The sequence below is a fragment of the Pelodiscus sinensis genome, chromosome 11 (genome assembly GCF_052426305.1).
Source record: "Pelodiscus sinensis isolate ZL-2025 chromosome 11, ASM5242630v1, whole genome shotgun sequence".
Lineage (NCBI taxonomy): Eukaryota > Metazoa > Chordata > Testudines > Trionychidae > Pelodiscus > Pelodiscus sinensis.
In genome coordinates, this window is record NC_143062.1 from 36513454 (window position 1) to 36657632 (window position 144179).

Here is a 144179-nt window from a genome sequence, read left to right on the forward strand (position 1 = left end):
ATAGAGAGGGTCTCCTTTCTGTAAGCCATATTTCAAGGTCCCTCAGCCTTCATGGCAATAGATGAACTCTTTGCAGCCTCAGTAACTCCTTGAGAGATCCTTTTTGTATCCACATTATAATGCTATTAATGTTAATGATAATGTATAATTATGTATAATGATATAAATGCATAAAGACTTAATGTTCTTGGTGTAATGAATCCTGTTTAATCCCCACTTTGATTAGAATGCTTCTCTGAGGATAGGCCTGGAATTTTGCTGTCCAGGCTCTGGAAAAGCAATTTTTTGTGACTTCCTAGCTTTGTTGTGGTCTTTTCTTTGGTGTAGAAGCCAAGACATAGTTTTAAGAGAATGAAACCATTTAAGAAACTATGGTACCCTCCACCCTCTCACTTCACTCCTGCTCGTGTATGCAGACAGTCCAGCTTTGTTCTGATAGGACAAACAGTTCTAGTTATCACCATAGCCTGATCACAAACAATCCCATCCCTGACCAGTCAACAGCAACTACAAATCTTACAATTCTTTTTCAGAGCTGTCTTAATTTCCAGTCATGCACTTAAATATTCTTTTTATGCATTTCTGCTAGGAATTTGAGAAATACATGTCTTGGATCTCCATTGTGAGCTTCAACCTTTGCTTAGCCCAATGATTCTGAAACTTCTGTATTGCCACCTCTTTCAGCCTCTGAGTGCAACCCCCCTTATAAATTAAAAATACTTTTAAAAATAGGCAACCCTATTATAAATGCTGGAGGCAAAGTGAGGTTTTGGGGTGGAAGCTGACAGCTCATGACCCCCATGTAATAACGTCACCACCCCTTGAGGAGTCCTGACCCCCAGTTTGAGCACCGCTGACTCAGTCTATATTGTTCCAGAAACTCTAACAAAGCAATTGTATCTTCCCTTGTGATAATAGACATGGGACATTATTTAAAAAAAAAAGCCAGTGACCTTCAATTACCTTAATGCTCCCTTTAAAATGCTTCATGTGTTTCACTGTTTTGTTTCAGATGCAGAAAGGTGGTACTACTGGGTTTGTGTTTCTGCACTACCAAACAATTTGTCTAGTCCAGGAACTAAGTACAAGACGTGTGCACTGTACTGTATATGTTTATTATGCACATATATTTTTAACTCAAGACCATTTACACTACTGAAAAAAAGAAAGAAATGTGGCAAAACAGCAGAAGCATGGTAAATGGATGAAAGTTTATGTGAGAATAAGAGCACTTACAATGGTAATAAATGGCAAAGGATGGAATTAGCATGTTCCTATCAATTGAATTGCTTTCTTTATGTAGATTGTGAGATACCCAATGTACAAAAGCACACTCGGGCTGCAGACCTAGAATACAAAAGCTCTATGTAATATTGTGCGCCATTAACTTGAAAGAAGAAAAGCTTCAGTATAGCATTGCCTTTTGTTAATTAAGCAGCTTTATGCCCTGGGAACGGTGCATCATTAAGTGCTGATATTGCCCCAAGGACATAGAACTGTTTGTGATCTCTAGGGATGCTGGAGATAAAAGGCTGTTTATTTTCTTGGGTTAGAGCATCCAATTTTTTCAAGGTGAAAAATATCACAGAAAGGATCAGATGAAGTCAAATAAGTAAAAATGGTGCAATTACATATCTTGAGCATCGTCAGTGAAATTTGCACTCCATCTCCTAGTATGCTATTCTAATGACATCCTAATGCTCTGCTGTAGAACTAGTGAGTTTATGTAGCAAAAAAGCAAAAAAATGTCATTAACACCAACTTAAGGTTACCGTGAGCCCTTTTAGATCATCAAGTTCAGCAAAATTCCAACATCTGAAAATCATGCAACCTTAACCCTCTGATGCCCATATGTGCCCATAACACATACATTCCCACGTTGTCTTTTCAATGTAATGGACAGTCACTCCTTGCACTTGTTCTACACTCCCACACAGAGTGTACTCTCCTGATAGAATACCTCATTGTCAATTTTAACGGTCGCTTCATACCGTTTTAGAAACTTTTCACACTTATGCACAGGATCCTATCTAAACCTATACTTCCTCCTGCCCATCATTAGAACCAACTGCTCTCATGGACCGCCTCACTACTGACTGTACAAGGCGAGACAGCTGCCACTCTCTGCACCTTGCAACTGACGTAACCTACACAATCCTGAATTGAAATCCTACAGACTGAGACCTCAAACACACACTTGAACCTCTTTCTGGAGACAACACACGTGGTGGGATTCACACCCCAGTCTCCTCAGACCACAATCTCAGTTTTTCCAAGCTGCTCCAGTTTATTCCTCCATCATTCAATACTACACCCAACACAGTAATTCCCTTGGAGTGCATGCAGAAACTTCCAAGTGGCTACTGCCAGCTCAATAGGGGTATGTCTACACTACAATGTTAGTTCGAACTAACGGATGTTAGTTCGAACTAACATTCATTGCCGCTACACTAGCGCTCCGCTAGTTCGAATTTGAATCGAACTAGCGGAGCGCTTAGTTCGAACTAGGAAAACCTCATTTTACGAGGATTAAGCCTAGTTCGAACTAGCTAGTTTGAATTAAGGGGTGTGTAGCCCCTTAATTCGAACTAGTGGGAGGCTAGCCCTCCCCAGGTTTCCCTGGTGGCCACTCTGGCCAACACCAGGGAAACTCTATGCCCCCCTCCCGGCCCCGGACCCCTTAAAGGGGCACGGGCTGGCTACGGTGCCCGTGCCAGGTGCAAGCCTGCCAGCACCCAGCCAGCAGACCCTGCACCTGGCACGGCACAGAGCCACCCACCTGATGTCCCCCAGCCCACCCCCTCTTCCCGGGACCAGGCTGGCGGCTCCCGGGAGCTTGCCCTGGACCGCAAGAGGCGGGCACCTTCCTGGGCTAGTGCGGACATCGTGGACCTCATCCACGATCTCCGCACTAGGCATAGGAAAGTGGCCGTCTAGGGCAGGAGAGCTGCCAGCCTGGCCACCCAGGAGCAGGTGTGCATGAAAATCAAGGGGGTCCACTGAGACCCCCGACCCTGAGCCCTGAGCTTACAATGGCCGTCCTGGGTCAGACCAAAGGTCCATCTAGCCCAGTAGCCTGTCTGCTGACAGCGGCCAACCCTAGGGACCCTGGAAGGGATGGACCGAAGACAGTGACCAAGCCATTTGTCTCGTGCCATCCCTCTCCAGCCTTCCACAAACCTTGGCCAGGGACACTACTCCTACCCTCTGGCTAAGACTACTCTATGGACCCAACCTCCATGACTTGATCTCACTTCCCTTTAAACTCTGTTCTAGTTGTAGCCTTCACAGCCTCCTGCAGCAAGGAGTTCCACAGGTTAACTGTTTGCTTTGTCAAGAACAACTTTCTCTTACTAGTTTGAAGCCTGCTACCCATTCCTTTCCTTTGGTGTCCTCTAGTCCTTCTTTATGGGAACTCATGAAGAACTTTTCTGTGTGCACCCTCTCCATCAAACCCCTGCTTTTAGAGACCTCTATCCTGTCCCCGCTCCATCTCCTCTTTTCTAAGCTGAACAGTCCCAGTCTCTGTAGCCTCTCTTCATCTGGGACCTGTTCCCAACCCCTGATCATGTTAGTTGCCCTCCCCTCTCCCAGCCTTTCTCTTCCCCTCTCCCACCTCCTTTTCCCAGTCTCCCCCAGTTTTGTTCAATAAAGACAGAGTCAATGTTGGAAGAAACGTTATCTTTATTTTGTACATCAATAAGAAGGGGGGCTAGCGAAGGGTAAGTGGAAGGAGGTGAGGGAGGAATGGGGCACAAGCCCCCGATGGGGAGGACTGGGCTGGCTCTGCGGGCTTCTGGGGGTGGAAGCTCTCTTGCAGCCCCCCGATTGCCCCCTCTCCCCAGATGGCAGCCTGCGGCAAGTGCAGCTGGGCTGATGGCCGAGTGGTGTGATGTGCCCAGTGTGGGTACTCCGGGCAATCCAAGCCAGGACTGGTTTTCAAGCGGGGCACCCCTTAGAACTGTCTGTCCGGGGTGGGGGTCGGGACCCTTTAAGCGCAGGCCTCGGCTAGCCTGAGACAGCATCTCCACGCTCTAAGTCCTCCTCTGATGCCCTGCCGGCACTGCTTCCGGCCATCCTTAAGCCCTGTTCAGAGTCCACTCAATGTGGACTTGCTAGTTCGAATTAGCAAAACGCTAATTCGAACTAGTTTTTAGTTCTAGACGCGTTAGTTCGAATTAGCTTAGTTAGTTCGAATTAGCGCTGTAGTGTAGACAAACCCTAGGAGTGGGGGAGTGGTAAGTTTGCATGGGCATTGGTCTTGACTCTATTCTTCCTGCTTTTCAGAAGTTTCAGTTTTGCTGCACTTGTTCTGGAAGGGCAGAGGTATCACCAGGTAACTTTAACTCTGAGTTAATGCAGGGTAGATTTTTTTGGGGGTCATTTTAATGTCCTAGGTTTTTTATAAACAGAAACATAAATATTTGTCATAGGAGGTAGCAGTCCTTTCCACAGCGGTGGCTCTCACTTAGGTTTGCAGCTGATATGCTGTTGTGGCTAGATAATAGTCAAAAGACCTAGCTTTTAATTTTTCAGTGTCTTTCTCCATGCCCTGTGTTCTTGAGCTGTGGCATCAGAGGATTGGAGTATCTCTCGAAACACGTCCTTGATTCTCCTGGGTTCCTTCCTTATCTGGCAGATAGGCCTCAAGGCCACACCTGCAGCAGCACAAGAAATAATAAACAGAGGCATGCCTCACAGTAGTAAAATACATGTCTTTCTCACTGTCCCTTGGCAAGCATGCAGCTTGGTGAATGCTCTAAACCTGGTGAGCTCAGCCTGTGAATGATGTTCAAGATGGGACAAAGGGTCTAGGTGACTTTTTTAAGAAGATCAGTGCAAGCAGCTAGGGACAATCTTGTAAATTCTGTCACCATTTTCCACAGGTGGCAGCTCCTTCCACTGCTCTGCTCTGTTCTTCTACATGGCTACTGCTACACAGAGGGAGCCAGAGGAAAGGGAACTCCATGGATGGGCTAGGGATGGTAGGGGTAGTATCTTTCTGATAGGCTGTATTGGCTATAAATAGCTGTTATGGCATACCGGACCTTGCTGGCAGCTTTCTGGCTGGTATGTTGTACCTGATCATGCCAGCTTTCTTTCATCTCTGCCGCTCATTGAGGGGGAGGCTTTTTGTCATTGTACTGGTTGAACCTCTCTAATCTGGTGCACTCAGGACCTGACCGGTACTAAACTAGAGAATTTGCCAGATCATGGGAGGTTAATATTGTCTAGAAGCATTACCAACACTTCCACAGCTTGCTGTGTTCTTAGAAGATGTTTGGTGTAAATTAGAGCTAAATAACAGCACAAAACACAGGGCCTGGACTGGTGGCTATAAACAAACGTTATGGGACTGCAGGAAACATGGCCACAAACATCCGGCTAACTGAAATAATGCCAGATCAGAGAGTGCCAGACTAGAGAGGCTCAACCTGTAGTTGGAGAGAGGAGCATTGTAGTGTGTACACTTCCACTGGTTTGATGAAAGCTGACTTTTGTCAACAAAACTGTGTAGTGGAGATAAGGCCTTAATGAGCTTCAGAAGAGAATAAACTCTGTATCAGATAATGATTTCATTTCATCCCCTTCACCAATAGCTGAGTGCCATGTTCTCTGTTAGAAGAAATGTTGAGTATTTTAGAAGCTGGCATGGTCTGAGTCTTGGTCTGATCTCTATCTTCTGCAAAGAAAATACTCCACAGGCTGTATCTGAGAAACTCATTGTTCAAATAGCCACAAATAAAATCATGGACTGTACCCCACATCTCTATGTGGTACTCCAACTTTCAAAGGCAATCTGCTTAACCATATGGATTTTAGAGCACTTACAACAATTGAGCTCAAATGGAAAGCTGGTCTTAACCTTAACTATAGGGGAACTTAAGAGGGATAGCTGAGTTAGTAACTAGAAAAACTTTAAAAATAATTATTAGTGTTTGCAGCACCTTGGAGACTAACAATAGGCACAACCCACTTCTTCAGATGAATGGAGTTATTAAAGGTCCAGTTTTTAAATAAATAGGGAATGGGGGAAAGAAATAGTCAATTAGCCTGTCCATTCTACATGAAGCTGATAGAGAAGGTACTAATTGTACCCCATTGTTTGATTTTTTTATGTCATTAGGATGTGGTATGTAGTAGACTATAGGAGAGCTATCATTCAGCTATAGAATCATAGACTTGTAGGACTGGAATTGAGAGGTAATCAAGTCTGTGCTCAAGACAGGAGAAAGTATTATACCACCCCTGACTGGTGACTGTCTAATCTGCTCTTAAGTCTCCAGTGACAGAGATGCCAGAGACTCCCTAATCATTTTGTTTCAGTGCTTAACTACCTGGCCAGTTAAGAAGTTTTCCTATGTATCCAACTTAAACTTTCCTTGCTTCAATTTAAGCTCATTGCTTTTTTTTGTCCTAGTCTCAGAGGTTAACAAGAACATTTTTTTCTTCCTCCTCCTCGTAACAACCTCTTATGCACTTGAAAACTATAATCGAGTAGATTTTTTTATCTAGTTTTTGTAACTGGCATTGAAGCTTTTTAGTTCCTCATTTTTACAGACTAACTCTGATCAAATTTTAGCATACCACAGACAAAGCAAAAGAGTTAAAATCAACACCCCAATAGCTGTAAGCATTGAAATGCCTAGTTTCATAGTTCATTGATCCCACACAACCAGCTGTTCATCTTCATCTGACTTTTTCTTAGTTCTAAACTACTGGTGACTTTTTCATTGATTGTGTCAAATTGAGAGGAATTTTTCCTTCCAATAAAAAGTCTTAAGATGACTTCACTGGTTTTTATGTGATGCCTGTCAATTATACTGAATTATTTATAGAGCAGTTCAGACTTTAAAACACAATTCCCTCTGGGAATATGATCCTTTTCAAACTTGCTGTTTGTATAAACTGCAGACACAGTGAAAAAGTAAATACTTGCTACTCCATTTTTAGGAAGCTCCATGCATAGTCACATTCTTTTTTTCACTGGGTTCTTATTCAATGTCAGAATCCAGAAACATAATAGAGTGAAAGCTGGTAACAAACCTGGTGCAGTGCTCTTTTCTCTTTTAGGCCCTTGCTTTCAATAATTACCAGGGGCTGTATGGAAATGTAATTTGAAATTTTTGGGAGGTCTTCCTGCTGTGAATCACAGACAGAATGTGATCCTAAAAGTATATGTCCACTGCACACTTACGGCAGCATGCAGAGTACAGTGGCTAGCCAAGTAGCATGTGTATGAATATCATTATAGATGGAGATCTCTTGCTTAGGTGAGTAGTGATATACTTGAAACCTTGGGGTATGTACCCAGGTATATACTCTTCCTGGCTGGCTGTGTGCCCCAGCAGTGTCTTCACCTGCTGGAGCCTTTCCCTATGTCAGGTAAAGGCTTTAACGGTAGCAAAAGGCTTTGTCAAGGGGGAGGCAGTGGGGAAAGGTTCCATCAAGGGAGAACTGGTGAAGCCTTTCTCCACTGCGTCCCCCGTGACAGAGCCTTTTATTGATATGTGCAGCTACACACTGCAGTGTGTATACAGCCTGCTTTTCACTGCAACCTCGAGCTACACATACCCTATGTGCTGCCAACATATGGGCTATAGACATAGCCTAAGTATTAGAGCAGGTCTATGCTGCAGGGCAATGTTTACCTAAGGTGGAATCAATGTACCATAGGGTCTTCACTGCAGGGAGGCGGGGAGAGCGGCAATGTGAGAAACTCTCCTGTTGACTCCCTTTGTGTTTCTCATTTTGGTGGAGTACAATCGGTGATTGATTTAGTAGGTCTTTACTAGACTCACTAAATCTCTCCTCGAGATTGATTGCTTCAGTGCTGATCTCCGGGTAAGTGTACACCTGCCCTTAGTGTGTTACAGAATGAGTGATAAAGGTCTGAAATAATAAATACTTAAACACTGCAATATTCGCCATGCTTAACCATTTTTGAGAACATGAAATGCTGAATATTCTAGCCAGCCAAGTAGTCGGCACCAGTAGTCAGCAAGAAGCACTTGGGGAGAACATGCCAGTTTGCTGCTCGATCTCAAATATTACTGGAAAACTAACCTTTGCTGGAAATAGAGTTTTACTGCTGCTCCCCAGTCTTAATCAAAGTATTTTTCCCATGCCTTTCGTCTAAGAGCTTCTATGTTTATTGTAATCTCAGAAAGAGTCTTCTCTGTTTTCTGCCCCCCTCCATCAGAATGTACTTATTTGGGGAGTCACCCCCATATGTCCAACTTTTTGCAGCATTGGACTTCTCTTCCCTGCCTTTCAAGTTTCCTGTCTGCCACATCACCCAGGTTATCCTGGATTTCAATAGGTTGTTGATCTTGCTCTCTCTGTCCTTCAACCTTTTTGCTTTCCCTTTCACTCTTTCTCTACTCCATCTCGTTCTACTGCTTCTCCATTTTCATATTCTCTCCAGGATGTTGTATTCTTAGCTCATCTATTCTCTAATCCATTCTGTTTGTTCCTTTTCTAGCCCCTTTGACTTCCTGCCCTCTTTCTTATTGCCTCACCTGCTCTGGTCTTTTCCTTTACAGCCTTTTACTTCTCCAAGCATTTTTCCCCCTCATCAAAGGAAAAGGGCTCCAATCTGTTGTGATCACCCCAGGATGGGGCAATATCCTGACCACACCAACCTGCTTCTATCAAAACATTCCCTGAATCTCAAGAGGCACCTTAGCCACTGGACAGATTTCCCTTCCCTATGAATATGTTTGCTTCAGTCCTGCCCCTCCAGCAGGGTTTCTCCCTGCCTCTCCTAACCAATGAGCCCCCTGCTGCAGAATTTGCCAGGCTGTTCTTTGCCAGGCTGTTCTTTGTCACCGGGGGTACTCACTTGAACTGCTTCCCAAAGATTTCTTTCTACCCACCCCCAGAACTTGGGACAATCACAGTACCTCCATATTGCCAAGTCCACCCTACTCTTTTGTGGGCTTCCCTCTCTGGTTTGCCCACAACTGAGTAGAAAGTACAAAAGCAGTCAGTCCCCAAGTTCTACAGGCACATCTTACCCAGGATTTCTCTTTGCAAACTGTTGTCACAGACTTGTAAATTAACCACAGTGTACCCCGACAGTATACTATGCAGCTTCATGACCTATCACCATAAGGCTTTTCCCAGGTGTTAATTCCCCCCTATGAGGTACAGGCGAGAGGGTGGGAAGAGATGTATTATCTTTCTCATCTCTTGTGCTTCTTCTGCCATTCTTTCACCCCTCCTTTTTCACTCCTTGTCTCCCATTTAACAGTCCCCATCTGAATTCCCTCGTTCATTGGTTAATCATCCAAACCTAATCAATCCTCTTCCTTTTTGGCCCATGTGGGAACACTTTCAGGGTTCACAGGCTACGCCCACTGTCACACTGTCCTCTACCCAGGTCAGTGTCTTCTAGTTACGGTTAGGCTTGATGACTTAAGGCTCCTGAGACTCCTGTGCCACCAGTATTATTGTCCTCATTTTATGGAAGGGAAAAGTGAGGCCCAGAGATAGTAAATATCTGAGGCAGAAGAGGAAATAGAATCTGAGTCCTGGTATACATACTTAGGCCATGTTTATACTTACTGCACTGGAGAGAGATCTTACAGTGTTTGATTTAGCAGGTCTAGGAAAGACCCACTTAATCAAATGTTGAGGGTGCCCCCAGTCGGTGCTGGTACTGCTCAATTCCCAAGTAGTAAGAGAAGTCAACGGGAGTGTTGGCGCCTATCGGCTTCTCACTGTCGAGTCAGCGCCAGCCTTGTCTTAAGGTACGTCAGCTCTAGTATAGACCTGGCCCTTAGAGCATAAATTCCAAACGTGGGGTCCCTGAGAGAACCCTTTCTGAGCTCTGTCATGTAAACCCCTGACAGTGAAAAGGAGAGGAAACAGGACAACAATGACAGTTTATTGAAACAGTGCTGGAAAAACATAATATTGGGAAAGGGATAAGACTCATGTTTAAGTGCTTTTTGGCTTAGGAGAAGAGTCCCCTGAGCACCAAGACACATTCCAGCAGCATGTGAAATGTGGCTGTAAGGATAAGCTCTGATCAATAAACAGAAGCTCTAGTTTGGTGTGATTGCAGCAATATGATGGTCAAAGAAATGTTAAAATTGATTTTCTGAAATCAGAGCAGCAGAATGGGGTGGGGGGGGAGAGAGGGGGAAAATCCCTGTGTGAGTGAAATAGGCATGCCTTTTCCTATCACATTTAATTTGTTTTAAGCAAAGCCTGTTAAAAAAAGTCCCTCAGGGATAATAGTGTCCCTCTAATTACAGTAGTTTTGTAGTTTAAAAAAAACACAGTCCTATGGGACTTGATGGCTTTCCTTTGAAATAGAGCAGCAGCAGCATTATAAAATCTTTAATAAGGAAATCTGCATTCCTTTACCTATTAGATTTTATTACTTTGAAGGTGTAAAAGAAAGAGGCCTAAAGAGGTGGTGTTATACTTGAAAGAATATCACAGGATCTTTATAGGGGGATAAGACAAAATGCCACATTTATTGACAATGTATCATTATTCTGTTATATACATATTGACACATACCTACACCCTTCCCCCATCTTGCTGTTGCTTCACTGGCCAGGCAAGTTAAATGCAAGGGGGAGAAATGGGAGCTTCTCTTGGTCCAGACTGATGCTCCAATCTTGGCCAGGCAAGACCCGGAGATTCATACAAGGCACCCCATCTTTTGTAGGACTTTCCCCCCATTTAGCTCTATACGTTTAGCTGTGTCTGCTCCTAATCAATCACCATCAGTTATATTTAACATCTGTTTATCTGGAAGTTGTTTTTCTTTGTCAACTAACTTCAGTATGTTGATGCCTCCTTCCCAGTGTTTTTCTGTAAAGAAGTGCTTGCTCTTAACTCCAAGGCTGTCTATATGTCCTTGGCACCTTCAAGTTATCTATTTCCAAACACTCACATTCCACTCTCATTCACCATCCCGGATCCCCAGGAACTACATAATAGTTTCACATGGGGAAAGGGATACAATTGTCTGTACAAAAGGTATCCATCTACTTAAATACAAAGCTTCTGTTATTACAGACTTTTAATCATTCATCATATTTTCTTTATAATGCAACCTGTATTCTAATTACTCCTAAGAGCAACATGCTGTGATCATGTGAATCAGAAGGATCCTTCTGATCTTTCTGCTTTGACATCAGATACAGACACATTCAGTCTGTTTGATGTATCTTTACCAATGGCCTAAAAGACTGTTCCTCCCTGCTAACCAGAGAAGGGCAGCCAGCAGAGTTATAGTTGATTAACATTTATTCTCACACTAACATTACATAAAACACTGTAAAACTCTGTTGTCTACATTCTGTGTGTCCCTTTAATTAGAATGTTATCTGAGAGTCTATGGTAGTGATATGCCAAACCTGACTCCCACACATTACACAAACATTGAGATGTGCCTCGCAATGGTTTTTTCCTCCTTCTCTGTGGCTCTTTTACAAAAAGAAAGTGTAGCTTGCCTGATTTGAAAGACAACAGGACAGCTTGCATGTAGAAATATCAGCAGATAGATTGGACGTGGTATAGGGACATGACAGACAAAGGGTGAGTTCTAAAGATCTCCAAGAGCCTACAAAATGGAGTGGGTCAGCTTTACCTAACTTGGCTTCTTATGTATCTCAGTGAAAAGATGTGATTAACTCAGTTAACAATAAAAATTGGGAAAAACTTAAATAAAAGTAGAGCTCATTATTCATAGTCATTCTTGTGTTAAAAAGAAGTTTAGGTCACTAAAAATTAAGTCATCCATTCACCCAGACCACCTTTGGAGCTTTGAGCAAATTTTCTAAATTCCGATCATGAAGGCCCTCTGCCACTTTTATTAATAAGTGGGAATGTATCCCTAGGAAATGTCAAAGCGACTATTGGTTGTGGTAAAAGCTGAGATTACCCAGTTCAAACAGCTGTTCCTTGTAATGAAATCATTACAAGAGCTGTGTGATGATATAAAGAATATAAAAATCCCACACTTTCAATATGTACAAATCAAACATTTTATTGTGAAATGTGGCTATGACCCGGCATTATTTAGATCTTTAACCATATTTGAGGAGTTGACCCACAAGCAAGCTAGAACATTCTTTAATTTCTAAGATTTATACAATTTTGATTAAAAAAATATAGCTAAGAACCCAGATGAAATGATGGGAGAGGGATTTAGAAGAATAAATCACTCTGGATGAGTAGGCTTTTATATGGGAATGAGACTATACATCTTCAATTTGTGTAACTCATAAAGAATTTTTGTAATAAATTACTGTATAGGTAGCATATAACTCCAATTAAGATCCAGCATATTTTTGCTGCTAGGGAAACCATCTGTTTGAATGGAATGGGAACATACTTGCACATGTGGGTGGTTGTGTCTGGTAATTTGACTATTTTGGAAGGAAATTATTCGAGAGATTACTCTTATGACAAAATGCCCATTTCTGAAAGAAGCCCTGACCAACTTACTTAATGCTCCATTAAAGGATCCACATTTTAAACAGAATGGCAAATTGATTTCTTTTTTGTTGTTAGCAGCTAGATCAGGGATGGGCAATAAGATGTCAGCGATTCACCATGTTTAGCCCCTGGAGGGCTGCTACCACTGTATTTACCTGTGTCTCTGCAAATATGGGTGTTTGCAACTCTGTTGGCTGTGGATTGACGTTCCTGGTCAATGGGAGCTGTGGGAAGTGGCGTCGACCTGGACACTGCTTCCTGGAGCTCCTATTGGCCAAGAACTTCAAGTATTTGTGATTGCAGCCAATGGGAGTCTTTGACTTCAATGGACTTTGAGTCAGGTTCTGTATTAGTAACTGGCCTTCAAAAGATGTAAGCCCTGTCACTGTTGTACTGTACAACAGACTTTTTTTTTTTTAGTTTGAATAATAACTCTTTGATTGGCATTATGGAACCTGGGGTTTATATACAGGCGTGTAGTCTCTATGTGTATGCATCCTACCAATTGTTTATGACAGGGCAGTAGAATCAGAGGTACTATCTTTCTAGATTTATGTTGTAAACACACATACAGAGGTGGTTAACACGTGATTCTTTAAACAAAATCAAAGTTCCATGTGTAGAGGACATGTGTTTAATACATATAGTTGGAACGTTCCATTGTTCATATGTGAAAGGGAGAGCCACGAATGTGGGAGTCACTGTATGTCTTAAAGTTCCACAAGTAAAGCCTATTCCAGTGGTTCCCAACCTTTTGGAGCATATGGACCCCCCCCCCCCAATGGGAGCGTCGGGAAGCTGTGGACAGCATGTGCTGTTTCTTTAGCTCCCACCCCTTTCTTCCCTGCCCATCCATGGAGAATATGGTGAGGGGGCTTTTGTGGTCAAAGGCAGCTCCTGTCCTGGCACTCCGCCCTTGGCTGGATATAGAGCCCTGGAGGAGAAAAAAAAAGAAAAAGAAAAGTAAGGATTGGGTCATCTCGGGGCCGGAAAGGAGAAAGGGCTAGAGTGTAAACGGTAGTGCAGCTGACAGTGGGAGGACGGATGGTGCCTCTTCAGGTATCAAGATCTCATCCCGAGGGCAAGAGGCAGTGTGCATGTAGCTGGTTGCAAATGGCAAGGCCCAGGTGAGAATCGCTTGGAGAAAAGTCCCAGTCCTGTGGTGGGCCTGATCCTTACTTTTCTTTTCCTTTCTGTGGAACCCCTACAGGGAACCACTGGCATATTCTATCTGTGTAGCATTCACCATTACATATTTTTGTTCCATATGAGTTTTTATCTGGGATATATCATGCAGCACTATGTACATGTTACTGTTCGGAGTCACATTTTTTGGGGGGTATTGCCGGTAATAGCCACGTAAAGCTTGTAATTGGAAGATTGAAGACAAGGTTTCACTACAGACACTTTCCTTGATGCAATTTTTCTTTCAGTATCTTTTAATGACTATATGCATTGTTAAGTGCATATCAGGAGTTTTTCCAAATCTTTTCTTTCACTCCCTTCTGAGTTGTGCCACCAATTGAGTATATCAAAGAGAGTGGTCAGTAGCACACACAGCAAAAGAGAGAGGTTATGGAATTCAGGAACACATGCAAGGTTTTGTTGACAGCTGGGCAGCTACCCAAAGCACCAGATTTAGAGTCTTTCCCCCCTCCCCACCATCCGCTTTTGTTAATGACTGAGAGACCTTTGGCAGGAAAAATATAGCAATGGTTGTTCCAAATAACTGTAGCTTTATTGATCAGTTCAAAACAGAAGAAAGCTAGTCTAAAGCATAATAAAGGGCCTTGCTAAAATAAGATAATTATTGCCTCTCTGTGACAATAATTGAATTTGGGTCAAGGCCTCTCTCTCTCTTATCAGGCAGTCTCAGCTAACCCACTCTATTGTGAAGGGGAGATAATTTCAAACTGCTTTGGACAGAAATAGGAAAGTTCAAATGATGCTGACTGTATGTGCATGCTGAAAGAAGCAGCCTTTGGAGAAAAATGAGATTGAAAGTAAACCAAAAAGAAACTTGAGGGATGGGGGAGGAAAAAATAGAGACAAATGGGTTGCAGAGAGAGAGAGAGAAAGGATAGGAGGAAGCAAATCTGGCAGCAGGAAAGGGAAATAGGCATCAGTGAGCTTAGCAGCTCACCTGGATGGGCAATCAGTGGTCAGACAGTCCCAGCAGCTGCTTAGTAGGTCAGTTCCTGTTCTCAGAAAACTCCTGCTGTTAAGTCACAGATGCCTGTCTGTAGCAAGGCTCCACTGTTGCTACCAAAGGACTCTGCTTGAGTCAGGCACTGCTAGATGACCTGTTATTTGGGGTCCTTATTCTAGCTGGAATTTTGCACAACATAAATCAATTCCTCCACACAGACAGTGTTGTGTGCAGAATGGTGCTTGGGTGACATTCAGTGGGAAGGACAATTTCAGGGAGAGAATGTTGTCTCTCAAACCTCGTTGTACAGGGCCAGCCACAATTTAAATCTTCTGGGTAATTTGAGCAAAAGGACAGAGTAGCAAATATTCAAGCTTCCTCTTCCTTCTAAGCTCTTTAGAATTATTTTAAAACCATGTCCCTAAAAGGTGACCTGTGATTTACAATTATAATTCCATAAGCTTCAGAGGGGTAGCTGAGTTAGTCTGTGCTTTCATGGGCACAACCCACTTCTTCAGATGACAGATAATTCCATAGTTCGTTCTAGGTTAATATTTGACATTTCATGTATTATGCCTAACCACAACATTAAAATATTTGGAATAGTTTTTCCATTCTGAACTGGGTATTGTACTTAAACTGAGAGAAATGAAGGCTAATTAGAGGGAACTGGTCCAGGTTTTTAGGTTGCCCAGATTCTCAAAGGTTCATGTTGCTTACTGAAAGAAATTTAACTCAGGGTATATCTACGCTCCATGGCTATTTTGGGATTCCAGAAGTATCCTGAAATAGCTACCCTGCATCTACACAAGCTGCCCATTATTTTGAAATATTTTTCGAAATTATGGGCGCACTGTTTCAGCATCCTTTGTTCCACGAGTGTTAAGGAATGTCTCAAAATAGCACATTATTTTGAAATGTGGCACTGTGTAGATGCGCCATATTTCAAAAAAAGCTATTTTGAAATAGATTCAAAATAAAATATGCAATTTGCAACGCGTAAATTGCGTATTTTATTTTGAGTGTAGGATGCTTTGTAGACGCACCCTCAGTGTCTTTTTAGAACCTTTATTAAACCGCTTAAGCCAAAATAAAGTCAAAATTATCCCCAAAGGTAAGCCACAGTCACTAACATTAAGTGAAAATAAGAATAAACAGTATAACGATGAAATCAATAGTAAATCAAGGTCAGACCGACCTGTTAGTCTCAACTTTGGATTAGAATTAAATCATTAAATTAATTAATTAAATACATATTAGTGTTCATAAATATTGATTATTTTTAAACAGAATTCAAAGGTGGCTTTCTGTGTGGTTACAAACACCAGCTGCAGAAGTCTACTAACGTTAATCACGGCTATGACTTAGAACTAGTTAAATAGGAAGAACTACTGAAACCCAATTATTATTTAATATCTGAACCTTACAGGCAATTTTAAAGCTTGCTACTTAGAATTCTCTTTTTGTGTGGTTGGTAATTCATCCCTCCACAACCCCTGACAGAGATATAAATAATACAGACTTTAACAGACCGTTATTGCTAGATCAGTTGGAACTAGTGAGGGTACATCTACCTCAGATGGAATTTACACCTCTGGCTCCAGTGTGCATAAGGCATAAGACTGTAAATGCTGGCAGATCTAGCAAAGGGGGGAAGCACATGGAAACAACAGTGGTGAGCATGATCTGCAGAGGTCACAGTACATCAGCTGCCCTAACCATTGCTGAGTTTTCTTGTGGGCAACACTGCAGAAGAGAATTCTAGAGGTGGGTTTAGAGAAGGACAATGAGATTACTCTGTGGATGTCAATGGGTAACTCCGGGTGGGAGCTCTAAGGTGCTTTTTGGAAAACTAAATTAGAAACATTTCCTTTCTACTGGAGGAGTAGAATTTGATTTTTCCCTTCTTATTTAGGATTCCATCAGCCACCCTTTCACAAACAGGAGTTCAGGCAGACTTGCTGGCAGCTCTCCAAAATCCAGAACATTAATCTAATACAGTGCTGCGGTATTGACCGTTTGAGATAAAGGCAGCCTGGGTTCTGGCAGGTCTCCCATTCAGCCTATTTGAATGATGATTCTTGAGGATATTATTAGGCACCTTCTAATGATTTTTTCTAAGCTTAATTTGTTTCCTGTTGTGCTTTTCTGAACCACAATGACTACATTTCACATACAATTTTATATAAATTAATAACCCTGCTTTTCTTTAGGTCAAGTAAGTCAATCAACTAATTATTCAAAACAAAATGTAATCCTGGGCCAAATGTCTTCCACCGGCTTGCAAGAAATATGATCTCCCAGTTTGATTGGCTGAATAGAGCTGATAGATGTGGCTGTCAGTGTCTATTGCCAATTTGAATGTTAAACCTTACAGAAACCTGACACTGGAGTGAAACTATACATAATAATTATACTCTGTGCCTGGACTTGGATTTAAATGTTGGCATCTTAAACTTTTGATAAATGGGTGTGTGGATCATTTCTTGAAAATGTGTAAATGAAGTTGTAGCCTCGCCTAGATGTTTCTATTCTAATTCTCCCTTCCCCCTTCTAATACACAGAAAATCGGTGTTAATTTGTGCTCATTCTGGCCAGCCATGGATTCCCCTAGGCAAGTTTTTCCTGCCAGGGAGCACAGGGATTTAAGTGTGCTCAGAGGTTGACAGCATAGTGAAGAAGGGTCCAGAACATACATACACACTCCTCCTCCTCACCCCTTACATATTGTCCTGAAATGCCTCCTTGGTAGTGTGGAACAATCCTGAAAAATGTTAGCTGCATGAGTTCTGGTTTTGATAGCAATTAAATGAAGGGTTACCTGGCCTCGTGAAGTTTTCAGTGTAATTTTATTTTACTTTACTTCATCGTTGTGATAGATTAAGGTGCGACTTTTGGGCTGCCAGATGGAAAGAATTTGCTGGACCAGGGGAGGTGTCCCCTGCCACTGGCCCCTAGCCAACCGGCCCACTGCCTCTGGCCCCCGCTACCGCCTCCCCAGCCGGGCTGTCTGCTGAGAGGCCGCTGACCTCCCAGCCTCAGACTTGCATGGGTAGTCTGGCCCTGCACAGCCACAATTGCCTGGTCCCATGCTGCCGCTGGTGGCCAGGTTTCTCTGGATCCATGCTGCCATTTGTTGCTGGGGTTCTCCAGTCTTTGACCCCATGCTGCGGCAGGCTGCCTGGATGCTCTGGCCCTGCGCTGCCCAGGGCAGGTAAAATTCTCCTGCCCCTGGCTCCACGCTGCTGTGGTTGGCCAATGTTTCCTGGCCTCGCACTGCCGGAGGTCTCTGGCCTAGCCCCACTGGCTCTCATCCTGACCAGGCTGCTGGCCCTCCTGCCATTAGGCTCCCAGGCTTTCTGGTCCAGGAGTATCTGTGCTGGACCATGGATGCTGCTGGACCAGAGTGTGCTGGTTTTTAGAGGTGCAGCCTGTAATTCAAACATTTTATTTAAAAATGTCAGCTTGTTTAGAAATATGCATGTTTTTTCTTGTTCTTTTTTTCATCCAAAATGATTTTCTTTTTTATTTGGGTGGCCTGAATATGGAAAAAAAGGATTTGCCTAGATTGAGTTGTGACAGAAGATTGGTACTTTCTGAAGTATCTGGGGTTAATTTCGGGGGGAACCTTGAATGTGGCCCATTTCAGTATGGGAAGCAAGTAGATAAAGTGGAGCAGTGGGTAATATGCAATCAGAAGCTGCTATTGTGGGTTTAAGTTGCTGTTCTGAGCTCTTCTGTAGCTGCCTGACTTCCTGTTACTTTGTTCATGGTGACAGATGAAACAGCCAATGCCAAAACTGCTTCTACACTGGGAATGCAACAAAAGCATATTTTATTGGTGATGTTTTCTGCCATTTCAAGTGTTCTCTGTTATTAAAATATTATACATGCATAGCTTTGCATTCAGATTAAGACTCCAATTAACTGGAGAGGTATACAAAAATCTTTTTTTGTGCAATATACAAATTTGTCATAGTGCTTTTTGTTCACATGAATGGCCATATCTATTGTAGGTTTCATCCTGTAAAAACATCTTTTAAAAGAGAGTCAGTAAATGCATTACTTTTAACTTCTGCAAACAGGAATATAACTGGAAACAAAATGCATAAAAATGTTTAGAGTAAGTGTTTGCACTTTATTAACAGACAGGACAAAAGAATGTGCTTTGGCCTTAGAAGCGTTGAATTGTTCAAAGTACTAATGGCTCCTTAGTTACTTATCTAACGTGTATAGTATTACCACTTATTATTGCAACCCTTGTTTTTTAACCTTGCTGCGTGCTTTATGAATAGGATGACCATATTTTCCTGTGTTGAATACGGGACACCTGGTAAAATTACTCATATTCAAGTGAATTCAGTCAGAACTGTGCTGTAGAAATATTCAAATTCACATCAATCTGACTGAGCCTCTGGTTAAAAAAAAATGCTGTGAAGCTCAAGTCTTTATTTACCTTCTTATATTTAAGGCTGTACAGTTCACATGGGGACAGGGGGGACACCCGCCCATACACGTCTTTCACATTAGTGTGGGCACCAGTTGACCTGGCTGTCCCTGGCCTGCGCTCTCCACTCTCCTTGCCTTCACTCACTGAGCCCCCAGGGCACACTCACTTCTCCTGGAACCTGGAGTGATGTCTTCGTGAGGCAACACATGGGAAGAGTGGCACTCGGCAGGAGGGTATGGAGGAGCAGTGGGGCTGGAAGACATGAAGGGGCATAGCAGAAAGAGGACATGTTGGGGTGGGAGCACATAAAGGGTGCGCAGCAGAGGCTGGCAATAAATCACTGGTGGTTGTTTGGCATCTGCTCACATTTCACCAGCCACTGCTGCTCACAATGTGCAGTCAATGCTAGATGGAAATGGGATTGGAGGCAGAGCCTTGATGGCCAACAGCTGGCACACAGCAGAGGCTGCGCTGATGGATCAGCAGGGGGAGCATCCAGCTCCGAGCACTGCCAATTTGCTCCACTACCAGTTTTGTGCACCTGCTGCCATCATTGGCCCCTGGACTCCCACACTCCCTGCTGGATGGCTAACAAGAAGGGTTCTAGTCAACAGCAGGACACACCAGTTCTAATGGGGGTGGAGACAGAGAATACAGGACAATTTGCCCATTTTTAAGAAAGTCAGGACACCTGTAAGAGGGCCTAAATATGGGACATTTCCTTTAAAAAGGAGACTTCTGGTCACCCTATTTATGGGCAGTTGTAAAGAGTGTAGAGTAGAAGACAGAGCTGAACAAAAATTTGCAACCTCTTAGCTTCTTTTTTCTGTTTGTAGAGTATCCATGAACAAAGCATGAGCTCTCCGGATCTATCCATTTTTATTCCATGAAAACCCTTTTAAATTATTTTACTCTGGATTATTTGGAATTTGAGCAGTGTTTGTTTAGCAGTTGACTGAACAGATGAGCCACATGATATCATTTCTATTCCTGACAGAGCATGTGTGCAAGTGAAACCCCCTGGTGACTGTGGTACAGGCTCCCTTCTATACCTGATGGGCAGAGGATATGGATTGTTACACCTACAGAGCCATAGTTCTTCAGCTCCAACTGAAGCTGCTTGTGCTTTTAGCTCTGGAGGTGCCTGGTCCAGCTCCCAGTTACTGGCCAAGCTGGTGGAGGTCATACAAGCACTTGTGGTGAACAAAGATCTGTGTGGAAATGTTGCTTTTACAAATTGTGATAGATGGCTTTTGTAGGGGTAAACTGAGGCAGTCCATGGTATTCACCTAAGAACTCTCTTTCAAATCCTAAATTTGAGGCAAGGCCTGGGAACACACAGAACAAGCAGTTAACATGACTCTGGTTGCCCCAGCAACCACATTCCAAGAGGGCCTAACTCCGATAAGACCCTGGCTGGTACCAAAACAAACTTCACGGGAGTCGTTCTCACTGTCTCCTTAATGCTAGATAATAAACCTGGATCCCAAGGACCACGCCAACACGAGGGAGTAATCATCCTACAGTACAGGCAGTCCCCGAGTTACGCGGATCCGACTTATGTCGGATCTGCACTTACGAACGGGGCCCTCTCCCTGGTCTCCAGCAGACCAGGGAGAGGAAGCAAAGCGGCGGAACATGCGGGCAGCGGGCAGCCCAGACGTGTCTGGGCTGCCCGCTGCCCGCGTGCTCTGGGGCTTTGCTCTGCTTTGCTCCCCGTCCCCCTGGTCTGCAGACCAGGGGGACGGGGAGCAAAGCAGAGCAAAGCCGCGGAGCCCGAGGGCAGCAGGACAGCCACGGCGTGTCTGGGATGTCCCACTGCCCCAGTGCTCCGCGGCTTTGCTCCGGGCGGCTGTGGTACAGCAGCTGGGGCGCTGCCGGTTGGTCCCGTAGCCCCGCTCTGGGCGCTACGGAGCCAACCCGGCAGCACCCCAGCTGCTCTGCCCCAGGCGTCCCCAAGTCAGCCGCTGCTGAAACTGACCAGCGGCTGACTACAGGAAGCCCCTGCCCGGGGCTTCCTGGAATCAGCCGCTGATCAGTTTCAGCAGCAGCTGACTTGGGGATGCCTGGGGTTCTTAAGTTGAATCTGTATATAAGTCAGAACTGGCGTCCAGATTCAGCCACTGTTGAAACTGATCAGTTTCAGCAGCGGCTGACTCTGGACGCCAGTTCCGACTTACATACAGATTCAACTTAAGCACAAACCTACAGTCCCTATCTTGTACGTAACCCGGGGACTGCCTGTAGATGCATCATCATTTCAGCAAACAAAATTGCCATCAACATGTTTATGTTGGCTTATTTAGCTTGTTAGGAATAACTATCTGTATCATTGATATGATGTTTAATTGGCGGTGGGCGGAGATACTGTGTAACCTTTGTAGTTTATTGGCTTATGTGCTCATTACATCTTGCCGTCAGGACCTGTGAAATTGCTTCCAGTCCACCCACCTGCTGCCTATATAATTAACTGTAATGTTTTGATTAACTAGTGCTCTCCAAGTTAACCCCTGGTTGGTACTCCATCAGCGCTGGTGTACAATAAATCCTCAGCTTGTTTTCACCTGCATCCAGAGTGTCCCGAATTATTCCCTATAGCTTTATATTATCCTTTCCCATCGAAAACTACACAGGCTGTAAAAAGAGGCAGATGACGGAGTTTTGATCCAACCGAGAAACCACAGAGGGATTCCACGGGTAAGAGGGAGCATATCTTGACACCTCCTTTCTCCATTCTCTCTGTTTTCCATTTGTTTGTTCTCCTTTGGCCATGCTATGCAGGGACCATCTTGCATGCATCAAAAACCAAAATGTGTGCTGCTGTTTGTACAACGTGTTGCATCTTCCATTTTTGTTACATGCACACAGAGTTCAAAGTAGTGTCTGCAAACAGAGAGGCAGTTCATTGTGTGCACAGTCACACTCCTGTCTTCATGACATACAATATTTTGTGCTATTTTTCTTACCATATCTAACATTCAGTCCTCAATAAATGCAAAGCAACCTTTACACATCACAAGACAGTATATAAGGCATCCAATAATTGTACAGTTAGAAGTTACAGTTTCCAAATGATTACAATTCATGCTAGCCAGTTTTATTGGCAGTTCCTGCCAACCCCCTCCCGCCCTGTTTATGGGCTGTTTGCTCTCTCTATTGAGAGAGGATATGAAACTTCAGAACTTGTAAAGAGCTGAAGAAAATAGTCAAGATGTACAGATAATGCATGAAGGGAAAGCAATTCACTTTTTATGGCATGTTGGGTCAATTGCATTTCAACAAATTTTACAAACTTGTACTTTATACTGATTGCAGCTACAAAACAGCAGCAAAATCTAATTTCATGGTGACTTTTTTTTAAAGGTTGTCCAAGATTGTCCCGAATAAGTTCTGGCTCCTATTTCAATACATTTCTTGTGAAAAAATCATAAAATGTTTGTCATTTTTCAGGCTGTTTTTTGTCAGTTAGTATAAGCCTTAAGATATTATTAACTGCAAATTAGATAACATAATGCTAAATTTCCATGGTTGAAAACTTCCAAAATTAGGAAATGCAAAAATTAATATGCCAAAAGCATTGCTAGCTTAATGAGACTGAGCATACTGCATTGTCATATTGTGTACAACTTAGGGCATAAGCAGCATTATGTGGAGGTACATATTTAATTGGAAAATAACATGCAAATTGAAAATCTATTGCAATGCAGTGCAATGAATATTGTGGCTGGACTCTGCATTTTTTAAAAAAAATTCTTGAATTTTTTTTTTTTTTTTGGTTTTAGCTGTTTTACCTTAACATAGTTTTTGCCCTTAGCTTCCTGTTTATCTATGATATATATTTCATAAAAAGAAGCTGAGAAAATTGTCTATTTATTAACTAACTATATTGTCCTGATTAGGTACAGATTTTAATCCTTTGTTGATGTGAATGGACTAGATCAGAAAGTAAGTTCCCACCTGTGCTTTTGCTGTAGTTTGTTTGGAAACAGTTTATTGGGTGCACTATATTATAGGAGCAGTATATATTTCCGGTTACTGGTAGCACAGTCTTACAAAGGAGCAGATCTCTACAAACCACCAGCCAATAGGAGCAATGGAGGCATGAAGCCAGATAAGCATCCCCCCCTCATGCCCAGACCCTTGAACCCCAATCCCCCTCACTCACCTCCTTCCCCCATCAAGACCCTGCACCCCCAGCTTGCTCCTTCTCCCTCCTGGCCACATTCTTCACCCTCCTTTGCTCCTGCACCCTCCCTCCTGGCCAGACACCCTATCCCAAGCCTCATCCTGCACCCTCCTTTGCTCCTGCACCTCCCCTTGGCCAGATACCTACACCCACCCTGCTTCTGCATCCACTGTTGCTCCTGTACCCTCCCTCCTGGCCACACACTGCACCCTTCCTTGCTCTTGCTCCCTCCCCCTGGCCAGACACCCTACTCCCAGCCTGCTTCTGCACCCTACCTCCCACCCAGAGCATGCACCCTCACCCCCTCCTACCTCACCTCCCACTTAGATCCTGCATCTCCATGCCTATCCCACTCACTGGCAGCCCTGTCCTGCACATTGAACCCCTCATTCTTGTCCCCACCCCAGAGCCTAAGGGGAACCACAAAATCCACTAACTCCGGAAACCCAGAGAAGTAAATCTGGCCTATGGGAAGCCCTGAACCTCAGTCCTCCCTGTCCCTTCCCCTCACCCTATGGGGCTGCAGCAGTAGGGGAGTGTGATGTCTCAGTTGGGGGAGCCACAGTGAGAGTTGGGGTGGGGGTTTGAAGGAGTTTTTTTGCTTCTCTCTTGTGTTGACCCCAGCTGATTTTTCTGTGGGTCAGTGGCTCCTTAAAAAGTTTTCTACCCCTGCCATAAATAAAGGAAACATTGAAACTATTTTTGTTGGACATAAATTAATATTTTATTTTATTTTATTTTATTTTATTTTATTTTATTTAAAATTAAGTCTGATAAACGAACATGAGAAAGTTAGAACACTTAATCTGTTTAATAATTTAAATTAAACCATTCTCCCCAGCTGCAGCACTAGCAGAATGGCTCAGGCTTAATTATGTACTTAACGGTGAATTTCCATTAGCAACAGGTGATCTATGGAAAGATTTGCATTGAGCCAGATAGTCCACGGGCCAAAAAGGATGAGAACTGCTGTTCTAAAAGTTCTGTCTCTAGGAATTATTTTGGAGACTGTCTGCATTATACAGGATGTTAGGTGAGAAAATGCTCACAGTGACTCCTTCTGGCCTTGGGCTTGATGAATTTATGAATGCACCAATGCCATTAAATGGTCAATTAATTATGTAGGGCAAGATTGAGATGGTCTCACAATCAAGGGTTGGCATGTGCTGCCCCAGGAGTAGCCTGTGGAAGGAAAGTAACTCATTACAGTTATTTGGTCCACTTCAGAGGAAACAATCTACTACTTCCTTTGTCTGATAGCAGATTTATTTCTCTCTGCTGTGGGTGGCACACTGGGAAGATAGGAAGAGAACAATGTTTCTAACTGATCACAGCCTCTCCAGCCAGCTGCATGCTGGGAGGGCACCTGGGGTCCCATGGCACATGGGGGAACCTCATTCTGCCTTATTGCTCTGCAGGTCTGAGAAAGGAATGGTAGAAAAGTCAGGTGATTGTAATGGAAGACTTTTCAGCCTGAGCTGTAGTGGCAGAAAATAATGTAAGTTGTAATGATGGCATTCAGAGAACCCAGCCCATAGCTTTAATTTTGTACATGACTGACTGTGAATGCACTAAATCAAACCCTTTATCCCTCCACAGATCTCAAGAAATTAAGCCTCAGGCAGGGGTTTTCTATGGCGAGGAGGGTTATTTCCATCCTCTAGGATTGCCTGGGCAGACATTCAGGCTGCAGTGGTTTCTGTAGCTTTTGGACTCTCACTCTAGCAGAGATTTTTGACTAGTAGATCTGTGGCGTAGCTGATCCGCTAAGCTGCTATTCCATGTTTAGAGCTGACGGACACTGATCATCGGCAGACGGATTGAAATGGAGACTTTAGGGGCTAAAGCCATGTGCCTGTACTGCATGAGCTAAAAGCCAACTGCCTGTGGAGCAGGCTTCACACTTCCTTTCTTAGTGGCCTTAGTGCCTCTGGGTTACACAAGCCAGCATGCTGTGCAAAGGTCCTGTGCAAATCTTCCAAAATCTCTCTCATTCCTGGCATAGTAGAACAGTTCTGGTTTTACTGTGCTTAGAATTCCATATGTCTGCAAGCCCGCCAAGAGTTTGTTCGTACTTTTGAGGTGTAAGGGTATGATATTTTACAGCTATATTCCAGTTTCCCTCTGGATTCACAAATGCTCACCCATGGAGACTTTTAAGGGCAATAATGTTCTGGGTGAATCATAGAGGAGCGCAGCATATTTCCTTAGGGTGTGCACCCATACAATATAGAATATTTGCCTTTGCTTTAAACAGAACCTCTCTACCCGTGGTCCTGTACTAGGAGAATTCTATTGACTTTAAGGTGGAACAGACAGTCAAGAAGGAGGTACTGTATACATTTAGAAATGAATGATGGTAATCGATGCTGAAAGGTGTACATTTTATCTTCACTGCTTTGTTATTGCTGAATCGGGAAGTAGCTACTGCAGCAGCTGAACAAAAGCTCCTGCTGAATTGCAATCATATTGCTGCTTTGGAATTAAATGGCATCAGATAGTTCATCAAATCTAAGATTGGGTTTTATGAATATTGAAATAAATACATCTCACAGCCCCCAAATGCAGAACAAAAGTAAAGAGGGGACCCAATTGTGGTGATGTGCTCCATTAAACTGGTGTAAAAATCCTGACATTGCACAGAAACTGTAATGTAGTTTTCAAACTATTAAAGGAAATGAAAAAAAAACCAACAGAGAAGATACTTAGTGTCTCCTCGTATATCCCGCTAGTCAGTATGTGTGGCTAATCCACTGTACCCCATCCCCTGAGGATGTGAGTCACAGCTCTCAGGTGCTAGGGAGTCACAGTGCTGCTTAGGACTGTAGCTCCCTGTGCAGGCCTCGCCCGCTTGCAGCATCTCAGGGCTCCTTTTGCTTTGCCTGCAGGACTCAGCAGCATCCTCAAGATTTACTACAAGCTTGGGGAACTGTAGGGAGTTCTTGCACAAGGGAGATGGCTGGGGGAAGCAGATGTGAGGAAAATGTTGCCTGGTGTAGGATAAAGTGTATGTGTGGTTTCCTTGCTCAGTGAAAGTGACAGTGGTACAATTATGCATCCCATGTGAAATAAATCCTGGGGTCACTCCTAGTTTCTGCACTGGCGAGGTATTTGGTGAAAGATACCCAGATAATTCTGATTATCGGGTTGCAAAGGAAGGCATCTGTATATTTTCAGGATTGGGGCCACAAAGGCGTAGGGCTCTGCAGAGATGCCAAGTGCCTCTCATTTCATTGGAACTGAGTTGTTGTTCAGCGCTTTGCATGGACCGGCATATGGATCGCTGGACAGTATGAAATATTAACAACAGCTGAAGGAATTTATGTTCCCTTCCCCCAGTTGCACTTTCTTCAGGAATAGCCAGAGAATGCAGGCTGCACTGATAAACTGTCTTCCTAAAGCATTCCAACAGCAGCGTTATGCTTTGTGGAAATAGGGATGCCTCTTAACAAAAGATAAACTTTATGATTACACATTAAATTGCAACTGCATCTAGAGACCCCTGAAATTACAGTGCCTGAATTTCAGTTTTTCAAGCATCCCTTTTTTTTACTGCCAGAGATGAAAGCTTTTACATCAGCTTCTGGGGAGAAATGATCACAACCTAATGTAAGCCTGACTGGCCTGAATGTTACTGGTCCCTTAGGAAAATACAATGAAGAGTCTAAATCTGGCTACTGTTGTTGTTTTTTTTCAAAAGAGGTTTTTTTTTTAAACCACTAGACACCTCCAGCAGCAGCCCCTCAGCTGTTTACCACTTGTTTCTAATTAATATATAGGAGAGCTATATATAAGTGAAAAATCACCTGCATAATACAAATGTGACAATTACATTCCAAAGCCTGTGCCTAGTGTAGAGCTAACGGAGAAGCATTACAAGTGACATACCAAAGGCTGACACAGTGGACAGACAATGATTATCAGGATCCTAATTAACGGAGCAGCATGTCAGACAAACAAGGCTCATTGAAATGAAACACTCCAATAAAAGCTAATTTTGTGGTGCACACTGCAAACACCCTGTCATTATTAGTAATAGGGCAAGGATGTTCTAAAACGCCAGTTGTCCAGCAGATTATGTGTGTTTCCCTTTGTAGTAGCAGTTACATTCTGGGGAAAGAGTTGTCACCCCTTACACTGTAACCATTAAGTGTAAAATGGTGTAAAAAACCATCATGCATACACACTGATGCCATGGGTGCTCTGGGGCTGGAACAACCATAGGGAAAAATTAGTAAGGGTATGTCTACACTACCCCGCTAGTTCGAACTAGGAGGGTAATGTATGCATACCGCACTTGCTAATGAAGCCCGGGATTTGAATTTCCCGGGCTTCATTAGCATAAGCGGGGAGCCGCCATTTTTAAATCCCCGCTGCTTCGAACCCCGTGTAGCGCGGCTACACGGGGCTCGAACTAGGTAGTTCGGACTAGGGTCCTATTCCGAACTACCGTTACTCCTCGTGAAACGAGGTGTACCGGTAGTTCGGAATAGGCACCCTAGTCCGAACTACCTAGTTCGAGCCCCGTGTAGCCGCGCTACACGGGGTTCGAAGCAGCGGGGATTTAAAAATGGCGGCTCCCCGCTTATGCTAATGAAGCCCGGGAAATTCAAATCCCGGGCTTCATTAGCAAGTGCGGTATGCATACATTACCCTCCTAGTTCGAACTAGGAGGGTAGTGTAGACATACCCTAAGTGTGGAGAGCCAATCAGCACCAAGCTATTATCATTACAGTCTCTGGTGTTCTTGCTCAATGCCCAACACCCCTACTGAAAAATAGCACATTGATCAAGAAAATGATTAAAGTTAATTGTGGGATAAAAATGCAAAAAATTCAGCCTAAATTATGAATGTTATGGTCATAGGGAGCAAAGTGAGGTACTGGGTTACCTAAGAACAGGACAGATCAAATATCCAGATTTGTGGTGTCTCCATGGTGGGGTAATGCACTTTGCAGTGGTGTGCAAAGATGTTGTGCAATCGTTGGTCAGAGTAGACTCAGGTGGTATGCTTTCATGTGGTGCTGTTGGAAAGAGTAATATGTTAAATCATACTGGGGAACCATTAGTTCACACTAGCAGGGTCTACGTACAATTAATCTGCAATACATTTGTGTGCTTTCAAAGTCACTCTCCCTCTCCACTCAGAATGCATTAGTCTACCAAGTGAATAAGCCCCGAGAAAACTAAACAGTTTGGTTATCTAAAGAAGGAACTAAAAAATAAAGGAGGTAAATGGGGCTGGGTTGAAAACAGTTTTATTGTCCCCTTAGAATGTTTTCATATTTCAAAAAATTCCTCTCTGGAATCATGATAAGTTGAAATATTAAAAACTTTCACAAAACTGAAAATAGAACTAGAGAAAAAAAGCCAACCCAAATCAGCTTTGATTTGGATCAATCAGAAAGTTTAATTTTGATGCTTCGGGGGTAGCAGAGTTAGTCTGTACAGAAAAATCAACAAATGATCCAGTAGCACTTTATAGACTAACAAAATATGTAGATGGTATCATGAGCTTTCGTGGGCATCTGAAGAAGTGGGCTATGCCCACGGAAGCTCATGATACCATCTACATGTTTTGTTAGTCTATAAAGTGCTACTAGACCATTTGTTGTTTAATTTTGATGTTGACCTTCTTTCGTTTTTTATAACTACTTTATAATGTAAACATACCAGTATTTTGAAATAGAATGCTTTTTTGACTCATACCTGGCCAAACTTTTCAGTCTGACAATTTCAGAATTATTTAACAATTTCTTTAGTGTTTGTTCTTTAATCTGACACTGTTCCACAAACAGTTTTTTGATTTTGATGAATTGACATTTTTGATGACAGGTTTGTTGAAAAATTCCCCACCAACTATAGAGGTAATCTTAACATCCACTTCTCTGCAGGATATTTTATAGAAGTTTATAAAATGTCAATGGATGTCAATTCAGAAAATGTATGAAAAGGCTGTAAATAGTTCTGTTAAAACTGTACAGAAAAATCTTTCTTTTAACATTTCTAAAAATACGTTTATAGATTTTGGGAACAAATGAAATGCCAGACCAGACCTAGATCCATCTGGTCTAAAATCCAGTTTCCATCAATGGCTAGTTCTAAATCCCAATAAAGTACCTGAATTTACAGTGCTTACACAAGTGAGTAGCCCTGCTGAAGTCAATGGACAACTTGTGTGAACAGGAGCTTGTTGTGGCAGTAACCCTTATCAACTATTTCTTTTTCTATTTATGTTTGCTATTTTCTTTTTCCTGCCTTTCATAATTTTTGTTTCCAAAGACTAGAAATTATATTATTAAAAACATCGAACTAGATTTAAAAATAAAGAGAAATGCAACAAAGGTCAGATTGTGCTCTTGGGTTTCAATGGTGTAAATTTCATGGGTGTCAATGGAGTAACCAGAGTTACAGTTATGGAACAGAATTTGCTTCACCTTACCATCTGTTCTACACCTTCAGAGCTTTGAAATATGCTATTTATTGTGTATAGTTAATATAGACTATGAAAAACAGCAAAAAACATACAGTGCAGATTGAATCTCTCTAGTTTGGCACTCTCTGGTCTGGCAACATCCCTGCCTTGGCATGATTTTAATTAGCTGGATGTCCATTTATTATAGGTGTGGCAAAGTTTCCCTCTTTCTCCTTCTTGCAAGCATCAGTCAGTAGTACGCAGTAATGAATACATACTTGCACTTCCTTTATCTATTCCATCTTCCACTCTCTCACCTAAAGGTGAATGAGTGGCAAGTGGGGAAGAGTGGGGAGTAAGCAAGAATTACACAATCCTGAATTGGAGGGGCTTACACAGAGAATACCCAACTTTCTAAATCACATGGCAGGGATGACCTTCTGTGATTTCTTGCATACCACAGGCCATAGATTTCACCCAGTGTTTTCTACATGGCTACTGTCTCCTGCTGGCTACTTCACATGCACGCATATCTTCATCGTTTGCAGAGTTGTAGTCGACAACAGTGGCTGGGGATGAATGTCGTCCCTTCTGGCTTTTGGTAACTAGTGCTCTGAACTCTGTTTTGTTTAGGCTAAACTGTGAAATCTGTATTTGGACAGAATTCACATTAATGCCAGTGAGAATTGATTATGAGAAAAGACTTAACTGCAGGATTCTGTCCACTGTACTTATCTAAATTTGATCTGAATGCTTCTAATGAGCTGTCATATTAGCTTCTTCATTAGGCTAGACTACTTCACTATGTCTGGCACTATCATCAGTTCACAAATTGGTGGCGTTTGTTTATTTTTGTATTTATTTGCTAAGTACTAGTCACATTCTGGGTGCTCTGCAAATGTAGTGAGTATTCCAGTGTTGCCTGCAATGAGCTTGCATCATGTTGACTTTGTCCTTTATTAATGATGCCCACTATTCGGAAAACTTCAGGAAAGTTCAGATTGGAAATAAGATGCACACTTTTAACAACAGGAGTAATGATTTACCAAGTGATGTCGCAAATTTTCTGTTACTTGGTGTAGTTATTCAGGGGGGCGGTTGGAATTTACTACCGAGGTGTCCTCACAGGTCTCTGGCTCTGTTGCTGATGATAACCAGAAGGCTGCTTGCATGTGTGCTCAGTGATGAGTGCCGTGTTGACTTGTGCACTTAGTCTCCACAGCAGACCCCAAGAGAGCCCCCAAAGACCACAAACCAGATAAGGATCGAAGGTGGCAGGCCAGGTTTATTGCTAAGCGAAGTACAGTAATAGTCAGTAGACTCTACTGAACCCTGTAGCAATGTACCCTGTAGCATATGTACCCTGTAGCAATGGAATGACTCAATCAGTGGGAAATTTCCACTGCCCCCTAGGTCATCTAGAAACTGTCCCTCCAAGACACCACCTTATACTCAGGTACAACAGATCACACCTCACTGCTGACGTATCAGATTGCCACCCTCTGACATTGTCAGGTTACAACCCTCTGACTCTTAGATACCACCCCGTTACCCTGTACCTTGTGGTTTGATTAGATCATCTCTATCCATCATGCTATCATTTTAGACCCTTTCCTGAACCTGAGTCTCTATCTGTGAGGTGTGAGTACCGAGGTCTTTTTTAATGAGCCAGTGATATCATGTGCTTTCCACTTATGACCAGTACCAATTATTGTTCTGCACCTGGTCCTATTACCAATTAGTGTTTTGCACTCTCAGCCGTGTTTATGCCAAGTTCTGTGAGCTGGGGCCTGCCTCTTGCTCACAGCTTAGTTTTGCTTTGTTAGCCATGTTTTGTCCATTGTTAGCTAGGCCTCAGACCAGGCTTGTGCTGCATGGGTTTATGTTTTAGGCCTTCATCTTACTACACTTGGTGTTTTTAGATCAAATGTGAATGTCTTTGTAAAATGCAAGCTCTTGCTTAACGAAGGTAATTGGACTTGATGCAGGACATGCAGGGTGAAATATATAATGTATAGATATTTATAGTCCCTTCTGGCCTTAACTTCTGTGAATCCACACTTCACTTTGCTCTTAGTGTCTGCTGTAGATGATGTCTTTTTCTCCCTTATGTTGTTACTTTTAGCATTTTAGATAGTTTTCACTTAATCCTTCTTAAACATCTTTAGGCTAAATACAAACACTTTTCTTAACCTTTCTTCAAATCATATTCTCATTCTGATTGCCTTTCTGAGGAAAAAGTTCAATTTGACAATGTTTGTTTGCACCTGGAGTGAGGGGGCATTAAGGAGATCAGAACTGCATAATATTCTGGGTACCCAGCCATGAGGAGAACTGGAGTTCTGTGCTCCAGCATCATACTATGAACTCTGATTCTATTTTTTAATCCATGTTACCCTCAAGTTCTTTTGGGACTGCTTTCTCAAAAATACCACTCATAAAAATAACAGTGGTCAATACCAGTAACCCTAAAAGCTCCAGTGATACCATTTCAGGAGACCCCATGTTTTTTGGGGGATGTCACTGTACAGAATACTGTCGATTTAAACATGCATAAGAATAGATGGGATTTCTGAGAGGGCTGAGCATTAGCTGAGCTCGGCTGCCTTTGAATGCAACAAGACCAGAGTTAGGCCACCCCAGGACACTTCTGAAGATGCCATAGAATATAAAATACATGCACAATTTATGTCAAGGTGATAGTTAAGTAAAAAGTTGCAGAACCACATGAGGATTAACATCATGCATGTGTGACCACCTCACTTCTCTTCTGCCACCTACCCCACCTTTGCTCGGGTTCTAATATCCCTGTCAAGCTGCTACTTGTTATAAATCAATCTGCCATGGAAATGTTTCCTCCTCCCCACTGCAAGGATGGTTTTTTATCCTCCACCCCAATCCTAATTTACTCCTGCCTGGATCTTAGCAGGAGCATGATTCAACAGCTTTTCTGATCTTACCCCTGCATAATGTACTTCTCCATTTGAGAATATATAAATATGTCATAAATTCACAGTCATATTTTTTAAACCTCCAGAGTTAGAAAGGCCCTCACCTCACTTGGAAAGGTCCCCACCCCATCTTTTCCGTGTATCATTTTAAGCTAATTTGATACAGAGGACTGTGCCTTTCTACCTGAGCTGGTGTCTGAATGGAAAACTGCAAATCTTTTTGTTCTCCAATCAGCTGGAGCCTGACACAGAAGAAAGGAGAGCTTTTGCGAGTTTCTTAAGGAGTGTTCACTGAATAGCACAGCCATGGACGGGCCTGGGATATTGGGCTTTGAAATTGTGACATTTTTATGTTATTGAAAAAAGATCTTTAAGTGGGTCACTTTTTGAAGATTGAGGCCAGTAAAACTTGGACTCACGGCGTCACCTGGCTATAATGGTAAAGCATTATTATAAATAGCTCCAGAGTCGTTCCTTAACATTTAAAAAAAAATAACAATGTTTTTGGCACATACAGAAGACTCAAGGGAACATGTGACCCAAACATATTGTCCTTTGGAATGACTTATATAAGCCACTTGTAGCTTTGGGGTAATTGCCTTACTCACAAATGGCAAACTTGTGTTGATGAAATGTTGATGTCAGACCTCATACTGTTTTATGTTCTTGTATATCACAAAGGGAGATTGCTGTTTGCTAGATGATTTATTTTGCATGTCTTTGCCTTACAGCTCATTCAGCTGTGGTTCAGCCAATCTTTTGGGTTTTTAAGTCCACAGTATTATCATGAACCATAGTATACAGTTAGCGTACTTCCCAGTGTTGTGCTTTTGTAGTGTATGAAGATTGTCAATGCAAAATTAACCTCGGACTAGAAGTTGTTAATAATGCACTGAACAGTTCTGGGAACAGTATCCCAACGTGCCATTAATTAGAGTTAGTATTGCAGTAGCACCTAAAGCTTCAATTAAGAATCATAGTCTCCCGTTCTAAAGAGTGTGTGTGTGTGTGTGTGTGTGTGTGTGTGTGTGTGTGTGTGTGTGTGTGTAGAATAAAAAGACAGTGAAATATTATCTAAGTAGACCACAGTTCCTCTGTGATAAAATCACTGCCATCAACCTCTTTTCCTTTTCATGTTCATGCCAACTGTTTATCCCAAGAGGGTGCAGAGATGAGACCCAAAAGTGATTCCAGAACTGGATACCAGTGGTATCCCGGAAAAACTCTGTAGTGTAGACATAGCCTCTGTGTGTTAGTTACTCTGAGGGTGTAATTGTTGTGTAGCATTATTTATGAATATTTAGAGAGAATACTGACATGGCCAAAGATATAAGATCTTCAAAGAGGAAAGAGCTTGGTAAACCAGGTTGTGTGATAGCCTTGACAGAATTAGAACTTAACAACTAATAACAGTCATATGCTGCCAGTTTAAATGCATACTCTTCTATTGATAGCCTCTGGCAACTCTGACATCTGAATCAATGTAGTCAATATAGATGCATTGGGATAAGAAAGTTTAAATGCATTTAATGAGGCTTACAGAATGTGCACTGCAGAAGTCTGACCCAGGGAAGCAGATGATGTTGCAACAGAAGGGCCTCAACAGGCTTGACTCTGGAATTCCAAAGGTCAATGAGGAAGTGGCACAATTAATTAATATTGGGAGTAAAATAAGATTAAGGCCTACTGGCAAAGATCCCTAGCCCCAAAGAGCTATCCTTCCCCCAAGTCAAAATACAAAATTGGATCTTGTGTATAATTTAGTAGAGAAATAGTCCATAACTGTAAGAACATGTTGGCTTGGATGTTTAATTGACAGCAAGTTGGTTCCATTCCTTAAAGGGAATTTCTTTCATCTACTCTAAGCTTATTTATATGACATGCTGAACAGACTGAAATCAGAGGAAGTTGAGGATGCTTGTAAACAGGTTGTGATTGGTTTACCAGAAGACCTGACCCACCTTACCTTAGTCATGTTGACAATATCATCTCACATTCCTTATGACTTTGCATAGTTTGTCATCTTACCTCAAAGTACTTTTGAGAAAATTATATGACGGAAGCAATCTCACACGTTTTACTCAGCAGAGCTGGAATGAATAAAGGATGTATGTGCACTTTCTAAAAATGCAAAGTAAGGTTCTTCACGATTTCTCTTCTGGATGAATTGTTAAGAATTTGTTTGTCCTTCTATCTCTGACAGCAATTGCTTTTATTTGTGGCAGAGGTTAAAACGATGGCATAGAAGGCCATATTTTTTTCACAGAAATATTTGAAAAAAAAAGATGATTATGAGTGCTGTTTTTCACTCTTCACAATGCTGAGAAATAAGAAAACGAAGAAGCCCCTTTCCCTCATGTGAGGAAATGAGACCTTGGAAGTCTTGTCTAAGTCCTTTCAAAAGAAAAACAAAAATAATTCCCAAAGGAAATCAGGGCCCAACTGTACTTGTCCTCTACAAATAGTGAATGATTATGCTGTAAGGGTACAAGAGAGAACAAGCTTGTATAAACTGTTCTAGGGTCATGGACAAGAATGCACAGTAGAGAAAGGTGAAGGATATGTCTTGTCTTAAAATGTGTCAGAGAATAGTAAAGCTTTTGTTTTAAGGAAAAAAGGAATAACATTAATCCCTTAGTACTAGCGATCCAGGGTTCTGCCACCAACTGGTAATGCAGCTTGAATCTGAACTTAATATAGTAACAAGCAAATCTGTGTTGAAAAACTACAATTCTGGAAAATCCTGTCACTCATGTGGCTTTAACTGTTTAATTGCTTGCTTGCTAATCACCTACTTTTGGCTAAATAACCAAGATGTATAGGTTGTGGATGGTCACATGAAAAATTCTATTAGACTTCAGTTTGCTTGCTGAGTGTAAATATAGGATCAGGTTAAGGATTTTAGGATGCTACCTTAACCTTTGGACCTGTCAGACAAAAAGGTGGCTATTTTGTTTTCTTTTTTACAGGAGGATAACTCCAGCACCTGTACTTTTTACCATGAGGTAGTTAGGCAAGGTAAATGCTATACTCCCATCCTGTTGTTTATCTCATGGTAAAACTACAGCACCATGTCTCCACTATAGTTTTATAAGGAGATAATTAATGTGTGTTAGGGTATGTCTACACTACAGAGTTTTGTTGGAAAAATGGCCATTTTCCTGACAAAACCTGGGTTATGTCCACACTGTAATCGTGTCCTTCTGAAAGTAAATCAAAAGAACAGAGGGGTTTTTCTAGCATTGGTAATCCTCTTTGTACAAGGAAGAAGCCTTTTTCCAAACGAGCTCTTTCGGAAAAAGGCATGTGTGGACAGAGAGGAGGGATTTTTTTTCAAAAAAAGTGGGCTCCAGGAAATAACACAGATGCCCTGGTGAACACTCCATCCAAATTAATCAGTACTCTATAGTTCTTGTCTTCTGGCCCCTTTTAAAGCTGCAGGCACCCTGGAGAAGCTTTATCGCGTGGCTCTCCCTGCCAAAGGCCTTGCCACTCATGGCCCAGCCTCAAGCCCCCCGCAACCCTCCTGGCCCTGGAAGGGAGCAGCCCCAGGGGTCCCAGGACCCACCCAGGGGAACCAAGAGGCGGGCACCCTCCTGGTCCAGAGTGGAGATCCTGTCCATCCTCGACTTGTGGGGTGAGGAGGACAACTTGCAGGATCTCTGCTTCAAGCGCCACAACGCGGATATCTGTGAGCGCATGGCTGAGTCCCTGGTGGAGTGCAGACACTCACCCCGGACCATAGAACAGGTCCGGAGTAAGGTCAAGGAGCTTGGCCAGGATGTCCAGGCCAGAGAGCACAGCTCACGCTCAGGGGCAGGACCTCACACCTGCCCCTACTTCGACGAGCTGCCCCAGATCCTGGAGTGTAGGGAAATGTCTTCCCCATCCGTTGTGGTGGACTCTGGCCTCCAGACCCCCGTCGTCGCCCAGCCGGAGGTCACGGCAGAGAAGAATCAGGAGGACCAGAGCCAGCTGGAGGAGAAGGAGGAGATGGAAACTGTGACCCTGTCCCTGGAGATAGTGCCTGTGAGCCAGGATGTTTCCCAGGCCTCGTTGGATGCTGGGGAGGGATCTTTAGGTGAGTGATCTTAGTTTGTCACACACACAGGGTGAGGGAGGCTGGTGCACAGGGGGCAGATGCGAGTGTCACTCGGTCTTCACATTGTGCTGTTGTCCGCGCACATGGAACCACATGCAGCGTTAGTGTGTGGCACACAGACTCAGCAGGCAACTCCTAAACATGGGTGGGATCCAGCTGCCAGGCTCAGGGGAGGCCACACATCTTGCCATGGGGCAGGAGGAGAGGGGGACTTCAAGCACCTGCCATGGCTGGAAGCAGGCTAGCCACAACGGTGTAGGTACGACCCCAGACACATCAATGAGTGCTGCGCACAGCACACGGACATGCCTGCACATGCGAGGCACCTCCCTCTCCAGGTGATGAGCCCCCCTCCCCACCTTTTTTATTGTAAGATAAATACAGACTTTCTTTTGTTCGCAACCAACAGGTGTCTTTATTCTGACATCAGGGAAGGGGCAAAGCGAGGGGCTGTGGTGGGGAAGAGATAGGGCTGCAAGTCAGAGACCCCTGGTTGCGAGGCCCTGGGGAGAGTTTCTGGGGTGTTTGAGAGAATCTCTCCCACGGGGCTTCCCGAATGCTCACCTGATGGGCCTGTCGGATAGCAGCTGTCCTCAGCTGCTGGAAGGCTTGCCCTTTGCGGCCGGCGTCTACCCCCCACCCTGGGAAGAAGGCTTCCCCTTTCCTCTCCACAATGTTATGGAGGACACAACATGCTGCGACCTCCTCAGGGATGTTGTGCTCCCCCATGTCCAGGCAGGTCAGCAGGCACCTGAACCGCACTGAAGGTGCACTCCACCTGGATCTGAGCCTGGTTCAGATGGGGATTAAATTGGTCCCTGCTGGGGTCCAGGTGTCCGGTATATGGGTTCATTAGCCATGGCATGAGGGGTAGGCTGTGTACCCCATGATGCACAATGGCATCTGCACATCTCCAACAGCAAAGCCATGGTAGGGGAAGAATGTGACAGCCTCCAGCTTTCCATACAAGCTGGAGTTTCTGAAGATGCAGGCATCATGTGCCCTGCTCGATCATCTGAGAAAAATGTTCATGAAGTTTCCATGGTGGTAGACCAGAGCCTGCAGCACCATAGAAAAGTAGCCTATTAATATACTGGGCCGCTCGATGTTCTGGTGCTTGGATCAGGATATGGGTCCCATCTATGGCTCTAGCGTAGTTCAGGAGCCCCAGGATGGCAAATCCGGCCACGATCGAGTCCAGGTCTCTCAGACGGTTGACCCTCCACAGCAGGATCAAATTGATGGCCCTCAACACCTGCAGAAGGAGACAAACACACAACACAGAAAATGAGAGGAGTACCTGAACTCCTGGGAGGTGGCCACACCCCTCTCCTCCCCTCCTCTCCACTCTCCCAAACACCCCAGGAGCCACCCCCTATGAGGTTGTCCTCCCCCCAGCAGCAGGGCTGTGTGAGGGAAGGAAGGCACAACACCCCAGGGACAGGACTTCCCCCACCACCACTCCACCCCCCACAGCACCTAACCCCCCATTCCCTAGGGTTCCCCTTTTCCAGGTCACCCCCCACCCCCTGCAGGGACTGCAGCCCGAGAGTGCTTTACCTCCATGAGGAGGGCCCCGATGGTGGACACATCAAACTGGTTGCCCACTGACCATTAGCTGTCTGGGGTGGTGACCTCTTAGAGGGAGATTGCAACCTGCTTCTCCAGGGAGATGGCGGGCTGCAGATGGGTGGTGCATCTCCAGAGGGTGGAGGTGAGCCAGGCGCACCGCTCCAAAAAGGTGTCCTTCCGCATGCAGAAGTTTTGGAGCCACTGCTAATCATTCCACCACTCCATGGCCAGCCAGTCCCACCTATCCGAACTGGTGTCGAGCCTCCAGAAACACCTCTCCACAGTGGGTTGCGGTTGCCAGAGTGTAGCTCCCACACATAGGGAAAGGGTCCCTAGAATGAGATGGAGTCTAGTTCACTCAGGATCAGGAAGGCAGCTGGCACAAAGTGCTGCAAAAACTGCAGCATGGCCATGTGGGCCCATCTCATGCCCAGGGGCAGCTCCGGCTCCATGGCACTAAGAGAAAAGCTGTGGCATCCAAAAAAGCAGGGCAACCATAGCACTCATTGAGAGCTTTGCTGTCTTTAGAAGAGGTAGCAAGCATGCAGCAGAAGCAGAGAAACAGCTGTCCGGGGGGGCCCTTTAAGCGCATGTCTCTGCAAGGCTCCGGCACCAGAACTCGGAAGCAACTGGTGACCTAAAGCCCTAGCTGAAGTGGTTGTGGGTGGCCTTTTATGCGAGAGAGCATCCGATCAGTCTGGACACTCTCTTTTGAAAAAGCGCATCGCTTTTTCCATCCGCATGTGTGTGTGGACGCTCTCTTTTGGAAGAAGTTTTTTAGAAGATCTCGTCTGAAATAAGCTTCTTCTGAAAGAAGCCTGCAGTCTAGACATAGCCTCGGTTATTCCATGGTAAAATCATACCTTTTTGTCAGTAAAGAAAAAGATAACTAGAGAAAAGGTGGCAACAAACAGGATTAGGGAATGCTATATGATTTTACTCCACCCATGCTTTGTATGAGACATTGTGTGCAACAAATGAAGCTACTGTCAGATTTACTAGCTAGGTTCAAAGTTCGATTTTATTTTTTTAGAAAGTAATTATGCATTTGTCTCTTTCTATTGGAAAATTTGCAGTAAGGTTCTTGTCTGGCTTACTTGCTTGCATGTTGGCTAATAGTCGTAGGTTCAAGTTTTTGCTGCTCTAAAACTATTTCCTAGAATTTCCAAAATGTGAGGAAAGAATAGTCTTCACTAATGCAAGTTACATGGTTTTTTTTTCTTGTTTTCACGTAAGTTTCCTTTTCTGGAATAAAATAGAATTTTTCTATCTGTAAAATTCATCATATAACCTTTGATGTTTATAAAAAATAATTTGTCAACCTCTGAAAATGTCACAATTGTCAAAATATATAATATAATCATTTGCTGGTTTTTTTGTCGGTGTCTTTTATTTTTCCATGAACAACTCATTAAATGAAAGACACAAGTTTTGCCCAGGTCAAATTATGCCTGACCCATCTGATTAGCTTCTATGATGAGGTAACTGGCTCTGTGGACATGAGGAAGTCAGTGGATGTGATATACCTTGACATTAGCAAAGATTTTGATATGATCTCTCACAATAGTCTTGCCAGCAAGTTAAGGAAGTATGGATTGGATAAATGGAGTGTAAGGTGGATAGAAAGCTGGCTAGATTGTTGGGCCCAATAAATGGCTCATTGCTTGATTGGTGGTCGGTTTAAAGCAGAGTGCCCCAAGGATCGATTCTAGGGTCAGTTTTGTTCAACATCTTTATTAATGACTTGGATGAGGGGATGGATTGCACCTTCAGCAAGTTTGCAGCTGACACTAAGCTAGGGGAGAGGCTGATATGTTGGAGGGTAGGGATAGGGTTGAGAGTGACCTAGACAAATTGAAGGATTGGGCACAAAGAAATCTGATGAGGTTCAACACGGACAAGTGCAGAGTCCTGCACTTGGGACAGAGGAATCCCAAGCACTATTACAGTCGGGACCTTCTGGCTAAGTAGCAGTTCAGCAGAAAAGGATCTAGGGATTACAGTGGATGAGAAGCTGGATATGAGCCAACAGTGTGCCCTTGTAGCCAAGAAAGCTAATGGCATATTAAGGTGCATTAGGAGGAGCATTTCCAGCAGATCTAGAGAAGTAATTATTCCCCTTTATTTGGCACTGGTGAGGCCACATCTGGAGTATTGTGTCCCCACTATAGAAAGGATGTGGATGCATTGGAGAGGGTCCAGTAGAGGGCAACCAAAATGATTAGGGGTTTGGACCACATGGCCTATGAGGAGAGGCTAAAAGATTTGGGCTTAAATAGTCTACAGAAGAGAAGAGTGAGGAGGGATTTGATAGCAGCCTTCAACTTCCTGAAGGGAAGTTCCAAAGAAGATGGAGAGACAGTTTTCTCAGTGGCGACAGATGGCAGAACAAGGAGCAATGGTTTCAAGTTACAATGGGGAAGGTCTAGTTTGGATATTAGGAAGAAACTATTTCACTAAGAGGGTGGTGAAGCACTGGAATGGGTTTCCTTGGGAGGTGATGGAATCTCCATTCCTAGAGGTTTTTAAGTCCTGGTTTGGATGGTTTAGTTGGGATTGGTCCTGCTTTGGGCAGGGGGCTGGACTCAATGACCTCCTGAGGTCTCTTCCAGCCCTATGATTCTATGATTCTAAGTTCTGTTTGTACTTCCCCATTCAAACTAAAAGCCTAAATGACAGGAATGAGCTGATTTTCTGAATCACGCCCAAGGGTGCCATTTATGGAGGGAAGGGCTGGGGGAAGTAGCTTTCCCCCTCCCCGCCAAGGTTAGAACCTCTGGATAGCATACTTGAGTCTGCTTAAAGCTTGACTCTAGAGGCAGCTCTTAACTGGAACAGAGTTTGAGCTGCTTGCAGTTTTGCTTTTGGGGGCAGGAAGTTTGTTACAAAAAAAGAGAGCCAGGGTGATAAAGAATAACAAACGGCTGGGCATTCAAGGAATGGAAGTAATTGAAATGGTCTGCCATAGGGCTGACAGCCACAGCTGATTCCCCATAAGAACTGAGCGGGGTCTTGCAGGGTGGAGTGGCCACCTACTGACCCCAAGGGGGAGGAGCCTCTCTCTGAACCCCACCGTGCTACACAGACTGTGAAGAGCTTCAAAAAGAACTCACCAGACTAAGTGATTGGACAACAAAATGGCAAATGAAATGTAATGTTGATAAATGTAAAGTAATGCTCATTGGAAAAAACAATCCCAACTATACATACAATATGAGGGGGACTAATTTAGCTACAACTAGTCAAGAGAAATGTTGGCGTCACTGTGGATAGTTCTCTGAAAACACCCACTCAATGTGCAGCAGCAGCAGTCAAAAAAGCAAAGAGAATGTTAGGAATCATTTAAAAAGGGATAGAGGATATTTTATTGCCTCCATATAAAACCATGGCATGCCCACATCTTGAATACTGCGTACAGATGTGGTCGCCTTATCTCAAAAAAGATATATTGGCATTGGAAAAGGTTCAGAAGAGGACAACAAAAATGATTAGAGGTTTGGAATGGGTCCCATATGAAGAGAGATTAAAAAGACTGAGTCTTTTCAGCTTAGAAAAGAGGAGACTAAGGCAGGATATTATAGAGGAGAGAACTGGGATTGGTGGGACAAAAAGATTGGACCAAGGATCTTGGAGGAGACTAGAGAGGGCAATTGAGACTGAAAGCCATAGAGGTGGGGGCATATGGAGGCCAAGGTGTGTGTGGGGAAGAGATTGGGTAAGAAGCTGAGAAAGCAAATATTTGTGAAACACTCTGGCAAAGTGTGTCATTCCCCTCTGGTCTTGGTTGAAATAGGAGAACACTATCTATGAGCTATTGCTGTTCATTAGCTTATATAACAGAGGTTTTTGTCATGGATCTAAAGGTTCCAGGTTAATCCTGCTGACAACCCATAGGGCAAGGATGGGGAACCTTTTTTGGGTCAGGAGCCACTGATGCACGGAAAAATCAGTCGAGGGCCGCACACAAGTGAGAAACAAGAAAAAAACCCAACCCCTCACTGATGTAGCCCCTGCCTGAAATGGAGAAAAACATTCCCCATGTTTCCCTTGCACACCAGAGTCTAGGGAGGCCCAGGTTGGTAGATATTGTGTGCTCCAGCCTGACAGTGGGGTGGGGGTGGTGGGCTGGAGCACCATCATGGGCACCACAATGCTGAGGGGAAGCCCTGAGCCTCAGGAGCTGGATCCAGGCAAGCTGGGGACCGCATCTAGCCCCTACGCCTGAAATTCCCCACCCCTGCCATGGGGAATTTGTTTTTTCAGTTGGCTTTTTAAAAACCCTAGACAGTTACCCACTAACACATTAAAATAACATTTTCATGGTTGCAATTCAAGCATTCAAAAGTTAGGAAATGCCAAGAGATTGTCTGTGTGAATTAATTCAGCCGTCTGTGCATATGCACTGTGAGCCCATCTTTCATTACAGGGTCACTTTTTTTTTCACGTGACTCATTCAGTGCACAGAATGGACCTGCTCTAGGGATGCATCAGGACTGCAGCATCCTGCTTCACTTGTTGCTAATGCTAAAGGCATGCAGCAAATGAGGTACGGGGCTACAGGAAGAGAAGGGAAGATGAGCTAGTTAAGGCAGCATCATTCTGCTCCCGAGTACCAGACTCAATCCCTGCTTCTTCCACAGAGTTTCTGTGTGCATTGGTGCCACGGACGGCACTTAATCCAGCCTTTTCAGAGGTGGTCACTAATTGGGTTTTTCTCTTTTTCTTGGTGCCCAGTTTGAGACCCTGAGGTTTGACTTGTAGAGCTGCTGAGCATTCAGCTGTAGCTGAAGTCAGTCAGAGCTGTGCTTTGAATGTTAAGTGCAGCATGATGCTAGTCTGCAAAATCAGACCTTAGAGTGAACACCCAGAACTAGTGGATAATTTTGACCTTTTTCTTTCTGTGTTTTCCTCCCTATCTGCAAAGCGGGGATGAGGCTAACCTCTCATTTCACAGGGGTGTTAGGAAAGGACATTAATTCGTATTTTTTGAAGCAGATACTACAGTGATAAGCACCAGAGAAAAACTCACAAGGAAATTAATAATTCTGCCTTTGGAGGATTTGAATAGTGTGCAGTGAACAGGGCATGGGGGCAACCACCAGACAATGAGGAGAAACCAAGATACTGAACAGCTAGTTAGGAAGTGAGCACTGCATTTCATGCACTGAATGAGTCAGGGGGCCCGTGGAAAAAATAGTATGTGACCAGAAGGCTGTATCAAAATGGGAGTCCTCCCTTTTCTCTCCACTCTGCTTGTCTAAGGGAGTGGGTTTTTCCCACGAAAGCTCATGATACTATATATAATATATATTTGTTAGTCACTAAGGTGTCACAGGACTACTTGTTTTTTAAGTTACAGTCTAACATGGCTACCCCCACTGAGACTTTGTAACAAAATGTTCACGCATCAGGGGGGCTGAATTAAACTGGCACAAGCTACCTTAATTCAGGCATTTCTTAACTTTTGAGTGGTTGGCTTTTCAGCGTTCATGTTCTTTTAATATAATGTTTTGTGTTCAATATTGACAAGGTTTTGATAACACAGATCCACAACTGATGCAAGCTGGAGTAATTCCACTGATTTCAATGATGCTCTGCCATTTTGACACCAGTTCATGCTGGTCCAGACTGCAACCCCCTTACACATGTTAAGTACTATCATAAGTACTCTGAGAGTACTCAAAGAGCAAGATGCCACTTAATGTGACTAATTACACTACTTCAAAAGATCCAGCGCTGCACAAACCCTAGCATTTGGTTGGTAGGCACAGCTAATAAACCTAGCCTTGTTAAATGGTACAGATACCCCTTCGCCAGCATACCAAAAGCACAGTTGATAGAAAGCTGGAAGCCTGCCTATATAATTGTAGGCAAAAAGGACAATGTGCATGGTATGTACGTTACTATTGCACATTGCCACTTTGTACATAGTTTGACTTTTAGTGTGCAGGGCACATCATCCTACATATTTAACCCCGTAAGAACTACTGTATTTGAACTCCCAATCAAATTGATGGGGTTTGCTTTCTTTCCTTCCCTAGTTTTAATGGAAACATTGATCTAAGGCAGCAGCTCTTTTTGCTTCCCCTGGGAGTGCCTTAAATTGTAGTGAAAGCAATAAATACCACTGGAGTGTGTAGTACTGGGTTTGTCTCTGCATTGAGGAATGCCCTTCTTAAAATGAGAAATAAGGTATAAAATCATAGACGTGTGCCCCAAAACAAAAAAAGTATTAGATCTGTGTGCTTAGGGATTGTTCACACCAAGAGTGAATACACAGGGAGTCAGGGTGTGAATGTACACTGTCGCCTGCCGTACACTACAAGTTCTGTGGTGCACTTTGACCAATTGCTGCTTGAAACACTCAACTTTTAGTGTGTGGCAGGAGAGTCCACACTGATAGAGTGTGGAAGGGAAGCATGTGCTCCAGATTTACATGTTTGCTGTGTTGTTTCCATGTGGACATGATCTTACTATGCCAGGATTGTAAATATTGGGATTCCATATGTCCTTAAGATATTGCAGTCTTGAGGACTGGCCATGGTTTTCTTATAATTGCACATTTAAGATGCTTGTCCAAAAGTGAAGAAAGTAATTCTTAGCCATAGCATATATTAAAAAGAACTTCAGTTTTCTATGTTGACCCCTATCATCTTCTCTTAGAATACCCCTCTCAGGTTCTAATCCCATGGAAAAGACCTTAGCGGAAACATTTTTATCATAAAAATTCATGAAAAATTTTATTCCACTCTTATGGTTGTGGGCAGCATAAATCTTGTAGGTGAAGTTTTGAGAGTCAGATGTAGACCTCACCTAGATAAGTGAAAATGGTCTCTCTCACCAACAGGAGCTGTCCAACAAAAAATATTACTCACTTACCTTGTCTTTAAAAATAACTTAAAAAATGAGTAGTCCTGTGGCACCTTAGAGACTAACAAAAATATACGTATAGTATCATAACTTTTGTGAGCAAAACCCACTTCTTCAAATGAGATGATCTTGTCTTTGTAACTTATTTAACAGACTGAGTAAAGTCAATGGGACTTCAGTGCCTAAATCTTTTAGGCACTTTAGAAAATTTTATCTGGAATAAGTGAGGTCTACCAGCTTCTGCCAATATGTGTGTTCTAGTATTTGAAGTGTCACTGTTGCAGTTGTATTGTTATAACACGGATGCCCACTTTATGTACTTGATGTTTCAGTATGGAAACTCAAAATTAAGACTTTGCTGTAATTTCCTTCCACCTTAATGAAAGGAAAAATCAGCACTTCCATTGTCTTCACAATTAAGGGGCAAAATTACCTAGTATCTCAGCTTGTTCAAATATTTTCATGATGGAAAAGCTAGTGTGGGGAGGAGGAGGGAAAGAACTGCTTTTTTACTAAGTGGAAGTGAAAGTTTTGTGGATTACGATACGGGGGGGGGGGAGGCTGAAGGTTAAAATTAAAATTCTACATGCTGACTTGCTTGCTCTTGATCTGATTCTTACTGACATAATCAGCTGCAATTGTGGTCTCCAAAGGGGAGACCTTGGAAAGAAAAAGAAAGTGGCACAAGGATTAGATTGGGTAAAAACAAACTCAAAGCAAAATATAAAAGGAGTCCTAAACTGAAATCTTGTTACACCTTATTGCTACAAATGAATATAAACATTGGTGACTCATGCTAGCACTCGGGAGGTACACTGCCAAAATTTTAATTACCACCTGAGGTGTCCCTATGTGCCCTTTGCTGGTGACCCCCCGCCCCAACAGGCACCAGTTGCCCCTGGATATAAAAGGTTTCATGGGTAGAGAGAAAATGTTGTTCCTTGGATTCGTATGCATAGGGAGGATGGTGGGACTGGGAAAGGAGAAGCTGTGAAAAAAACATGAGTTACAGGGGGTTGCACAGTGCATTTCAAATGTGAAAAATTGCATGAGTAGGTGAAACAGGAAAGGAAGGAGTAGATTAGAAGAGGTGGAAATAAACAGGGGAGAGTCAAAATGTCAGCTTCTTTTGTGCAACAGTATGAGCTGCAGCTTCTCCCTGCCCCTTTTGAGGGATGTGCTGCCAATGCTTTTAAAAAGGCCCCACATTTAAAAACGTGCAACATACCCAGATAAATACTCTGCTCCTGCAAAAGAAAAAGCCCAACAACTGTATGCTCTCCCCACTCCCATCACTTGATAACGGACCAGCTAAGAGGGGGTTCTTGGGTTTGCATGGCACTTTCCCTACATAAATGCAGAGGCAGTGCTGGGGAGTGGAGCAGGGAGTTCCTATTATAGCAATTGTGTGGTCACATCAGTACCAGGGGAATTTAAGGAGAATTAAGTAGGTCCCGTCTTAATGTTTTTGAGTGGGTTGGGAAACAGTTTTTACTGAATTCCTTCTTCCCCAACACTTTCTACCCAGCATGATTAGCCCTCTTTGCACGGGATGTGCTTTAAACTCCCTTCTCCCTCCCGCCCCCAACTGCTGCAGGAGCTGGGCCTAGCTGCACCTTCCACGTAATCTTGGCACTTTGATTGCATTGGGTTGTAGTGATTCATGTCCTCAAGCCTAGCTTCACAAAGAAGGCTAGAGATTTAAAAACGTTGAGCTCTCTTTGGTGGGGTTCAGCGGCCAGCTCTATTAACAAGGGATCTGCATAAAACCGTCAATCCTCAAAGTGCTTGTACCATCCTCTACAAAAGGGAAACTCCTTTCATCACTTACCATTCCTTATGAGAAACCTGGTTAGTCACGGCACAAGATATACACTCATCTCTACTTTGTACAACAGTTCACTTACAAAACTCTAGTCAATCAGCATTTATCAAAATGGGTACTAAACACTGAAAAGCATAAACTACAGTGGAGATCATTAAAATCTATCTACTAAATGCCTACATTAGTGACCATATAGTTGCAACCCTATCATTCTTTCCCATAAAGTGAGGTTTTGGATGACTAAATGAATATGTATGAACAAAGTATAATTTCAGGACAGATTTTGAACCTGGGAGACCTGATGCCATCTTGCAATCATGTGTGAAGCTATATATCTATCAGTATAGTTGTATGTTTAGTATATTGGTCCATAGGCAAAATGCCCTCTGAGTCTAGCAGGACTCTGATTTAGGTGATATTAAAAATGTATATCTAGTAACATACCTAGGAACACAAGTTGTAGGCGCTAGTAACACAGAAGAACAAAAATAGTTAAATTAGCACAGTCTACTAGCAAAAAAACTGCAAAAGATTACGGCTGTGTATGAAATAGTCATCCCAGGTACATAGAGATTTTCTAAATCATTAACTAACAGCATGGGGGAAAACATTATTAGTTGGAAGGGTCCTAACTCAAACCTCTAGTTGTGAAGGGGAATGTTGGGTCCACTGTAAATGACTGACATATGCATTTTGGACACAGTCAAATAGAAGTACAGATAGTTGTATTTATGTACACCATAAACTGTGAGCTCAAAATTATATGTGCAAAGTTGAAGGTTATTTATTACAATCAGGTGCGATATGTCTGACTAGTCTCTTACCAGGTAATTATTATAAGCAGAAACTAATTCTCCATAGAACTATATAAAATTCTCCAAACACCAGTGATAAGAATGTGTCTACGCTGCAATATCTATCATGGTGTTTTAAACCAACCTAGCAAATTTCTGACCTGTGCTCGAGCATAGGGTTGTGGTGTCCACGCTGCAATTCACAGACCTGAACCAGAGTAATCATATCTCAGAATTCCTAATGCCACTCCATCCCAAAATATGGCCACTCTAGCCCTAGGAATGTCGTGCTTGGTGGGGAAACTTTATTGTCCAGCCTACTATCGTTAGGGAGCATCTTGTTTTGAAAAGACTTGATTGGTTCACTTTTCATTGCAAACCAAGGAAGCTCTCTGATGGCATGCCAGTGATGAGACCAGAATGGGATAACACTAACATGACCTGCTGCTGTTTGTTGCGGAGGTGCTTCCATTTTCAATACAGTGGACTGCAGATTGTTGGGCTAGAGAACATAGAGTTCTGGTGGAATTGTGGGCTACTTGTGGATGACGCACAGGCCTTAAGGCATGTAGGACTGACTGTGGCTATGCTGCAAAATGGTAGTTTTGGTATTCTGAGTCCCAGCTTGACTTGGGCTTGAACCCTTCAGCTATGCGAGAGCCTGGTGTCTGAGCCATAGGGTTAGTGTAATTGCAATGTAGATGCCAGGGGGATTAGCCTTCCATCAGGGCTCGAGTGCAGGCTTACACTTCAGGGTAGATATATCACAACTTCTCTGTTTGAGTTACAAAACAATTGCCTTTAGGCCTTGGCTATCTGTGGATATTTCCCGTGCACTTGATGCATCTCACTTTTCAATTAGTAACCCACAACTTTCACCCAAAGACTTGTGCTCATTAGCATGTGCAACCTGGAAAATTTATAAATTGAAAGATGCATGACAAAATTACTGCACGACTTTTTCTCTTGCACTTTCTTCCTTAGTTTCATGGCTTGTTAGTAAGGAAACAAATGCCATTCAGGATGCGTAGGCTACCATTGGGCTATGATTTCGCTACAGAAAGCAGATAACACACAATGTTTCATAACCCCTTATACTCTGCAAAAGCTGCAGACACAAATTAAGTCTGCTCCTTCACCAGTTCAGCTACGAGGTTCAGGTCTTTGTGGTCATCTCATAGTTTGAGTATCCTTTTATAGCAATGCAGTGCTGCAGAAGGCTGAAGAGAAGGTGAGGCACATGCTACAGCATCTGACATTTGCTCAGTGATTTATTTTGTAAAAGACAATTTGAATGAAGTGGGAAGCTATAATTTTTTTTGGCAACTATGTCCTTACAGTGAAGACCTCAAAAATCCATCTCCACTGCAAGGCAGATCCCAATTTTAATTAATCAGGTTTGCTGTAAATGAAGAGGTAACTCTAAGGTTACAACACCATTTATACAAGCTGGTAGTTATTGCTCCTAAGCTGCACTTAAGAAAGAGGCAGAAATTGACATTAAGAAGCAGAGTATGACAAAATTAACATATATTCCCAGTTCTCTTTTCTACAAGTAAAAGAAACTTTAAAAAAAACCCATATACAGCAGACATAGAGGTAGAGGTTTGAGATTTCATAATCATAAATATATTAAGTTCATCATATATATATATATATATATATATTTTACACAAAACCCATAGTTTTACCAAACGCTTTTACTTAAAGGTGAGGTTTAGGCAGCTGTACATTAACTCTATAAAACTATTATATTGAAGCTTTTTCAACAGTGAGCCTTACATGTAAGATAAGCATAGAATTGCAGACCTGGATGGGACTATGAATGTTAAAAATTGTGTATTAAGGTAACCATGCAACCGCTGACAGTCTCAGTGCTCAGATGGATACTCATACTGCAGGCTCTGTAGTGTAAAGTCTAGTTTTATATTGCAGAGCCCACAGCCAAACCTCCCTGGGAGCGGGGCTGCCTGCCCCTGCCAGCCCAGTTCACAGGGAGCAGACTTCGCTGTGGCAGCAAACCCTCTTCCTCAGGAGCAGAGTAGGCAGCGCTTGCCCACTTGGCTCCGGGGGAAGGTGGTTTCGCTGTCCTGCCACAGCAAAGCTGCATCCCCGGGAGCCAGCTAAATGTAGCTTGGACCATTAACTGGTAAACATCAGCTTATCAGTTGAACGGACCAAGAGAGCATCTAGTTAAGGCCCCTGTGCTCCTGACAGGACTATGTAGACTGGCCCTGACCAGCGTTTGGAGATTTTTCAGAGCAGGTTAGACAATGATGAAGATTCCATAAGTTCCATCAGCAATTTATTTCAGTGCTTAGGTTGATGCTGAAACTTTATTTCTCATATTCAGAGAGAACTGTCTGAATTTCTTTGACCTTGAGACATAGGTGGACTGTTTCATGCCAGAAAGTGGTGGAGAATATAATTTTTGAGTTAAATTAAAATGACATTTCCCAGCATTTGGACAATTTGTGCTCATCATTAACTCAAAAAATATTGGTATGCATAAAGTCTCACAGAGTTAATGATCATTGCAAAGTCAGCAATTAGCTGCCTCGTGAGTAAGGTAAAGAGGGGGGAGTAGAAGATTAATAGAAGATTTTTTTTTTCTGATTCCTCACTTGGCATCTGGCATGTCTACAATAGATGTTTCATTAGAAACTGTCCCCTTTGTGACCTCACAATGAACAGTCCTTGTCAAGGATTTTAATGGGAGTAGAAAGGCCCCTGTTGAGTGCTCCTGAAAATCCAGGCCTAAATTATTCATGTACTCACACCACCATTGCCTGTGATTTTGTGCCATCTTAATCTGTTCTGTCACTTAGTAAAATATTTTGAAGTACAGATAGGAAAGTCTATAAAACAGATATTGGTGGTTTAACCCCACTCCACAAAAGACATTTTACCAGTCTTAAATACCCTGATATTGAAAAAAAAGACAGTAATCTAAATAACAATTGATTTTTATAGGTAAATATTTGTGGATTCATCGATTAAAACTGATGTAGTGATTTTGAACTATATTTCTTCTTTAATTATCAGTGATTGCTAACTATTTGCTTCATCAACTTAAAAAACAACAAATGGTCTGGTAGCTCTTTATAGACTAACAAAACATGTAGATGGTATAACTCAAACACCATACACAAGAATGTGTACCAAAAAGAAAATGTGCCACATTCAACATATGTGTTCTTTCTGTATACGTAGTTGTATAATAGAATGTTATGAGAGACCACTAGAGGTCCTTTAGTCCAGTCCCGTATCCTGAGACAGTTTTGATTTTCCATGTGATACAGTTACAGCCCTTATTCTACTTGGTATCTTTCTGATTAGATACATGTGATGAGATGTCTGCCCACCCTGGCCCTTTTATGGTAAAACCCAGCCTTGGAGAGGACTGAGAATAAAGCCCACAACTGAGTGAGATACTGCCAATTAGGGCCCAGCTGGGGGCAGTATTAGGAAGGGCTCTGGGAGAGAGGTGTGGACACACACGTTTGCTCTAGCTGAGAAGCAGGAGGGACCTGGCTTCCAGGGAAGCTGGAGGCTGCCTGAGATAGGGCAGAGATGGGAGAAGTCAGACAGAACTGGGGAGCTCTGGCCTAACGTCACTCCCAGGCTGCAGGGCCTGAGGCAAGACCTGAGTGTACTAACGCTGCAAAGTCACAGCCAGAGATAGGAGAAGGCAGCAGGTCCACACACCCTTGCCAGTCATGAGTGGCCCTTTCAGGCTACAGTTTGGCCCTGAGGAGAGGGGCTAGATGATGAGTACAGGAGGATAGGGAGTTCCATTAAGAGGAGAGGACCCCGGAGTGCAGAGATGTAGGGCTGTTGATACCCTCCCCCTCAGGAAGGGAGACTGAGACACAACTGTAGAGAATACTGCCAGGGGGCAGTATCCTGAAGGTAACGCCCTGGTCCAGGAGTGATGCGGGTCCAGAACCAGAAGGTGGAGTGAGGACACAGGCACTAGCGAGAGGCTAATTCCCTGTGCTACCAGCAGAAGGTGCTGTGGTGGTGAGTATGCCCCATGATAGGACTGCTCAGTATTTTGTTTTTAATACTGGGGGAAGGGGAGGAAGAAACAGTGCAGGAAAAACATCACTTATTTAGAACAAAAATTAAATATCTGTTGTAATTGACTCTAACCCCCTGCTCCCCGTATAATTTTACATGATCATTTGGATACATTTTATGTCAAAACATGATCAGTCAAATTAGTGACAATTAAAAACCATACATTATTGCAACTGTTCTAAAAAAATCAGAACAAAACTGTAATTTATTATAGTTTTGCCTTCATTATACACCATGGTTTGGTGAATTAAGCACAACAAAATACTAGTATTCTTTAAAAGTGTCTACTAGATATAATAAAAAGAATGATAATTAACATTTAGTTTGTTACATTTTAAAAAATCAGATGTACATATTTCTATTGCCTGTTAGGTTTGTCTAAGCCTTTCAACTATTACAAAAAAAGAAAAATGTCATTGTTTAAAGTCAAAAACATTCAAATCAGTTGATACAACATTACAGTACAGTCAACTAACATCACTGAAGATCTAATCTTCTTTTCTCCGTTTGAGTCTTTAGACCGCAGTATTATAAAACTGGTTCAATGCCATTTCAAAACTGTATGTTAGCTGTTGCAGGATACTGTACTCTACTGATGGCTTCATAAGAAAGGGGTTGAACTTGCTGTGAATCACAAGGTAACCCCAGCCGATCATTAATTTTATTCATACTGTAGTTAGAACAGCATTAAGTTTAGCACAACTTAAAAAAAAAAAAAAAAAAAGGAAAAAAAAATTGGAAGCTAGGTGAAGCTGCCATTTGTGTCAAACAATTGCGATACGCTATACTAAAAAATTCTGAAATATCCACCTGTCCTCACCACTCTGCCACAAACTAGCAAAGTCAAAAAATACAAAAGTCTTCAACTTTTCATTTTTGCAGAATAAAGCAAAAAAGTCTTTGTGCTCCTTACTACCAGAAGCAGAATATCCTCTGAGTTACCACATGTAATAGCTTCTGGATGTGTCGACTTGGGTTGGCTTGGTCTCTGCAGAACCGTCTTTGTCTTTTTCACTGTCTCCTTCCCAGAGATTAATAAGTGGTGGATAAAGCTCATTCAGGGGGATTGAAGATGTCTTTTGCATATACTTCTTTAATGAATGGTGATAGTTTTTTCTCTTAAATCTTTTAGCAATATAAACAGAGAGAGAGGCAAGGCTGATCACAGCAAACATTGAACCCATTACAGCGGCAAGGGCGGTACTGGTTTCTTGGTCAGAAATGTCAAGGGCAAAAGCTGCATTTTTTGTTGTAACATTAACACAAGACTTTTGAGTTTGCTGATGGATATTTGATACAGTTAGACAGACCTCATAATCTGTAGATGGCTGCAAATGAGTGAGATTATATTCATGTACATCCACTGGGACTCTCGCAGTGTACGTAATGTGAGGGTTATCAATCTTCATAGTGGCTGATGACCATTTTAAATTGGAAGTCATAACATTGGAATTAACCTTCCAGGACACTAATATTGAATGAGATTCAGCTTGCTTGACATATATTTTCAGCACTTGTGTACCATCCAAAAGAGTTCCATTCACTCTTATAGTAGCTACTCTTGTATCAGCTCCTTCTATATTTTGAGCAACACATGTGTATCTTCCAGAGTCTTCAATCTGAATATTCGAGATTTCCAGGGTACCTTCACTACTCAGCTTGTACTTGTCAGAGAGACTTTCAACTGTTATTTTATTTCCAAGTGGAGTGACCCAATAAATTTCTGGTTCGGGTTCTGCCATGGCCCGACAATCTAGAAATACTGTCATGCCAATGTCCAAATTCAAATGATTTGGAAAAGTGTCATGGGAAATCATTGGAAGACATTGTTCACTTGAATCTTGTATTAACACTTCTTTTACCTGTTGTCCTCTGTATTCTGGTGGCATAGCACAGAACATTGATAGAGGCTCCATGAAACGAATATTGGTTTTGTTTGTGTTGATCCAGTGAATGACACAGTCACACCTGAGTGGATTACTGTGAATACTAATCTCTCGCAGGTTTGGAAGGGATTCCACTGTCTTTTGGTACACTGCATTCAAAGCATTATTGTTCAGCATCAGGCTTTCCAGAGCAGGAACATTACGAAATGCTAAACGATGGATGTAAGACAACTTTGGATTATTGGTAGCTTCAAGCTTTGTAAGTTCAGGTAGGTTGTCTAGTGCATACTTATCAACAGAAACCAGTTCTCCCATATTATTGATCCCAAGTTCTTTCAACCGCAGCATATTTTTAAAATCACCTTCTTGGATTTTGTGAATTGGGTTTTTGTTGAGGTCAAGGAATTTTAAATTTGGAACTTTCTCAAGAGCAAGCTGAGGAACCTTGACCAGTTTGTTATCATAAAAGGAAAGACTTTCAAGACTATCCAAACCTATTAATGCATTTCCAGGAATATCAGTGAGGTACATACCTGCCAAAACTAGACTTCTTAAATTTGAGAGTGGCTTAAAGTTCATATCTAATATTCCAATCACTGGATTTTCCCCAATCATAAGAATCTCCAAGTTAGGAGTAGAATCAAACCAACGACTGTCAATAATCTTTAATTTGTTAGAGTTAAGATGAAGTCTTAAAAGGTTTCTCAGGCCAGAGAATGCATTTGCAGAGATGCTACTAATCTGATTATGGTTTATGTATAGTTCCTGGAGATTGCAAAGATCCTGCAAGCAGTAGTCAGTCATTTCTGTTATCTGGTTTTCCTCCAGATGTAAAGTAGTGAGTTGAGTCAGATTTGAGAGCCCCACATCTTTGATACTAGTAAAATTATTCTGTGAAAAATCTAATTCTGTTAAATTGAAAAGCTGTTGGAGTTCATCTGTGGTCTTTGCAATGTTGTTGCTTTGTAACAGAAGAACTTGAGTGTCACTGGAAAGATTGCTGGGGATTTTTGTTAAACGAAGGTCATTGCAGTCAACTGTTGTAGCTTCTCTGTAGGTCGACTGTGGTGTAAACCATGGCCTGATTTCACATACACAAAGCTGTGGACATTCATTATTCTGTATGGAAGGCTCAGTTAATGAATTCATTAGCAATTCTAGCACCAACAGGCAAGCTATTAAAACAAATCTAATCCTAGCCATGCTGGTTTGCTAGAAAGTTCAACTGCCTAACCCCCTAAAATAGCAAAAAATTGAATATATAAAGCAGTATCAAGAAAAAAAATAAAAATTAAAGTTTAGGTTGTAACTCTTGCACATTCAGAATATAGGAGATGTTTTTTCAGAGTCTCTTTACTTTTCTCCTTTGTTCCAAGTGCTTGTACAAATTCTGCTGCATGAGTTGATTAACCCAAATCAGTGTCTGGAGAGGTCCCCTGAAAAGCAAAGTAGGAGAGATGTTATGTTCATTTCATCTACGTTTTGTGCATTCATTTCTTTCTTCTCTAAAGAAATTTTAAATAAGAACTCTATTAATTTCCAAATTCCTTAAATGAAACTGATCCTTTCTACAGATGATTCATATTACAACTATTTCTGATAGTCCTAGCTGACTAATCATTAAAACATATGTAACCTAGGGTTGCCAGCTTTCTACTTGCACAAAACTGAACATCCTTGCACCCCCCCTTTCATTCCATTCCCCCTGCTCCCCTCATCTCTTGCTCTCTACACCATTACACACTCACTCACCAGGCTGGCTCAAGGAGTTGGGGTGGAGGAGGTGAGAGAATAGGATCTACTGCTTTAGGATCTAACTGCACTCAAAACAATAATGATCGGCTTTTGTCTAGGGAGTCCAATAAAAATGAAAAATTTACAGTTCAGACCCTTCGGTATCAGAAACTCCAAGTAAGCAAAACAAATGCAAACAGATTTGGTGTACAAAATGGAGGTTAAACAACACTGATAAAATTTAAGTTAGGCCAGAAAACAGGTTTAATATACAATTTTCCAATATGATATTTAAACAATGAAGGGTATTATGAACATTTTTGGACTAACGGCATTTTACTGTGTAGTTTTCAAAAATCTGTTCTTAAAATTTCCATGTGTGAAACAAACTTCATTATGAGTGAGCTACCTGACTTCATCCTCAGACTTCCACACGGTTCGAACTTCCCTCCAATTCTAGCTTCTCCTGACCCAAAATATGAATGGCTAGTAGGGATGTGAACGGTTAACCCGTTTAAGCAATAAGCATCAGCCTTACTGGGTGATGCTTACTGGTTCCAGTTAACTGGTGGCCCGGCTGGACTGGAGCAGCTCTCTGCCAGGCCGTGGTGAGGTGGGCCTGAGCTTGCTCCCCACCTGTCTGGCCAGGCTCACCATACTGTGGCCGGGGGGGCTGCTCCACCCTGCCCCCCATCACTTGCCCCCATTTAAATGGTTTACCAGTTAAACATAAGGGCTGTGTCTACATTGGCATCCCTTTCCGGAAAAGGGATGCTAATGAGACACATCACAATTGCAAATCCGCGGGGGATTTAAATACCCTACTTTCAAGTAGGAATAAGAAATCCTCTGGAAAAAGGCTTATTTTCCAGAGAATCACGTCTAGACTGGCGCTTTTCTCCGGCTTAACCCCAAGCTGGAAAAAAGCGGCAGCCATGTAAATGCAAATGCTGCGGGAGATATTTAAATCCCCCGCAGATTTGCAATTGCGATGTGTCTCATTAGCATCCCTTTTCCGGAAAGGGATGCCAATGTAGACACAGCCAATGTGTAACTGGTTAACTGATTAAATGGGATTTTACATCTCTAATGGCTAGATCTTATGATGATGATAGGATACGCTCTCCAGCCTATTAAAACAATGGACGATAGATCTACATAATATACTAACTTCAGTGTCCATTTAATGTGTTTGTGTGAATGAAAAAGGTTTTTTAAATATACATGGAACAATCTCCCCAGGGTCTTTCAGAATCTGAATCCAGAAATTGCATCAACCCACTGCAGATCACATGAGCTAGCTGTTTACATTCCACATCTACGGGTACAGTATCTACAGCATTTCCTAATTACAATGCAAAGCTTGTGAACATAGGTGTCACATTAGACTGAAGTTACCCATGAAAGAGAGCCTTTGAATTCAAGTAAAATATTTGACATTACTTGGGAAAACTCATTCTATTAAAATTTGAGTCATTAAATGTGTTTTCACGGCATATGTCAGGCTCTTCACAGAAAATTTCCTGATGCTTGCTTTTTTTTTTTTTTTAAAAGCAAAAACCCCAAACCAAAACACTATAAAAAGAGAGTTCTGTATGTGAAAACCTACTGATATATAATTTACCCTGTATGTTGTGAATTGCATGTGTGTGTGTGCAATCAAAGCTTAGTGTTACCCACAATTTTATACAGCCTCATTCTTGGTGGTAGGAGGGAGATTCTCCTGTAGACACGCAGCACCAAACCAGCCAATGTCTCGAGGTAGACAGTCAGAGCACTATTTATTTTCATGGCTTCACAAGTCTCATTCCAACACTAATATATTTTGTTTCTCCAGCTCAGAATCCTACAGCGTTATGGTTGCAATAATGCTGCCACATAGACTTCTTGTCTTCAGTGATATTTATGGTAGGAATTACCTTGGCTTGTTGCTTATGTGTGTTTTGAGCGTGCTGACATTGTCAGATCAAGTTCCTTAAACTCGTCAGCAAAAGGAGTTACATAAGTCACTGCAGTATAAGTCAGATACTCAGGTTCCTTTGATTTCAATAACTGTAAGGAATGGGACAAGGCCAAGTAAGGGCATCAAAATTCCTCTTCTGGAAATTTGCCAGGAGACACTTAGGCTTATATGATAACATTCACCTTAACTGAGGGTGTTTGGGGAATTCATTCTGTAGGGGAATTGTGGATGAGAAAACGCCCAATTAGATGTACTTATCTTAGTTACCTTCAATTAGAAAGCAGGTATAAAAGTATGAGATCTGAAAAAGGACAAATGGAAATGGAGAAACAGCACACCATGCGTTAGCAAGGCTGTTAAATCTTTAGTACATGTTCTTAGGCTGCCACAGTATGAACAAACCAGGTAATGATTTTCAGAAATATCCCTTCTCAGTCATGTTCTTCTTCTATCACCCCTCCACTTCAACCTTTATCCAAAAGCAGGGAAGGATGTTCCAAGTATTATTCTATTTCATGAAAAAACAGCCCTTTTCTGGATTTCCGCTAGGACCTAGCTCTCATGGCAAAATTATTCACACATCCCAGTTGCAGATCAAAAAAGGCCACTGGATCATCCGATCGTAATAAGTATTAGTTAGAACAAATGGATTCCTTACGCCAGTGTTACCTAAATACATACAGGCTGTGTCTACACTGGCCACATTACCCGTAATAGCTATGGAAATGAGAGAAGTCAGAATAGGGAAATGCGCGGGGGATTTAAATATCCCCCGCGGGATTTAAATAAACATGGCCGCCGCTTTTTTTCCGGCTTGGGGAAAAGCCGGAAAAGAGCGTCCAGACTGGCGCGATCCTCCAGAATAAAGCCCTATTCCGGAGGATCTCTTTTTCCTACTTGCAAGGAAAAAGAGATCCTCCGGAATAGGGCTTTATTCTGGAGGATCGCACCAGTCTAGACGCTCTTTTCCGGCTTTTCCCCAAGCCGGAAAAAAAGCGGCGGCCATGTTTATTTAAATCCCGCGGGGGATATTTAAATCCCCCGCGCATTTCCCTATTCTGACTTCTCTCATTTCCATAGCTATTACGGGTTATGTGGCCAGTGTAGACACAGCCACACAGTATAGAATCATAGGATTAGAAGGCACCATCCAGTCTAACCGCCTGCAAAGATGCAGGATTTGTTGGGTTTAAACTGGAGTGGGCAAACTTTCTGACCTGAGGACCACATTTCTGTATGGAACTTGCAAGCTGAGCTATGAATTCTCACAAAATTGAGCCCTGGGATACAGGGGGCAGTGAGGGGCTCTGGCTCGGGGTGCTGGCTCTGGGGAGGGGCCAGAAGTTTGGAATTCGGGGTGCTGGAGTGTGTGCTGGGCTGGGCAGAGGGTTGGGATGTGCGAGGAGGTGAGGACTTCAGCTGGGGATGCAGGCTCTGGAGAGGAGGCAATTTGGGTGTGTGTGGGGGGGAGGAGGACAATCAAGGATTCAAGCACAGGGCGATGCTTGCTTCCAGCAGCAACTAGAAGCAGCTCCATTTCCTCCCTCTGACTCCTATACACAAGCAGCCAGTTGGCTCTCCATGTTGCCCTGTCCTCTGCAGCTCCCACTAGCCATGTTTCCCAGCCAATGGGAACTGCAGACCCAGGGCTTGAGGCAAAAGCAGTGTATAGAGCCCTCTGGCTGCCCTTAGCGTAGGAACCACAGAATGGACATGGAGCAGGGCGAGCTTCTGACCCTATGCTGAGTTAAAAGGTTTGACAGGCCAGATGCAGCCTGTGGGCCTTAGTTGCCCACCTTGGTCTAAAACAACCAAAACAGCTGTCCAGCCTCCTTTTGAAATCCTCCAATGAATAAATTGCCACACCCTTAAGAGTCAGTCTCTTCTATTGTCCTACAGTTCTTACAGTTAGGAAGTTTTCCCTAAGTTCATTCCATTCACATCCCTATTCTTAAGTTGCAGTATTCACTTTGAACAATAGGGGTAAGTGCCCAATACATACCAGGTTTTGTTTTGCAGTCTATAAAGTAGAGGGGATGTTGTGACCAGATTCTGGCAGGCAGTTACGACTTATTTGCAGCCAGGTCTACGTTAGACCAGGAAGGTCAGGTTAAGGTACGCAACTCCAGCTATATAAAATACATAGCTGGAGTTGGCTTAAGCCAAGCTTGATGCTGTCATCACAGAGGGCGGCCAACAGGAGCAAATACTCCTGTCTGCTTCCTTGCAGTTCTAAGCATTAAGGGCGTACTGGCACCAACTGGAGTCACCTTCGGTGCTCTATTTAGTGTGCAGACCCACTCAGTCTAACACCAGAAGACCGATCTCCTGCACAGCAAGTGAAGACATGGCCTATAGAAGGGTTGGGAGATCTCCCACATTCTAGCTTGTAAGGAAAGGACTGATTTCTTCATCTTTCAGAAATGAACTAGGGCTCACCAAATGGAATTAATGTGTAGCAAATTTAAAACAAACAAAAGGAAGTTTTCTTCATGCAGCGCAGCTGGTCCGTGGAACTCCTTGCCAGAGGATGTTGTGAAGACCAGGACTTTAACAAGGTTCAAAAGAGAACTAGATAAATTCATGGAGGTCAGGAAATGGATGACAGGAGAGGGATCATTTGATGATGACCTGTTCTGTTTACTTCTTCTGGGACATCTGGCATTGGCCACTGTTGGCAGACAGGATACTGGGCTAGATGGACCTTTGGTCTGACCCAGTATGGCCATTCAAATGAACTCTGACAAATTGAGGGAAAGTCTGTAAGAACAGCACTGAAGTTACTTTTACACTGGAATACAAGAATATACATTTACTTTCTAAAATAATGAGTTAATGGATTAAATTACAATTTAAATTAAAGTTGCTAATATTAATTTGATAAATTAGAGCTTGTTTCTGCCATGTTCTTGTACCTCTTCAGGGAGGCTTCCCTGTGAACATTCAAGCAAAGGTTTACTGGTAAAAATGCTCAGAGAAAATCTGTCAAGGTCTCAGGCATCGGTATTTGTACTAAATTCTGCTAGTCTGCTTGTCCAGTCACAGAACATAAGTATTATCAAATCACAACTAAGCAATATAATTGAAGTACATGCATTATTTGAAAGAGTAATAAATAAAATAAAAATCAAAAGCATATTTACACTATTCACATTTCCTTGCATAAATGCAAATGCCTTTCCCATGGAATATCCAGAAACAGAGAATAATTATTATGAATTTCAAATGAATAGTTTACCTTCACCTTGGCTACATGTATCCTATACGTATAAAATTTTACCTATGTAGACTTTACTAGCTTTTGATAAACTGTTGACTATACCAGGACTTCAAATTGCAATTCTAATCCCTTTGCTTGTTTAATGCTTATATCCCATCATTTGTACATTACATTTATAGCCCAACTTGTGGAAGGGTACTTTTCTGATTTTATTGAATGGAATACTCATCTCTAAACATTACAGACATATGGCTTTAGAAGCTAACTATGACAGTTTCTCTTCTCTAGGTAAGTTATTTTCTACTGCAGAGATTTATATTTTCTTTTTTTTTTTAACTGAAAAATATTCTAAACAGAGTCACATATTATTGCCTCCAATCCCATCTGGCTTTAGGGCAGCTGGGATGAAGCTATAAATGAAAATCCAATATAAATCAAAAAGCAAATTCTGATTGCCTTCAGATGCTCTAGCCCATTTTAATGTTTGTGTGAATGACAGTCTGGTACCAGTGTGCAAATCAGCAGGGGGGAGGGGGGAGGGAAAGGCAGCAAGTCATAGGAGTCTAAATATTCATAAAACCAAAGCTGCTACTTGAACTTAACAAGCAACCAGGATTGATGTGTGTATGTGGAGGGGGCAGGGGGAGCATACTGGAGTACAGCTAAATATGAATGTAAGCTTTGCTTTTGTTCTACTGCTTTATACCTGTAAGAGATTTCCTTTAGTGTTTCAAACAACCAATCATGCCTAGATAATGTGCTGATGGATGCTGCCTGTAGGCTTGGCACAGCATGGCTGTGCATCTTGCTTGATGATTATTGGTTTGCAGTTGGGGTCCTTATGGCTGGTTCTGCACATTTTTTTCCCCAGTTTCTTGATCTAATGGCAGATACTGTTCACTCCTGCAGCTTGATTCCATGCACTATAACCCTACTGCCCATGGATAGGGACTTGCAGAGTAGAACACTATGGCACACACCAGCATGAAGCCCCCCTGCATGGCATTTCAGCACAACAACTTCCCCCACCTAATGCAGGGAAGCTATTGTGACTTTGCCATGGACAGGTTCTTCTCAGCCTCTTTTCTTTGAACAATGTATGGGTTGTTTAAAAAACCTGCTTTAGGGAAACAAACATCTTTACTGATCTTTTCAAAACAGGTTCAATCCCATGCTGCGCTTAGTGCTTCCAGCACCCAATGACTGCCAGAGAAACCACAGTCATTCAGCAAAATTGGGCTCTTCTTTGCCTCACTGTAGTTTAAAATGGTTCTAGAAACACACAAATTCTTGCATGTCATGTGTTTATCCATCTATTCTTGCTGTCATTAACTCCATGAAACAAATAGTTGGGGAAAATATAGATAAGGAAGCAAAACACTTTGGAAGGGATTTTCCAAAGGATTCTGTATTGTCCTGTATCTACTCCCTCTGGAGTTCAGTGGGGGAGCAGAATTATAGCAAAACTGTCATTTTGAAAATCCCATCAGCAGACAAGTGGAATTTAAGAGGTGGATTGAATAAAGGCTAAAAGCTGCTGACCTCTGTATAGGTTACATAGATCAAAGAGAGCATAACAACTTTTGCAGCACTATAGTGACTTGGATCCGTTTCCTCAAAGCAGCAGCCTTGGATCACAGAGAAGATTAGAGAGTTATGTGATCAACAAAGAAGGGAAGTTAAGAGTAAAATCCAAGAGAAGTGAATCTGCAAAAAGCAATTTTCCTGTATGACATACAGAGATGGACTCATTAAATTGGAAAAGATTGTCTTGAATAACAGAACATTGATATACAGAACTCCTTTGCAGTAAATGCTGCTATGAAGGCCTATTAAACTATCAAGACTATTCCAAAATTTTTCCTCATAGGAAAAATATGATTTCGCTAAACACTTGGGGGTAACTATTGCTGATACTTATATAATTTGAACAAAATCAGTTCTACATTGGAAGTGAAAGTAGCAGAGGAGATCTGTATGTATCTGTATCAGTTTATCCTGTTGGTGGTTTGCCTGGAAGCCCACTATTGTTGGGCTTCCAAGCGGACACACAAGAACACACACAGACCAGAGGTGGGTTGTGCCTATGAAAGCTCATACCACCATCTACAAGTTATTAATATTTAAAGTGCTATGAGACTATTTGTTGTTTAAGTTTTTTCTGTTACAGATTAACTCAGGTACCCTTCCGGAACCATTTATTGTTGCAAGGACTCAGCCTAAAATGACAGCAACACAGTAACACCTGTTTGCTCCCCCCAAATCCTGGGAAGAGAGAACCCAGATCCTTTTGCATTTCCCCTTTATCAGCCTTCCACCTCCCAAGAGGTGGGTAGTCCTGGTGTTTGCCCAGTAGTGGCCCTCTAATTACCCTGCTAAAGCCCTGTTCATATTTGCCCCCACCATGACCTTTGCCACTTTTTACAAGGAGCAGTTTTCAAGCACTTGACACTTTTTGTCAGTAAACACCTCTAGGCTTGTGGGTTTGGGGATTTTCTGTATGTTTTCCACTGGCAGCTTACCGGACAGACGCAACGTCAGCGCCAATGGCACACATCCCAGTGAAACTCCTCCTATGACTGAGGAAGTTGTGGAAGCAGTATGGATGCTGAAAAGCAATGAAGCTCATGGAGTGGATAACACATAAACAGAACTAATTAAGAATGGTGGAGACACTCATCCTGGCATATCATAAGCTTGTTAATGTGATTAGGAAGTCTGTAAAAAAAAAAAAATGGCCCAAGACTTGGATATAATCCTGATAGTTCCTATTCATAAAAAGGAAATTACCACACAATCTCATTGACACACACTATCAAAATACTGCTGCACATCATCCCAAAGAGAATTCTGTATATGAGAGAGAGTACGCTCTGGGCAAAAACCATACAACGCTATGGTGTAAATAGTCAGTCTGTATTTGCTATGCAAGAAAGTACTGGAGAATCATGAGAAAAGTGCTCTAGGTCTTCAACTTTTGCTAAAGGGTATTGACAGCTTAGGGCACGAACCTTTGAGCAATCCTCTAGGTGGGAGTTGGTGAAAACATAAGAAGATAAAATCTCTGGAGGCAGAATTTCTTTGGTAGTTTGACTTGAGGATTGGTATCTGGCACGGCTGCATGCTATTACTAACCCTCTTCAACGGTGATGTTGAAGAAATTGTTAAATAGCCCTTGATGAAGGAAAAAAGGGCCCGGGGGGAGGAGGGGAAGCAATATACTTGATGGATAAAAAATTAGTCATTAGGACTTCCCTGATGATATTGACCTGACTGAATTGTTTGAAAAATTAGCAGTAGATGCAGAGATTTTTGTTCTGAAGCTATCCTGCAAAGAGATAAAGACATAGCTTGTTTCCAGTGTTGTTTTAGCCATGTTGGTCCTAGGATATTAGAAAGACAATGGGGTGAGATAGTATCTTTTATTGGACTGACATCTATCGATGGAAAAACAAGCTTTTGAACTACAGGCAGTCCCCGGGTTACGTACAAGATAGGGACTGTAGGTTTGTTCTTAAGTTGAATCTGTATGTAAGTCGGAACTGGCGTCCAGATTCAGCCGCGGCTGAATCTGGACGCCAGTTCTCCAGATTCAGCCGCGGCTGAATCTGGACGCCAGTTCTGACTTACATACAGATTCAACTTAAGAACCCCAGGCATCCCCAAGTTAGCTGCTGCTGAAACTGATCAGCGGCTGATTCCAGGAACCCCGGGGCAGGGGTTCCTGTAGTCAGCCACTGGTCAGTTTCAGCAGCGGCTGACTTGGGGACGCCTGGGGCAGAGCAGCTGGGGTGCTGCTGGGTTGGTCCAGTAGCGCCGCCGCTCCTCGGCGCTACTGGACCAACCCAGCAGCACCCAAGCTGCTCTGCCCCAGGCGTCCTGATTCAGCCGCTGCTGAAACTGACCAGCAGTGGTTGAATCAGGACGCCTGGGGCAGAGCAGCTGGGGTGCTGCCCAGTTGGTCCAGTAGCGCCCAGAGCGGCGCTATGGGACCAACTGGCAGCGCCCCAGCTTCTGTACCACAGGTGTCTGGAGCAAAGCCGCGGAGCATGGGGGCAGCGGGACAGCCCAGACGCGCCGTGGCTGTCCTGCTGCCCTTGGGCTCCGTGGCTTTGCTCTGCTTTGCTCCCCGTCCCCCTGGTCTGCAGACCAGGGGGACGGGCAGCAAAGCGGCGGAACACGCGGGCAGCCCAGACGCGTCTGGGCTGTCCGCTGCCCGCGTGCTCGGCTCTGCTTTGCCCCCCGTCCCCCTGGTCTGCAGGGGGGGCAAAGCAGAGCCAAGCCGCAGAGCGCGCGATCAGCTGACAGCCCAGACACTCCGCGGCTTGGCTCTGCTTTGCTCTGCTTTGCCCCCCCGCCCCCCTGGTCTGGGCTGTCAGCTGGCCGCGTGCTCCGCGGCTTGGCTCTGCTTTGCCCCCCGTCCCCCCGGTCTGCAGACCGGGGGGGGGGGGGGACCAAAGCAGAGCCAAGCCGCTGCCCGTGTGTTCCGCCGCTTTGCTTCCTCTCCCTGGTCTGCTGGAGACCAGGGAGAGGAAGGGCCCCGTTCGTAACTGTGGATCCGACATAAGTCGGATCCGCGTAACTAGGGGACTGCCTGTACCCAGATTGTTTAGCATGAGTAGTTAACCTTGAATGATCTCTCAGGACATGGAGTTAACTATTTGTGGTAAACGATCTGTTCCCACTGTGATGCTTTGAGCATCTTTCCCAGGCTGAAGAAGAGCTCTGTGCAACTTGAAAGCTTCTCTTTCACCAACAGAAATTAATCTGATAAGAGACCTCTCATACACCTTATCTCTTTAAGTTCAACGGTGACACCTAACTCTGATGAAAAGGCAAATATATTTCTACCTAAATCTCAGGAGACATTGAGCATACCAAAACCTAGATAATGTAACTTCATGCAATGCTAAACATCATTTAGGGATCTGACAGAGAATTTAACTTGCAACTAGTGACACACTAGGTGAAGCAAAACGGGTTACCGTGCAGTGTAACATGAAATTGCCAGAGCCTCTTGTTTGTCAGTGTCTTGCTGTGTGCATGCAAGACATGTACTCTTATAGGAGGGAGACTTAAGATGCTTTTTGCATTGAATTGAAATGCAATTGCTGTACATTAGTTATATGTTGCACATGACTAACAAGGAGATAATTGCCTGAATTTACAGCCTAACTTGAGTGATACAAGAAAAACCTTGATTTAATGGGACCTGTGGATTGGATGAGCAAAGGAAACAGTTTCTCAAGGACAGGTACTAGGGGCAGAAACTTCCCTTGGTAAGTGTAGTTCTACAATGCTGCTGACTTGGTGGGAATGCAGCATGGCATACTCCAAGGTTAGGTGAGGACTGCAAAACATGGAGGAAGATTGCTGGCCACTGACTTGTGTGTTGTGTTTGCTGTTCATTGCAATGTGATTTGATGGTGCTATATATTATGGATGTGACTGACTTTCAGTGGGACTTATGTTAATTGGGTGCTTTTGAAAATCCCACTCAGTGAGATGACTGGTAGCAGGAGGTGGAGTCACCTTGTAGGATGGGTTACTCCCTCCCTTCAGATTAAGGTGCAGTTCCCACCTGCCTGGCTATGTCTACACTACGGGGTTTTCCTGTGATACCTCTGGTATCCCAGAAAAACCCCACCACGTCCAGGGAAGGCACTTGCTCTTCCACTTTTTTTTTTTTTGGTGGAAGAGTAGACGTGCTCTTTCAGAAGCCATCTTCTTTCTCCCACAAGGAAAAAGGGCGCTTCCGAAAGAAGAGGCTTTTCTGAAATTTGGCCCAGTGTAGACAATTTGTGTACCTTTTTCCAATAGATCGTTGTAGTGTAAACATAGCCTCTTCCCCCCCCCCCTTTTTTTTGCATACTACAGTGTTTACAATCTTAATAGAAAAATAAGTTTGGAAAAACCCAAGAAAATAAAATGAAACAAAAAGATCCCTTTTCTAGCAGAAATGATTAAAGCAACTAATGGCAATGGCTAGGCAACCTGTTAATAGTAGCACAATTCTTTATGGTACTCAAGAGTTGCAGGCAGTAAGTGTGCTGTAAATGCCCATATGCAACGAGTGATTCCAGATGGTGATTTTCAGGATTGTTACATGTACATTTTTCATAAGAAAACCTGTAATGTGCACATTCCTAAGGAATCAGAACAAGAGTGTTTAGCTGAAGGCAAAGCCTGCTTTAATGTTAGCCTTCTCTTGGTTTTCAAAAGTGCATGGTCAAACTAGGGATCATCTTGCAGATTCACCATCCAGGTCTCACACATGAAAACAGTGTACTCAGAGAACTTTTATTTGAAAAGAGAGATCCTGGTAGGGAACCAAAGTTAGGAAAACAGAATAATAGTAATGATACCACTTGAAATACTCTGTTCAACTGATGCCAATAACTGTCTTTATTTAGGAATGAATATGAAAGTCAGTGAGTTTCTCCTGTGTATGCTCCATTTCCCAACTTCCACTGAACTTGATGAGAGCAAAGGGCAGTTGTTAAAATAGACTGGAACTGCATCAGGAGCCATTCCTCACAGCTGTTGGGAGGAGGTCCTGAGCTTTTCTCTGCTACTGGCTCTCTTAGGACCTGAGCACGGACAATCAGTGGCTAACTGGGCCAAGTATTTTGATACATTAGGACAAATAGTGTGTGACTACTTTTTTTTTTTTAAACATAAAAAGCAAAACCCCCCACATCTAGGATTTTTTGCAGAAGCTGCATGCTCTATCCAGTAATTCCAAAGCTATCAGATTGGTCTAAAACATTTTAATTTTAAAAGTCCTGGAATCTTTATTGCATAACTGGTGGTCCCAGGGGAAGGGGAAAAAACAAAATAAAAAAAGGAATAGGTTTTGTGAATAATATATTAATGTTTGTTTAGTCTTTCACCATACTTCTGCCTTCTTGTACCAATGCTTTTAATAAAAACAAAACAACCAGCCTTCCAATGCTCCTGCTGCCCTATAAGTCACAATGCCATGCTGCAGGGTTTTCAAGGGAAATAGGGGTACTGATCTGCTCCAGAACAGATTTAGGAAGCCAGTGATGTTATGGGAGGTAGAGCTACTCTGTATGGAAGCTTCCATATCCAGGTGCATAATACATCATGTTATATATTAGTAAGCAGTTCCAAAACTGGAATTGGCCACCCTGCTGTAAGTCACTGATTCCACATTCCATCCTGAAGGGGCAACCTGATCAAATATTGAATATATTGCCCTATAGTGGCATCTTGCAGGTTACAAAAGAAGTCCTAATACTAAAGTAAGTGAGATTGCAATGTTAGGGACTACATAGGTGTTGACTATTTGGGGATGGGAGCAAAAGATCCTGTATTTTAGTTCTGCTACCAGGTACAAAGATGTATATATATCTAGCTGTGCAAATAACATTGTGTGCATGCACAATTAAGTCATCAGCACAGCAATATATATAGGAGGTGTATTAACAGGTTGGTATAATGACCAAGAACAACAATGTTAATTATTAACCTCTAGTGCTACCTATCAAGCTATAGGTATTAAAAATTCCCTACTTCTAGGAGAAAAAGAAGTCTTTAATGAAGGATGCCAGTTATTTTTCATTTGTCCCAGCAAATACAAGTTGAAGAGTTAAAAGCCAAAATCACCTGCATAAAAAAAAAAAAAATCACCTGGCATTAACAGAATTGAGTGTTTGCTGTTGAAGGATGGACTGGTATTGCTTTGAACTTGAAGTTTTGCAACAATAGTGTCCTTACAAAAATCCCTTTGGATTGCAGCTAAATCAAGTGTGTGAATGGGTTAACAGCTGCATAAGTTAAACTTGCTGGGGGAGGGGAGAGGAGGCTAGTTTAACTCACACAATCAATCTTTCAGAAAATGATTTTAAATGCTGCATTAATGAATTGTGAGAAATTACTTGTGTCTTCCCTTTTGAGTTTATGAAGCCCTTTTCTGGTATATTCTCAATATAGCAATCACTGCAGGAACGCTTGTACTGGACTAAAGAGTACTACATTCATTAAATTCATTTGGAAGAGACATGCCACATGACAACTTGATCAATTTACAAGGTATACAAATAATAGAACTACTTGTGTTGTACACTGATTTGGGAGATGCAGATTAGCATGGCAAAGAATTTTGCATAAACAAGCTCACTAAATCCAAGTCATTTTGTATTTCAGTGCCACTAGTAGTGGCACTGAAATGGAAAACTATGGCTACAGCATATAGGACCAAAAGTGAAATGTGTAACAAGGAAAAGACTGAGTATCTTTAAGAGTTGATATGAAAGCACAGGACCTAGATGCCATAAGGACCAAGGCAAACTGAAACTGTAGTCAAGAAAAAGCAGCAATTTTGGCAGCAGCATCTTTATGTGCTTCCACTTAAAATGTGCAAGACTTTTAGAATTCATCATGTGTTTTTGGTGGAGAGGAGGGATTCCAGCACTCTAGCACAGTGTGAATAGGTGCTAAGTCATCACTCACATAACAATCTTGCAATATTTCTAGTATCTTTTTAGTTAACTGTTCTGCAGATTGTAGGCTTGGATTCTCTAATCATTAATTTTCATTAGTATAGCTTCACTGGCTTCCATGGAGCATTTCTGATTTCTATTTGAGTTAAAACTGGAATCAGTTCCAGTCTTTTTAAACAATTGTTGCCATTTTTGCAGAAACTGTAAGAACATGCTGCTAAGCAAGACAGACTTATTTTTGATATGTAAAGCCTGGATAGATATCCAAGTTGTAACTTTGTGTTGTTACCATGTACACACACACACACACACACACCCACCCCAGCTGCACAGTTTAAAAAATAAATCTAAAATTTTATACTGGCATAATTAGGCCCCAGTGTGTGGGAGATTTCCAAAAACATAACCCTTATATTTCACTAAAGTCAAATGATAAGCAACCAGGATGCCTATAGCTAACCCATTAAAAGGGCACTTTTTCTAAGCATCACATTAAAATGTATTCCTGATTAGTGAGAATGTCCAAAAATGCAACTAAAGTATTTGTTTAAAAAACTGAATATAAAATATTTTATACATGGTGTGTGTGTGGGGGGGGGGGGGGGGGGGAAGGGAATTACTGTTCATAAGATTTAGATGTATATTTTGGGGGAAAATTTAAGTTTAAAATAAAGCAAGTGACAGTCATAGTTTAAGAGCATAGTGTATCTCTCAAATCTGAAAATGTGAGCTTGCTAATAGAAGCAAAGGCATAAACAAGGATGAAAACTGCAGGAAACTTAATCCCAAAAGATGTTTAAGGTCTAACAATCTTTCCAAATAATGCCTGCCTTTTGAGTTGCATCATTTTATTGTTTTTTTTCCCCCATACACACAGGTCATAAAAATAAAATTATGGTGTCATTTTAGTATTTTTGCAGGAAAAGCTTAAGTGTTCATGCTTCTCATATTCCAAAGAAACTATTTAAACACACACACACACACACACACACACCACCCTTTAACCACATTCTAACTGTTATCCTAAAAATACTTGATTTTTTTAATCTCAGAAGAAATGCAATGATTGCCCTGTTCCTAATATGCATATTAATATTAAATTCGACAACTTTAAGTATTGTTTATTGTGGCTGGATTTTATCCTTCACATCAGGTACAGTCCTTTTTCATTAAAATCTTGAAGTACAGTCACAGGAGAAAGAGATTGTTTTCATTCATACTTTCAGCAGAAGCATACTGATGGGGGGGGGGGGGAAGGGTTGCTGTGTGTATAGCTACTGTATATTGATGGTCCACCAACTGAAGCATGGAATTGCAACAGTGCCTCTGTAGTCTTCATTTTGAAAATATCTGGCAAATTAGCATTAACAAGTCATATTAGAAACATCAAGAATAATAAGTACTTTCAAACAGTGGGAAGTCAAATTCTATGTGATAGTAGTCTATTTTCTTTTTTTTAAAAGGGGGGGGTGAGGAGGGAACCCTCAAATGCTCAAAAAGTCATGAAACCCTGCAAGGCAAGATACATTTATACAATAGTGATATTCCTAAATTAGAAGCCCGATGTCCTGAGTGACTATGCACCTGATTGCCTTCTATAAAAATGACTAAGGGAAAAGAAACATTTGAGAAAATGTGCATTGTGCTTTTGTTGCCCACAGCCTTAATTATTAGTGTTCTGCCTCTGGGAACCTGATCCAGTTCTCACTAAAAATCAATCCACCCACTGAACTCAATGGCAAAGGATCAAAGCTATAGTTAATACCCTTATTCCAAGTGATTAGAAGGTGAACGGACTAAATTCTCTAGAAACTTTTCTGTAGAGATTTTTACAGAAGAGCCAATAAGTGTGAACAAAATAACCTGAACCATCTCCTGAGAACTCTTTGAGCATGTTAGAGGTGAATTCTCCTCCTTTGAGGAGGAATGCACACATCAGAGCCCAATGGATTGGAATACTCCACCTGAATGTGGAGGGAGAGGTTTTTCTGTATTTTGCTCACTCTAATCCAAAGTGATGACCACCTCAAATTCCTGGTGCAGCACACTTCTGATTTGGCCCTCTGAAGCCATAATACAGTACTTGGTTTGGTGGCAAACTTTAAACATGGAAAGTAACTGCCATTTAGTGCCAGGGCTCAAGTATTGCTATTACAATATACTCAAAGGAAGGAAGCCCCAACCTTCCTAATTACGGCTTCACTCCACAACTCAGTAAGTACTAGTGCCTCAGGCCCTCGTACTCAGTCTGGATCTAACTTCAAATCCCGCTCTTTTTTTCCCTCAATGCAAGTGTCTGCTCAGACCAGAGCAGGCTGTAGTGCAGAGCTCTTGAGATGAACAGGTGAGGCTGTTGTCTTAAGCTCTGGTTAGTAAGAATACAGGCAGTCCCCGGGTTACGTCAGTCCGACTTAAGTCGGACCCCTAGTTATGAACTGGGGGGGCCCCGCTAGTGCGGGGTGCCTCCCCCACTGTCACCGCCTCTGGCGGTGCTTCCCCCCAGCAGACCAGGGAGATGTGGAGCGGCTTTTCTCGCCGCGAAGGACGCGGGTGGCGGGACCGCCGAGATGCGCCGCGGACCCGCCGCCCACGTCCTCCGCAGCAAGAAAAGCCGCTCCGCGTCACCCTGGTCTGCTGGGGGGGGGGGGGGTGCAGGTAGTGTGCCCCCCCCAGCAGACCAGGCTTTTCTCGCCGATGCCTGGGGTAGAGCAGCTGGGGCGCTGCCAGGTTGGTCCCACAGCGCCGAGGAGCGGTGCTACTGGACCAACCCAGCAGCACCCCAGCTGCTCTGCCCCAGGCGTGTCCGATTCAGCCGCTGCTGGTCAGTTTTAACAGCGGCTGAATCTAGACGCCAGTTCTGACTTACATACAAATTCAACTTAAGAACAAACCTACAGTCCCTATCTTGTATGTAACCCGGGGACTGCCTGTATAAGGGCAGACATTCCAACGGGAGCTGTATCTATTACCATAAAGTCACAAACGTAGGGCTGGAAGGGACTTAGAAAAGTCAATAAATCCAGCCTCTTGCACTCTGACAGGACCAAGCAAACTTAAACCATCCCTGATGGATATTCACCTAACCTGTTTTTGAAAACTTCCAGGGTTGTGGATTACACAACCTACCTGGGAACCCTATTCCAGAGGTAACCACCTTTTTATATTTAGGAAGTTTTTCCTAGTATCTAACCTAACTATTCATTGCTGCAGATAAAACCCATGACTTCTTTTCCAGTACCTTCAGAAGATTTGCAGAACTGCTAATCACTCTCCTCTTTACAAAAGCCTTTAACATATGTGAAGACTACCAGGATTCTTCCTTCTTCTGTTCCGTCCCCGCCCCCCCGTCCCTCCCTCCCTCCCTCCAGGTCTTGTTTTCTCAAGATTAAAATGTATCCAGTTCTTTAAAAACCTCTCCCTATAGGTCAGGTTTTAATCAGGTTTGTGATCTCCTCTGGACTCTTCCGGATTTGCCCACCTTTTTCTTAAAGTGTGACTTCCAGCACTGTATACAGTACTCTAGCTGAAACCTCACCAGTGCTGAATAGAGCAGGACAGTTACCTCTCATGTCTTACATACAACCCTACTGTTAGTGTGCCCAGAATGATAGTCTTTTTTGCAACTGCATCACATTATTAATTCTCAGTAATCTGTGATATACTATAACCCCTAAATCCTACCACGGCCAAGCTAGTTATTCCCCATTTTGTAGTTGTGTATTTGATTTTTCCTTCCTAAGCGAAGTACTTGTCTTTACGGTGTTTCATTATGTTGAATTCAGATCAATTCTCAAATCTGTCAAAGTCATTTGAATTCTAATCCTATCCTCCAAAGTGTTTGCAGTCCCTTTGAGTTTGGTGTCAGCTGCAAATTATAAACATTATGCAAATTATTAATGAAAATATTGACTAGTACCCAACCCAGGACTGATCCCAGAAGGATGCCATTGACTAAGTGTTCCTTTCGAGTGTGACATCAAGCAATTGATAACTACTCTTTGACTACGGTCTGTCAGCCACGTTATATTAATTTTAGCTAGACCACATTACCCTAGTTTACTACAGAGAATGTCAAGTAGGTCTGCGTGAAAAGCCTTACTAAAAATTAAAGATATCACATCTACTGCTTTCCCTGCAATCCACTAAGACAGTAACCCAGTCATTTTGGCTGCATTTTACAATTTCATTGCTCCTTATTTAGGGCACTGTCCCTCTTCTAGGGGGTAAACTCCTGTAACTCTGACATGTTGGAACCTACACTTCGCTTTTTAACAAATGGCTCTGTCTGTTCATGTAAAGACAGTGCTTGTACCCAAGCTTAAAGTCACTCTTGGCCCCTTCTCTAGGGATTACTACATTGTAGCTCTGCAATAAGGAATAAGACAAAGTTGCTGAGCTGATCGTGCAGAGCAACGTACATGCTGCAAAAAGATGGAAGTGACTCAGTTTGTGAACCCTGTATACTTTATGCATTCAGACTCTTCTGTATGGTTAAAATACCCTGGACAATTTAACTCTAATCCTTCCCCTTCTGCTTAGTGTATTCACATATTATGTGCAAGGCATAACTATGAATACACACAAAATTGTTCCTCCCCCCCCCCCCATAACATTTTCTTTGCCTGTTGAATAAAGAAAGGAGCACTTTTTGCAGAGAGCAACTGCTCTGAATCTTACTGACTGCACAGTCCCCCCGCTGTGCCATGACTACAACAGAAGAGTTCTCCTTTACTTTACACTAGCATCTGCAAATCAGCAACACTTTTCTGGGTGACAAACTGATTGCCTCCACCTCGCTTCAGAATTGAATTTTTCCCTCACTGTGGATTTTCCATTTTCTCTGTTAATAAGATTCATTGAAGATTGAAAAAGAAAGATGGTCTGATGGTTAAGGTGTGAATTGGGACCTGGGAGATCGGAGTTCAATTTCCCGCTCTTCCACACTCTTCCTATGGGTGTACAAATCACTTCATTTTTCCATGCCTCAGTTTTCCATCCATAAAATGTGACTATAATACTGCCTCATCCGTTATCTCTGGTGTACTCCTCACCATAAGACTACTATGACCAGAGGCTATGTGCAGAGGACCCTGTCAAGTCAACAAGGCTTGGGGTGTGTGCACTGCTTGGCATGGAATTCCCCCAGAAATAAAGCAAAATATGTAGAGTTTCTACACACAATATTTTAAAATTCTGCATATTTTAGAACAGCATAAGCACACTTCAGTATTTTGATTTGACGTCTATAAAATTGGGGCTTCCCTCATCCGACATCCATGGTCTAGCATCCTGAGCGGGAGCGCTCTCAGGGAAAAACCAGAAAGCCCTGCGCTCAACAACTCCCCCTCATATAGATGCTTAAGGCTCTAAAGATCAGAGGCTTATGCTTAGCTCAGAGGGGCAAGGACTATATAGATCCTGTAGGGGCCCGATTTCAGCTAGAGTTTCAAGCACTACTAAAATACCATTTATAAGAATACAATTATTTGTATCCAGCTGGCAGAGTGGTTGCTACCTTAAAAATGTGGTGGTGGTAATGAATAGATCCTGGTGAAAAAGATGACAGGCGTAAGAGCCACACACAGTAGTTTAGCTGTGATTCTTATTCCTTGAGTGAGTTTTATTAGTAAAAATAATAATAAAATATGGTTCGAGAGAAATAACTTGGACCGCAGAAAAATGTGCATGCTTGAAAACTGCACTTGCATTTCACTAAGCCAGTGAAAATTTTCCCACTAGTTCCCTGACAGTGTGATTATTTTGCTTCCAACACAGGTCTAGCTGAGGCCCCATTGTGTTCCCTCTCTGATTAGGCAGACCCAGTCTGTTCATGGTTAGTACTACAGTGAGTGGTGCCCAGGAAATCTCTGCTAAAGAGTAGCCAAAATATAAAAATCAATGAGCCAGTTTCTAAGTGTGAATTTATAAGATTGACATAACAGCAATGGTTATAGGAAGCATGCAAGCTTTGCAAGGATAATAAGCAAACAGTTCATTTATTTTTACAGCTTAGATTCCATACCAACAGGCAAGGAAAAAAGGACGGACAGAACCTTGTTTCTTTAGTTGTTAATTCACACTTTAGTATGACCATAAAAAGAAAACAATTACTTTATAATTACCAGACTGATTAAACAATAAAATAAAAATAAAAAGCTTTACTTTTACAGTGGATTTCTCTCTGTGCAGCCTATATATATATATCGTGAAGTGTGAATTCTGCATTCCTACTAACTTCATTGCAATTGTGTGCCTGCAAGGAATACAGGATCAGGTCCCATTATTATATATGTAGGTTAATAAAACTTTATTGAATTGGTGGGTATGGAGGCTTTTGACAGCTCATTCAATATTGTAAACACACCCATAAGAAAATAGATTAATCATGCTAGTTGCTGAAAGATGCAATAAATAGGCTATTCACACCAAGCCACAGGATTTGGAACTTAGCCAAGTCATGATAGCATAAAAGCTATTCCGTTAAGCAGCCTCTGATTTGTTTTTGCTACTAGACTGTATTAAAGTTTAGTTGATATTAGATAAGTTATTTTCACAAGTTAATAGATACCATAGTATCACCTCCTATTTTACTAGTGTCTTAGGGCACAAAACTATTACAAAACTTTTCTGCATACTTTCCCCACTCCTTCCCCTACAGAACCTTCTGGTTCTTCTTTCATTGTTGGTAATATAACACTTTAAAATAAACACAGAGAATTTCCCTCATTACTTAATTCCACTAATAATTTCTAGTGGGTGAGAGGTATTGTCTGGTAACATACAGCTGTCCTCTAAAATTCTAATTTTCATCTCACCTGAAAACCAAGAATGTCAAGCAAATACTACAACAATGTGGTTTTCATTCAGAAAAGAAAGCATGACCTAACTAGTTCGTAATCTAAAGACAGACCTACAGAAAGGTGAATGTGCACAGCATACCTTATACCAGGGATTGCCAATCTTTGGCACATGGCTGATCAGAGTAACCTGCTGGCAGGCCACAAGATATTTTGATTTTATGTTGACTGTCCAGTGATCTGCTGCTCCCAGTGACCATGGTTTGCAGTTCCCAGCCAGTGGTAGCTGCAGCCCACTCAACATAAACAAAGAGTCTTGAGAATGGCTGGGGGGTTACTCTAACAGGCTGCATGCTGAAGGTTGCCAACCCCTGTGTAACACATATACACAAGCCATTCCCAAATTTTACTCTCAAGTAAATGTCATTTTCAAGTCAGCAAGTTTCCTGTAAATATCATTATTTATTTACAAGTCTGAGAAATATATAGGATAAGCAATAACTGTTGGAATTGCCAGAAATCGATACTTTCCTGTAAAGATTTTTAACTGTTGACGCTTTGCTTTGATTAAAAACTCAGAATATAAAGACTTTATCTAAATAAGACTATTTATCCAGACATCAAAATGTTTTGTATATACTTCACTGGCATCACTTCGAAGGGTGTTTAAAGATAGCCAAACACATTTTGCTTTGTTAGTTTATAAAGACCATTTCTCTGAGTGCACAGATGTACTATAAGGAAATTGTTTTGAAGATTTTGAAGTCATAATTGCCTCGGTAAATCGATTTTTTTTGTTCTTGAAAAAAATAGTTCACTTAGCAGATTTGTTTATCTACTATGGTCTATATCTTTGATAGATTACATGTATTGTCAACCACGTATTTAAAAGCTTTGAGTTGTATTTTCTATACAAAGCAAAAATCGAATTCCTGCTTTCTGGATTATCATAACTAGTCTATCCACAAATACAAAACCATGTCCAAGAACATGTAAAACCTTTCTGATCTGTTTAGCAAAGTGCTTTTATGCTGGTGTAATTACTTAGGCCCGGATCCTGCTGACAAGTGAATTTGTGAACTTGCTTGTAAACGTAGTGAGGGGTTAAACTCAACCAGGGCTTTGGGATCCAATCCAGTCCCCCTTTGAAAAAAAATATGGAAGTCTTTTGCATGTTCTTTATTGGGTGATGGATTAATTCCTTAAGCTTGCAGGTACATACCATATATACACTTGTTCAGAAGCCAAATTTTTTTGTTTAAAAAAAAAAAAAAGGCGTACAACAAGGAGCAGAGTCAGCTTAACAAAGGGTCTACATTGTCACTGTAGATCAGGGATTGGTCAGCTTCAGTTCCCAGCCCATCAAGGCAAGCCTCTGGCAGCCAGGACATTTTATATATCTGGAGAGGCTACAGGCAAGAAGCCCCTTAGCTCCCAGTGGCGGAGATTCATGGCCAATGAAAGTGGCAGCCAGTACGTCCCTCAGCTTACATGGCTTCCTATAGCTCCCATAGGCCAGGAACGGCAAATCATAGCCACCGGGATCTGAGGGGCTCTGTGCCAGTAGATGCTCCAAGTACACAAAATATCCCAGCATGCAAGTGGCTTACAATGATGTGCTGGGAACAAAAATTTGCCAACTGCTAAAATATAGGGTTGGCTTATGAAAGGTCATAGCATTTTGTCATTTTTAACTTATTCATTTTGGTGGATTAGCTTATAAACGAATGGACTAATGAATGAGTACAGGCAGTCCCCGGGTTACGCGGATCCGACTTATGTCAGATCCGTACTTACGAACGGGGCTTTTCTCGCCCGGGAGGACACGGGTCGCGGGACAGCCCAGACGCGCCAGGGTCCCGCCACCTGCGTCCTCCGGGGCGAGAAAAGCTGCTCCGCGTCTCTCTGGTCTGCTGTCTGGGTGGTCCCCCCGCCCGGGTCCTCCGCGGCTTTGCTCCGCGTCTCCCTGGTCTGCTGGGGGGGGCCCCCCAGCAGACCAGGGAGATGCAGAGGACCTGGGCAGTGGGACCGCGGCGCATCTGGGCAGTCCCCTCGCCCAGGTCCTCCACGGCTTTGCTCCGCATCTCCCTGGTCTGTTCTCCCCCGCCCCGCCAGCAGACCAGGCCTTTCTCGGGACGCCTGTGGTAGAGCAGCTGGGGCGCTGCCGGTTGGTCCCGCAGCACCGCTCTCGGCGCTACTGGACCAACCTGGCAGCACCCCAGCTGCTCTGCCCCAGGCATCCCCAAGTCAGCCGCTGCTGAAACTGACCAGTGGCTGACTACAGGAAGCCCAAGACAGAGTTGCTCTGCCTCGGGCTTCCTGGAATCAGCTGCTGATCAGTTTCAGCAGCAGCTGATTTGGGGACGCCTGTGGTAGAGCAGCTCGGATGCTGCCGGGTTGGTCCCCGCAGCGCAGAGGTGCGGCGCTGCGGGGACCTACCCGGCAGCACCCGAGCTGCTCTACCACAGGCGTCCCCAAATCAGCTGCTGCTGAAACTGATCAGCAGCTGATTCCAGGAAGCCCGAGGCAGAGCAACTCTGTCTTGGGCTTCCTGTAGTCAGCCACTGGTCAGTTTCAGCAGCGGCTGAATCTGGATGCCAGTTCCAACTTACATACAGATTCAACTTAAGAACAAGCCTACAGTCCCTAGGGGACTGCCTGTATATGTTGACTGGGCCTCATGTCAACATTTCAAGTAAGCAGACTCCAAAGATTGCATTTAAACTTGGTTAATGATTTTGACACTGACTAAGAAAATAGCTTTATTTCAAGGAACATAGGCTAAGAAGATCTCTAGTACTGTGGAAAGAACATGTAAACATTCTATTTAGATAAAGCAGAACCATTTTCCCCTATTGTCTTAAAACTTAAAGTGGAATTAGTGATCTCATATGACGTACTGCAGTCAAAGGGACAAATCTTACACAAACAGAGATCCAAACTAGTATTATTGACAGCAGGGGAATTACTTCAGATCTATTCCTATGTAACCCATCAGACTCTGGCTTAGAAATCCCAGTTTATGTAAGCAGTAGAGCTCTTGCAAACTTTAGCTCAGGGGTGGGGAATCTTTTTTGGGTTGGGGGGAGGGGGCGCTGACCCACAGAAAAATCAGTCAGGGGCTGCACACAAGGGAGAAGTATTAAAAACAAAACAAAACAAAAAAAAAAACCCATTACTCATGTGGCCCCTACTGAGAAGGAGAAAGACACCCCCACATTCCCCTCATACACCAGAGCCTAGGGGAGCTCAGGCTAGTAGATTGTGTGCTCTAGCCCCATAGTGGGGCAGCGGAGAGAGGTGGGCTTGAGCACCAGCATGGGCTCCCTAATGCTGGGGGGAGCCCTGAGCCTCTGGAGCTGGATCCAGGCAAGCTGGGTGCTGCATTCGGCCCCCTGGGCCTGAATTTACCTACCCCTACTTTTATTTGTGAAACTAAGAATCTATAGACAACTGTACTCTACTTGGAGCCAAGTATAAATTTGTTTTCTGGTGGGATAATATAGGCCATATCTAGGTGGTGGCGTGAGCAATTTCTCATTTGATTAATACAAATATAATAAAAAATGCCCACTTTCTGAGGTCAATCACCATCAGAGTCATAGAATACTAGGATTGGAAAGGACCTCGAGTGTCTTGCAGAGATTAGGTGTATCTCAGTCAACATAGCAAAAACCCATGAATATGAAGAACAGCATGGAAAGGGAACATACACAAGTTTCTAGGAAAGCCAGAAACTGTGCACACAAGACTGCTCTGCATTAGTCTTCCAAGAAGATGTCCAACTGCTACAACAAACGCTTGTGTTCAGAATTTCCATGGTATTTTACAGGGTTGCCCGTCATGAGATAACATGTGGACGTACGCATGAGACTCAGCTATTAAGTCGCTTGAGCCAAATTTGTTCCTGGTGATCCTACAGTGAAGCCACTGGAGTGACTGAATAGTTTGCTTGGGAATGAGTTTGGGCCTACTTAGTTCAACTTAGTGTGCGGTTTTGCACTGCGGCCAAATCTACACAGGCACGTTATTTTGCAGTAAAATCAGCCCCCTATGCTCCAACTTTTATGATGGCCACACTGGCAAATCACTTAGTACACTCTGTGTTATACAGCCTCAGCGAGATGTAGAGCTTGCTGTGTTCTGGATAGTGCACTAGGGTGCTGGTATAGACACTGTGCTGTAGTACTGCATCCTGACTGGCCTCTGGCACTCTTCCCACAATGCCTGTTCTGGCCTCTCCAGTCATCTATTTGAACTCTACTGCCTTGTGCAAGTGACCACCCAAAAGACCAACCCTCAGACCCACCCTGGCGTTTTCTGAAATTTGAAATTCTCCTTCCTGTTTGCTTGGCGGCATGTGGTATGGTCTCAGGGCATCTCTGCAGCTCTCTATACTTGCCTGCGTAGCAGGAGATCCCTTGCAGTATTCCCTGTAAGCTAGTGCAGCCACTCAGACATTCAAATGCCGCCCAGCTGATTAGAGCACCTACAGCTATGTTTGTTTCTATTGGTGGTGCACATTCATGTATGCTTTAGTATACCAAAAATTTATTCTGCACATGGATGAAAAAGATCCCCACATAGATGGAAAAGATTAGAAGGAACATGTCTCCCCTCTTTTGAGCTATGCCAAGGTGTTGGACCTCATCAGAATTTAGAGGGAGGAGGCTGTCCAGTCCTAGTTGTGCTCCAGCACATCTCTGGATACATGACTGGAAGGGGCCCATGACCAGAACACACTACAGGGTCAAGTGAATAAGCTGAAAAACACCTATCACAAGGTATGGGAAACCAACTCCCACTCTGGTGCTGTGCCCATGACCTGCAGGTATTTCAAAAAGTTGGATGAAATATTTGGAGATGACCCCACCTCCACTCCAAAGACCCCAATGGATGCCTCAAAGCCACCTGGCAGTGAACCCACACAGGATGAAGAAGCTGTGGCTGAGTTTGCTGAGGGGAAAGAGATCCACAGCCAGAGGAGAAATCTGCATCCACAGAGGTTTGCAGCCAGGAGCTATTTTGTACCCCCAAAAAGGCAAGCCACTCGCAGCCCTCAGAGGCTGCAGATGATGTGAGGGGGTTGGGAAGCATGCAAGCAACTTGCTGGGAGTGTTACAGAAAGGAAGCTTTCTTCTGGGTGATGCTGCTACCATCAGAGAGTCAGATGGCGAAGATCGTTGATGCAATCTCTTGTGTCTCGGTCATCTACCTTGCAGACCTCATAGATGGCTTCATGCAGCTGCTGTGCCATCCTTCCGCTCAGATTAGTTGGTGACGCAAACATGGTATTGGACTCCCCAAAGGCTGGCATTGCCTTGCCACTGTGCTATCAGCCAGACGAGGGAAAACCATCACTGTGCAAAGAAAAAGCCACGTATGCTCACTGACAGAACTTGCAGTTGAGTAAAGGACCGTCCTTGGCTTCCCTGATTACCCTACACAGCAAAATGTCTTCCAAGCTGCAGCAAAATGTCTTCCAAGCTGAAGACAGCCTATGGAAATGAGTGGCCATTACTAAAACTTTCACTCCCTCCTGCCATGCTATCCGTAAATCACATCTGCCCAGACACAGTATAGCCGTGCATGAATGAAAACCCTTGTTACCCAGCACTCTGCCCAGGTGCACCAAGGGATACTCTCACCTATGCTGCCACAGCAAGGCTGTCTAGGCTGAACACAAAGCATTGAAGGGACAGCGACAGGTGGGAGCAGAAGTAGAGTACAGAGCAACTCCTAAGCTCGCTGCTCCATAATGCTTAACACACTGGAGGCACTGCAGACAGGGTAGCTGTGTGATTGGCCCCTGTGCATCCAGCATCCCAAAACTTTTTCTAATGTACCCATCCATCCCCACCAATGCAAATCAGGCACCACCCTGACTCCAGGCACCATCTACCACACTCCACCCTTGGAGAGGCTCCCCATGCACTTAACACCTACATGTAGCTTAGCCTTAATGGACAGCATCCCCTCCCCTTCCACAGCATGGCTGCATATGAACCTTGAACATATACAAAGCTGAAATTCTCAGGACATGCCTCACCTCCTGCCTCACAGTGCAGATGTTTCATTTGCTGTGTGAGAAACACATGAATTGTATTTATTAAAGAAATGTTTATTCCATTACATGAAAGCAAGCATACTCTAAGAAAGCCACTGTAGTCTTAAGTGCAGCACACAGACCAATGAGTTCTACCAATTTTCAGCATCAAATTGCCACCTCACGGCATCCCTGATCTTTACTGCCCCACACTGTGTTCCTCTAATAGCTTTGGTCTTGAGCTGTTCAAACTTAGCCTCCAGGTGCTGTGCCTGAGAGTCCAGCACCGAGTAAATCTTTCACCCTTCACAAATATTATTGAGAGTACAGCATGTGGCAATAACCATAGCAGTGTTATCTGCCAAGTCCAATTTCCCATACAATCATCATCATCATCATCATCATCAAGGCTGCTGTCAAGGCTCCCCCCATATGGTTTCATGAACCAAAGCTTTAAGGGATAGGCAGGATAATCTTCTGGTCCAGGAAGGGAGTCCCCACTTGCAGGTTCCTGAACAGGCCATTGTTCCAAAAGATGCATGTGTCATGCACCTTTCTGCATCAGCCTGCATTAGTGTCTATGAGACACCCACCCGGATCCTCAAGCACCTGCAGAACCAGGGAGAAATACCCCTTGCAGGTAATGTACTCTGAGGCTAGGTGGTCTGGTGACACAATTGGAATGTGTGCGCTATCACACCTTCGCAGTTTGGGAAACCCATCCATGCAAAGCCATTCACAATTTCACACATGTTGCCCAGTCATGGTCTTTCAGAGCAGAACGCGATCGATGGTCCTACACACTTCCATCAGCATGAGTCCAACAGTCAATTTTCCCACTCCAAACTCATTAATGATAAGAGTGGAAGCTGTCTGGAGTACCAGTTTCCCATGTGATCACCCTGTGCTTCTTCAATGGCAGGGGAGCTCAGATTTGCAAGTCCTTGAACTGCAGGGTGGGGGCAAGCTCACCACACAGTCCCATGAAAGTACCTTTCCTCATCCCAAAGTTCTGTGGCCACCATGTGCCATTCCAGGCTTGAATAATCATGTGATCCCACCACTCGGTGCTCATTCCACCGTGGTCAGCACCTCCATGAAGGCCACAAGAAATCTTCAGTCATATGAATGCTGCTGGGACACCTCATCATCACTTTGCAGTTTCAGGAGCAACTTGACTGCCATTCCTGACATGTTAGTGAGACCTATTAGCATTTTCCCCCCAAAACTGAGGATCCATTTCCACAACAGAGGAGGCAGAGTACATAGCACAGAAGCCATTGAAAGATGGTGCCAAATGTGGATGGAAGCACAGGGGTTGCTGGGATGCCAAGTGGTGCACCATGGGACATGACCCAGCATGCCCTGCACCTCCCCACAAACCCATGGCAGAAGAACTCTGAGACAGTGACCAAGGATGCGGCGCTCTGAAAGGTGCTGCAGGTCCCTGAGTGTGGTCATGCTAATGTGCTGGCAGACTAGTATTGAAGCATTTACGTAGAAGAGACCACTAATCGCAGGGAAACCTATTCTGTTCTTAGTTAAAAGTTTGTGCTCATGTTTGAAGCCTTTTGCGAGTTGTATTCGTGTAACAAAGAACACAACTTAGACCAGCACTTTGAGATAAATCTTCTAATTTATATATAATAAAAACATGTGTAGTGCCCCCTCTCCACCTGGTTACCTTCTTTTAAAGCCAATCTCCTTACAGGTTTGGATGGATAGGTCTGGGTTCTTCTGGATCCTGCCACTCACTCAATTTTATTCTTTCTGATTGATGTACTTGGCGGTGCCTCCACCCCCCCCCCCCCCCCTCACTCCTTCCTGGCAGCTTGGGAGGAAAATTCTAGCCCAGGGTAATCCCCACGTATTTGCCAGATAGTTGGAGACTCCCAGAAAATAACACAAACACATACACTATAATAAACACAATTATATTAAACAGGAGACAAATAGAACAGGGTAAAACACTATTTTTAGGGTCACTGGTGCCCAGCAACTGTGAGGTTAGTGTCCCGTTGGTACGCGTACTTTGTTGGGGCCCTTGATGACTGTTGACCACAAAATCCTTCTCTGCAGTGGTTTAGCAGTGGGGCTGACTAGGTCCAGTACAGCCCAAAGGACTCACAAATGGGAGAAGGCAGTAAATCGCTCCACAGGTTTAATATGCTTCAGGTAATAAAATCCCCAAACAAATTCCCTGACTTACTAACTAAAAAATGGTGCACTCTCACACTCCATGAATGACCTCAGGTTGAGAGATGACTCAGTCACTGCAGAGGGGCTGGTCTCTTCTAGCAGGGATCCTCTTTGGGCAGGAACCAGGCTGCTTCAGTCCCAGAATTTCCCCTCACCGCGAAGGGGTGCAGGGCTCAAGGTGCAGGCCACACAACTGCACCAAAATTCAAACTATAATCTCCTCGCCCAGCATTCAGTCCCACACAGCAGGCAGCAGCCCTGAACTCGCTGCTAGAGCAGAGCTGACCATGCAGTGACTGGTCTCACCCAGGGAGCTGGAGCCAACTCAGCCTGGCTGGGGAAGCCTCCCAGCAAACTCCACAAACTGGGAATGAACAGTAGAGACATAAAACCCAGCTGAGGCATCCTGCCTTCAGGTCCCTAGAGGCTAGTTCTCAGGGGGAACCCTGCATGCAGGCCTGGGGCTTACTAGCTCCCACACAGCCAGCCCTCCCCTTGCCCTGGCTGGCTCCAGACTCCCCTCAACAATGGTCTCTCCTTCTCCCTGGGAGGGGCATCTCACGCCCCATGGGTTGCCGGGCAGACTCTGGCCCTGGAAGGGAGGGGGAGCCAAGGCAAACTCAGAGTGCCTCTCCCTGAGCTGCCAGCAGACAAGGCCCCGGGAATCCAAGTAATCTCCTTGGGGGTTACACATGCTTTTAAAAGCCCCTATTTTGTAACATCTATTAGCAGTTAGAGTACAGCAACTGGCTTGGGATCTCCTGCTTTCCTATAGAAACAGCAGTTTCTCTCCTGGTCCTTAGTCAAAGGTGACACCCATATAAACTAAAGTATTCCATGGCCGATTATTAAATCTCTAACATTTTTAAATAAAATCCATCTCTTTCCCTTTAGTATTAAACTTCGGGAGACAGCAGAGAAAAGTATCAAACTGAACTCTCAAAAAGAATGATGCTTGGCATCTTAGAAAAATGAATAATGTATCAAGCTTATTGTACACAATAAATGAAAGTTTCTCTAGGGTACTTTCACAACTCCACTACAGTTTGGAACCAAAACAGTGTCTTGCTGAACAGTTAAGACTAGTACTTAAAATTCCTTTGCCTTTCTTCAAACTTTTATATCCATCTTGTAGCTCAAGTGTATTTTCCCTGTATTGAGACTGTGTATTCTAAATAAAGTTCGGTCTCGGATCTCTTGCTACTTAACCAAAGATCTGGGGTGCATCTAGACTGGCATGATTTTACACAAAAGTAGCTGCTTTTGCGCAAAATCTTGCTGCCTGTCTACACTGGCTGCGAGTATTTGCACAAGAACACTGACTTTGTAATGTACAAAATCAGTGGTTCTTGTGCAAATACTTCGACGCTCCCGCTCAGGGATAAGCCCTCTTGTGCAAGTATTCTTGCGCAAGAGTGCCAGTATAGACAGCCACGTTAGTTTCTTGCACAAGAAAGCCTGATGGCTAAAATGGTCATTGCTCTCTTGTGCAAGAAAGGGTCGTCTACACTGGCATGGATGCTTTTGTGCAAAAGCAAATCTTTTGTGCAAAGGCACATGCCAGTATAGATGCTCTCTTGCGCAAATACTTTTAACAGAAAAACTTTTCCATTAAAAGTATTTGCACAAAATCATGCAGCCCTAGTTTACACTGAAAGGAAACTGCACCACAGAATTTGGACAAATGAAAGATTCCCACTGAGAATTTGCAAGTTACAAAGGTAAAGTTACCCAAAGTATATTGAACATTTTATGGTAGGAATTTTAAGGACACTTGGCATAACTCCACTCCCAGTATCATCAATGAACTCCAATGGGAATAAAATTAAGTCAATGGTGAGCAGTTCTTAAAAATTTTACCCAGCATGTTCATTCAGTAAAACTTTTAAAAAACAGTGAGAAGCAATCAAGCTTCAAATTTGTTGGAAAAGTGATTTAAAAAAAAAAAAAGCACTGAAAATGAAAATGTAGTTTACTTGAAACATATTTTTTCTTAAATGTACCTAAATGAAAGTTATGCTCTATTACTGGACTGACCATTTTCTATATATTAGAGGATTACAACAGCTCAGTCCATCATAACAAAAAAAATGCAAGACAAAGTTAATGTCTTCCAAAAAAAATCAGATGTTCATTGGTCTATTTTGCATTAAAATGTAGTCTTAATTATTGTATTAACTTTTCAAAATAGATGAAAAAAATCCTTTGGGAAGCACACCACTTACTAGTATTGTGATATGACTATATCTGTTTAGTGTACAGGAGAGGTTTTGTTTTTATTTTTACTGTCACATTTTCCCCGTTTTGTTGTAGACTGTGTTAGGTGTTGGAGACTATGGGCTTGTCTACATTTCATATGCTCCTGAGGTTTCTGCAGTTGGCACAGGTAATCCACTTAGAGGCAATAGCTTGGTTGATGCAACTTCTGTTGACCTAGCACCAACTACACTGGAGGGTTAGGTCAGCTAAACTGTGGTGTATATGTTTTCCACAGCCCTGAGCAATATAACCTAACTTTTTAGGCCACTTGAACACTTCTTAGCTACGCTTCCTGTGTTTATTTTCCCAAAAGGCATATTTATTAAACATGTTTAGACATGTTGAGTCACAAGAGATTCGATAGTGGAACTTTCTTCAGTAAGCTTTTCTGCATCATTTCTCTTTATTAGGCAAACACTAATATTTTGTTAATAGACTGTACACATGTGGACAAATATGAACAAAATATTAAAAGCCCAAAGTGTGATAGATAAGGTCCACAACATGTATTATGGTATAGAAACAAGCTTAATATACTTTAGAGATGCCATAGTATTTAATGGCCTCATTCTGCTAATTGCTTGGCATCTTCTGTGTGACACTCACCACTCTATGAATTCAGCACCTTGCAGAATGAGTTATTTAATTAAGTGAAGATGCTTGATTAGCATTTGAAATCCAGGACTGCTGTGAATTAGTATTATGAAAATAGATAAAGGGGGAAAATGAATTATGCTTCCAGAAACTTTATAGATTTTCTTCAGTTCTATGTCTACAAAATGTCTGCCAGAAAAAAAACAAAACAAAAAGCAACCTTTAACTTGGAAGAATGAAGTATCACACATGTATTGTTCATGTAACTATGGTAACCTACAAATGCCATTAGTGTTTCTATTTCATATACAAATGAGGGGACAGCTGTGGAGAGCACATGTCTGCCAATAGAATAATGTATGTGAACTGGGATGGCTTGGGTTGGAAAATTATAACTCACTTATATTAATCAGGACTTCAAAGAACAGACAGCTCTTTAGTTATAAAATGTACATCACAATTGAAGTCAGAATAAGAATACTTTAGTTCTTGAAGGATATTTGATTGTTAAACAATTCCATTACCTTTGAAATTTACTCGATACTGTATTTGTTTGAATACTGCTGTAAAAGCCAGTTTTCTTGTAAGCTGTCACCTGATTCCCCTCTCTCCCGCCTTTGATTTCATCTCCTGATGCTCTAGCCCAATCCTTAGTCCTTACTTAGTCAGCATCCAATCTAAATCCCACTGAGGTCAAAGGAAGTCTTTTTCCAATTGATTTTAATGAGCTTTGTATCAGCTCCATAATGGGTGTTTTGCCTGAGTAAGTACCCCTTGAAAGAATCCCCCATAGAATGCTAAAATAGGAAACAGTTTTATAGTGACCCTTGTTACCAATGTAGCTATTTGAAATAGTGGTTATTTTAAACAAATCAAGATCTGTTAAAAAAGTAGAGAGGTGGCATCATCTTTGATAGTCATAAAATTAAACTGCAATCTCATAGCAATTCAAATATTTTAATGAATTATGCTAGTTGTAGTTTTAAATATTGTATCAGTTATGATTCATGCAAGGTATTTTACTTGTTCCCCTAAGAGTCAAGAGCTTCCAGATGTTACCGTCTGAACTGCCTTGACAGTTGCAGTCTGTTGCAATAAATGATATAATGGGAAAGTAACTCACAAGATATATAAGCTCAAGTTTTCATTGGTCTCCAAAGTTCCCTGATATGCCATCAAAGTAAAACAAGGTTAATCCAATGCTGCTTTGAGTGCAGGACAACAGAACATACTTGGTTGAAATAATTCTACTAGCAACTCCCTGTATGCATAAACCTATGATAAATATCAATCAAAGATCTATTCATGAGCAAGATTCATGTACTGCATCCATGAGCTGGAATAAGATGCCCAAAGAGAACACTTCTTAAAAACAGATCTCAAAAAGCAATCATCTGAATAAAAACAATTATAAATAGAAGACCGCTTTCTGTGAAAGCTTGCTATCTTACTGTAAATAGTCTATTGATGTTCTCATTTAAAAAAAAAAAAGATATGCCATGAAATTTGCAACATAGCTATTTCCATTTCTAATCAGTTATTCATCTCAGTGACTAAAAGACTGCTTGTACCAGTTTCACTACTGTAGTTGACCCTTTTATAGTTCAAAATTTATCTGAACAGACTTTTATAACATCCCTGTAAAATTTACACATCATAACCTTATTGAACTGTGAAAACAAGTCTTTAGATTAAACGGCGATTCCACCATTTTTTTTCGGGTCTTGAAAATCTCAAGCTTCAGGGTGTAAACTGAACACACAGAGGAAGGAATCTCTTCCTTTCAGAGTATGGTAGTTTATGTGCACGCAGTATTATAGTGCAAAGAGGGAGTCAATTTCTGGAGTGTCAGATATTTGCCACTACCTAAGGCATACCAGATTACGTGGGCCAATAGTCTCATCTGGAATGCTTCCCCACCTCACCCCATGAGTTCATTTTTTCCTCTCCAACTGCATCTGTTAAGTTCTCTTAATTCCGATTTATAGAACTTGAGAAAAATATTTAAATAAAACACTTAAGATAACAATGAGATCTCATCTGAAGTAAGGCTTTGGTCATTTTAAATGTCTCTGGGATGGTTTCATGTGGATCTAAATTACTTACTTTCCAATAAGAGGTTTATAGTCTCATTTAGAAATGTCAAGTTCATTTTAGAGGATCCTTTAACTCCATAAGGAAGAAAGATAAACATTCACAGAAAAGCTTTAATACTAGGATTTGTAACTTGGTAAATACTGTGCGGCTTTAAGGCAAAAAATAAGTGCTTTGTTAGGTGATCTATTGTTTTTTTGACTATAACATTTTCTTATTTGATTGCTATTTTACATGTTTCCTGAAGTTATTTAGTGCTGGTTCAATGCATTTTTTCCCCAGTATGTGATAGGGGAAAATATAACAAACTAACATCTGTTGTATTCCTCCTCCTAACATCCAACACTCTAATACAATGCTTGCTCTCTCTGTCTCTGGATGCCTCTTTCCATTAAGTTTACGAATGCAGGAGTTAACCTCTCTCAGTGAATGGGCCCTTTTACCCTGGAAAACAGCCTATGAGACTCCAACAAAAAAGAGAGGCAACTTGGTTCTTGGCATGTTAGGAGGTATATTCTCCCAGACTCACGTGCAGCTCATGCTGCAAGCCCTTTGTCCTACTGGGCTTCACAATGCTGGGAGGTGAATAGTGCATAGGGTGCTGTCTATCAAGCTAATACTGGAGAAGACAAGAAGAGTCCTTAGTTTGTGCCAGGTTATTGATTTCCAGCAACTTGCATTGTTACATTAAGCCACAATGATGTGGAATGGGAATGAATGTATGTTACGTTTATATTTTAAATCTTATCCTGGCATACAAAAAAAGAAATTAAGGGCATAGGTTTAGCTGGTGCACATCTGCATATGCCCTTGGCTTCAATTTCCACCAGTGCAAAATCTGAACCGAAATTATTTGAGCCCAGTGAGATTTAGTGCTTGTTCCTCTGATAGACTATGATGTTTAATATTAGAGAATTGTTCAAATGGGCAATATGATGTTACCTGAAGTTTAAAAAAAATAAAATGGCAGGAGTAAACTGTTACTGCTGAAATTACAAATCATACTTGTTCCTAACTCTACCATACATCTCATCTACACAGAGCTGTAAATACTGTGTAACTAAAACAAATTAATATAGGTGTGGAGTAGTCATTACTTCAATATTTCATTGCAAACACCACTCAAAGAATTTGGCTTTCAGATAAAAGTGACAGCAATTCATACAATTCCCAAACAGAAAAAAAAAACCCTTACACTGGGCCTTTATTTCATTTTCTGAAGGTCTATTGTTAAACTGAAGACTCCTTGTCTTTTCAAAATTCCTTCATGTGAATAGAGGAGGCAAGACATCTGCCAGGATACACTCACATTTGCATGCAAATCAGAGATTTGGTGACACACATGCTCCTGCTAGACAATCAGCACCAGTTTCATCCCATACATATTTAAAGTCATCAGAAACTTAATTCCCCTACTTTTTCCCATACACGACTTGCGGTCAGTTTTATTTCAATAGTTTCCCAGTGACATACATGCACTAGAGAGGAGTTATGAAAAAGTGATGAAACATATAGAAGCAAAACTGAAATAGAGGAAAGCGAAGTGCCTTAAAATATTTAGGGAGGATATCAAGAGCCCATCTGGGGAGCAGGAAACATTCTTTTAACACATCTTAAACATTTTCTTTCAGCTTGTGGCGCTGAAACATACACCCCCCCCCCCCCCCCGCCTGTAAGGCTCAACTCCTCCAATGGACAGGAGCCTCTAGGCTGAAGCCCTAAGCATACAAGCCCCCTACGGGGATTTTCTTAGAGGAAAGGAAACCCCTTGCTCCTGCTGTCCCCATCCTCCCTCGCCCCCTACCCCACATCCCTTTGAGCACAAAGGACACTAGCTGGCAAACTTTCCTCCCCGTGTCTGCCTGGCCTAGAGCTGGCAGCAGCTCCCGATCCGCCGGTCCTCTGGCAGGATGGAGAGACGCGGAGAGCTCCCGGAACCACCACACCTATTAACACGTGTGCAGATCGCAGCGTGTGTGTGTGTGTGAGAGAGAGAGAGATGGGGGAGGGGACGGCTATTATAGTCCCATTATGGATCTTAACCCTTTCCCGGCTCCCCCTCCCGCGGCTCTCCAGGGCGGTTCTGCTCGCCCTTTGGAGACAAAGGCGGCCCCCGGGATGGGCTCCGGCCCCATGCAGGGGGGTGGCCCCTTCGTCCAGATTTTCGTCAGCACTGAAGCCGCCCGGTTGTGCGCTGCCAGCCCCGGCTGGATGCCTGCCCTTCTCTCCCTCCCCACTGCAGCTCCCTGGGCTCCCCGCCCCCCGTCCAAGGAGAAAACACTTACCCAAAGGGTGAGGGGCGTCGGGTGCTAAGCCACGACTCCTGCCCCGGCCGCACGCTAGAGGACGGGAGCAGGCTGGCTGCCCATTCGCCAGGAGGTGCCCCTGAAAGGGGGGGTGGCTGTGATTGTGTGTGGGGAGGGGTTCAGGGTCTAGCCCCGCAGACGGGGGGCAGCGCGGTGCAATTCGTAGAAAACCCCCCTCAAAGTCTCGCTAAGCGACGCCAGCTGTGGGGTTTGCTCCACACCCTGCTGCTCAGCCAGCCCCAGTCCCTGGGTCTTTCTCTTCTTCTCCTGCTGACGCTGCCGCCTTCCCTCCTCCTCCGCCGGGCTTTGTGCTGCCTGCAGCCAGCGTGCACCTGGTGTAAGCAAAGCAGGTCAGCTGATGGGCCGCCTCCTGATTGGCTGCCCCCCCTGCCCCTTACACACTCCCCCCCTCCCCTCCCTGGGACCCAAGCCGGGCACCATCTGTAGGGGCTGGTAACAAAGGCGGGGAGCGTGCACGGCTGCTCCGGGGGGCCCGCCTGCTGCTGTGCGAGCGAGGGGGCTGCAGCGGCGTCTCTCCCCCCGCCCCCCATCTCTGTCTTGTTTTGCTGCTGCTGCGGTCGCCGCTGCTACTCCGTGGTGCAGGGGCAGACAATGCGAGCGGGGGCGCGCGGGCAGCACAAAGGCAGCAGGGCTGGCGCAGCGCAGCGGCGCGGGACGCCTCGCGGGGTCCCTTTTGTATTTTGTTTTGCAACCAGAAATCCTCTTGGGCCAAGCGCGGGGGTGCAGGGCCTCGCGGGCTGCAGAGTCATCGCGCACCGGAGACTGGCTGCGGCTGCTGCGCTGGCACCTGGGCACAAGGTCCGGGATTCAGGGCTCCCCAGGTTTGGTGCCAGAAGAGGGGCTGGGCTGATTCCCCTCCTAGGCACTGGGACCGTGCGCCGCCTCTCTGGGCCAACATTTTAATTGCGAAATGGGGTGACCCACGTGCCTGCTCCCTGTCCCTCTGGGTGACCCTCCCTGCATCCCCCAAGGCGGTGGGGTAGCCCCACTTACCCCTCTGGGTGCCACCCCCCCGCAGGCACCAGTTGTCTATTCCACTCCCTCCCATCACAGTCCTGCCAGTCTCTCTTGGTCCATCGCGGTGATTTTTGTTCCTGCTCCAAAGGCTGTTCCTCTACCTCCTGGATTCTTCAGCTCTTCCCAGGCTCTCTCCTCTTTATCCCATGGAAACCTGTGGTGAGGGTTGGCCAGGATCTGAGGTGGGGAGGAGGAGATGCAAAGGGTGGGATCAGTCAAGTTTGAGACAAAGAAGGGGAGTGTCCGTCTTTCCCTGGTTTTTGTCTAGTGATGTTACCGCTGTAGAGCACTGTGAGGAGTGAGGGGTGCGATCACCCCCTCCCAGTACAAGAGGGGGGTTCGGCGGACCCCTTTTGTCCTCGTCCCGGCCTTTGCCGTACCCCGGGTCCCTGCTATGGGGTCCAGGCCTTTGGGTGCAATCACCTCCTCCCGGATGGAAGGGGGGGTCAGCGAACCCCTGCAATTGTCACCCGCCTCTGCGGGGTTGGGCCTGCGCCCACAGTCTAAGTCCTCCCCGGCACGGGGTCCCAATTCGCGATCTCGCGCTCAGTTAGAGTTGCTAGGAGCAGAGTGCTCCTCCTGGAGAGGGAGGGGGACCCGGTCCCGCCCTCTCTCCAGGTCCCAGCCCGGGGTCCTTGAGCGTCAGGGCTTGCTTGTGCCCCGAGGTGGTGGACGGGGGTCACTCCCTCCGTAACCCATCCACCCACGGTCGCCAAAAGCGCCCCGTCCAGGGCTCCTTCCTCCCTTCTCGCGGGGTCACAGCCCCACGCCCCCGGGCCTACCCTGGTTCAGTGGTCCTGGTCCTGGATTGTCCGGGCGAAGTCTCCGGGGAGAGCTCCCCAGGCAGGGTCCGTCCCGGCTCGGGCGTTTCCTCCGGGTCCGACGTGGCGGGATTTGGCCCCCGTCAGAGGGGGGGCTGGCCGACCGCCAGCGGTGGTGTCGGTCCCGGTGGCTGCGGGGCCGTGACCAGGCCAACTGCCGGCCTGGACGGCGCTCGGAGTCCGTCCTGGGTCGGGGGCCGCTCCTCCGCCGCTGCGAGGAGGTTGCCCCCTTCTTCGCTGGCGGCGGGCCTTTTTGAACTGGCCCGCCGTGCTGGCCGCTGCCTGGGGCCCCTCCCTTTCCGGCAGCATGCCGGCGTCCGCTCCCGCCGTGCGTCTGCCTCGCTTGGCCCTGTCCCCACCCTGCGGGGCTTCGGGGGAGGAGCCGACGCTCCCCTGCTGGTGCAGGCGCGGCGGCAGCGTGCAGCCCTGCCGGTCTCTCCGGCTCACGCTGGGGTAATGCTGGGAGGTTTGGGGCTGGCCGTAGGCTCCCCAAGGCCGGTGGCTCTGGCCGTCCTCCCCCCGGTCCAGTGACAGCCCGTCACAAGCACCCTTGTGTAGGGATCAGACTGAGCAAACTTTACCAAGTTTTTCCCACAGCCCAACTGCCATCCACGCAGGAAATTAAAATCAGATGCCACTCATAGTTTGCAGTGAGCAGATTTTCATAAGATGGGGTGTGTCTGCTTTCTTGCTTTATCAAATAGTTGCCAATGCTGGTATTTAAATTGTCCTTAGGCTTAGATGCTAACATCCCTGGAAATGCACAGAGGTAGTTCATGTCTCTCTTCAAACTGTTGGAGTTTGTGTCAGGCAGAGACTACAGAATTGGTTGAGTTAAGGATGTTAGATATTGTGTAATTGAATAAGCATGTCACTATGAAATTTTAGCAGTTACATGACTATTGGATAGTTCCCAGGGCCGGCAGCCAGTACACTCTCATCCTCATCCCCAGGGAGCCCCCTGTCAGCCCTTGCTGCTGCCTCTGTATCAGAGGCAGCTGCGTGCGTGGCAGGCAGAGCTGATCTTCAAAGGAACCAGTTTAAAAACTAGCTCCCGGTGCAGACCGGCTGCCAGCCACCCTGTCTGTGTGGGGGGGGGTCTAATCTCCCAACGGACAGAGGCTGATCTGTGGCAGCAGTACCTGTCCGCCTGTCTGTATGGCATGCGAGCATGCAGAGCAGCCTCTGTCCGTGGGGAGCTCAGGCCTGCAGAGAACAGAGGCTGCTTTGTGGCAGCCTCTGCTGTCTCCCCCCCCACACGCTGCTGCCTCTGAGAGAGGCAGCAGAGCAGTGGGTGGGAGGGGGACAGATAATAGAACTATTAGATCAGAGCTAGTGCTGGGGGAAACCAGATTTTAAACTGGCTCCCACCAACACCAGCTCCTACCTGTGGCCCTCCCCCCACTCACTGCCTCTGCTTGAAAACTGGCTCCCCACTCATATCAGCTCCAGCCTAGTCACCTCGCCCTCTGCACTGCTGCCTCTCTATCGGGGCCCGGGGAGGAGAAGAGAGAGAGAAATGAATGTACAGTAGATTTCCAATAATCCGAAACCTATGGGACCTAGGTGGTGCCGGATTTTCGGATATGCCGGACCATCAGGAGGTACTATAAGATGGTTATATATATATACTGTATACATTATATACTGTATATAAAGTGTTCTTAGCCCTTTTTATCATACATACTGTATACAGTATACTGTAATGTTTTCGTTTTTTAAGCCTTTTTTACCCTTTTTGCTCAGTTCAGCTGCTGCCACTGTTACCTTGTGACTCATTTTTTGCTGAAGCTCACTCACTAGGCTCTTGCCATTTTGATGCCGGACTATCGGGTATGCCGGACTATTGGATGCCAGACTATTGGAGTTTTACTGTAGTTGACAAATCTAGGCTTATTGGTTAATCGTGTAGTCATTTGTATGAAGACATCCCTAGTTTACATGTTGAAGGCTGTCTTTACAGCCCAAAGGTCTGGAGGCTTCCTAATTCTTTAAAAATGAAATCCTAGTTTGAGACTCAAGCTACATCTACTGGAGGAAAATACTAGCTCACAGTGCTACCATGATCTAGCACCATTTGACTCCTGCCTTTTATCAACAATATATGAAGAAGAGTAGTGCTAATGCTGAGATGTCTTCTGAAAGCCAGTGGTGCCATGGAAAATTCAACCTTTGCCAATCAACACTACATTTATTGCCCATTTTAAGCAAAAGGGGAAATGCTTATCACTCAGGACACCACAGTACAGTAATTGTTGGTCAGTGCTGGTTTTTAAATAGCAACTCTTGTACTGCAAAAACTCATTGTATCTGGAAGCTGTAAGTGGAGAGCATTCCTAATTGAGGCACAAATAACATTTACGGGTTAGGGAAATTCTCTTACAGGAAAATGAAAATACATCACTCACTAAAGTTATGTCCATATGCACTTAATGACTACTTAAAAAGGAGCTTCTTGAATTAGCTTGGATTAAAATAGAAGCTGGCTCAAACTTCAGCTGTAGAAGCAAATTGAATCTGAAAAGACTCTGAAACTGTTGAAATAAGCACTTCTACATCATCAGCTTCCCATTTGTTTCCCATTATCTTTCTCTCCTCTTTTCTGGTTCTTTCAGTCTGGACTCACTGACTTATATTGTTATTTATCTTTCCTTTTCTACCACTAAACCCTGACATCTCCATGCCGACTGTGCTTTCCCTAGCAGAATGGCAGCTCGTAGATGATACTTGATTAGGGCCTAAGCTAAATGTTGGGTTAAGAATATTCAGGACAGTATGTCAGAGGTACCTCTCGGCCAGGTATGTCTCAAAGTATGTGAAATTTGAACACGGCAGCCAGTTAGGGCCAGACAAAGGTTAGAACTCCCTAAATATGAAGAGATCCAGAAGAAGAGCTTCAAGGCTGAGTAGTCACCATTACACTTGCATTTTTTTGGTGGACCTGGACCCTGAAGGTCAATTGCAAGTTTAGCAGTATTGTGTGCATTAGACCTTCTTCAAAACTTTTGATATTTTCTTATCACAGTGGCTTAAATGAAAACATGTATGCAGGGTGCTACTTTGCTTTCTTCTCCCATTTTGCATGCCATCAATTAAAATGAACCCAATCAACTTTTACAACTATGATTTGTCCTAACCCTTTTATAACATTGTGCGAGTAATAAGGTAAATTCTACCCGGGGTTCTACTTAGCTCCATTGAAATACATGAACTTGTGTGGGTCTACCTAAAGGTAGAATTTGTCCCAATTGCCAGATGGTTTCAACAAAAATGCCGGACACACTTGATATTACATCCTATATAGAAAATACCGGACATTTATATTTTTTCATTTATATTTTCTTAATTTGTTTTCCGAACAGAAAGCTCAAATACTGGACTGTCTAGTTCAAAACTGGACACCTGGCAACCGTAGTCTCAATGTGTTCAGGTGTGTAAAATGAGATAACTTTGTTGTTTTTGTCTAGGACAATAATAGAACTATTAGATCAGTAATGGAAATATTAATATGCCACTTTCTCAGGAAATGATTGAAAAAAAATCAGTTTGACCATTTATGTCAAAGGAAAGTCTCTTTTTAAGTGCAATGAATAAATTAAACACATAACCAATATGTCCTTTGGTTAATTTTGCTTAAGGCCTCAGCTCTCCCACTGAGGCAATGAATACTTCCTCAAAATCTGAAAGGGTCATTGAGATCACATTAAAAATACAGTGAAGTTTTACATATGCAAAGAAATTGAATTTTCAGAAAACTCCCATTAATGGCTTCCAAATGTTGCATTCCTTTCCACAGCATTCTGAATTCTCATCACTCTACATGTTACAAATCCACTATCCATCACTTGGTATTGGTCTAGAAATAATATAATGGTTGAAGCTTCTTTGCAAATCCTGTATATTGTGAACAGCTTTTGTTCTTGGCTCTTTTGGGGGGATTTATTATCTTTTTTGAAATGGAATAACTTTAGCCTTTATTTCTCCAAGTGTTGGGTGCATACAATTATTATACACCATTTACACAAAAATGATCTTTTTCTATGCACATAAAACAAAAATAGGCAGTTCCAACAGAAAGAGAGAAGTAATCCTTGCAGGCTTATCACATGCATTACCTCTTTTGAGGGAATATTTTACCTTTTATTTTCACGCTCAATCTAACAATGTCTTTTGCTCTAAGATTTTTCTCTATTTTAATTATTAGACTCCTATGTATGTACAGAGGTAGAAAACAGCTGTGAGTATATTAAGAGTCTTACTATTCAGAACAAGGTTTTCCACGTTTGACTTTCCTGAGCAACAGAGTACTCATCTAGACATCCATGTGAGAATATGCACCAGCTGAAGTCTCAATTAGTTGCACAATATGCATGAGGAACCTGTGAAGTGTGCAAAAGTCAGCTCCTAAATGAGGGTTTTTGGTGTCTGGTTGTAAAGCATGCATGATTGCAATGTGTTTATGTTCAGTTTGGCTACTTTTAGATGCATAGATGGTTCCATGATTAATGTGTTTTATTTGTACAGCTAGTATAAACATAACACCTGAGTTTATTTATCATTTAAGACTTGTGAGATGGTCCACCGTGAGTGAAATGACAGAGCTGCCAAAGAGCACATACTGCTAACAGTAATCATGTATATCAGGCCTGGATAAAATATCCTCTGTGGTCCAGATGCGATCCACCAAGCCAGTGGATCTGGCTCCCCCTACCCACCATGAGAGCAGCCAGGCACACGCCCAGTTTGCCCTCCCCCCTCCCCCAACACTGCTCAGAAAAGTGGTGGCTGCAGCTGTTTATCTTTCTTAACTGAGAGCCCAGGGAATGGGGGAGTGGTACTTCACACGCTGTTCCCACCCCCAGCACAATCCCATTGACCGATTTCTGGCCAGTGGGAGCTGCCTGTTTGAAAAACAGGCAATGTGCAAAGCTTCTGCCCCTCCGCTCAGGCTTTTATTAACCAATGCACGTAGCCACTGCAGCCTGTGTGGGGACAGGGCAGGCAAGCAGGTAGGCTGCCTGCCTACTTGTCTGCCTACCTGATGGAAGCGGGGGAATGGTCCGCTATTGTGGGGAACTTTCCTGGCTTCTATACCACCCCAGTGAAATGGACCAGCGAAAGGATCTGAGTCCCCGATCCCAATTCCTTTACCCCATGGATTCCCTGATCCTGAGGGCTCCCCCTCCACTCTCCTGAGTAGCAGAGCCCTCGAAACCCCAACAAGGCTGGGCCCAGGTTTCCTGGGGCTTAATCTCTGACCTTGTAGTCACTAGGGACAGGAGTTAGGGTTTCCCCACTCCGAGGTGCTCTCTTCACACTGCAGGCCTTCTTGGCCCAGTGATCACTTCATGAGGTTCAAAGCAAATACAATTTATTGAACATCAACTGATTAAAGAGAAAAGAATAAGAAAAATGAGAATGGTTAAATGAGAACACACAGCCCTGCTCTGTAGCACAGGGACATCAAAACAGCAGCCTGCAGAGTGTAAGGACAGTCCACAGTCTCTTCCTTATAGGCCCCTTAGAGGCCCTGGATGTGCTGCAGGGGGGGCTGCAGGCTGGACACGCTTGCTCTGGCAGTGACCACACAGCCTCAAGCTCTAAGTGGCCAGACTCCTCTCCCAGTCCAGAGCCTCTCCCCACACTTTGCAGGTCCCAGCTGCTCACTACATCCAGCTGCAGGCTGTGCTGCTTGGCCAGTCTCCAGCTCCTTGCGTTGCTTCTCTGTTCCTTTTGGCTCTCTGAGCACTGCCAGTCTGCTGCTCAACACAGGGTCTGCGCTCCTTGAGCTGTGTGTGCCTGGCTCTGCTGCTGCAAAACTGCCCCTCAGTGCAGCTTGCACTCCTCTTAGCAGTCTCTCAGCTCTCTCCTTGCTCAGAGAGACCCTGAACAATCCCAGCTCACAGGGAGGACGGGGCCTGGCCTCTTGCTTTTCTCACTGGCCTGTCCAACTTGTCAATCAGGCTGAGGTGGAGTGTTGGCTGCTTTCCATTGTCTCTGGGGTCTGTCAGTCTCATGGACCCTTCCCCTTTTGATATTGGGAGCTGGCAAACCAAAAAACTCCCACAGAGTTTGAGTAAGGGGCTAACAGTCCCCTTACACTGAGAACCCAGCTGGTCTGCTGTCTGTGAGTAACCCACGTAAGTCTCCCACTCTTAACCTAGGTCAGAACCCAAACCCCTGCACCCCAGTCCAGTCCCCCAGGTCACAACTGCCTCCTTCACCCAAACTCCCTCTCAGAGCCCACACCCCTTTCTGTATCCCAGTCTCTTAGCCCAAGCTCCCTTCTGCCCCCAATCTCCATCCCAGACCCCGCACCTCTTCCATTAATATCATGGAAGAGTGCTGCCTTTGACCATTTCCCAAAAACTTGGAGTGGCTCCCTATCAAAAAATTATTGCCCAACCCTGATGTGTATGCTAATGTAAATGTAACCTGTTTTCTTTGTTGTGAAGTATCTGTTTTACACAAAACTGGGCAGAAGACCAAGGCTATATTTTCCAGTAGTCTGTCACTTTAAGGTATGGAAAAGAAGGTTTGCTAAAGAAGTTAGGGCAAAGTTGTGTGCAAGGTGTGGTTGCTTGCAAAAAAATGTGGTGTGCCCATAAAAAAAATTCCAGCAGTGGAGCTTGTGTAAGCTGTGTGTTGATTCAGGCAATAAATCCAGTAAAATGCTTCAGTTTGAAAAAGCATGCTGGATTAGGAAGGTAACAGAGATGGTGAGCACACTTCCATGCACGCCGTGTGCTAAACCTTGCAAATGATGCAGGGGTCTGTAAAGTATCCTCTGCTGTTCTATACTTTTCTGCCACTATGTGACACTGTCTGTAAAACACCTGATTTAAGCTAACCTCAGCCATATTTTGCAGTGCATTAAATTAAAGATTGATGCATCTGATATATATCTCATTGGCTACGTCTACACTGGCCCCTTCTTCGGAAGGGGCATGCTAAATTTGAACTTGGGAATAGGGAAATCCGCAGGGGATTTAAATATCCCCTGCGGGATTTAAATAAACATGGCCGCCGCTTTTTTTCCGGCTTGGGGAAAAGCCGGAAAAAAGCGTCTAGACTGGCGCGATCCTCCTACTTTGAAGTAGGAATAAGAGATCCTCCGGAAAAGGGCTTTATTCTGGAGGATCGCGCCAGTCTAGACGCTTTTTTCCGGCTCTTCCCCAAGCCGGAAAAAAAGCGGCGGCCATGTTTATTTAAATCCCGTGGGGGATATTTAAATCCCCTGCGGATTTCCCTATTCCCAAGTTCAAAATTAGCATGCCCCTTCCGAAGAAGGGGCCAGTGTAGACATAGCCATTCAGAATAAAGCTCAATAGCGATTGCATTTCTGATACAGGAACATGACATGGTATTGGGAGTAAACTAAGAATAGAAACAGTAGGAACAAAGTAAGAAAAGTTGCAAACAGAAGGAACTATCACTTGTGATAACACAAAGCCTGCCTGGAGAGTGACCCTGAATATTCATGGAAAGACTATTGGCTTTAAAATTGGACTCAAGAGCTGATGTTGCAATCATCTCAGAAGGGACTTACAATCACCTTCAGTCTCTTCCCAGAGCTGAAATCACCTGACACAGTCCTGATTAGCTCTGGAGGTATTCTGAACTGCATGGACCTGTTCATCACAGAAACAATTTATAAAGACAAAAGCTGTACATTCCAAGTATATGTGATCAAAGGCCACGAACCATGTCAGCTTCCATGTAGTGGCCATGATGGACCTGTTGAGAAAGGTAGAAGAACTTGATGATTTGTTGCTATTGTACTTTTGAAAGAAGATCCAGAACAAATCAATTTACAAGAATGTCGAACCACACAGTGTACAAATTTCCCACCAGTGAGATCTTAGAAAACACTAGCTAAACATTTACATGAATTCAAAGGACATCATTGCCTTGTTGCTAGGCTCTACTTTTCTGGCTAGATAGAAACAATGTGCTTGGAAGATGTAATATGTTGCAGAAGCAGTGAGAAACTGAAGTGCACATTTGTTCATTTTGGTATTTCAGACAATTAGTGAGGAACAACAGACGACAATCCACTGCAGCAGAATTTAAGCCACTCCAAACATAATTGCTGTGTCTACACTGGGCCACTTATTCCGGAAAAGCAGCCACTTTTCCGGAATAAGCTGCGAGCTGTCTACACTGGCCGCTTGCTTTTCCGGAAAAGCTACGACGATCTACTGTACAAAATCAGCCGCTTTTCTGGAAAAGCTATGCTGCTCTCGCTCAGGCAAAAGTCCTTTTTCCAGAAAAGCTTTTCCGGAAAAGGGCCAGTGTAGACAGTTTTTCCAGAAAAGCAGAAGAAACGGAAAAAAGCGGTTTGGACGCCGCGAGACCCCGTAGCAGCCCTGGACTTCCTGGTAACCCGAGCTCTTAAAGAGCTCGGAGGCTGCTGGATGCACGTGGCAGGTGCGTGCCTCAGACCTGCGGCCTGAGGTTTGCCACGGTGCCCCTGTCCTGCCCAGCGAGCATCAGAAGGCAGCCTTGGCTGTCCCTGGGCCTGGAGTGCAGCACCCTCCCCCCATCCCACTCCCCCTGGGACTTACTTCCACGACGATCACTCCGACGGTTGATCTTCCCACTCCAAACTGCTGTGCCACCGAGTGGTGTGGCCAGCTTCCAGAGCACGATGGCGACCCTCTTGTTCACGGGGATGGGTGCCTGCAGCCGGGTGGCGGCTGTCCGGCAAGACCCCTTTAAGCACGTGTCTGAATGGAGCTCTGGTCCTGCCCCCGGAAAGGTCTGGTGGCCTTTGCGCTCTTCAAAATGGTTCCGGGCTTCTGCTTTTCCAGAAAAGCACGCCGCCAATGTAGACGCGCTTTTCCGGAAAAGCGCATCGTTATAACGGTAACTCCGGGGCCAATGTAGATGCTCCTTTTCCGGAAATACTTATTGCGGAAAACTGTTCCGTTTTAAGCATTTCTGGAAAAAGTTGCCAGTGTAGACGTAGCGAATATGTTTGTGATTGTATTAGCATCAGCCCACAATGAACAGAGAAGCTGAGAGAGCTGTACAGACAAGAAAAGTCTGCAACAGGAGAATCCATTCCTTGCTCTTCCGACTTACAGGTCAACACCCAATAGCAGTTACTGGATGTGGTGCTGCACGATTCCTGATGGGAAGACAGCTTAGAACTACTGCTCTAACTTTGGAAAATAATTTATCTCCAGAGTGGCCAGACATGGAAAGAGTAGCTAAATCAGATGAAAAGCTAACAGACCTTATGAACACTTTTGCAACGGATGTCACTCAGAATTGCTAGGTCTAGAACTTGGTGTTTTTGTGAAATTGAATGGAGAAAAAAGATTGACAACTGCAGCTGTTATAAAGAAAAAACCCAGAATATAAGCAATCAACACCAAAACAGGAGAGTTCACCACACCCATCAACATCTCGGGTGTGTCTACTTTTTCCAGAAAAACATCTGTGGCCAATGTAGACGTGCTTTTCTGGAAAAGAGCCCCAATCGCCATTTTCGCGATCGGGGCTTTTTTTCCGGAAAAGACTACTGGGCTGTCTACACTGGCCCTTTTCTGGAACAGTGTTCCGGAATAAGGACTTATGCCCGAGCGGGAGCAGAATAGTTTTTCTGGAATAGCGGCTGATTTTGTACAGTAGAGCATCGTTGCTTTTCCGGAAATTCAAGGGCCAGTGTAGACAGCTCGCAGCTTATTCCAGAAAAGCGACTGATTTTCCGGAATAAGTGGCCCAGTGTAGACACAGCCCTCTAGTTTGTTCCTCAGGAAAAACAATCAACAGAGCAAACTCTGCAATTTGCAGATGCTGAGGAAGACTCAAGGTCTCAGACCAAACACACCCAGTCGTTGCAGCTAATGGGTAGCCAGATGACTGAGTTGTTATGTGTTTGGTTGATATAATTTAAAAAAAAGTATGATTCAGAGACACTTTACAGACTGATACTTACTGAACTTCAAAAATTGCCTGATAATATAGATACAGTAAATGGTAGGAGAGTTTAAAGGGGGAATGCTAAACTATATTATACTACTTAGCCACCATTTAAGACTGTAAAAACCTTACTTGAGCTAACTTCAGCCATAGTTGGCAATGCATTAAAGACTCTTATGATGAACACATCTGTGTGTATCTCACTCGAAAGCAACCTCTGTAACTAGTCCATATTTTATTCAGGAACATGACAGAGCCAATGAAGCTTGTCTAGTCACTAATGTAGCTGATTAGCAGGTCAATCCTCCTTCCTACTTCCAAGACATCACAGGGTCATCTTCCACTCCAAAGATGCAGCTGTACTTTCCAGGTAGTGGGAAGACAGAATATATAACGGTCATGTACTCACAGCCACAGACCTCCGCTCATGGAAGTTCCATTCATATTGCTGCATAACAGGATTTTGGATGATGGGCTATATAGCAGCTGTGTATTGACAAAGAATTACTCAAATGCACTTTGCCCAGCTTTTGGAACAAGGATTGAGGTGTTGTCAGTTCTTATGATTTTATCACAAGTCTTGTGGCAGTTGGTGTTTTTCTTAAAGTGCCAGCTCCTGCAATTAAGCTATTATGTGAGAATCTTAGCTTTCATTTTTAAAAAAGAGAGTGAAAGCTTCTAGGCCTCACGATCACACAGAAAAGCTTGAAAACATAAAACCTAAAGGCTCAAAACCCACCAAGCAATTTAAAGAACCTAAAATGTATTAGTTATTACAATTTCACCATTTTAAATCCAGTCTCATTATTTTGGGCCTGACTCATGATTTTTAAAGGCTCTGGGGTCTCAACACTGCTTTTGAGAATAGATGATTTTAAAACAACAAACAAACAAGACAGTTCACACTGTAAAGTGTAAATAAATACATTAGGATGGTAAAGTACGTAGAAATTGACAGTAGTTGTTGCTAGGACTTTCTTCAGGCACAAAGCAATGTCCAATGGCAGAGGAAAGGATTTATTTTCAGACTGATAATACAATACCCTGTGCAGCCCCCCTCATTTTCCAGCGTGCAGGCTACTGTATTTTTTCTCTGAAAAAGATGCCATACCATCACTAAGCTTCTTAACTTTCTGAGCCTGTGCATTACTCATCCCTGAACTATGTAGGGACACTCTATTTCCCATTTCCATAAGGAGAGCCCCTAGTGTTATCAGTGGGAATTCCATACAAAAAAGGAGGGCAGCATAGGGAGACGGTGGAATCTTCATCCCTAGAGGTTTTTAAGTCCCGGCTTGACAAAGACCTGCCTGGGATGATTTAGTTGGGATTGGTCCTGCTTTTGGCAAGGGGCTGGACTTGATGACCTCCTGAGGTCTCTTCCAGCCCTAGGATTCTATGATTCTATATTTCACAAAAAGTATCATTGCAGGGTCCTGGAGCTGTATGTGACAACAGGATTTGCTATGAACTGGTGTGAAAAGATATCTCTCTAAAGCCGCCCAATGATTTGTTGGGATTTTGCAAGATAAATATGATTGTTGCTGAAGACCGATTTGCAAGTTAAGTAGAGAAATAACTATCAAAATTTACATTTTGTGCTCATAGGTTCCTTAGCTTGGATGACACTTTGTATTAGTGAGATGAAATATGACTAGGTTTTCTTTTGACCCAATTTCCTAAATTGCTTGCATGCATTTATGTTCAAAATTGCCTGATTTGTGCACACAGTTACTATGACAGCCTATGCAAATTATCTGTAAGTAACTGTAAGCCAATGACCAATTATATGTATAACTGGCCATAAGCATACATATTACATTGTTATGTAGTAGATATAATAATTGCATGCACAAATTACATATGCAGTTGTACACAGAATTTGGCACATCTTGTCATGGGTATAGAGTTTGCAAAATCTTTTTTCATGTAAATACTGAGTGCACCAGTAACTATGGTGCTTAAAGGTTCCCAATGCTTAAAGTCTCAGTGTTGATCTGGAAGGACCATTTTCTGTGCTTGATGGGGGCTGTATTATTTCTTCAGTGTGCTTTTTTTGTGAAGAGAACTGGATGGCCAAAACGTTGAGGAAAGGCTGGTGCAAACAGTTTTCATATATGTTCTTTAAAGGAGTCAAGGCATGAATCCCATCTTGATCTCCTGCTATAGGGAGTTCAATAATAAGGATTGAAAGGTATAAAATTATACTGAGATGTATTTTTTTTAAAAGTGAGCCATTCATTTTAGACAAGTATCCCATACCACATCTCTTATGTATTATTAATTTTGCAGCTTTTCTTTTTGGTTGAGGCATCCTTCCCCAAACAATTTATGATATGAATGTTTCATGAATGAAGAATGCTAATCTTATTTCATCAGTTCACAAGAAAACCTCATAATCTTTTTAGAAGTCCTGGTTTGCATTGAAGAAAATTAAGTCATTGCTTCTATACTAAGAACTGTAGTAATGACAAATAAAAAAAGAAACCTGTTTCACCACATCCCCAGTGTGTGCTGTTAACAGAACATTCATAAGAAATATCTTGTGCAAAAGGTGATTCATTACATTTCACTGACAATAAAAGTCCATTTCTCAAATTTCATGGTATTATAGGGCTGGAATATATAAGGATCATTGATTTTTTTTTTCCAATTCCTAGAGAGGCAGGCTACACAAAGGCCTCTAAACTCAGTCTGAGGTAAACTATGTGTGTACCCATTTACTTAAATAATTATATGGCCCCTATTTCTGTCATAGCAGAATGGCTCCTGGGTAATAAGTGAAAATACCAGGAATAGTCTCTCTCTTTTTCCTAGCATCCTGTAGGAAAAATACTTTGATTACCTTATAGGTTTGTGTGTGTGCAACGTGTATTTGTGTGAAGAACGCATTCAAGAGAAGCTAAGTCAATTAGGTGAGATTTGCATTTAGTTGTGAAAGTGATAAGATTGGAAGTTATTTCTGTCTCTTGTTGTAATGTGTCCATTGTTCCAGGGGAATATAGCAGTTATGGAAGGGTTAGAAGAACTAATGATCTCCCAGGTAGCTGGGGCCAATCCCCAAAGGATTATCAGTATCAGGTCAGAGATCTTGCACTAGATCCTGTTCAATAGGAGCCAGTATGTAGAGTTGAGTACTAGACTCATGTGCTTGTGGTGACCAGTGGTGTTAAGAAGACAGGCTGTTGCCTATGAGAGGTTTTTCAGAACTTGTGATGCATTCCCAGATACATAATAAATGGGCTTGGATCTCTATGGCCAGGTCTGCACCCAGTAGGATGAGGTAATATATTTAGTATGGCTGACAAAGGATTAAAAAAATTGTGATTAATCAAAATTTTAATTGGAATTTTAATCACATTGTTAAACAGAGCAATTAAACTCCTGTTACTATGCTAGGTCGGCTCCCTTCACTTGAGCCAACTCTAGTCTGCAAGAGAGGGTGGATTTTACCTCAGGGACTTGGCATGCTGCAGTGGAGTGGAGGCTAGTGCAGGAAGTCTGAGCTTGCCAGGCCCCTGTTTTCTATGAGATACCCCCTGGAGCAAGGACCCAGGTGCGGGGGGGAGGGGGGGGGGGGAAGGAGTGGGGAGGATTGTGGAGGGAGGAGACTTGGTTCCTGGAGTGAGGCGCTGGCCTGGGCAACGGAGAATCATTGGGGTCAGGATTCCTACCTCTTTGCCAGAGCTGGGATTGGAGCCACTTCCTCTTTTCTCTTCTATTCCTGTCCTGTGGTGGCAGCTTGGGTTACTGGACCCAACTGGACACTGTCAATTTTCTCCATAGCTGATGTCTCCTTCCCCACCCAGAGGTATGCATTAAAATTAACATATTAATTTTTTTTCAGGTAATCAAAGGTGTTAACTGTGATCGATAGCCCTAATATTTATTAACTGATCAAACAATCTAGGCCATAAAAATATCCAAGCTCCAATTCCAGCCTCATTTATGCCAGTTTTGCCTATAACACCAATGTAATCATTTGAGTGGGAGTCATTTCTAACTTACACAAGTGAGTGATCAGGCTTAGAGCTTCAGGGCCCAATCTTACTGCTATTAAAACGAACCACTTTGCTATTGATTTTGAGAGAGGGGAGGATTAAATGCATAAAGTAGTCTGCAGCAATTACATTTCTTGGCCCAGAAATTATTGCAGATTTTGAGCCAAGGAGCAAGCAGTTTATAGGATGTAAAAGGGAGGATTTCTCCCTAAAAAGAAATCATTGAAAAAACTGACAGAGAAAAATGTTTACACTGATTCTCTAATGGGGCTATTGGAAATAAATGCTGTTAGGAAGAATGCTGTTACCACATTATGGCCTTGTGGTAAAGGCGTGGTCCTGGTAGTCAAGAAAGCTGGGTTCACTTCTCACCTTTCCTACAGACTTCTTTGACCCTGGGCAAACCATTTACTCTCTCTATGCCTCCATCCCACTTGGTCAAATAAGGATAATAATAATTTCTCCCAGGAGCAATGCATGAGGAGGGCCCCAGGGACACATGATGCCCTTCCCCCCATGCAATGGGTGGGAGGAACATGAGGCCAGAACCTCTGGGCAGCCTGGGGAATTATCATGGGGGGGTCTGGTGCCCAGAGCAGAAGTTGTCCATCCCTCCCTCCCTCTGCACTCAGTGGCAGCAGTGGTGGGGGGAAGTGGAGCAACATAGCTCTGCTCTCCCAGATGCATCACTTGAAGGAGGGGCAGAACCGCCCCCTGTATTCACTAGCAGTGGGAAGCAGTGTTGTGGCTGGAAGCTGTGTGGTGGGTAGAGCGAGTTGGGGTCACATCGCTCTGCTTCCTTTCACCGCTAGTGAGCGTGAAAGGACCCAACATTTGCTGCCAGTGCCAGGTCTCCCCACTAGTCCCCTGAGCTGCATTGCTCAGGGGAATGAGCTTTGGGGAAGCGGTGGGGTAAAGCAGGAGCAGGTTATGGCCTTGGGCAAAAGGGGTATGTCTTGGCCCTTCCTGGGCTAGGGATGGCATAGAGAAAAGTCACCAGCCCCAGGCCACAACTCCCTCCTGTCTTAGGTAATAGCCCCTCCCAGACCTTCCATCCTACATCCCATTCCCCTATCTTGAGCTCCTTCTTTCACCCAATCTCCATCCCAGATCCCTCACCTCCTCCATTAATATCATGGAAGACTGTGGCACTTAACCATGTACTAAATTCTTGGCATGGCCCCCCCATCAAAATTACTACCCACACGTGTTACAACTTAGTGCCTATTTGAAGTTTGGATACTAGTGTTTGCATTTCCTGAGCATTATACTTTGAGCGTGACCTTTGAATTGCACTGAGTAAGTCCTCTGACTTTAAAATCACCACACTGAAATATTGACTATGATTATGACCGCTTCTGTATCCTCCTTCTGAGGGTGCAGAGAGTAAAATAAGCAAAAATACGTATTTTACACACTTGTCTGCATTTAATCCTCTAGTCTATCTGTGCTGGTGATTTACTTGTGTAGACGAAGTGAGTAAACTGAGATCATAGCAGACGTGTCCTATAAAGCTTTACAGAAAATCATTGCTTTTTAATCCCTTTATCCCTGCTATTTTCCTACTGCTGTGAAAATCCAGTGGCAGGGAAAGCTGGCATAATGTCGGACAGATGCGTAATGTGTAATGCTAAGTAGACAAAACCCCTTCTGTTTGTATGATACTTAAAACATATTTTATACACCAATGTTAGCTTTGTCCTACATCAACAAAAATAACACACAAATACTCAACAGAGAATTACACATTTATGCTGACCTCTTTTCTATATGCTGATTTGATATCTAGGGCTAATCTTACTTCTAATCAAAAATAGGCTTGCCAGAATGCTAATGCACTGAAATGGTTTATGAAAAACAGATACCACAGAGAGATGTTTAGGTATAACAATGAGATGTGCATTACATGTTCTAGGGGACCTCATCACAAACCCTTCATTTTGTGCATTAGTTTTCTCCCTGCATAAACAGAGAGAACTGGGTTAGACAATAGACTTATGCTAGAGTACCTGGCAGAAAATTTCAGGTGCATTCTTGCTTCCTTGAATTTCACATTAAAGGATTCTTCCTGACTGTTGTACAAATTTAATCAGCTAAACTACATCATCTTACTACTAAAAGGTCCATGAGTCCTGGAAGTTGACTAATCATTACATTATCAGAGGCTATTCTGTACTACAAGGGTGAGAATAGATTTATTTAAAGTACAGAAGTAAGGTTTGAATACAATAGCTGAATACAATAAAAGGCAAATATTTTAACATACATGAGATATTATGGGGTGATGATTTATAGGAATTATTTAAAATGTACAATAAATGAACATAACATAAGAACAGTCAGACTAGGTCAAATCAAAGGTCTATCTAGTCCAGTATTCTGTCTTCCAAAAGTGACCAGTGCCAGTGCCTCAGAGGGAATGAACAGAACAGGGAATCATCAAATGATCCATCCTCTGTCTCTCTGGCTATGTCTAGACTTCTGCTTTTTATTGGAAAACGGTACGCAAATTGCACTCCGCAATTTGCGTACCTTTTTCCAATAGTTTTGTCGAAAGAGGCTTTTCTGAAATTTGGCCCATCTACACTGGGCCAAATTTCAGAAAAACCTCCTCCTTTGGAAGAGCCCTTCTTCCTCATGCACAAGGAAGACAGGGCTTCCAAAAAAGCGCGTTTGCTCTTCTGCAAAAAAAAAGTTGGAAGAGCAGACGTATTCCCTGGACGTGGCGGAGTTTTTCCGGGATACCAACTCCATAGTCTAGATATAGCCTCATTTCCAGCGTCTGATAAACTCCTGCAGCTAGGCAAACGTGCTTTTATAAACGTGGGCTATGGTGGTATAGCAGTATGGCAGGGCAAGGATTCATGTGGTGACCATATGTTTGGCCCCCCCATTTGCTGGGAGAGTGCAACTTTCACTTCCCAGTGGAGTGTGCAGATGGGAGAGGTTCCAGGCATAACAGAAGGGCAAAGAGTCCAGGCATGGTGGAAGGGCAAGGGCCCACATGGATAGTGAGAGCCTACGGGCAGGCAGGGGAGAGGGTCTGGCCATGGCAGCAGGGCAAGGGCTAAAACAATGCTTTGTTGGGGGTGAGAAAATGGAAGTGTATTGTTGTGGTAACAGTTGGAGAGCTTCCCTTGCTTCATCCCAGTTGCCATGAGCAATAACAGTCTTCTCCAAATCACACAGAGTGATAGGGAACAAATGCTGACTGAATGTAGCCAGAAACCTGGACCTTATGTTGCAATACTTTGTGCTGCAGTGATGCCAGACCACTTGCTGCTGGCTTGGCATGGAAAGATGTCCTCCCAAGGAGGACAGAATAAGGCAGGCCTCTCCAGAAACCTTGTGAGAAGGATGAAGAAGTACCTGTATGAGAGCTTTACGGAGATGTGCAGTGAGGACTCCCGCTCCATCTCCAGACATGTTGACAAACTCTTCCGGGGAGCCTCTGTGGTGTAGACAGAGTGGCTGCCACAGATCACACCCAAGTGCCTTAACCCACTTGTAGCGTGGTTAAAAATATGAATTCACCAGAAGTGCCCTTCCTGCCATCAGAGTTATAAAAAGGTCCTGGCTGTCAGTGAGATTGGATGCTCTGCTCTCCTGCTGATCATTCTCTTCCTCCTCTTCCTTATCCACGATGTCGAGGCTGTTGCTTGAAGTGTCTTTTGAGAGGAATCCACGGTCTGGCTTGGGAAACTGGTTGGGTCCCCACCTAGGTTTCCCAGGTGTCCGGTATTGGCCCCTGCTGCACCTGGTGGGGATGGGGGAAGCATGGGGATTCAAAGAGGTCATGACTCTTTTTCTTTTTTTTTGGTGATTGTTTTTGTTTTTTTGTTCACCCAATTTTTTTCCTGTCATGTTCGGGTTTTTTTGTGAAATTATCTGGCAACCCTATCCCCACCTAGAATCCCATGCAAGCTGATCATAGAAGCAGCATGTTTGCAGGGCTGACCTAGACTATCTGTTTGCCTTGTCTTCTGTTATGCCTGCCTGAGCTCCTTTATTTTCACACGGCACTGCTGGGCGCTTGTGACGTATTGTTTTTTTCACTATGTCCTGTGCGATCTTGCCATCGAAATCAGTGTTTCTTTTGCTACTTCGTAGTTCTGCCTGAACAGATTCCTTGCCCCACACAACAATGAGACCAAGGATCACCTGCATGCTCCATGATGGTACTCGTTTGCAACTCTGGGCATTCATGGTGACGTGTGCTGCTGTGGTGTGCTGTTTGCTTTGAGGGCTGCCTGCCATGCTGGCCAAACAGGAAATTAAATTCATATTTCCCAGGGCTTTTTCTGTGCACCTGGAGTGCAGCAGAGTTTAAAGTGCTTTTCAGAGCAGTCACATTGGGGCACTGTGGGGAACCTCCCAGAGGCCAAGAACATCAAATTTCATAGCACTGTATTGCACTACTCTGAAGTAAATTATGCAAGATTGACTTTACCGTTACTCCTTGTGAAAAGCAAGATTACCAAAATTGACTTTAATGACCTTTAAAGTTGGCAGAGGGGGCTGGGTGGTGTGGACTCATTGTTTAGAAAATCGACCCCATGCAACTAAGTTTCACCTACACTAGTGTAGACCAGGCCTCACATTGATTTCCTTGTTGTGTGGTTCATAACAGATCATGGCAACAATGGACTAGCTGCTCAGTAAATCCATTCGACTATGTCTGGTGGAACCTTCTGGTGAGCAGAATAGCTCAGTGGCCCCAGAATGCCTGCTACAGGGATGTAAACCCAGGTAGATAAAAACAGAGGATGTGTGATCTTTTAAGCTAGGGCTGAAGGAAATATAGAGCATTAAAGCAGCATCAATTTAAGAATCTAACAACAAAAATATGTATTCCTTCAGCCGTAATAATTTAAAACAATGGTTCATTTTTCTACTCCTCTTGAGTATACATACAGTATAAATTCCATTAGAATGACACGGTTTCAGGCTGTTCTCATCCAATTTGAAAAACATCTGCCTCAGGAAATGACTTTGTATCTAACCTCTGAATTTTTTTCCTCATTATTTTACTACATAGAACTATTCTGTAAAGAAGCTGCTACTCTTAAAAATATCAATAAATGTTTACTTAAAGTTCAAACAAAATGCGATTCATTTTTAGTAAATACAGTAGAAATAAACATTTTGCTTTTGGGGGACAAAGTATTTAAAGCCTTACTTAAAGGAAGATGATTTAAAATCTAGTCAGCTTCGTTATTTGCTGTGGTTTATATTATGATAGGGCCAAGAGGCCCAAATCAAGATCGTGTCCCCATTGAGCTATCTATACACAGAGTAAAAGCAGGCAGAAGAATTACTGTCCCCATTTTACAGATGAAAAATGGAGACATTGAAGCGACTTGCAAGACGTCTATGGTAGAGCTGGAAATTGAGCCCAACTCTTTTGAGTCCCAACTTAGTGGTGTTACCCACAAGATCATAGTTCATCATCCATGTCAAAGCAAATTAAGAATTCATTTCAGGCACTACATCTATCTTAAAGATACAATGCCAATTTTATGGTTTCACACAATCATTTCTTATATCTAAAATGTAATTTTCCTTTAACTTCTATGTAAAAGAATTACCCAAACTAGAAGGGAAAACTGGCTGGCTAAAGCCCTGGTTGTTTGTGAGACATTGGAATGTTTAGCTGATTCATGACCAAATCACCAAATTATTTTAGGGGTGAAAAATCTTTTTAAAAATCACCCTTCCACCTACCCCTCCTACCCCCCCCCCCCCCCCATTGAAACATTTTGCTCTGGTGAAAAATCTTTTTAAAAATCACCCTTCCACCTACCCCTCCTACCTCCCTCCCCCCCATTGAAACATTTTGCTCTGGTCAGTTTCAAAAAATGAAATGTTTTGCTGTCTTTGTTTAAATGAATTTTTGTTTGAAAATAGCCTTTGCTTTTATTAAAACATTCAAAAATATGTTTCAAAGATGATCAAAATTGAAACAAAACACTTTTCTTTTTAAAAAAATCCCAACATTTCTTTTAATCCCAAAGGATTTCTTTCACTTTTCACTTTATCACAAATTTTAACTAATGTTATTTTTTGTTAGATTGGAAACCAACATTTCTGTTTTTTTTTTTAATTGCCAGAAACTGAGAAATCTGTTATGCATTCAGAACTACATCTCTCTCTCTCTCGCTCTCTGTTTAAATTTGATGCTGTACCATCAATTTAATTTGTCAATTGCTGAGTCACAATAATAAGGCCATATTATTGTATTGGCTTCACTAGAATCTGTATAACCTGTGTATGGGCCATAGCAACGTCTTATAGATGAGCAAAAATGCCAACTTTTCTATAGTTTAAAAAAAAATCTATTTAACAGAGAATCACATCCCTCCTAGGGAATCACAAGATGTTTTTATTAGTAACTTCTATGGAACCTACATTGCTATAGACTTTAATTAGTTTCATACTTATTACATTCTAAAGGATTTGCCCTTAAAGTTTTTTATTTATTTAATCAAATACTGTAGATCTAATCTTGTTGTCTTCAGCATATTATCACACTAACCTAATATGAGAATTAAAACTTTGTCAGGATACGTCCATCCATAATGAGGGACTGAGCGTGATATGGAGTTTTTATTAGGAAAGAAAATGAATAAGGATATTAAGAATGGAGCAAATATGGAAACCCATATTTTTTACAAAGTTACTGACTCTAATTCTCATTCCAATAATCATGGGTGCCTTTAGGCACATATCTTAATACCTGCTATATTATACTTAACTGCAGTCACTTCCCAAAGTTATCTTAGTGAAATAGACCATTTGTGCTGCTTTCCCATAAAAATGACTGATTTTTGGTGTTACCATGAACACTGGAATTTTCTATTATGAAAACACGTACAGCTTCAGCACAATCAGTGTCTTGGGAAGGGAAAAGTGAAACAAACATTCTAAGTTTCCATTTCAACCCTTCCTTCTCCCCCAGAAGTATTTAGACTGGTAGGATTTTCAGAACTCCTGAAATGAATGCTTCCTGAAAGAAATATGCTTCCCTGGGGGACCAGACAGCTTTCAGTCCTGCTTCTCTGAGTAGGTGAAATAACTCCATTTTCATTTACTATTTATGAGATGCGCATTCATATTATTGAGTGACCATGGGATTGTATGCTCTTAAGGACCTGAAAAAGAGAATAAGCTCATTATTTTTTAATGTAAAGAGGATGATTGTAAACTTTGCAAGGGAATGTACAACCTCAGATATCTGCTTTACTGGAGGAAATATATTAATGCTGTTCACTTAAGAAGCCAGTAAGCTATACATAGTTTACCAGACAATCTGCCTGGCATACCGAGGCAGTATTTATTGGGAACAGCATTGAATTGTTTTTATTGTAAAGCATAACTCATTGAAAATTTGCCTGCTCTTTGTGTGAATTTTGCTGCACAGTGCTTAGGTAAATGCAGGATCACATTTACAAAATACAGCTTCTGCTTGCTAAGGAAATTCATTCTATCTACTCGGGTGTCTCTGCTCAAGGAGAAAGCTCTCATTTAAGCATCCAAGGTTTGTACGACCCTAAGGGAAACTAGAGTCAGATAAATGTAGCTTCATAATCCCATGTTCAATTTTTCTATAAATTAAGAAGCAGCCAATATTTGATGTTTTTGTGGATAGAGAAAAACCTGGATAATATATCTAGCTATTTGTGCAGAAGCAGTTTCTGATCAGAGCCAAGGTCTATGATCTCAGAAAAGGAGAACTGAACAATAAAGAAAGTACTGAAAACCACATTAAACCTGTGTATTCCAGCTACAGATCCTGATTCACTGCATATCTTGTTACCAGAGAAGTCAGAATAATGATCTAGATTTCTGTTGGGTCAGTGGTTCTGAGTTTACAGCTAGTCTCTCTGCTATCACATGGAACACCCTCCTATCCAGGAAGATACATTACCTATGTTACTTTTAGTACTTCCTATAAGTGTGTGGATAGCCACCTTTAGTGAACTTCCTGTAAATTCTTTTGAAGCATATTCCAGCCACTGGATCAGGGAGAGAGGGAGACCATCAGTTCAAGGGTAGTTTTGGAGGTATATCTACACAAAGTGGCTGATGTGGGGTAGCTGGACATACTCTTATGCATTAATATATGGCATCTGTTACCTATGGAGTACATTAATTGGGCTATTTCATTAAATTTGCACACGAGAACAAGCGTAACAATCTGACAGAAGTGAACTTAGTTATAAAAGGATGATAGTTTAGATTTGTTTTAATACTGTCTTGATTAGCATTGCTAATAAAACTATACTTCCTGCCCCGCCCCTCCCAAGTTATGTGCTGTGTAAACTATAGCCCATGCTGTTGGTTTATGTGTAGGGTCACATTAGTACTGGTTAAAAGAAGCTTGCTAAAAATGATGGCAGATAATGAACACACTATATTTTTAAGCCAAGAACTGTGAACATGGCGCATGAGAGTTTAATGTTATTTTTGGCTCTCTGGCATTTTCAAGCCCACACTTGTACTTCTTTTTCTAGGCTGAGTGGGTAGCAGTCCATCTATTCTTAGTTGTCATGCCCATAAATCAGGGATGCTTTCTGGGCAGATGCAACTCTTGCAAACATTCTTTTTCTCTATTGTCCCTAATAAAATAACCTTAACTACATGGAATTACATCTCTTCAGTGGACTGTCCACATTTGAACAATGATTTCTCTCTTTGACTTTATTTGACCCTGCATATTGCATTCTAACCTGAGGAGAGAATCTACTGTGAGCTTGCCTGCGGTACATAAAGCATCTGTAGGCTGTACACACATATATACTTTGATAGTTCAAGTCTTCCTGGATTAGTAAGGCACCTGCTGCAACATATCTTGCCTTGTCCTTTTTTCTGCAAACACTGCAGACTCTGTGTCTCTTTCCTCTGTTCAGATAGTCTATTCTTGGACAGAAATGTCAACAGGTGTGACCAAGTATAATGAGAAATGCAAGTGATGAGTTTTACTCTTCCTGGGTTAGGATACACCTTGTGAATGTCCCAAAGACAGCTCAAGGTACTATAGAAAATTGTAAATTATATGGAAGAATACTAAATTTCTGCTAAGTTACTTTTGTTGAGCTAATTTTGACTACTGAACACTTATGTGGGGTGTACTTAGAGGCCGCAATCAAGCAGGGCCCCATTTATGCTTGGCATTGTCCAAATGTGCGGAAAATCAGCTTCTGCACCAAAAAGTGTATTAAATGTATTTACATTTAAATGGATCCAAATATATAGCAGACAATAGGGCACTCTTCATATTCAACTATTACTTTGCTTATTGAGACAGGAATAAAGCACTAAAATGTAAGGCTGGAATTTTCAAATGCAAGATGTCTAAGGGAGTTAGGCACTCAGCCTGAAAATCTAAGGCTAATTCCCTTCATTTGTATTCTCGGTCCCTTTTTGTCCACTTTCCATTGGTGTTCTAGGAAACTGGCGTATTGGTAGGAATGGTCATGGAAGAGATGAATGTTGAAAAAATGGAAATAATGCAGAAATGAAAGTTTGATCATGTAGGAACATGTGGATTTTCAGCAAAAAACAGATTCTAGAAGTTATGCTCACCAGTCAGGGAATAGCCACAGTGCCAAGTGTTTGATGAAAAGAAATAAAAGCAGCTCAAATTTCTAATTTTTCAAAATGAACATTTGCAATGAACTCTGTGACTGTGCTACCTAGCAAGTGTTATTCACAGCAGTTATCATTTATCAAGTAATTGCAAATAAGCTCAAGAAAATTGTAAACATTTCACAGTAAATGCATGCAAAGAAAAAATGGTCAAATTCATCAAATAGATTACTTGCTGCACTATTTAAATGATGAACATTGCTTTTTTAGAACAGAAATAGCTGTGTGTAACATAATATGACGGAGGGGGAGGACCAATAAAACACAAACAACACAGCAGTGAGATCTAGAGGATGTAGTGTGCAATAAAGTGTTACAGATCTGGCAAAAATAGGGGACTTGCCATGGTAATTTATGCACTTTCCTCACTATTGCTTGCATCTAGCAAAAGACTTAAGTATGTGCTTAAGTTTAGGCCCAGGCATCATCTCATTGATGCCAATGGGACTATTCACACTTGGCTAAATACCTAGCCACCCCACCCCACCACAAATCAGCCTCAAGGACTTTGAGAGGGGCTTACTCAGGAAGTAGGCCAAAAGGCTGTCTCCACCCTTGGAGAGGGATGAGAGCTCTTGGACTAGGCTCGCCATAGTTCCCCTGAGCACGGGGCATTGAACTTTGGGACTAGGTCGGGGGGGGGGTGTCTTTTCCCCCGACGGGGGTGCGTCCAGTCTAGCACTGGGCCTCACTCCCTGGCAGGTGCCTACATCAGGAGAATGCTGTAGTTCAATATTATGTGATGCAATTTCAGAAGGCAGGAAGAGATCCGTTCTTCCTTCCTGTGGGTACAATTTATGTTAGATAGCAGAGTAATCTGCCAGTGGTAGTCAGGCACCATTGCTTACAACATTAATAACTAAATTTAGGGTTGCCAGGTGTCCAGTATTCACCCGGACAGTCTGGTATTTTCACCTCTTGTCCAGTAAAAAAAATCCCCCCTCCCCCCCCAGGAGGCGAAAATGCCTGGCACTTGGTAACCCTACAAACACTCAACGCTCGGCTTCTTCTCCCCTCTCGCCCGAGCCCCTCCTTAGCCCCCAGTCCGCCAACCCCAGGCCCCATGCTTACCTGGTTCTGCAAGGCTCTTGGCACGAAATGGCTGCCAGCAAAAAGATCTAGAGGAAGCAATGACTCCCCTGGGCCTTAGTGCTCAACTGCTCCCCTGTTCCTATCCCTTCACTTAAAGGGGACATGCTGTTTTAATGCTGTTGTATTTTAATTTTTTTTTTTTTTTTGCTTAAGTTGTGGAGTGTGTGTGTGATTTATTTATTTATTTATTTTGTTCAACAACTTTGATCCCCCCCCCTTTTTTTTCTTCAACAGAATTTTTTCCTGGTGTTTTTATTTTGGGGGGGGGGGGAGTGAGGCAGGTGGCTGTTAGGTATTTTTGTTTCAACCATCTGTCAACCCTAACTAAACTAGACAAAGTATTCAAAAATGTTTGTTCTAACTTATATCAAGGTTGTGGACTTACTGACCTAATACAGTTGGTCTTTCCCATTGCTAATTTAAGTAAAATGGCCTTATTTTTAACACTTGGATAGATGCTTCTACTAGCAACAATGATGATAATTAAGAATTTGAATTTCTAAAGAATAGTTAGTTTAATCTACATAAAAAAGTTTATTATCATTGTAAGTTTTCAAAGTGACAGTACTTTAAGTCCAATGTCCTGAAAGTACTTGTAAACAGATTTCCAAGATAGAGAAGGGATTGGTACACATTAAGAGAAAGCCACATCTGGGATAGAACACAGCAAGTGAATAACAACATACGGTAACACAGAATAATGTTTTTAGGACAGGACATGAAGAAGAATATATCACACAGTTGAAGCTGCAAGGAGGATGCATGTAGTCAGAATGAAATTAATTGGGATTAGAGTGGGACACCAGCTTTAACATCTGTACTCTTATGAAAAGTATCGGTGCATTCTTTAAAGGCCACATTTAAAGTGTATCTTAGTTTTACATTTCCTCTGAAAGGCCTCTTTGCAGGAATGGTTGAAATGCAGACACCTAGTCTATGTTACCATCATACCAGCTCCATATAGACTGATATAAGAGGGAGAATTATGGAAAGACTTTTTGTTTGAATTCTGAATTTCCTTGCTGATCGAAGTTTGAATAAAGCAAAGATGGCTTGGAAGCTGGACACATAAATATCTCTTTACACTCCATATTGTTTGAGAAAGTTTTATCTGCAGTCTGTTGTCTGAAAAACAGCAGATTAAACAGGGTTGCCTGCTGTTTGCAGAAGTGCTGTCCTCTAAAACCACCTTGATACTCGCCATACTCCGTGTTTAACACTCGATTGCAAGTATTACTACTTGCAGGGTAATATTTTCCTCTTTGGAATGAGGGTAACTAAAAATGGCACACTGGGATTTGGGAATTATCCATAGTCCAGGATGGAATTCTCTCTTGCAGCACCTCTGGACAGCATGTGAGCAAACTGACAAGACTCAATGGCAAACCAAAACACCTGAAAGGGCTCAGTGATCCTGTTCCATAAGATTGTTCTGTTTTCTTTTACTCGGCAATAGGAGGTCTGAGGACTTTTTATAGAGAAATGAGTGTGCTATCTTGCTAATACTCTGAACCACCCCATTAAGTCACTGGAAGTTAGTTGATGTATAGCAGTAACTGCAGCTTTGCAGAGGTTAGCTTTTTATTTTTTGGTCATTTCCCACTCATAATTTCCTTTCTTAGCTCATCTGATATTTGATCCCTGTGTGTTTCCCAAACAAAGAAGAGCAATTATGGTTTCTGATTAAAAAGCCTCGGCAGCATGTTGTGTGCAAAACAAGACAAACATTTGTTTGCAACTGTTCTTTGTGCCCTTGAGGGCTTAAGCTCTGGCTTGGTTCATGTTGCAGAAATATTTGCTTTTCCTGTGATTTCAGCTTGTGGTGGTGGGGTGTGTGGAGAGGAAAAGGATAGTTCTGGGTCTGCAAAATGGAGATAAGGGTTGGAATTACCGAGAGGGATGGCTTTAAGTAGTCAGTAGTCACCTGCAGATAAAATGCTTTGGCACTGTGTAGATTCACAGTATCCACCAAGGTAACCACAATTGCTCTGAGATATGATTCAGATTCAGAGAGAGAGGACATGTGTCTAGGAGTTACTGACTACGCCCACCCTGTATCACCTTTCAGAGTACACCTGTCAGTGTCACTGATCCCTTTAAAAGATAAACAGATGACAGGATTTTTGGTGTGTGACAGTGAAGCTATTCTTGCCTTTCCATCCTAAATTGCTTTTATTGAAGGGCTCCTCACTTAGGCTATGTCTAGACTGCAAGCTTCTTTCAAAAGAGGCTTTTCTGGAAGAGTTCTTCTGAAAAAACTTCTTCTGAAAGAGAGCGTCTACACAGCCAAAGCGCATCAAAAAAGCGATCTGCTTTTTCGAAAGATAGCTTCCATACTGAATGGGCGCTATCTCGCATGTAAGCTGTGATTGATATGGACAGAGTGGCCACCAGGGCACCTGTGCTTTTTCCTCTTCTTGCAAAGAACTCTCTCTTTCCCATGTACACACACCTTTTTCCGAAAGAGCTCTTTCGGAAAAAGGCTTCTTCTTTGGAGAAAGAAGTTTATCAATGTCAGAAAAACCCCTTTGTTCTTTCGATTTTCTTTAGAAAGAACGTGATTGCAGTGTGGATGTAAGTGAAATTTTTTCAGAAAAATGTCAACTTTTCCGAAAAAAACCTGCTGTAGTGTAGACATAGCCCGAGTCATTAAAAAAAGTACCAGGCCAGAATATGGTTAAAGGAAAACCAAGAATGCTATTTTCAATCCCACAATTAACAAAAAAAAAAAAAGTTTTCAAAATCTCCCAACCCAGTGACTGTATTTGAATAGTGGAGCTATGTAGTTGCATTTCACAGCTTAGGAAAGAGCTCCTTGGTTAAGATATAATACAAGAGTGAAACAGACCATGGTGCAAGTGAAACCTTGGATCCAATGCTTAAAATTCCTGTCCTTTGCTGGATCAGGCCCTACAGTTCATTAATGCTGTTTAGGCAGAGGACTGGGGGCTGTGTGGAGTTGGACTGTCTGACAGGCTGATGGGGTTTGTACCTGACTCCTTGTGCTCACTGATATGCACCATCCAATGTGGCCTTTCTTTTACAGCTGTCTAGCTCTTCTGCTCATTGCTTCCGGAGGGGTAGCTTCCAGTGCAAACAAGAGCTGAAAATGAGGTCTGTTCCTCTATGGACTATGAATTCCTTACCCCCGACTCCTCCTCCCTTCTAGGGCAGCTGCCTCCCCCCATCTACAGCCACAATCTGGCTCTAATTGCTTTTACTGGTCTTGAGTGAAGCCATTTACAATGACTGAACAATTACGATTGAATTATTCAGTATGGATTTTTGCTACGTGGCTACAGGGTTTTTTCAGCCACAGCTTTAAGCTACAAGCTGAGAATCGCCACATAGATTTACACAGCTGCCCTGTCTCTAGAACCGCCCTGTCACCTTTCTCTTCCTTTTTACTGCTTTGTCCCCCTCTGCTATTAGTGGAGCCTGTTTGCACTAGGGATATAATAGTGTAGTCAGTGAACCGATTAACCAACAAGCAAAAGAGTATAGGTTAATGCTATAGACTACATGTACATCTCCCTTCCCCTTCCCCCCCGTCCCACCAGTACATATTTTAGGAGGCTGGCCAACAGCCCAGTTCATTCCTGGCTTGTGATGGGTCGGGAGCTCAGACCTCCCCCCCCCCCCCGCTGCTTCTAGACAAGGGCTGCTGCTACCCCACACTGCTGCCTCTTTATTAGAGCCAACAGCACAGAGTGACAGGCCACCGGTCTATGAGGGGAGCTGGTTTTTAAACTGGCTCCCCTTGCAAACCAGCTCCTGCCTGGCACACCGCACTGCTGCCTCTGATATAGAGGCAGCAGCATGGAGTGGCAGGGGGTTCCTTGGGAATGAGGTGCACTGGCTGCAGGCCCTGTCCCCAGGGATTATAGAATAGTCGACTAACCAATAAGAATTCATGAAGTTACTCGACTATTCAATTAACTGATATTTAACACCCCTAATCTGCACAATAACTGTTATTGCACCAAGGACCATACTCAGGCACAAATCTTATGTTAGTTGTGTGCACCTTTCCTGCAGGTATATGCCATTGACTAACAAAGAGAGCCTGTACAAATTATGTTGCTTTCTCTAGGGCTTGCTCTGGAGGACTTAAAATAGTGTTTTAACCATTACCCAATTCTTGTTTTATATTCATGTTCCTATATGCCACTCAATGCCATCATTGGAGTGCCTAATGCTGTAACAGGTATGCACTATGTTTATTTTTTATTGTCAGGGGACTGAGTAATAGACAGTCATGCCTAGTGGTTGGAATCTAAATGCCAGAGCCCCAGGATGAGAGCAGGTCAGAACCTGGGCCAAAGGTCAGAATTGGATTACCAGAGTAGGGGCAGGGTTAGTTCTGAGGCAGAAGCAAGGATGGGAGAAGACCAGAACAAGGCAGGGTGCAGGGTCGGGCCCAGGTTGGAGCAGCAGAGCAAGCGCAGGGCTTGGGGCAAGACAAGTCCAGAGGCAGAGAATCTGTGGCTGTGTGGACTGAAGAGCTGGCAAGCTGCTGCTGGGCTTAAGAACTGTCCTAGTGGCTTCCACAGCCAGTTGGGCAGGGTGGTCCATCATGCAGTCTGGCCGACTGGTTGTCAGAATTGAGCAGGTGCATCCGTTTACACAGGCAAGTTTGAACCATGTTCTAATACAATCCTCCACCCTGTATCAATTGTCTGTATTTTGAGGCATTCTCTGCTCTCTTTGGCCCCCTCTCTTTGTGTTTGCTTCCATGGGTTCCTAGGCTCTAACACCCTCCTTTCCATTTTTAGGCCTGTCTACTTTTCACTACCTCCCTTTTTAATTAATCTCCACTCTGTCCATCTCTTACTGCTAACTTCATTGTCTAGGAGAACTAGTACCTCATAATTCATAACAGAACCACGTGCAAAGCACAACTAACCTTTCCAATGGCACAGAACCCCAAGGATAGTAAGATTTAGCCCTTTACATTCATCTGGATTTGAAAATTCATTGGAAAATAAGATTGTATTATTTCAAGAGGGATAAGGGATCTTTCGGAAAAGGCTTTATTTTTCAAAAGATCAGCGTCTAGACTGGCGCTTTTCTCCGGCAAAGCTCCGTGCCGAAAAAAGCGGCAGCCATTTTTATGCTAATGAAGCGCGCGAGATTTAAATCCCCGCTTCATTAGCAATTGCGATATGTCTTATTTACAACCCTTTTTTGAAAAAGGGATGTAGTCTAGATGTAGCCACTAGGTTTTTGTTTACTACAGTTATATAACACACAAGTCATATGATAATGCTACACATCTGGACACAGCTCTCCATAAGCTCTGTCCTTTTGAAAGTCTAATCAAATTTATAATTAAATACATTTCACTAATATCAGTATAATTTATCACGGTATTTGGTATTTAAACATTGTGCCAGAAACCTGTTCTCTGATCTGAAGCTGCCAAATTTAAAGTCATTTTCATCAAAATTAGCTAAGTAACAAGAATCATAGAGGTTGTGCTGTTTTAGTTCCCCATTGTTTCCTTAAAATATTTCTTTAGTTGGCAATGGATTAATTTAGAGCAAAGCTTGACATGTCACCTTAAGTTATGAATGAAAATATAAAAACTCCTCCAAAGTGCATGAGGTCAGAAATGGCCCATATTCTTTGCCTTCAGAAGTTCATTTTACCTTTTTTTTGCTTCTTTAAGAGTGCATAGTGCTGAAATAATTTAGAAGATAGCAGGGAACAAAGGACATGTTGAAGCCTCGGTAGGGAAAAGTAAATAGATTATGCATCAACCTCTTGGGATATGAAGTTTGGCTGTATGTGCAGTAGAGATGTGTTTACATTATAATTCGTGACAAAGAGGAATTTTTGCATTAAAAGCCTGTTCATAAACAGAAGTGCTATTTGGCTATATTTCATAGTGAAATGACCTAATTATGTTTTCTATAAAATTACTTGAGAGAGAAAAGAATCTTTACTCTCCTCACATTTTAAAGAAGGGACTGTTCGCGGGAAACCACCTGCTTAGAGTTTAGCTTGCTTAAAACAATAAAGCGAGTGATGGCTCAGGAGATTCATAATGGCATGGAATCTTACAGATGTAGGTCACTGGCTGAAATCCAGCCAACGGAGTGATGGGCAGAAGTCACAACAATATTTCTCATTTTGTTGTTTTTGCTGGTTCGGTTGAAAACATGACATTGTGGTGACTTGGCCAGACTACTATATCTATAGCTATATATTGAAATGGGGCTTAGCTATTCATGGTTTCTTACATGCTATATATTATTTTTAGAATAATAATTAAAATAAAAAAAACAAAAAACGAAAAATCAGCCTTGGCAGGCTTAATAAAGGTGCAGTAAGCAACATCATTCATAAGAGTCTAGCCTGTCCCAAGGGCTTTGGATTAGCTGTATTTTTCCTTCAGTCCCTCCTTTCTTCAGCCGTATTTCACTGCGGAGAACATTACACATTTGTCACTCCTTAGGATGGAAATGGGTGATGCCTTTAGGGTTTTTTCCTGATGAATTTACTCACTAGGGTGTAGAAAAGGCCTAGAGACCTGAGTGGCTGATATTAGCTTTTGATTGCCTCTGGCCAGTGAAAGATTTACAGGCTTCTGGAGCTAAAGAGATGTGGAGGCAGTTCCTGATTCTGTGGGCTTGGCTCTCCTGAGTCACCTTGGGTCGCCATTAAAACCCGTGCAATGCATGTTTAAATTGGGGAGTGAAAGTTAGAGAATTTGGATTTGATACATTTTAAACCCAGTGTATATTGATTTTTGCATGGGTCTAAATGGCAATCCAAGGGACAATCATCGTTAAATCAGACACAAGGCTGAAACTTCATTTTAGAGCTGGAGTTACTCGTGTTGGCAATGTGGGCATAGTGTGTCAATAATACAAAGCTGTCCCACAGTTGTGTGGAAGAAGACACCTTGTGTAGAGAGCCAAACCAGAGTTCACAAAGCTGTGTTTGGACAACAAAGCCCAAAGTGGTTTGCGTGCTATTCAGGACATCATTCTACTGTTTGACTGATGAAATTTTTGTTCACAAACTTTTTCATAGGAATAGAATATTTGTGGGAATATTGGCACAAACATTCACACTAGAAGTGTTCAGGGATCAACTTGAAAGCTGTGAGCAGTGAAGACTCCAAGCAAAAACCCTGGTAAATAGTTTGTGAGGGAAATGTGCTTAATTAACATTTTTTTCAAATAACAAAGAAATTCGGGATGCCTGAATTCTCTTTGAAGATAACTGGTGAACAGAAGAGAGAGCTATACTCAAAGGGCTTTGTAAGGGCTTTGGAGGACTGGATTAGAATTCAAAACTATCTTGACAAACTGGAGAAATGGTCTGAAATTAATAAGATCAAGGGACAAATGCACAGTACTACACTTAAGAAGGCACGATCAGTTGCACCAATATACAGTGAGAAATTACTGCCTAGGAAAGAAAAGGAATTGGGGATTCCGGGGAACCTCATGAATCATAAACTAAATATGATTCAACAATGTAAGTCTGTTGCAACCCTTCCCCCCGCCCCATCATCCAGAGGTTTATTAACAGGAGTGTTACGTAAGAATGGCCATACTGAGTCAAACCAAAGATCCATCTAGCCCAGTATCCTGAGTACCAACAGTAACCAATACCAGATGCCCCAGAGGTAGGGAACACAACAGAGAATCATCATGTGATCCCCCTCCTGCCATCCATTTCCAAACAAACAGAGGCTAAGGACACCATTCCTACCCATTCTGGCTAATAGCCATTGATGGATCTAACCTCCATGTATCTATTTAGCTCTTTTTTTAAAAACCCTGTTAAAGTCCTAGTCTCCATAGCATCCTCTGGCAAGGAGTTTCACAGGTTGATTGTGCACTGAGTGAAGAAAAACTTCCTTTTGTTTGTTATAAACCTAGTTTTTCTATTGTGGGAATTAGTAAATAACTTTTCCTTATTCACTTTTTTCACATCAGTCATGATTTTATAGACCTCGATCATATCCCCCCTTAGTTTCCTCTTTTCTAAGATGAAAAGTCCAAGTCTTTTTAATCTCTCTTCATATGGGACCCGATCCTAACCCCTCATCATTTTTGTTGTCCTTTTCTGAACCTCTTCCAATGCCAATGAGATGAGCAGACCATATTTGTGCTCAGTATTCAAGAAGTGGGTATATCATGGTTATATATAGAGACAATAAGATATTCTTTGTCTTATACTATATCCCTTTTTTAATGACTCCTACCATTCTGTTTGATTTCTTGACTGGCACTGTACACTGAGTGGATGTTTTCAGAAATTATCCACAATGACTCTAAGATCTCTCTCTTGAGTAGTTGTAGCTAAATTAGTCCTCATCATATTGTATGTATATTAGATATTATGTTTTCCAATGTACATTACTTTATCTTTATCAACATTACATTTCATTTGCCATTTTGTTGCCCAATCACTTAGGGTACATCTACACTAGCCACCTAGTTCAAACTAGGGAGGCTAATGAGGGCGACCAAAATTGCAAATGAAGTGCGGGATTTAAATATCCCGTGCTTCATTAGCATGTTCCCGGGTGGTCGCCATTTTGGAAACTGAATAGCCCAGAATAACTGCCCGCGTCTACATGCGGCAGTGAAACGGGAGTTTGAAGTAAACCCCTAACTCAAATTAGCTGTTACTCCTCGTAGAATGAGGTTTAACAGCTAATTCGAGTTAAGGGTTTTACTTCAAACTCCCATTTGACTGCCGTGTGTAGACGCGGGCAGTTATTCTGGGCTAGTCAGTTTCCAAAATGGCGACCACCCGGGAACATGCTAATGAATTGCAGGATATTTAAATCCCATGCTTTATTTGCAATTTAGGTCGCCCTTATTAGTCTCCCTAATTCGAACTACGGGGCTAGTGTAGACGTACCCTTAGTTTGGTGAGATCTTTTTGAAGCACTTCATGGTCTGCTTTGGTCTTAACTTTCTTGAGCAGTTTGGTATCATCTGCAAATTTTGCCATCTCATTGTTTAGCCTTTCTCTAGATCATTTATAAATAAGTTGGATAGGATTGGTCCCAGGATAGAGCCTTGAGGGACGCTGCTAGTTACCTCTCTTCACTCTGAAAAGTTACCAATTATTCCTACCCTTTGTTTCCTGTCTTTTAACTGCTTATCAATCCATGAAAGGACCTTCCCTCTTATCCCCTGACAACTTACTTTACTTAAGAGCTTTTGGTGAGGGACCTTGTCAAAGGCTTTCTGGAAATCTAAGTATACTATATCCACTGAATCCCTCTTATCCACATGTTTGTTGATCCCCCTCAAAGAACTCTAGTAGATTAATAAGGCATGATTTCCCTTTACAGAAACCATGTTGACTTTCCCTCAACAATTTATGTTCATCTGTGTCTCTGACAGTTTTATTCTTTATTAGGGTTTCAACTAATTTGCCTGGTACTGATGTTAGACTTACCAGTCTGTAATTGCCAGGATCACCTCTAGAGCCCTTTTAAAATATTGGCATTTTGGGTATGTCTACGCTACCCTCCTAGTTCGAACTAGGAGGGTAATGTAGGCATACCGCACTTGCAAATGAAGCCTGGGATTTGAATTTCCCGGGCTTCATTTGCATAAGCGGGGCGCCGCCATTTTTAAAACCCCGCTTGTTCGAACCCCGTGCAGCGCGGCTACACGGGGCACGAACTAGGTAGTTCGAACTAGGCTTCCTAGTTCGAACTACCGTTATTCCTCATTCCACGAGGAGTAACGGTAGTTCACTGCACGGGGTTCGAACAAGCGGGGTTTTAAAAATGGCGGCGCCCCGCTTATGCAAATGAAGCCCGGGAAATTCAAATCCCGGGCTTCATTTGCAAGTGCGGTATGCCTACATTACCCCGCTAGTTCGAACCCTATGTTAGCTATCTTCCAGTCACTAGGTACATAAGCTGATTTAAAAGATAGGTTACAAACCACAGTAATAGTTCCACAATTTCACATTTGAGTTCTTTTAGAATTCTTGGGTGAGTGCCATCTGGTCCTGGTGACTTGTTACTGTTAAGTTTATCAATTTATTTCAAAAACTCCTCTAATGACAACTCAGTCTGCGACAATTCCTCAGATTTGTCACATAAAAAGAATGGCTAAAAAGAGTGTTGTAAGTGAGACACAAGAAGTAATTCTTCCACTCTATTCAGCACTGATAAGGCCTCAGGTTGAGTAGTAGTGTGTCCAGTGTTTGGCACTACAGTTTGGGAAAGATGCAGACAAGTCAGAGAAATCCAAAAGAAAGCAACTAAAATGATTAAAAGCCTAGGAAATATGGCCTATGAGGAATAACTGAAAAAAACCTTTGGGTTCGTTTCATCTGGAGAAGAGAAGATTGAGGACATAATAGCAATGTTCAAGTATGTTAAAATATTGTTATAAAGAGAATACTGATAAGTTGTTCTCCTTAGCCACTGAGAATTGGACAAGAAGCAATGGGCTTAAATTGCAGAAAGGGAGATTTACTTCCTGTCAGGGTAGTTAAGCATTGGAACGAATTACATAGGAAGGTTGTGGGGTCATTGGAGGTTTTAAAGAACTGTTTAGACAAACCTGATAGGGATGGTTAGATAATATTTTGTCCTGCCTCCATGAATACGACTGCACTAGATGACCTCTCAAAGTCCCTTCCAGTCCCACATTTCTATGATAGCCATGATTCTTTGATTGAGTGGTCCAGACTTTGATTTTGGAAAAAGTGTTACTAGCTTTTATATTTTAAAAAAGCAGCCAATGATGACATGAGAGTAAATTGATATTATGCTGTCCTCCTGGGTTTGTAGACAGGCTATTTGTCTGAAGCAATAGCTCAGAAAGGTATGAAAATCCTCATTCATCTCCATGGGTTGTTGACTCTGAAGTCTATCAGTGTTGATTTAGTGGCTATGTTAATTATCTCATTGCTGATCACCAGGTGTCCTAGACATCCATTTGCTATGGAAAGAGCACAGAATTTGCATTTTTAAAGAGAATTTTTACATTTTATAAAAAACCAAAAAACATAAATGGTAGAACACCATTTATCCTAGCCTCCATTTTCTAGCTCTCCATACTAACCAAACTGGGGCTGCTAGTCCCAAATGGTGGGGCTGAAATGCTCTGTATTATCTGAATTTTGATTGTCTGATCTGGCCCTGGTCCCACTTAGATCAGATAAATGGAGTTCCACTGTAACAATAAAACATGATGTTCAACTGGTATATATGTATTGCGACTAAGGATTTCGCATTTCATTTTAATAATGGAAAAACATGGATTTTTTATGTTTTATCAGATAATTTTTTGGAGTGTGGGGGGGTTAATCATGGAAAACTATGATCCCTGCTGATCATATTAGCTGAAATATACAAATCTTTCACAGTCCTACCTCCCAAAATCCCTGCCTTTCTGACAGCTTTTGCATCTTAGGCATTGCCAATACAGAAAAGAAATAATTGATGCACTGAACATGTGAAGGCAGAATGAAATAAATCTAAGAACAAAATAAATAATGAGGGCTGTTAAATTTGTACCCATTTGTATTTAATGCATTAAAACCTTTATCCTTGAGTTGACCCAAAGCTGCTGTAGAATTTCCAGTCTACTGCCTCACTCGCTAATTTAGCTCAAATGGAGAAACTTGAACAGCTTTGCTGTTGAGTGCATGAGGCCTTTTTTATCTTCCTTTAGTCAAGTGTACACTATGAATTATACATATGAAATATTACCAATGTGGCGAACTGACTCACTCCAATACAAGGACTAGAACAGAGAGGGGCAACCTAGGCTAGTGAGCGGGTTGCATTAGTGTCCCTCCATCTCAGCAGGATGCAAGATTGTTGTAAGAAAGACGGTCTCCCAGGATAGGGTAGTTTTGCTAGCTATGCTTCGGTACTTAGAATTTGCAGGGTGTGCTGACTGAGCTGTAGCAGCATTGTGATTGGATGTAGGGAGTGCATGGCTCTCACAGCCAATGTTGTGTGCAATCAGCATGCTCCTCACTTCTGTTGCCTTAGTTTTCCCCCCTGCCAGCATTAGTAAAACGACATGCATGTAAAACAATGTGGATGGAAACCAGTGGAATCTGGCAATTGTGTGGCAACAGGAAATCAAAATATCTCACAGCCCTCACACACAACCTCGACTGGACACATGGGCCGTGTCCAGACTCAGGGGTTCTTTCGAAAAAAGTAGCCTTTTTTCGAAAGAACTTCCCCTGCGTCCAGACTCAAGCCGCGTTCTTTCGAAATTATTTCGAAAGAACGCGGCTTTTCTTTCGATGGTGGTAAACCTCAATTTACGAGGAAGAATGCCTTCTTTCGAAAGTTCTTCTTTCGAAAGAAGGCGTTCTTCAATGTAAAGAGGCCGTCTTCGAAAGAGAGCATCCAGACTCGCTGGGTGCTCTCTTTCGAAAAAGCGGATTTCTCTTTCGAAAGATCCGCCTGCAGTCTAGACGCGATCTTTCGAAAGAGGCTCTTTCGAAAGATGCTTTCGAAAGAGCCTCTTTCGAAAGAAGCCTGCAGTCTAGACATAGCCATGGTGTAAGGCTGCCTACCACTGCACTAGAAGTTTTGCGCTGCCCATTGTACACCACTAGGAAAATTATTTTTTATTACAGCAGTGCCAACAGGCCTCGTCTAAGATCAGGACTTACTATGCTGTGCCAAGTGTAAACACGAGGGCTACGTCTACACGGGAATGATTTTCTGGAAATGCTTAAAACGGAACAGTTTTCCGTTATAAGTATTTCCGGAAAAAGCGCGTCTACATTGGCAGGATGCTTTTCTGGAAAAGCACATTTTCCGGAAAAGCGTCCGTGCCAATATAGACGCGCTTTTCCGCAAAAAAGCCCCGATTGTCATTTTCGCGATCAGGGCTTTTTTGCGGAAAAGAAATCTGAGCTGTCTACACTGGCCCTTTTCTGGAACAGTTTTCCGGAAAAGGACTTTTGCCCGAATGGGAGCAGCATAGTTTTTCCGGAAAAGCACTGATGATTTTACAGTAGATCGTCAGTGCTTTTCCAGAAATTCAAGGGGCCAGTGTAGACAGCTGGCAAGTTATTCTGGAAAAGCGGCTGATTTTCCGGAGTAAGTGGCCAGTGTAGACACAGCCATAGGGCTAATCTTCACTGTATCAGCTAGCTCAAGTTTCTCCACTTGAGCTAGATTAGCTGAGTGAGGGTGAATTGCTATTGGCAAAACTTGAGTTATGTCTTTACCTAACAATGTAATGAAGACAAGTTCTTGGCAGTCCCTGCTCTGAAAATCATACAATGTAAACAGACTAGGAGGGGAAACAGTGGTTAAGTGACTTGTCCAGAGTCACAAAGCAGGCCAGTGGCAGAGTTAAAAAGAAAAAAAACCAAAAACAGATCTTTTGAATCCCAGTCCAGGGCCCTATCCACTATATATTACTGCCTCCCCAGAGATTGGTCTACATCTAATTCTCAGACTTGCCTCCATAATGTGGAAGTTTGGAACCCAATCTTTAACTGAACTTTGAAACTTGGGCTGAACTCTATTGTAGTCTGGTGAGATCCTGAGCTAGGATTCTTGTGCACTTTTGTAGGGCTTATCTTACTTGTTCCTAATACTTTTTGCAGGAAAAAGACCTTTATAAATATGAATTCAGCATAACTCTTCTCATCCTCACAATATGTTTGTTTAATGAGTAAGAGTCAATGTTAAATTAGAAATGGGAAAATATAATCAACAGAGAACCTTTCAATGCAATTTCAGCTATTTAAATGCTAATAGGCTGCAATATAGCTAAGGTCATGCCAAATGTAATGTCCGTATTATATTTATTATTGGCCGTAGGCTATGTAAAATAAAGACATTCAATCCTCATAATTCCCGTTGGTGCTATTATACAACCTCCAATATATTTAGATTTGTGTGTCACTGATAAAAGGTATTTGAGATGACAACTACCTTGCATGCATTGGCTACATCTACACTGCAACGCTATTTCAGGTTACTGGAGGTATCCTGAAATAGCTATTCTGTATCTTTTGAGCAAGCCTGTTACTTAAAAATATAACAGGCTCACTATTTCAATGTCCCTGTAAACCTCATTCTATGAGGAGTAATGGACATTTCAGAATAGCGGTTTATTTCAAAATAAGTGCTGTGTAGACAGCACCAAATTTCGAAATAAGCTATTTTGAAATAACATCAAAATAAGATACGCAATTTGTGTAGCTCAAATTGCATATCTTATTTTGACCTATGGTGCAGTGTAAACGCACCCTTCTTGCTCTTAGTGTAAATCATTTTCATGCCCATCTAACTTCTTCACTGCACAATAGTACTTTCCAAGGAAGTCCTCATAATCATTGTTTTGTCATATTCTGGTGAAGACAGTTGCACCCATGTTACCAGGCCACATCGTTTTTTAATGCCTGTTCATGCTCCTTTTGAAATTCAAGGCAAAACTCCCATTGACTTCGGTGGTAGTGGTGGTGGATTGGGCAGCTAGAAAAGGGTTGACAGGTGGTAATCCCCAGATGGAATTTTGGCTAACTTGGGCACAGCTCATGACTAGAGGGAGTAGCTCACCCATTGAAAAGCGAAGAGTATAGCATGTTCCTCTTTAACAGGGACAATCGTTGGGGGGACAGGCACATTTGGCCTGGGCCTCAAGTTCAAAGGGGGCCTGAAATTTAAATACATATTAATTTTTTGGTGTTTATTAAGTTTTGCATGTTTTTATGTGCATCTCTATCCGACCAAAATATGACACACTCTCTCTCAGCTTAGACCTACAAATTTAAGCAAATAAGAGATGTAATTTAAGACATAATTTTCTTGTTAACTGATATAGATTTTGACCAATTTTAGTAACAGTTCTACAAAGAAATCTGAAAAGATCTCAGTGACAAGGGCAACTAATATATTCCACCAACTTTACACTGGATTGCAAACTAAAATAATTGTTTAAAGAAACACTGGACTCTCTGGGGTTTCTTAATATCACACTTGTATTATGTGTTTTTTGTCAGTATTTTTGCATCAGTGGCTTCAGGTGAATGCACCTTCAGTGTTTTGGAGCAGGTAAAGAACTATCAGGCTATGTCTACATGTGCGGTTTCTTGCGTGATAAATATGCAAATGAGGCTAAGCGTGGAATATCGCTGAGCCTCATTTGCAGGGCTCGACAAATCACTGAATCTGCTCACCGGTGCACGTAGATTTCATCCGGTCGCCCCGTTCACCAGTGACGCGCGCATGCGCAATGTGGGTCTTGCGCATGCACAGTGCGGGGCTGGCGAGTAGGTTTTGCTGCCATTTGTCAAGCCCTGCTCATTTGCATACCTAATGAGCCACCAATTTTGCAGAAGAGACTCTTGCGCCAGAACGAGCTGTCTACACTGCGCCCTCTTGTGCAAGAAAAACCCTCTTGAGCAATGCTGCTACACTGATTATTTTCAGGAGTAACGGCATTGCGAAAGGGGTTTTTCTTGCACAAGAAGGGACAGTGTAAACAGCTCCTTCTGGCGCAAGAGACTCTTCTGCAAAAATAGTGGCTCATTAGGTATGCAAATGAGGCTTGGTGATATTCCATGCTTAGCCTCATTTGCATATTTCTCATGCAAGAAGCCGTGAGTGTAGACATAGCCTCACTGTTCAACTTTGGGACAAGAGCATTTGAATGAGTTCGCCATGCTTAATACCAGCTGTGACATTGCATGAATGCTAGATTTTCCCTCACTAATTAGTGCCTTTGCACAGAAAAAGGCTGCAGAAGCATTTGTTAAATAAAAAATATTTAAATTATGTCTCACTCTTTTTTTAGTGCCTTATTTTGTTTTCATGTGTCATCATTTTTTATTTTTATTATACCTGGGGCCTCAAAATCTGGAAGTGGCCAGGGCCTCTCTGGACCTCTGAGAGGGCCTGCCCTTTAATGCATGGTTGTTTGTTCTAGCTGGTACAGAAAGGGAGCAGAACTTATGCTTCCCAGGAACACACCCCACCACAGCATAAGAGGAGGAGATTCTTTTGGAGCCCCACAACTGGACCCTAAAGGGCGTGTTTACACTTCAGGGCTTACCTCGAAATAAGGTATGCAAATTGAGCTATGTCAATTGGGTATCTTATTTCGAAATAGCTTATTTTGAAATTGAGAGCGTCTACACAGCACTTATTTTGAAACAGAGCACTCTTCCTCCAACTTCCCTTATTTCTCGTATAATGAAGGTTACAGGAGTCAGAGTAAGAAATCATCCAGCTTGACAGCATTGACACTATTTTGAATAACTGCCTGCTGTGTAGATGTGGACTAAGTTATTTCAAATTAGCGCTAGTTATTTTGAAATAGTGTTGCTGTGTAGACATACCATAATGCTTGATTTCTCACTCATTGATGTCGATGTGAATTTTAGTGTTCACTTCAGTGGTGGCAGGATCTGGGTACAGTTCATCAAAGCATGCAAGTGCCTGCTTACTTTTCAGTATATCCTTGAATGTTTTGACAAACAGGGATAGATTACTGGCTTGGGCCCCAGGTGAAATCAGTTGAGAGACAAAAACCTAAAGCAATGATGCTATTTTGCTACAGTACTGTGAATGATTTTCAGATTTTGAAATCCATGTAACAAACTGTCCCCAGTACAGCTATAAAGGGAAATATGCATTATGTGTTAAGTCTTAGAAACTCTCCTTAGAATGTAGAACCAGTGCATAGCAAAAATTGCTTTCTCACAATAAATTACATCTTTCATTCCTTTGTTGCTGATCCTCTCTGTGCCAATCCCATGGTTCTTTTAAATGCTTCTGCATTAACACTGAAATTATCCATCTGGGTGGCTGCAGCATCTGCTCTCTTCTGATCTCTCTTCATTAATATATGGAATTGTGCCTTAAGAAGGCAGTTGTGATGCAGGTTGTAAAAGTTTCATAAATACACAGGAAACTAGAGTTCATTGAAAAGTGTGTGTTGCTATCATGTGTTAGGAACGTTTAATGTATTCATTTTCCTTCAGAAGGGAAACCTTTTGGAGTGAGTTTGTAGAATAAAAGTAGTCATAACACTAATATCCTGTCGACCCCAGTACAAAACTAATCTGATCCTGAGAATGGTTCCACTGCAACTGCTTTGTATTGATTCAGTGCGTATATGCTACCTGTATGGGAACTGGTTTAGAGAGCATCTTATAGCCTTGTCTGTATGAAGTGTTTTCTTACCTGCTGGTCCCATTGGGAGGCAAAACTTCAGTGCTAGCTCTGGTGGATGTGCTAATGTAAAATAGAGTTGATTGCTTTTCTGTCTAGATTAGCAGTGGGCAACTTAGGCTAGTGACTGGGCCGCATCACTGGCCCTCCTTTTCAGTGGGATACAAGATTGTCATAATCAAGATGGTCTCATGGGGTAGAGTAGTTTAAGAGCAGGTTAGATAGACATCTTTCAGGGATGGTGTAGACCAATGTTTCTCAACCAGTGGCATGAGTATCCTTAGGGGTATTCAAGAGAAGTCTGGTGGGTATGTCAACACAACCGAAATTTGGAGAAAACGGAATTTTTATTTAAAGTTTTACAGCCCTTTATTATTGTTGTACTTTTTACACCCAAACATGTCATTGCCTACCTGGCTATAAGTTGTTTAAACAAATGTGTTGCAATGGTAGAAAAAAATGTGTGTTTCTGAAAACTGTAGGTACTGGGGGGTACTTATTTTTTTTCTAAAAGGGGTACTTTATAAAAAAAAGTTGAGAAACACTGGTCTAGACAGCTTGGTCCTGCCATGAGGGCAGGGGACTGGACTCGATGACCTCTCAAGGTCCCTTCCATTTCTAGTGTTCTGTGATTCTAGTTCTGCTAACTGTACCTGTGTACCTAGAATTTGCTGGTATGCTGATTGAACCGTAGCAGCACTTTGATTGGATGCAGAAGGTGCACATGGTTCTGACAGTCAATGTTGTGTGCAATCAGCATGCACCTCACCATACATGCCTTTTCTTTACATGCGAGTTATTTTAGTAAAATTGGCAGGGAAAATACTACTCAGACCCTGGCCTGCAGCCCATCCTGCAGGAGCAGACTGGGGGTGAGGGATTTGTCTTGAACGTTGGATGCAAGAGTGGGCTGGGGATGGGGTGTGTGGGCAGGAGGGAGGGTACAGGAGCAGGATGTGTGTGTGGAGTCTCGGCAGGAGATTGTGCATGAGGGGGATGGGAATGTGGGGTCTAGCCATCAGGAGGATGGGGGGCACTTACCTGATTCCGTGCTTCCTGCCACTCCTAGGCATCGCCCCTGCTGCTCCCATTGGCCATGATTTTGGCCAGTGGAAGCAGAGGGGAAAGCCTCCAGGCAAGTGGTTTCTTGTGCGAATATTCTCCCAGCTGGGGGGAAGGGGAGCAGCAGTGCGCAGAGCAGCTTCTTCCCCCACAAATTGGATCTGGCCCATAAGGCTTGGGATTCCCCGCCCAAGGGGGAAGCTAGCACTAGTGTTCCAACTATGCGGGGGTGGGTGTGCAGGGCTGGAGCACCAGTGCAGGCTCCCTGCTGCGGGGGCCGAGCTCTGAGCCCACAGTCCAGCTGTAAAATGGTTGTGGATCCATGGACCTCACTTTGAGAACCACTGAACTACGTGGATTGAAACCATTGAAATCTGGCAACCCTTTGGGCAACAGTAAAAAAAAACCTTTCTGGTCATGGCTGAGGGCATCCGCTTAGGGTGAATTGCTCAAACTTGGGGCTCCTTACAACCCCTTGGTTACAGTAGGACCCACTAGCCACAGACCACTACCCAGAATCCTGTTAGCTATAGGTAACATAGAAGAGTTGCATTCATATGTGCTTTGGGGCTGGGTTACAACATCAGGTGGATTAAACACATCTGCCATGTCATAGTCACACCACATACCCACATGGTAATATCTTGAACTCCCAGGAGGATACAGTCTCTTTAGCTCTTTTATTTTCTTGAGCTGAAGTTCAAGTCTGCAGTTTTCTCCTTGGCTATTGCCATCTTCTCTGCATGTTCTCAATCTAGATTCTGCCTTCTCTCAGCAGCTTCTTGGTCTAGTTTCCGTCTTCTCTGTTCTCCTAGCTGATGAAATTCCTCCAGTTCTTGCTTATATTTAAGTTGCATTCTCCTCACTGGATCCTGCACTTTCATTTCTTCTGCAGCATTTCTGGCCTAACAAAGATCTAACAAAGATCTCAGCTTTGTCTTAGAAGCTTCCTCACTAAAGGCAATGCCTCTTTCCAAGCACAAGGCTTCCAGAGCCTCTCTGTCCAGACTTTCATACTGTTGCTGACTCATCGAAGCGGCTCTTTAACCAACCAAAATCTCACCACCAAAAATCAAATTTAGACAGCATGGGGTCCCGATCCAAAGCTCAGTTGACCAAGATCTGTGGATCCTGCCGAATACGCCACTGTGACGGACCGGGCCGGGTCTGGGCACAGCTGAGGGCATCCGCTCAGGGTGAATTGCTCAAACTCGGGGCTTCTCAACCAAACCCTGAACTTGCTTTAAGTTAGGGAAGATAAGAGGAAACTTCATTCCGATTTTGGTGGTCCTAGCTCTTTCCCTTTAGAAGGAGTTCTTGAACAAATGGACTCGCAGATGGACAGAAGGACTCAAGGACGGACAGACAGACGCACAAACTCTGTAACAGACAGTTAGATAGTCTTGTAAAGTAGACGTCACTTTGTGGTATGTTGATTCTTTTTTCTGTTTGTTGCAATATATTTCCCCTCTTTTGCCATTTTAAAAAGTGATTTTTGCATGAATGTATTAGTCATGAGGAATATCAAGTAAATAAATCCTCTGCTTGCTTTTCTTTAATTTTAGCTGACCTTGAAGAGAAAGGTATCGTATTTTGACCTCCATATTCAATCACCAGCTGTCACACAGTTGTTTTTTCCCCCAGAAGGCAAAAATCTTCATTCTTGTTTATTCCAAGTACACATTGAAATTCTCTTAACCGGGACCTGGTCTGGCAACATCCATGGTCTGGCATGGACATTCCAGGACTAGAGAGTCGTCATGGAGGGCCAGCAGTAAGGATCCTGGAGGGGCTGGCAGGGTTGCCTGGTAGGGCTGCCCAGCAGGGCTGGGACTGCTGGCACGTGGTACACATGGGGCTGTCCAGGGCTGCTCATGGAGCCCTGGCGTGGCATGCGTGGCTTCTTGGGAAGCCCCAACGCGTGGCGTGTGGTGCTGCCCAGGGAGCTGGACCAGAGAGGTCCAACCTGTATTAGTGAATAACTGTCAACTTTATAAACAATAGAGAGAGCCAAGAAATCTGCTGCCTTAAATGTCTGTTAAAATAATACCAACACAAGCAAGGAGAACAATGTCTCCAGATGGCCCGCTACTGTATAAAATACCATTACACTTAATTAAAATGTACATTTCACCACTAATGTTCGAACAGAGCTGAGTTCATATCCTAGTTCTGCTTCAAAGGAAATCGTCATGGGAAATCATGTATTCTGTGTCAGTCATTTATGTAATGGCTAATGCTAGTGATTATTATAGGGCAGCAGAAAGTCTTTTATTTGGTGTCCTTTAACAATAGGATTTTAAAATAACCAACTCATTAAAAAACAAACAGGTTAATTGTTAAGTATGAAGTATTCATTTGTTAGATAATTCTAAATGGGAGACCTGGCACATCTAAAATTGTTGAAGGGGTCAAGTAGAAATTTACTTAAAGGATTTCACAAAGTACTACTGTCCCTGTGTCATTAATCCTCTTGCCCATGTGAATATGGATAAAACAACAAGGAGTCCTGTGGCACTTTAGAGATTAACAGATTTATTTAGGGCATAAGCTTTCGTGGGTAAAACTCACTTCAACAAATGAATCAGAGTGAAAGTTATAGAAGCAGGAAGAAGTTGCATGTGTTAATGAAGCTAATCAAGTCAGGGTGGAAGCAGCTCCATTACTCTCCTCCATCGCCTCTCTTCTGCTCTCCTCTGCTCCCCTTTTGAATGCGGCACTCTCTTGCACTGGTGCCTCTCCCCCTCACGTCAGGGACACATGCACACTCTGGCCCCGCCCTATGCCTGTGTGCAGCCCCGCCCTCGCTTCTGGCTCCCATCCCAGGACTCAGCCCCCCTGCACACTGCTCAGCTGGGTGGCCGCACAGGAGTAAGTGGTGTCAGAATGCCACACTCCTCATGCAGCATGGGGACTGGCACCGTTGAAGTGTGGGGCGGTTCGTCCTCGCCGCTGCAGAGCAGCCCCACTCAGTCACAGAAGCGAACATGCCATCCTGTTTGTCCTGTTCTCTGGGTGGCGAGCACCTGCGCGGTAGGGGTCACACGGTGGGGGTGGCAAGTCCCTTTTTTGTCTGGCGAGTAGGCTTTTCTATAATTTGTCGAGCCCTGGTAATGTTTTAACCAGTTGAGATCCTTATTCAGTCTTTAATTGATAGTGTTGAATTTGCAAATGAATTCTAGATCAGTTGTCTCCCTTTGTAACTGGGTTTTGAAATTATTTTGTAGAAGGATGGCTACTTTCAAATCCATTACTATGTGTCCAGAGGGGTTAAAATGTTCCCCTACAGAAGTGTGATAGAAATGTAGCCGTGTTAGTCTGGGGTAGTTGAAGCAAAATGCAGGACAATGTAGCACTTTAAAGACTAACAAGATGGTTTATTAGATGATGAGCTTTCGTGGGCCAGACCCACTTCCTCAGATCAAATAGTGGAAGAAAGTAGTCACAATCATATATACCAAGGGATACAATTAAAAAAATGAACAAATATGAAAAGGACAAATCACATTGCAGAACAGGAGGGGGATGCGGGGGGGGGGGGGAAGGAAGGAAGGTAAGTATCTGTGAATTGATGATATTAGAGGTAGGGAGAGTGGGATGTTTGTGAGTTAATGGTATTAGAGGTGATAATTGGGGAAACTGTCTTGGTAATGGGTGAGATAGTTCAAATGTTTGTTAAGTCCTTGTTGGCAAGTGTCGAATTTTAACATGAATGACAGTTCAGAGGATTCCCTTTCAAGTGCAGATGTAAAAGGTCTTTGTAGCAGAATGCAGGTGGTCAAGTCATTGAGAGAGTGTCCTTTCTGGTTAAAATGGCAAGAAACTGTTTTCTCTTTGTGATCTTGTCTGATATCTGTTTTGTGGGCATTAATCCTTTGGCGAAGTGTCTGCAGAAGTGATTCACAACCTTTCTGAGCATATAGATCCCTTTCAATCTATTAAAATTTCACAGCCCCCCCCCCTCCCCGGGGGAGAAAAAAAAGGAAAAAAAGAAAAAGAAAAGTAAGGATTAGGCCCGTAGTCCTTATTTTTAAACTTTCCACAGACCCCCTGCAATACCATCACGTACCACAGGCTGGGAACCACGGCCATACAGGTTTGTGTGTGTTACCATTGCTGATGTCTGCTTTTTGTCCATTTATCTTTTGGCGCAGAAACTGTTCGGTTTGGCCGCTATACATGGTAGAGGGGCATTGTAGGCATGGGTAAAGCTGCAGATATAGACTGTGATATTGCACTGTGATGCTTCTAGGCAGATTGCTGTGCCAATGCAGAGCCCAATGCAGAATCAAGGCCTAACAGTATTTATTTAATGAAATCATATTTGTAAATATATTTAAAGTTGTGTGTATCTGTGCACCACTGTCCTGAACTGGATGGAATCCAATCCCAATAGCATATCGCATGCTCCACCCTGCTAAAAGTCTCCTTCACTGGTAAGCACCAGTGTTCCTGAGGGAAGAGGTCTGAGCTCTGGCCCCACCTTCCCAGTAAATTTCTGAAGGGCCATGGATTTGCTACATGATGTACAGTGGGTAACATGCTGCTTTCCGACAGGGAGGCTGAAAAGCAGTAGAACTAACATGTGTCTGCTCTGTTGGGGGGTTGGGGCAAAAGCAAGGGGTTTGACCAGTATGTACACCCAATGTCTGGCTACATAAACTGACATTTGTCTGTAGGAGCCAACAACTGGCCTGCTGCCAAGGGACTGTGCTGGCAGGGCAGAATGGCTGCAGAGCTGCTCCACTTCAGGTTTGTTGGGAGGGGCTCATTACTCCAACCCACTTCCCTACCCAAATCTCTTTTAATCAAGCCTTGTATGGGTAAAACAAGGTTCATGAAAGAACCTATGTACAGTTGTTGGCACCGAGGGAATAAACATTTTGCCACTTAGGCAACATCAAAAGAAAGGTGAGAAGCTTTTTTTGGGAGGGGTCTGATAATGGTCTCAGAAGGTTTGCTGAATCCCAAGCAGTCAGAGCAGCCTTCTCAGCTATAATTGAAGAAAGATATGGGGAAAGGCTCTGTTCGTCTCTGTAACCAATTTAGAAGCATTGCTAAGGATTGATTTTCAAAAGCCCAATGGTTGTTTACAGTTTTTCAGTGGTCTGTGAAATGCAGCAGGTCTGTGTGGCTGATCTTTCCTTGGTGAGTGTCCATTAGCAGGGGAGTTAAAGTTCCCCTCTTAGGCAGCCATTGCCATTTGCTGGTTGTGTGTTTGAAGTCTGTCTGCTAAAATGACACAGTGAGCAGTGAACGTGTAGAAGTGACTTAACCAGAGTGGTGATATCCTTAAGCGTGTCTGATCTCTAGGAATTTTAGTGGCTTGTTTAAAAAAAAATGTCAATGTGTCTCAAAGGAAGTAACTTTTCCAAGATGCACTTTGATATGATTTTGCTGGAGCCTGTGGTTTCTATGTACTGTACCTAAGTGCAATTCTACTGTGAAAATGGCATTGAGTTCCCTATTTACTGTGGCTCAAGTAGGGTTGCCAGATGGTTGAAACAAAAATACCGACCCCCCCCCAAAAAACAAGAAAAAATTCTGTTGAAGGGAAAAAAAAAGGGGGGGGGGAGACCAAAGTTGTTAAGCCCCCCCCCAAATTAAAATAAAACAGCATTAAAACAGCATGTCCCCTTTAAGAGTGAGTGCAGGGATAGGAACAGGGGAGCAGTTAAGCACTAAGACTTGGGGGAAAGCATCACATGTAGGGATAACCCTAGGTCTTTTGGCTGGCAGCCATTTTGTGCTGGCAGCTTTGGGGAACCAGGTAAGCATGCGGGCTGGAGTCGGAGGAGCTGGGGGTGTTGGGAGCTAAGGAGGGTTCCGGGGCGGTGGAAAGCCAGATGCTGAGTGTTTGTAGGGTTGCCAGATGCCCGGCATTTTTGTCTCTTGGCCAGGGAGAAATTCAGAAAATACCAGACATTTTAGGTATCCAGTATTCTCCAAATTTTTTACTGGACAGGAGCCAAAAATACTAGACTGTCTGGGTGAATACCGGACATGTGGCAACCCTAGGCTCAAGTGATTGTGACTTACATGCTCAATTTTCAGTTGAAGGGAAGGTTTAAGTCGTGCTATTTTTAATCTGCCAGTTTCTCCAGTCTCGACCTACCATCTAAGCACTGGATGTTTTATCATCTCACATCTCATCAACAGTACCAAAACTTCTGCGGGTCAAATGGGGTGCCACACATAATCATGGTCACTGTTTTGGGATTATACATCTTTATTGGCTCCGGTGCAAACCAGATAGGGCAGAAACTCAGCTGCTGTAAATTGTCCAAGCTCTGTTGACTTCAGTGGAGCTTATGCCAGGCTGCACAAATTGAATATGTGCCTCATTGCCTCCAATGAGCTTGACAGGTGAGACTGTTTGGAAGATAATTAACAATTCTATTGATTCACAAGAAGGAAGGTGCTCTACCTCACTTCCTGCTTTCACAGGATTACTGGGAATAAAAAGGGAGTAGATGTTTTTATTTATTTTAGTGTCAGCATTGAACTCTGAACTGGCACAAGAAACTGACACAGAGTAAAAAGATGCTGTTCATACATAGTTATTTTGAGTATTAGCATCTTTTAAGTGCTCTCATGCTTGATTAGCACAGCCCTTCGTTGTTTTCCTGACTCTTGACAAATATTCAAAGGGCATCCAAATTGCTGCACTGCAAATTTGCATAGGGTAAGCCAGAGTTTATTAATTACCTGACTCAATTTTTCTCTTGAGGGAAAAAGTGGTCCTCCTATCCTGGGCAGCTGTTTTTGTGCTCCAATCAGCTGATAGGTTTTAGCTAGACATCTTAAATAAGACTTAAAGCTCTTCAGGTCACAGACTCTGTTATTTATTCAGCATGTTTGTCTGTTGTGCAGCAAGACCTAAATATACATCATAGATCATACAATTTCACCAAAACAATAGCATATAAAGGGGATTAGGCATCCCGTCCCTGTTATTAGTCACAAAAAAAGTATCTGTCTTCTACTTGCAGTTCATTGATCCACATTCTTTTAAAAAACATCTGATTTAGAACATAAGAAAGATCCCGAATGGCCAAAATTCTACTGTGGTTTTGCAAACAAAACCTGTGTTTAGTAACAGCTACAGTTACACCCTAACAAAATATTAAAAGCATAGAATGAAGAAGGTGGTGGAAGTCCCTTGTCTTCCCTGCCACCTTCAAGTTGCCTTCAGTGCTGTCATGCTCCAGCACTCCATATGGCTTTCAGTCCATTTCCCACCATTACTAAAAAGCGGTGTGTGCCCAAGCTTCAGCAAACGTATGCTGTCATACTGAACTTCAAAGACTGTGTAAGATCACTGTTATAAATGGATCAGCACATCACTGCTACTCATTTAAGAAGTTATTCTGCTTTAACACTTCTTAGTTCATTGCAGTTTTACAGTTGGTACTAATTTTTCAAAGGAGTTCTGAAATCACAGAGCCAGTTGCAGGTGCAAATGTGACAGCCACCATCTTGCCAGCCACACTAATGATTGAACTGAGGACCATGACCTGCTGCAGGTTGTGATAAGGAGACAGCTTTCTATAGCTTGGGTCTAAGAACTTCATATCCTTTGTGGATCAGCAGTGGGTCTGTAATCCACACTGACCAGTGTTCCACAAATCCACATTTATACATGGAAGCAGGTGTTTGCATGCTCAGTCACATTAACATTTGTATATTTATATGTAACTACAAGACTGGTTCATGAAAATGCCAAAATGTGTGCGAAAATGTGGATTTTGTACCCTCAATTGGATGTGCCTGCAAGTTTTGCACATGCAAATTTGAGAGGCTATGCAATTTTATAGTCCAGGCCAGCTTCTCAAGGCATTGTACGTGTGTGTGTGTGTGTGTGTGTGTGTGTGTGTGTGTGTGTGTGTGTCTGCATAATCATTTTGGTGAAGTAATAAGACAATGGAAAGTAATGTTCTACCTGTTCATTTAAATAGTCTAACATCTGACACAGCTGCAACACTTTATTTATTATTA

At 43.0% G+C, this 144179-nt stretch overlaps 1 protein-coding gene across 1 annotated transcript; it reads right to left on the minus strand.

The window, feature by feature from the left end:
- Positions 1–52038: 52038 nt before the first annotated feature.
- Positions 52039–92598, minus strand: LRRN1 (leucine rich repeat neuronal 1). Its single transcript, XM_006132797.5, has 3 exons — positions 92443–92598; positions 91408–91760; positions 52039–55184 (listed from the first exon to the last, which is right to left on the minus strand). Exon 3 carries the CDS (start codon positions 54949–54951, stop codon positions 52801–52803), a length of 2151 nt encoding a protein of 716 aa, XP_006132859.1. The 5' UTR covers positions 54952–55184; positions 91408–91760; positions 92443–92598; the 3' UTR covers positions 52039–52800.
- Positions 92599–144179: the final 51581 nt, after the last annotated feature.

Excerpts from the sequence above, each read along its gene's own strand:
- LRRN1 (XM_006132797.5), bottom strand. The coding sequence starts at position 54,951 with ATGGCTAGGATTAGATTTGTTTTAATAGCTTGCCTGTTGGTGCTAGAA.